Source organism: Macrotis lagotis, chromosome 5 (genome assembly GCF_037893015.1).
Source record: "Macrotis lagotis isolate mMagLag1 chromosome 5, bilby.v1.9.chrom.fasta, whole genome shotgun sequence".
NCBI lineage: Eukaryota > Metazoa > Chordata > Mammalia > Peramelemorphia > Peramelidae > Macrotis > Macrotis lagotis.
The window spans coordinates 228,736,742-228,879,991 of record NC_133662.1 but is presented as its reverse complement, the minus strand read 5'-3'; the positions used below and the strand labels follow the sequence as shown (position 1 = coordinate 228,879,991).

At 41.4% G+C, this 143,250-nt stretch overlaps 4 protein-coding genes across 12 annotated transcripts; 3 read left to right on the top strand and 1 right to left on the bottom strand.

Moving 5' to 3' along the window:
- Window positions 1-11: 11 nt before the first annotated feature.
- On the top strand, window positions 12-25,233 carry GOLPH3L (golgi phosphoprotein 3 like). Its single transcript, XM_074188740.1, has 5 exons — window positions 12-171; window positions 3,575-3,766; window positions 21,763-21,894; window positions 22,550-22,664; window positions 24,756-25,233. Exons 2-5 carry the CDS (start codon window positions 3,581-3,583, stop codon window positions 25,181-25,183), a joined length of 861 nt encoding a protein of 286 aa, XP_074044841.1. The 5' UTR covers window positions 12-171; window positions 3,575-3,580; the 3' UTR covers window positions 25,184-25,233.
- A 28,998-nt stretch (window positions 25,234-54,231) lies between these two features.
- ENSA (endosulfine alpha) lies at window positions 54,232-102,013 on the top strand. Of its 3 annotated transcripts, XR_012468729.1 has the most exons (5): window positions 54,232-54,425; window positions 57,098-57,223; window positions 58,494-58,660; window positions 66,673-66,878; window positions 66,979-102,013. XR_012468729.1 is itself a non-coding variant. In XM_074188739.1 (4 exons), the coding sequence occupies exons 1-4, from the start codon at window positions 54,369-54,371 to the stop codon at window positions 66,683-66,685; spliced, it is 363 nt and encodes a 120-aa protein (XP_074044840.1). In that variant the 5' UTR covers window positions 54,232-54,368; the 3' UTR covers window positions 66,686-102,013. The 3 variants fall into 3 exon arrangements, 2 of the variants coding, with proteins under 2 accessions (XP_074044840.1, XP_074044839.1); XM_074188739.1 differs by having other exon boundaries at window positions 66,673-102,013; XM_074188738.1 differs by lacking the exons at window positions 66,673-66,878; window positions 66,979-102,013 and adding an exon at window positions 61,372-61,643.
- A 334-nt stretch (window positions 102,014-102,347) lies between these two features.
- On the top strand, window positions 102,348-106,640 carry MCL1 (MCL1 apoptosis regulator, BCL2 family member). Of its 2 annotated transcripts, XM_074188735.1 has the most exons (3): window positions 102,364-103,046; window positions 103,163-103,410; window positions 103,525-106,640. In XM_074188735.1, the coding sequence occupies exons 1-3, from the start codon at window positions 102,440-102,442 to the stop codon at window positions 103,639-103,641; spliced, it is 972 nt and encodes a 323-aa protein (XP_074044836.1). In that variant the 5' UTR covers window positions 102,364-102,439; the 3' UTR covers window positions 103,642-106,640. The 2 variants fall into 2 exon arrangements, with proteins under 2 accessions (XP_074044838.1, XP_074044836.1); XM_074188737.1 differs by lacking the exon at window positions 103,163-103,410 and having other exon boundaries at window positions 102,348-103,046.
- An 18,333-nt stretch (window positions 106,641-124,973) lies between these two features.
- On the bottom strand, window positions 124,974-135,670 carry ADAMTSL4 (ADAMTS like 4). 6 transcript variants are annotated; one of them, XM_074188733.1, is made up of 17 exons: window positions 133,834-135,441; window positions 133,313-133,420; window positions 132,954-133,011; window positions 132,403-132,758; window positions 131,459-132,182; window positions 130,995-131,097; window positions 129,882-130,018; window positions 129,287-129,491; window positions 128,854-129,026; window positions 128,301-128,712; window positions 127,936-128,065; window positions 127,413-127,617; window positions 127,105-127,281; window positions 126,660-126,848; window positions 126,365-126,544; window positions 125,872-126,016; window positions 124,974-125,433 (listed from the first exon to the last, which is right to left on the bottom strand). In XM_074188733.1, the coding sequence occupies exons 2-17, from the start codon at window positions 133,330-133,332 to the stop codon at window positions 125,297-125,299; spliced, it is 3,351 nt and encodes a 1,116-aa protein (XP_074044834.1). In that variant the 5' UTR covers window positions 133,333-133,420; window positions 133,834-135,441; the 3' UTR covers window positions 124,974-125,296. The 6 variants fall into 6 exon arrangements, with proteins under 6 accessions (XP_074044834.1, XP_074044833.1, XP_074044831.1 ...); XM_074188730.1 differs by lacking the exon at window positions 124,974-125,433 and adding an exon at window positions 135,584-135,670 and having other exon boundaries at window positions 125,476-126,016; window positions 133,834-133,926; XM_074188731.1 differs by lacking the exon at window positions 124,974-125,433 and having other exon boundaries at window positions 125,476-126,016; window positions 133,834-133,926; window positions 134,760-135,442.
- Window positions 135,671-143,250: the final 7,580 nt, after the last annotated feature.

The window sequence follows — 143,250 nt, the reverse complement described above, 5'->3', positions numbered from 1 at the left end:
CGAGGAAGCCGCGGCGTTAGTCCTTGTTCGCGGCGGAGGACCAGGAAGTAAAGTTGCCGCTTGCTCGGCGCCGCACAAGTTTGTCGGCCGCAAGCGCCGGAGGCTGAACAGGTGTCCAGCGGCTGGGAGCCTGCGGCCGCCCGGGCCACGCCAGCGGCCGCCGCCACGCAGGTGAGTGCGCCGCGGCCGGCGCCCGCCCTCGAGCCGGCTCGCCAGCCTCCGTGGGGCACCATCGCGCGGGGCCTGAAGTTTCCCGGCCCTCTGCCAGGCAGGCCTGCCTCCGTCGGGGCCTACTCGGACCTGGCTTGCGGGACAAACGCGGCTTGCTGGTTCCGCCTCACGGCTTCTTGTTTTCCATTCTAAATGTTGATTTTAAATTTCCCGAGGAGGCAGCCCGCAGGCGGGAGCCGGCCTGGCGGTGTCCGTCCGCTGCCCTTTCCGGAAGGACAGGCCCGGGGTGGGGTGCTGGCCCTGGGGATGGGAGCCCGCGCCCCGCGACCTGCCCAGGCTGGCGGGGGGCCCCGAGAGAACCCGTGTGGAAGGCCGCACCTGCCCGCCCTAGTCGCCGGGACCGTGGCCGGCCACCCGACGTCCCCTGGAGTCTCCAGTTGCCCATCTGTGAAAGGGGGGCTAGTGAACCCTAGAAGCCTGAGCCCTGGCCCATTACCTAGTGAAGTTTTTGGCTTTGATTTCAAGAAATACTTCTCGTGCAGTGGTTCCCTACTTTTGGACGGGCTCCATCCTTTTGCCCTTTTCCTTAACACGTCTGCTTCTTTTCCTGATGTAGCCCGATGGTGCCCTTGTCCTTCACATTTGAAGGAAATGCCACCGATGAATCACCGGGAGATCATGTTCCATGAGATGTACAGTATCGGAAATGGATTTATAGTTATCAAACAACAAACATTAACCAAGATCCTGCTTCTTACATAAGCATTGGCAATACAGGACCAAAAAGGGAAGAAAGGACCAGTTCTGTCTTCAGATCCTTATATTTTTTTGGAGAGCTTTAGCATGTGCACAAATATAGTACAAAATGATTTGAGGCAGGAGTGAACTCTAGCAACTGGTGAAGTCAGAAAAAAGTCTGATGGAAGGAGGTGGCAAGAGAGTCAAACTTTGAAGGTGTCTGGGAGGAGAGGGCACAGTCTGGGCATGGACGATGACTTGGATGAATGATGAAATATAAGGGGAAACTACTAATGCAGTTTGAATTGAAAATGGAATATGTATTACCAGAACAGTTTGAAGTCCCAAGTCAGGTCAAGGTGGCTGTGCATAGTAGGGGATGTATATGGATATGTTAGATAGGGATTTAGAATCCAGTTGATTAAATATTAGCAGTGAATGAGAGGAAGGAGTTCAGAATGACTCTGGTGACTGATGATGGCGGTGCCCACAACAGATGCCAATCTGTCCATATTCCCATGCCACTTTCTCTTGTCAACAGTACCATGCATTTTGCCAAGGGGATAGCTGACTCAGGTTGGTTTAACCACACTACTCACCACAGTGCACAAGAACCTTGTTGCCCAACCAACATTTAGTCTTCTCTAGCCATGGAATAAAAGAATTGACTAGCCTCCAAGAAATGAGAACCTTGGCATCACCTCTTTAACTCTTTTCTCCTTTATCTTCCACTTTCTCCTTTTCTTCTCCTACTTGTGATTTCTTGAGGTTTATAGGCCTTGACTCATTCTGGCTCTGCTTGATTGACCAAAAATGAGTCTCAGGCTAAGCCCACATGGGCAGTGTTTGGGCCCTGATTGGTTTAGAGTAAATTCAAACAGCCATTGATTATATTTTTCCCCTTGGACTATGCAAAAAAGAAAATCCTAGTTCCTTTCTTTCTCACCTGTCTTAAATCATTGGAGTGCCCTGAGGATCTTACCCTCCCAACAATTTTTTTTTCCTTCTTTTTTTGAAGTCATTTTTGGCCTCATTCCTTACCTAACCTTAATGATTGAATGGGTACTATCTCAGTCAAACCGTGGCCTGGAAAACACCTGAGTTTAACAACCCAAAGTCTTCTATATCCTCAGTCATTCTGATTCTGTATCTGGCCACTGAACCCAGATGGATCAGGAGGAGAAAATGAAGCCAGTGGTTTAACACAGCTCTCCCTCACTTGAACCCAACTCACTTGCTTGGCATGGCATCACTTCCCTGATGTCATTGTCATCTTTGAGAATGAAGGACAAACATCATCAACCTTTATCTTCCATGTCTAATAAGATAGTTTGTACCATCACAAAAATTCTTAAATCTGCTGCCTCCTGACCATTCCCACTGTTGTCATCTTAGGCCAGACCTCCTCACCTCTATCCCAGACTGTTATAATAGCCTTTCTGTCTTCTGACAGGAAGAATAGAGACATCTATTCTTTCTTTTCCTTCTGCAGTTCATTTGCCAGATTAACTTTCCTAATTCACATCACCTGTCACTTAACTTCACACATCAGAAACCTTCAGTAGGTTCTAACTGTCTTGAAATGGAGTTCAAACCCTGTAGTCTGGTTTTCAAAGGAGGCTATTCCCAATCTAGTTCTAGTCTACCTTTTCAACTTTATCTCACACTACATCTCATCATGAATTCTAAATAGCCACCAAACTGCTACTTGCCCAGCTCTGGAATACATCTCATGCTGTTTTCCTTCTTAAATGACCATCTCTTCATCTCTGCCTGGTGAAATCCTATCCATCTTTTAAGACTCAATCACCTCCTTTGTAAAGCCTTTTCCATTATTCTAAAGTGGAGTTTTCCTCCAAATAAAGCTTATAGAATCCTTTTTATTACCTTTACATGTTTTTATTTGATGTTGTGGGTTATAGTTATTTGAGTCCATGTCTTATTCAGAGTGTCAGTTTCTTGAAGACAAGTGTTTCTTAATTTTTGATCTTTCTCAGGATCTAGCTGGCCTGTGGTCTTAAGAGATGTATATTAGATGAATAAAAGAACTATGTTAAAAAATCAAACTGCCTATCCTTTTTAATTCGTAAATGCAGCAGGGAGGATATTTTACATTAGGTCATGGAAAGTTCACTCTTGAGCAGTAGACAGGAAGGATGACATTTTAATCATAAGAATATTAGCTAGTTGAGCAACAGGTTTCATAGTTTGATCTAACTCGTTTTATGAAGAAACTGATTCATTGCACCTCCCCTTTCTTACAAGGGTATATTTATTTTGAATTAATTTTAATATTTTCCCCAGTTACATATAAAAACAGTTTTTGACCTTTGTTTTTCACAATTTTACTTTCCAAATATTCCCTTCCTCTCCTTCATCACTGAGAAGATAAACGATTGATAAAGTTTATACATGTGTAGTCAGGTAATTGCCCTTTTAAAAGCAAATAGGATTTTCCAATTCATTGTTATAAATTTCACTCTAATTATCAACTTAAATTTTTAAATATTTCTTGTTTTGAGCTATATTGAGAGAGACAATTGAGGGTGTATATATATATATATTTATATATATATATATATATATAAATAAAAATATACATTTTTGAGTGTAAATACACACCCACATATATGTATATGTTCTTATTCCACTTCCCCTGGAACAGGTGAGAATGTCATCTTTGACTCACCGAGGCCGGCGGCGAGCTGAGGTTGACAAGAATTCTGAAAAAAAATTGGAAGGTGAGGAAGACTCCAACCAAGAGAGAGGTCTGGATAATGATGATTCCGGGGACTCTAAGGATATTCGCCTCAACCTTATGGAAGAGGTGTTGCTCCTGGGCCTGAAAGATAAGGAGGTAATGGAATTCAGGTATCCATCTCCATGTGTATGATACATATTAGTCATATTTATATTGAGAAGTTTTAAGAGAAGTAAAACTCCTAGGGTTTTTTGGGGGGGCAGTTTGCAAAGAATGGCTTCTGTGCTCCACAATTTTAGGGCTCCAGTTGCCTCTGGGAATGATGGCTGAGGTGTATAACATGAAAACTATTGGTTTAACTGAGAAACTTCTTAGATTTTGTGGAAGAGGAAAGCTAAAATGTTTCCAAACTGATGAAACAACTACTAAAAAGTCAAAAGTAACTACCCAGGGGCAGCTAGATGGCACAGTGTATAGAGCACTGGCCTTGGAGTCAGGAGAGACCTGAGTTCAAATTTGACCTCAGACACTTAATAATTACCTAGCTGTGTGACCTTGGGCAAGTCACTTAACCCCATTTGCCTTATAAAAAAAACAAAACAAAAAAATTGGAAAAGCCCTTGTAATAATAATTACACTCTCTTTACTTCCCATTTCTTAGGTGAAGCTACAGGCCTCTTTACATAGAAAATTGTTATTACTAGTACATCATTGTCCTGTACGTGTGTAAAGGACATACATAAAAATACTTGTGGGGAATGCTATGCCCTGTGGGAATGTATAGTCTTTACCTTAGGTAGAATTATAGGTTTGTTAATTGCAATTCATCAAAGAGTTATTTATTAAAAGGTCCTGAGTACCTCTTCCTTTTCCCTCTTCATTCCAGTTAGCTAAGAAAGTTGAATTAGGGATCTGTACTACAAAAGTAATATTCAATACAAATTAATTGATGTTAATTGTCATCTCACCATTATGATCCTGTCTTCTGTCTACTCTGCACTGTAGCCTCTCCCTGTTTAATGATCATCTAATCTCTAACAAATTCTGCTGTTTACACAGGGCTCTGAACAGGGTGGGTGCTAGTTAAATGGCCATTGCCTTTTGAATTGTTCTGTTTGGCTTTCATAGGGAAGGCTTTTTTATTTAACTCGTGGCACAAGAAATAGGAGAAAAATTCATAGGCATTTTTGAATTAGAGCATTTGGGAAGAAGCATTCTAATATACCTAAACTTTAGCAATTTTGAACTGCCAGTTACTTTCCTTCCTAGGCTTTTGAATGTATAAGTTAGCATTTATAAGAATGTAGAAGTACATCTGTACTTTTTTCTACTGGTCTTCCAAATTACCAACTTAATGCAAATGTTAATGGTCCTAAGACAGCTATCTGTCTAGCTAGGTCTTTAAACTTTATCCTAAAAGTAAGGGGGGGTGGTAGAGAGCAGAGGAGGGACTGTTGAAGCTTTTTAAGCATGAGATCATTTTGATAAAATTGGAAAGAAGCTCATTTAAGGACTTTAGCCAAAACCAGCTGTTTGCTTTTGATAGGATTTGTTAGACATCATATTTGATCTCTGGTTGTTTGGTATCAATCATACAAAGATAAATGTTAGGCCCATGATTTTTTATATAAAAAATTTCCTCTAACAATTATAAATTGACATCTTGTCCTAATTTATAGTTAGAGAGTTTCCTGAAACATTGAAGGGTTAAGAGAGCTGTCTAGGGTTACACTCCCAATCAAGTGTCCAAAGCAGGCCTTGAATCCAAGCCATTCTGGGTCACTAAGCTGTTGTTTTCATCATGCTGCCTACCAGTCACATACCAGAATAAATATGAAACTGTTTCTTTCCATGAAAAACTTTGTATCTCAACAGACTTACCTTTGAGATAATGTTACTAATGATTTCCATATTTCTCTGGTCAGAACCTCTGCTTAGCAATATTATTTAGTCAGCAGAAATTAAATGGAGATGTATATTTTAAAAGTCTGGAAGACAATTTTTCCAGATAATTATTGACCTTAAGGAAGATCTCACTTCAAGAGGTTAATTCACTTAGCTGTCTCCCAGATGTATTATATTCCAGATGTCACAGAAAGATAGCCTATAGCTATCTTCCCTTTTCTTGGAAATCTGTAGTTTAGGAGATATGCCACAACTTTCCTTGAAAATATAAATTCCTAAAAAAAAAATATATATATATATATATACACACACACACACACACACATACATACACATACATACATATAAATTCCTTTATGATACATTGGGAAGTTCAAATATGGAAAAACACATTTGAAAAATTCAGTATTAACTCGGTCAAATATTAGTTGTCATAAAATGAGAATACTGAACCTAAGCATCAACTTGATCAAGGTAAAAATCGACCCATTTCCTGTTGAAAACAAGATTCAGGTAAATTGTCAATATTGCCTTTGTTAAGAATTCTCAATACTGATCTTTTATCAGATTACTGATATTTAGTCATGAGATTTTATTGCCGAAAATGAAATAATTAGAATTTATATTTTTTAGATATATAGTTACTTGGAATTATGTAAACTTTCTTGTAATGATTTGGGAGGAAACTTCTTTTAACCTCTTGCAATTAACAGTATCTGGATTTGTAATTTTTTTACTATAATGAGCACATACTATATTCAAGTCATTGTGTTTCATTTCTTTTTGTTCATTGGAAGTATCATATGTTAATATAACTCTTTAATCACTGAAATGTAATGGCCACAGGTTTTCAAAGATTTCTATGTTCTGGAAACAATAAGCATTTTTAGAAAAAATGTTAATTAAAATTTTTAAACCAAATTCCAATTAGGACTAGATAAGTATATTTTTTAAAAATTAATTTAATGCTTTATCATTTTGACTAGTTTTGCCCATAAAAAAAGATAAAGATAAAAGTTTTTGATGAGCTTAAGAACTATGAATACGGAATGTGATGCAAACTATTGGACATGGTCAGCCTGTCATTCTTATTGAACTGGTTTGGAGTTTGTTTGTTTTTAAAATTTTTAACCTTAGTGGGTTGGGGTGATGTATATTTAGAAATAAATGTGATATAAAAACAATAGACATCAATAAAATGTGTTTTAGAAGTGAAAAAATACACTTTTGAAAAATATAAAAAAGAAATCAGACAGGGTAAGTAAAAATTGTATTTAAAATTGTGTATATGGTTTCCCAACCTTGACATTATACTTGATCAAACTTTTCTTACCTCTTAGTAAGAGCATTATACCTTAAAAAGTCTGATTTCATTCTGAAGTTTAGAAAAATCTTTCAGGCAATCTTATTTCAATAATGTAAACAACTTGTTGGAAAAATGAATGAAAAATAACCTCTCTCCAAAGCTTAGGTTCTTTATTATATCTAAATTTACTAATATTTTAAAACAGTTGAACTTTGTTTTCTTTTGTTAATCCTTATATATTCAAGGACATTTTAGTATAATCGTAATAACTTCTTATGGAGATTAAAATGGCTATTACTATTATTATTTGTGACAAATGTATTTTAGGAGACTTGTTTGTCAAGTTGTTTAGCATGATCTGTGGAATTCTAAAAAGTGACATATAACAAAAGGAGTATTAGCCTGGTAGCTCAAAAGGCTAAAGTCTTATTTTATATGTAGAATAAATATAGTTCAAATAAACTTCTCTGTCCTTTCTTTAAAGGACCAAATCTCTTCTAGATCTAACTTTGACAGTGAGGGGAAAAGCTCATCCTCTTTATTTTTTCACTGGAATTGAGAGCATAGAACATTGGGTCTGGAATCAAGAAGACTTGAGTTCAAATCTAGCCCCAGACACTAACATTGTAACCCTGGGCAAGTCATTTCATATCTATTTGCCTCAGTTAACCTCCTCTGTAAAATGGAAAGAATAGCACCTGCCTCACAGTTTTTTATCTCATTTGCAAATAAGATAACATTTGTAAACCAATGCCTGGCATTGTGCCAGCAGGCCCTTAATAAATGCCAACATTGTGCCAGCAGACACTTAATAAATGCTTGTTTTTCCATCTTTTTCCCTAATGATGATGTGACCATAAAGTCAAGGAATTTGGTATAGGATCATTTTATTCTTGCCACCTTACTACTAAAGATGACATGCTTCTAAAGACATCATCTGTCACCTATCTTTGCCCTTCTTCTAAGCCAAGGGAGCTGTTCAGGCTTGTTAACTCTTTTGAGTAGAACTCCCAAGGATTCTGTGCCCTGAGGTAGCTTCATATGTAACCTAATAGTTTATCTTGTTTTACTAAGCAATAAGGATGCAAATCCTCCACAGTAACCTTCAACAGAGAGCTGCTTCATGAAGCATTTTTCCTAGGCTGTTTGCTGTGGCTCTAATTCCCAGCTTCCCAGCATTAAAAAAAAAATTTTTAGTGAAAGATTTTATTTATTTTGAATTTTATAATTTTCCCCTAATCTTGCTTCCTCCCCCCCACATACACCCCACAGAAGGCAGTCTGTTAGCCTTTACATTGTTTCTATGGTATACATTGATCTAAATTGAATGTGTTGAGAGAGAAATCATATCCTTAAGAAGAAGAAAAAAATAAAATAGAAGAGATGTCAAAATTACATAGTAAGCTAATTTTTTTTTCTTAAAGGTAACAGTCTTTTGGTCTTTGTTCAAACTGCACAATTCTTTCTCTGGATACAGATGGTATTCTCCATCACAGATACCCAAAATTGTGCCTAATTGTTGCACTGATGGAATGAGCAAGTCCATTAAGGTTGATCATCACCCCCATGTTGCTGTTAGGATGTGCAATGTTCTTCTGGTTCTGCTCATCTCGATCAGCATCAGTTCATGCAAATACTTCCAGGCTTCCCCGAATTCCCATCCCTCTTAGTTTCTAATAGAACAACAGTGTTCCATGACATACATATACCACAGCTTGTTGAGCCATTCCCCAATTGAAGGACATTCACTTAATTTCCAATTTTTTGCCACCACAAACAGGACTGCTATGAATATTTTCGTACAAGCGATGTTTTTACCTTTTTTTCATAATCTCTTCAGGGTATAGACCCAGTAGTGGTATTGCTGGATCAAAGGGTATGCACATTTTTTTGTCCTTTGGTCATAATTCCAAATTGCTCTCCAGAAAGGCTGGATGAGTTCACAGCTCTACCAACAATGTATTAGTGTCCCAGGTTTCCCACATCCCTTCCAACATTGACCATTGTCCTTTCAAGGAAAACAAATCTTCCTGTCTCCAAGGCAACACTCAGCTATATCACCAAATGCTAAATGTTTGTTGACTATCTGAAGGTAGCTCATTTGTCCCCCAAAAAAACTTCTCTTTTCTACACTAAATATTATTAGTTCTTACCATCTTGATCACCCTACTCTGCATGCCCTCAATACAAAGTTTCTCTTTTTTAAATATGGCAATTGAGGTGGTACCTCTGTTTTAATTTGCATTTCTCTAATAAGTAGTGATTTAGAGCAATTTTTCATATGACTATGGATTACTTCCCAGCATTTTTTTTAGGTTTGAGTTTTTTTTTGGCAAGGCAAATGGAGTTAATTGTTTGCCCAAGGTCATACATCTAGGTAATTATTAAGTGTCTGAGGTTAGATTTGAACTCAGGTACTCCTGACTCCAGGGCTGGTGCTCTGTCCACTGTGCCACCTAGCCACCCCCCTTTCCAGCATTTTTAAACATTATTTTGCTCCAACAAAATTGATACCATGGCTTAATATAGTAAGTAAGAAAACTGGCGACTGAATAAATAACATCAAATATGTTTTACTATTTTTCAGATCGAAAATCCCCCCCCTTTTTTTAAATTTTGATCTGGACCTCTGATTTCATTGACTTAAAGAATGTCTATGGGGAAACCCCCTCTGTAAAAGCAGCTCAATCACTACTCTGCAATTTCTAGTCTTAGAGAGGTACCAGGAGCATTGATTTTCTCAGACTTCCACACTTAGCACATCCCAGGAGGTATTGGGTCAGGTCTTCTATCCTTGCCAGGATCTGCTCGCTAATCCATTCCATGTACTTTGCTATTTTTCTTGGAATTGTGACTAGATTCATATTAAATTCTCATCACTTTCTATTTACTTAATCACTGGATATTCCTAGTTCAACTACTTTTGTGAGGGACTTTGAGAAATTGTTTGACATTAAAAAGACCCTTTTACTCAAAACAATTTGAATGGCTCCTTGCAGCATCAGATCTTAAGATGAAACTAAAGTCAAAATTTGGAAACTGATGAAGTTACTATCTAAAGTAATGTCTGAAGATAGTTCTACTATCGGGAGCAGAATCATGAGAATATTGCCTTTTGTTCTGAGTGCCACATTTTAAAAAAAGATGCTTTGTATTTTGAGGGCATGCAGAGTAGGGTGATCAAGATGGTAAGAACTAGTAATATTTAGTATAGAAAAGAGAAGTTTGGTGGGGGGACAAATGAGCTACCTTCAGGCAGTCAACAAACATTAACATTTGGTGATACAGTTGTAGAGTGCTGACTTGGAGACAGGAAGACTTGTTTTCCCTGAGTTCAGATTTGACCTCAGATACTTCTAGCTGTGTGACCCTGGGAAACTCACTTAAAACCCTTTAATCCTGTTTGCCTGAGTTTTCTCATCTGTGAAATAAGCTGGAGAAGGAAATGGCCAACCATACCAGTATTTCTAACAAGAAAGCTCTAAATGAGCTCATGAAGAGTTTGAAACAAATGAAGAAGACATTCCGCTAGGTCCTGGGAACTTAAAAACTAAAATGAAAAAATTTCTGTTCTCAGGGAACAGAAAAAAATTTTTTATCAGAAAAAATATCTAAGTTTATAAAAATAGATAACAAGGTATTTTGGGTGTGGGGGGATGCTGCTGGCACTTGACTTGAACTTTTTAGAAAGGCATCAGGGAGAGAAAGGGATTCATCTCATATCTGAGGATTAGCTTTTGCAGAGATGGGTGAAATGAGTTTGAGGAAGAGCAGTGGGTCATAGAGTTTGGGAAGAGATAATAATGCACAGTAAGCTGAGAAAGGTAACTTGGAGTCAAATTGGAAAGGGTTTTAAATGCCAAACAAAGAAGTCAGTGTTTGGTCCTAGACATAAGGAGCCAATGGAGTTTATTGAGAAGGGAATGACATGGTAAGAACTATGCATTCAAATGGATCACTATTTCCAAATGTTTGAACTTCTGTAATCTGAGGAAAGAATTGTCTTAATTTTCTGGATCCAGAAGACAGAACTGAGACCTCCTTAGAGGTTAGAAGCATTTTCCAAATTAAAAAAGAAAAAAAGGTCTACCAAGTAGAACTGTAAAAGATGAAAGGGAATGCCTTAGAATGAGGTTATGCTTTTCCTACTTCTGCCCCACCAATCACAAGAAATGTGAAAGTAGGGGAAGCTAGGTGGCGCAGTGGATAGAGCACTGTCCCTGGAGTCAGAAGTACATGAGTTCAAATCCGGCCTCAGACACTTAATAATTACCTAGCTGTGTGGCCTTGGGCAAGCCACTTAACCCCATTACCTTGCAAAAAAAAGAGAAATGTGAAAGTAGGGACTAGAAGTATTAGAGAGCATTTATGACACAGTTGACCCCCTAAAGCCTTGTAAGAGACCTAGATATTCTAGTCTTTTCAGACTGAAAAAGAAGAGGACGTGACCTAAGACAGAAAAGGAAAATGATAAATGCTGGAGGAGACATGAGGAAACTGGGACTCTAATATACTGTTGGTGGAGTTAATGAATGGAGCTAACCATTCTGGAGAGGAATTTGGAACTATATCCAGAGCGTTATAAAGCTGTGCATACCCTTTGATCCAGCAATACCATTTTTAGGTCTGTATCCCAGATACACAAAAAAGATCACACACAAAAAAAGAAAAGACCCTTATGTGCAAAAACATTTATAGCAGCTCTTTTTGTAGTGGCAATGAATTGGATACTTAGGAGATATCCATCATTTGGGGTGTGACTGAATAAGTTGTGGTATATTCATGAGATGGAATACCATGATTCTGTAAGAAATCATGATCATGGGATGGCTAGTGACACAATAGATAGAGCACCAGCCCTGGAGTCAGGAGGACCTCACTTAATAATTACCTAGCTGTGTGGCCTTGGGCAAGCCACTTAACCCCATTGCCTTGCAGAAACCTGAAAAAATCATTATCAGGCATATTTCGGAAAAACTGGAAAGACTTATATGAACTGATGACTGAATAAAGTGAGCAGAATCAGGAGAATATTGCACACAGCACCGGCAACATTGTGTGACAATCCACTATGATAGACTTAGCTCTTCTCAGTGATCAAAGACAATTCCAAAAGCCTTGTAATAGAAAATACCATCCATACCAGAGAAAGAATTGTAGGGTCTGAATGCAAACCAAAACATACTATTTGCACTTTTTAAAATTTGTTTTTTTTCTCTCATGTTTTTTTACCTTTTGTCCTTATTCTTTTTTTACAGCTTTGACTAATAGCTAAATATGTTCAACATCATTGTGCATGTATAACCTATATCTGATTACTTGTTGTCATAGGGAGAGAGGAAGAAAAATGTGGAACTCAAAATCTTATAAAAATGAATGTTGAAAACTAATGTAGGGGTGGCTAGGTGGCACAGTGAATAGAGCACCGGCCTTGGAGTCAGGAGTACCTGGGTTCAAATCTGACCTCAGACACTTAATAATTACCTAGTTGTGTGGCCTTGGGCAAGCCACTTAACCCCATTGCCTTGAAAAATCTAAAAAAAAAAACCTAATGTAATTGGAAAAATACCCAAAAAATCATTTTAGAAAGTTCAAAAAAAGAAAGAAAGAAAAGAAAAAATGCACTTCAGTTATCTTTCCTTCAGCCCATATTATTAGCAGAGCATAAAAGGGGAACAGAAGGAATCTCTGCAAATATGTTTTTCCTTTAATTAAATCAGATTTTAAAAATATTTTATTTGCAATTGCATGTAAAATAATTTTTAACATTCATTTTTTAAAATTTTCAGTTCCAAATTCTCCTTCCTCTTTTCCATTTCTTCTCCCCAAATTGGTGGGCAATTTAATATAGGTTATTGCATACACAGTAATGCAAAATATTGTTACGTCTCTCTTCTAAAAACTGTATTTTATTGGCAAACTAAGATATGGTGAATGTTGGGGTGGCTAGGTGGTGCAGTGGATAAAGCACCAGCCCTGGAGTCAGAAGTACCTGGGTTCAAATCTGGTCTCAGACACTTAATAATGACCTAGCTGTGTGGCCTTGGGCAAGCCACTTAACTCCATTTGCCTTGCAAAAAAAGCCTAATATATATGTGTATATGTATATATATATATATATATATATATATATATATATATATATATATATATATATAATATAAAGATATGGTGAATGTTAATAGATCATCCAAGGTATCATAACTTTTTAGTGACAAGAGAGAAAGTAGGTTATAGATTTTTTATAGAATTATACAAAATTATAGAATTTTCTCAAGGATAGGCATTTATGGTATAGTAAACAGAGAGCTCAGGACTCAAAAAGCCCTAGGTTTCCCATCCTATGTCTTACACCTGCTTACTTTGTGACCCCAGGCAAATCCCTTAACCTTTAGGGGATCTGGACAAAGTTACTCTAAGTTACTGTTAAATGGAATTTTCCTTTTCTGAGTGGCCCCTATAGTAATGAATTCTATCCCATGGGAAATGGAAAGATCTTAGAGTTTGTTGCTTATGCCTACACAGAATGCAGTTTTTAATCATTAAACTACTCTTTAAGGGAAGTGACTTCTTTCATCTTTGTACCCTTGCCATTTCTCATAGTGCTTTGCATATAGAGGCTATTGAGTTGGTGAATTGCATTGTCTAGAAAGGAAGACAAGTTAAAATGGTTATTATATTATTGGCTTCCTTGAAGGCTATTCCTTGTATCTACTCTTATCCAGCCTTGGTTACCTGTAAAGTAGGAAGGTGAACAAAATGAAGAGTCAACAAAAACTCAGTAGTTAGGAAGAACACTAAACTAAGATCTTAAGCTTTTTGTTTAGTTATCCCTAGATTGTTCCTTTCTCATTAGCAGTAGTCTAGTGTGGATCTTTCTCTTCCATATCTATTATCACTAATCATGTATAGTAGATGGAATGTTGGACTTGGAGACAAGAAGATCTGAGTTCAGATTCAGCTGTTGTGATCCTGGGCAAATCACTTAAAACCATCATCTGCCTCAGTTTCCTCAACTGTAAAATGAGGATAATAGTATTCCAAAGTGATTGTAAGGATCAAATAAGATATTTATGAAAAAACCATTCAAAGACTTCCATCAGGTGTCTTCCAGCTGTCTACTTTCATCTTACAGGACTATGTATGAACCTTTTAATTCAGTTTTATATTCACAGAAAACATGTTTAATTTGCAACTTTTTGTTCATGCTTCTTCTGCCCCTGCCTGGATTTCCTTTCTTCTTTTCTCCCTCAGAAAAATTCTACACTTCTTTTGAGGTCCAATTCAAGTTTCAGCACCTTCTTGAAACCTTCAGCTTCTTCAGTATATGTTGATTTTTCTATTCGCTAAATGTCCATGACTCAAGTCTGTAGCCACACAATTTTGAGCTTATTTAGATACTTATATTACTCTCTGAGGGCCAGTTGGGTGGTGCAATGAATTCAGGTGCAGAGGACCTGAATTCAAATCCAGGTTCAGATATTTACTAATTGTATGACCCTACTCAGGTCATTTCATCCAGTTTGCCTCTGTAAAATGAGCTAGAAAAGGAAATAGCTAACAACTTCAATGTCTCTGCCAAGAAAATGGAGATACAACCAAAATGACTCAACAGCAACAAAATTATTCTCTGGTTATGTCTTAATTGTTTAATTGTAAATTCCTTGAGGGAGAGTATCCTGATTCGTTTTATCATCCATGCTCTAGTGATGGCATGTGCTCATCACTTTTATTTAATGACACACAGGCTCAAAATTTCAAAAGCAGCAGCATCCTAGGCTCACTCCAGTTGAAAATAATCATATGGCTTACCTATTAAACAACTGATCAATAATGGAAGTCCTGTATATTTTGTTTACTAGAGAAGAATCTGACCTAAAGTGATTGTATTTCTATCTTCACACATGACTTCAAAATTTGAGCAGCCTCTACCATACAAAAGTATTAGGGGGCTATTGTGGGTATTTATACAGCAAAAAGAGACTGAGCCAGAGGAGTAAGACATATAGAAACGTGTCATCAAAATGAATCCTTGAATTAATGATTAAAGCATTTATAAAGTGCTTACTTTGTGTAAAGCATTGTCCTAAGCCCTAGGGAGACAAAGGCAAAACAGGCCTTGGTCTCAAGGTGCCTGCATTCTAATGGAGGAAGAAGACATTGGGGGAGTCCCAATAAAACAAAAAGTAATGCCTCTTACTTAGTGTTATTTCCACTAATAAAATTACTTTAATTTTCTGATATTGGTGTCCAGAACAGTGTTGATCTTCAGTAGTCGTGGCTGCAGGGGCAGTTTGCCAGGATAGTAGATAAGGGTACTAAGATGGAAGCAGTGCTGCTTCCATCTTTCTATCAGTGGCAGTTGGTTAGAAGTTATTGCTGGTGGTGATGAGGAAGCTGAGTCCCATCTTCACCGTGATTACTCCTCTCATTGATGAATTGGGGGTAGGAGAAGACTTAAGTACAAATTAGGTAAGATGGTTTGTGGAGTACTGCTATTACCATACTTCTTGGGCCCTCAACTATCTCCAATCAAAATCCTAAATGGATAAGATGGTGGTCAAGGTAGGGAAATTCAGAGAGGCAGACATAACCAGGAGGTGAGGGTGCCATAGAAGAGTCAAGAAGGACAACAGTTGAAAAGAGGCCATCAGATTTGACAATTAGATGATCAAAACTAGATTTACTAATAGAGAGTGTGACAGAAGGCAATGAGTCTAGATATGCTTTTTCAAGGAATTTAACTGGGAGAGGAAATAGTCTAAGTAGCTTGAGGAATGGTAAGATTGAGAGGTGTTTTTAGGATGGAGAAACTTGGGCAAGTTTCAGCAGTCAAAGTTGCTACAGTGCTTTAAAGACTGTCCCATGAGAAAGGATTGTTTTGTTTGTCCCTTAGAGGCCCAACTAGCAGAAATGAGTGGAAGTCAAGACTGGATTTCATGAAAAATGCCCTAAGGGAGATGAGAGAGCTTTGGACTCCAGGGTCAGTAGGACTGTGAATAGAATCCTGCCTCAGATGTTCCTTTTTATATGATCTCTCCTCCCAAGTCTCTTCACCTTTGGTTCAAGGACCCACATCCATGACAGAGAAATTCCCCTCCCCCTTTCCAGCTATACCTGTTCACCTACCTGATTTCCCACTGATGAATGTAACTTACTCCAGCTATCCTCCCCATCCCAGTGAATCTGAACTCTGAGCTGACATTGTTCAAACTGTTTTCCATCCGCTAATGACTACTCCATCCTTCCTATTCCCTCAACCCTTCTTTTTCCTCTCCTCCATGTCTCACTCTAAAGCTTCCCACCCCTTCTGCTGTGCTCTCTGGAATGCCTGCTCTGAAAATAACAAACTTGCTTTCTTAAACCTTTCTATTTCTCCTTTCCATTATCTTGTACTCAACAGGCTTTATCCACCTTGATGACTGCCTGTCTGTCCATACTTTCCAGCACTGATTGTACTTTCACTCACACATACATCCTCACCCCAGCCCCCAGGATTAGAATACTCTTCCGTTTAAGATTGCAGGTCTCCTTTTACCTGTAGAACAAGCCTAGGAAAGTTCTTCCTTTCCAAGCAGGCCCAGACAAGGCAATTCCTGGTTCATTAGTAGCTACCACATTTTCCATGACCTACTCCTCCATAAACTTTAGCAAAACACAGAGAAGATCATTGATCTTGTCATGACGCACAAATGTTGCCCTTCTATGTTGATGAACTATGAAATATTCTCATCTGATCACAATTGTTAATTCCACCTCTCCTTCAGCCTTACAATCTCTAATCAAGTTCTTTGCTTTCTCCTCCACTTCTCAGTTCTTTCCCAAGCTATAACTGCTCTCTTCCCTTCCCTATCTTGACAATTTTAAGTGTTTGTCTACTGGGTTGCCTGACATGCTTTTTATCCTTGTACCTCTTTACCTTGGTCTTTATGGACCATTTGTTGGCACTAACATTTCTTCAATTAATAAACACTGTTGTATTGGCTCTGAATCTGGATTTACAAACCACCAAATCCAATGGTATGATAGTGAACACAGTGAACACAAACAACTTCTAATATTAGTATTTTCTTAATTATCTCATCAAACCAACATTCTTTATCCTCAAGTATCAATGAAGTGTAGCCACTGGCTACTTGAGTTTGGTTCTACCTATGAGGAATTATTATTCAGACTCAGGAAAGCAAGGGTGGAAAAAAACAAAAATATTAAAAGAAGTTACAAACATATAGGAAGGGATATATATATACAGAGAGAGAGAGAGAGAGAGAGAGAGAGAGAACACGAACAGAACAGCCAATCAACAATGACTGGCCCAACAGGTCAGAGAAGATTGCAGCCCTGATCTGTCCAGCCCAGGTTTTTATGTCTTGCCTCTCATCCAGAGGACAAAAGGTGAACTCCCTTCCCCTGTACTGGACCCAGAATTAGGTAGAAGGTAAGATACAAATTTTATATTAAACAGTGAATCAATAGTAATGGGGATCTCCACCCAATTTGAGCAGATGACAAATTGAGTTTTGTTACATTCATAATTCTCTACTTCTGGTCAATTTAAATCTCAAGAGTAGGTGGTAGTCTATTTACATCTCCACCCAATTTCTACATTCACAATTCTCTTCATCTTTCCCCTGCTTCAGAAGGACTTTCTATGAGTTCTGACTTTACAGGTCTGGATAAGTTGGATAAGCATCAGATAGTAGACAAAAAGCTTTTATTTGTCAGCCTCTCAAATTGACCAAATTAAGGAAAAATACCGTAGTTTTAAAAGTGCTATTTGACATAATTTTATGAATTAAAATTAGTTACTTTAAAAAAATTATTGTAAATCTTGGGGGGGGGGGGGTTGATTCCTCCTTCTGTGGAAATTGAAGCAATTTTCAAAGTCAAAATTTTAGAAGATTATTTTTAGTTTGTGCTTTGAAGATTTTTTTTCAATCCTTAATTCTGTTTGTCCTGAACCAGGAAGCTTTTAAATCCTTGACCTTCAGGAATTATTTTAAGGTGTGTCTTCAAGGAAGTTTAGTTTAGGGAAGGGCACTAGCTATACATTGATGGGTGGAAATTCATGAGAAGAATATTCAGGTGAAGGGTAATTGAAACTTTCAGACCTCCCATATGGCCCTCTTCATATTTTTCATCTTGGTCACATTATACCCCAAAATATTCCTATTTAGGTTATTTGGTTTTACAGACAAGACAGTCCCTGAAATTTTTTTAAGCAGGTAAGTTTCAGATCAAAACACCATTTTAGACTAATATGCTTATCTTTGTAAGAGCAGAAGAATTTGCAAATAGGAGAGATTATAGTTTCTGGAGTCCTACCAACCAGAATCCTACCTTGAATCATACCCTCCAAAATCAGTGTGAGCCACAACTTCAGTTGCTTCCTGTGACAGTTATCCTGATCCATCTATTAGATATGCAGTTTTATAGGAAGTCTTAACTTTCCTTAAGCACCCTCCTCTCCTTTTTCTCCAAGCCTTCTGTCTCAGATGTTCTCTAACCCTTACTCCTCTGTTCAAGTTCCTCTCTTGTGCAGAGCCCCAGTTAACACTGACAAGTAAGCAGAAGCCTTTGCAAACTCCACCCCACCTTCCCCAGTTTTCTGAGGTCCAGTCAACTGACTATCGAATTCCTTCTTCTCTTGCTCCAAGTTTTACTCTTTTATGATCTGTTTTGCTGGCCCAGTCAATGAAGAAGAGTTTGCTTCTCTCATGCCAGATGGTACTGCTCAGACTTGGAAAGCAGGGGGCCTTTATCAAGAGGGTCTTTCTGACTGCTTTTGTGCATGGATTGTAGGGATGTAATAGACATTTAGAAGAGAATCCCAGGAAGAGTCCTTCAGAGATCCAGCCATTATGTCTCTTCCTTTACTTCTAGATATTGTTTATCCAAAATTCTGTATTCTCTTTTGTTCTGAGATATCACCAGAGAAGGCAGTAACTGTACCACAGCCTCAGTCCTACCTATTCCCCCCTTGCACCCCTCTCCTTATTTGTCATTTTTAGTCTCCACATGCTTCTGCACAATCCTAAGGGAAGGTATTTTTCTGAGGGTTTTATAGGTTTTGTGAGGCTGAAGTGGGAAAATACACTTTGAAGGAAGTTCAGTAATTACATCCTGGTTTCTGTTGCTCCTTTATTTACACTGTTGAAATCTTTGACCTCACCATAACTAAAACCAAAGCTGAGTAGTGAGTTGGAAGGAAGAAACCCCTGGAAGAATCTTTTCTAAATACTTACCTTGGATTTGAAGTATTTACATATCTAGTTGAAATGTTTGGGGCCACCTAGCCTTCTGATTATTGCCTCTTCAGGCTTTGTTGTTCTGGAATAAGTTATGCTTTAATCTGAACTGGCAGATAAAATGAATGAGTTTCATTGTTTATATAAAAGGACTGGATGTAGCTGTTGCCACCTACCCTGCTCAGCAGGTGAGGTACCATGGCAGATAAGTGAGTAAGTTAGACCTCAGGAAGCTGGGGGAGGTGAGGTGGAGTTTGTAAAGAAAGGCTCTGCTGACCTGTCATTGTTAACTGAGGCTCTGGGTGAGAGTGTTAGAAGCTTGGGTAGAAGAACTAGGGTTAGAAAAGATCTGAAATGGAGGGCTTGAAGGAAAAGGAAAGGTATTTATCCACCTCCTATAAGCCTATATATGTATATAATATACATATATATGTATATTATATACATATATATAATACATACATATAGATGGATCAGGATAACTAGTGTATACTGTCACAGAAAACAATTGAAGCTGTGGATCACACTGCTTTTGAAGGCTATGGTTCAAGGTTAGATTCTGGTTTGCAGACTCCAGAAGCTATAATCTCTTCTACTTCTAAATTCCTCTGCTCTTACAGAGATAGGCACATTAGTTTAAAATAGTATTTTGATCTTGAAATGCACCTGCTCAAAAAACTTCAGGGATTGTCTTATCTGTAAAATGAAAATCCCAGGGGAACAGTTAGGAGGTGAAGTGGATAGAGCACCAGTCCTGGAGTCAGGAGGACCTGAGTTCAAATCCAACCCTTAATAATTGCCTAGCTGTGTGACCTTGGGCAAGTCACTTTAACCCCATTGCCTTAAATAAATTTTAAAAAAGGGGGGGAAAAAACCCTTAAATCCTTCATCTGATATCCATGACCCCCTACAATCTGGTGTTGACCTGTGCACCACCTCTAATACTGTCATCCTAAAAACACCCCCTTCGAACATGCCTTGTTTTTTCCTGCCTTTCCCCTTTTGTTCACAGTGTCCCCTTAGCTTAGAATGCCCACCCTAACTTGCTCATTCCAACAGTGCAACATTCAGGTACAATTTTGGGGTATCTGCAATGGAGAATACCATCTGTATTCAGAGAAAGAATCGTAGAGTTTGAACAAAGACCAAAAACTATTTTAAAAAACCCAATATTAAATTCTTATGTAATTTTGCTCTCAAACTATATGTTTCTTCCATAAGGATATGATTCCTCTCTCATCACATTCAACTTAGATCAATGTATACCACAGAAACAAAGTGAACACTAACAGACTGCCTTCTGTGGGAGGTGGGGAGAGAGAAGCAAGATTAGGGGAAAAATCGTAAAATTCAAAATAAATAAAATGTTTCTTAAAAAAATGCCCACCCTAGTTTTTTTCTCCAAACCTAGATGTAGTTGTCTGAAACACTCCTCAGAAAAAGGGATCAGTGCCTTTGTACTTAAGGCATTATTGCTGATAACCATTTATATAGCAATCAGTCATATTGCCTTGTGATAGCTCTTTGTTTCTTCTCCTGTATAGCTTATCTCAATAGATTAAAAATTCCTTAAGCACAGAAGTAAATGCCTCTCTTACCCACATCACTCTAATACACCATAGGGTACTTAATGTTCATCAGTTGGACAGTCAGAGAACTCAGTAGTTTGTTGTTTGCTTTCCTAACTAAACTATATTCTCCTCTAAACTTTGGAATGCCACAGGAATAGTTTGTAGGGAGTTCAAAGGTCCTTTCTACAACTTTAACTTAAAATTTTAAATATAATTTAATAATATGTAATAAAATAATATAAAATAAATTTAACTTTACCTTAAATTTTTTAGGTAGTATTGAATCACAGACTTTGGAAAGTACTTAAGAAATGATCTGAATTCAATTTGGATCTATGTATACCATGGAAACAATGTAAAGACTGGGGGTGGCTAGGTGGCACAGTGGATAAAGTACCAGCCCCGGAGTCAGGAGTACCTGGGTTCAAATCCGGTCTCAGATACTTAATAATTACCTACCCATGGGGCCTTGGGCAAGCCACTTAACCCCATTTGCCTTGCAAAAAAAAAAAACCCAGAAACCCCCCCCCCCAACAATATAAAGACTGGCAAATTTGCCTTGTGGGGGGGTGAAAAGTAAGATTAAGGGGGAAAAATTGTAAAACTCAAAGTAAATAAAATCTTTAAGAAATCATCTGGTCTGGCTCACACTTGAATAAAAACCAGCATATACAAACACACCCATGCCCAACAAGTACTCATCTGGTTATCTAGACTTTGCTTGAAGACCTTGAGTGAAAGGAGACCCACCACCTCCCAAATTAGACCATTTTTTGTTGTTCAATCATTTTTCAGTTGGGCCTGACTCATCATGATCCTATGGTCCACGCTGTCTATGGGATTTTCTTGACCAAAGTATTGGAGTGGTTTGCCATTTTTTCCTGCAGTGAATTAAAGCAAATATGGGTGAATTGATTTGCCCCAGGGTCATACAGCTAGTAAAATGTTTGAGGACAGATTTGAACTCAGGTCTTCTTTTTCCAGGCCCAGTACTCTATCCACTGAGGCATCTAGATGGGTATTGGGATGTTCCACGAACGTGAAGCTGGAGAGATATCTGTGATGAGTCTGAGCCTCACATAATACTCTTTCCTCCCTGTCTTCTCTCTTCCTTTTCCCTAGGGTTATACGTCCTTCTGGAATGACTGCATTTCTTCTGGGCTTCGAGGAGGCATCCTGATAGAATTGGCCATGCGAGGTCGGATCCATCTGGAGCCCCCCACCATACGAAAGAAGAGACTCCTTGACAGAAAGGTAATGTGTAATGCCTTCCTCCCCACCCCCAACACAGCCTCTTTAGTAAAGGAAAATTGGGTGAAATAGGAGTGTGGTCTTGCCTCTCAGGAACCTTCCAAAGCCCCATTTCTCACCCCCATGCTGGGAATGAGGTCCTAGGGAGGGAGAGAAACGGCCAGGTGCTTGCTTGGCCTTGCTGCCTTCTCAGCTGCTGTCCAGTTTCTTTCCTTCCTCTCCACTGAACTGGACAAGAACTTGTCTCATTGGTCACTAAGGATTACCAAATCCAGGGACCTCTTCTTAGCTCTGAAGCCAAATTTCTCATCATCTCTCCCTTTTTGTTTCTGTGTATCCTCTCATTCACACAGTCTCAAAACCTTGGCCTTCTCTTTGAACCCACCCTCCCTCCTAGCCCCTGAATCCACCATTTTCCTTGAAAGCACTCTTCTTATAATGTCTGGTAATACGTCATATTTTAGTTTGACATTTTGTTTATCTAGGTCATTGATATGACCTTCAATCGTAAACTCCCAAGGACAGAGATGTATAAGATCTGTAATCTCCTATCCTAGCATTGACATAACATTATGAATAGTTTCTTAATAGCTATTTGTTGAATATTTTGAATGAATAAATACATGCTCTTTGTTCCTTTTCTCTTCTTCCCTAAAAGGTGTTGCTAAAGTCAGATAGTCCAACTGGTGATGTCTTACTGGATGAAACTCTCAAGCACATCAAGGCTACAGAACCGGCAGAAACGGTTCAGACATGGATCGAGCTGCTCACTGGTAAAAAAAAAAAAAAAAAAAAAAAAATTCAAACTGTCTCTCCTCTGTGCTCTGTTGTGTCCAAGATACAGTCCTGTCTCATTCCCAGGAAAAGAGAAGCAGAAATTCAGATTATTTATTTACTAAGAGAATAATAACTAGGTTTTGAATGCATAAACTTAATATTAAAATAATAATAGCTAACATTACATAGCACCTCCTATATGACAGAACGGTGCCAAGTGCTTTACAAATATTGTCTCTTGGCTCCTCACTCAAGATAAATGGCATTATTATTCTCGTTTTACAGATGAGGAAACAAGTAGAGCCAGAGGTTAAATGACTTCCCCAAGCAACCCTCTATCCACTGTGCCAACTAGCTGCCAATACTGGCCACCCAATTGTGGCTCTCTTGGTTTCCCCTTCTCTGCTTGTTTCTGGTGCTTTATTGAGGCCTTCTCAAGTCTTTAAGACAGTTTGGATAGCAGGGTGATGGTTGCAGGGGAGGTCATGACAGGGGTCACACCAGCCTTTTGGAGAATGATAAAACCCCAAATGTAAGAGTTTATCCTCAACTTCAGGAAGATATAGTGTGATGTGTTTAGTCTTGGGAGACACACTCCCTATTTCTCAGGCAGGGAGGATAGGAAAGTCAGTAAAGACTGAGAAACCTTGTTGGGAGAGGCAAGAAAGAACAATCTGATAGCTTCCCAAGGGGTCCTGGGTTGTCCACAAGATAGAACTGAAATGGAGATAAAAAGACAGATGATAGACTGTGGCCACCACCCAGGCACCTTAGGCAATCTGAATCTAAAATAATCAAAACACTTAGAGTAATTGATAGCAGCTAGAAGGCAGCCAAAGTTACCCCAGTCACCTTTATTGCTGTGTATGAGTAATGTTGCTGTTATTTTAAACTCAGAAGCCTAGGACAAGTATTTTCTTATTGTGGGAGTTTCCAGTCTAGAATAAGCATACTAAGCGATATAAGTTTGACCAGGAGGTTATGATAAATATTTGACAAATACCATATCATCCTATAGAAATTAATGTTTTATTTCCTTTGTGCTTATTCGTGGTAAATTGAAGAATTTATTTTTCTTCATGATGAATAGGGAGTTCATAAAGTCAATGAATACAGAACTTGAAAAAGGCTGGAAACCTCTAGCCGAGGTGCCCCAGACCAACAGGGCCACCTGCCTGGGGGCTGGTGCCACAGTCTTACATGTGTCTCTTTATCTTTCTCCCAATCCCCAGCAATAGCAGCCCAAGTAGCTTCGAGATTTTCCCTCCTCACCTCCTTCAGCAGTGTGCTTCAGTCCTTCTGCTTCTCTGACTTGGGCCATTAGCCATTTCATCTCTTCCCTGTCATTAAGGGAGGGATAGGGACAGACTCCTTCCTTTTCCTTAACCTGGATGTGATGACCACAAGTATTTCCAAATTAACATGTCTTAGTTTCACCTTATTGATCTTTTGACAGCTAAAAGCAGTTGTTGGTGATAAACATGAAACTTGACTGAATTTCAAATTTGCTTTTCTTGAGACAGAGGTCCCTCCTGGCCCAACTTGGCTATGAAGTGTGCTTTTCCATACTTCACATTGTCCTTACTGGAGATTAATGTGCACACCCCCTTTTTCTTCATTCTTCCAACTCCTGCCCATCACTCCACTCCTGCTCACTTGTTTTAAAGTTTGGAAAAGTCTTAAGAAAGTGAAAGAAACATGTACTGGGTAGGGGAGGGGTCTCATAGTTGAATTCTTTCTATCACTGAAAAGCTTTTGTTCTTAACACTTCTCTACTAGAATTTGTAGACTCTTATCTATCATCCAAGGTCAGAGGAAAAATCCAAAAGCTCCATCTTAGCCTCCTTCCCCCATCCTCACCAATACTTTCCTCTCCCTTTTCACAAGATTTTGTCATGCATGTTCAGGGTTGAACTATGGAAGAGTCATTCCCCGAATGTTTCGTGAAGCTGTGGACTAGAGGGTAGTGCTCCACAAAATTTGCCTGAAATGTACTAGATTTAATCTATGCTCCTGTAAATCAGAAAATTAATTTTTTTTGCTTTTTGTTTTTCTCGGTGTATTGTATCATTCATCTATCATCACAGGTGAAACATGGAATCCCTTTAAGCTTCAATACCAACTGAGGAATGTTCGAGAGCGGATTGCCAAAAATCTGGTGGAGAAGGGTATTCTGACCACTGAAAAACAAAACTTCCTGCTGTTTGACATGACTACCCACCCAGTGACCAACATAACCGAGAAACAGCGGCTAGTCCGAAAGCTTCAGGAGAGTGTTCTAGAGCGGTGGGTGAATGACCCCCAGCGCATGGACCGTAGAACCCTGGCACTCCTGGTGCTGGCTCATTCCTCAGACGTGCTAGAGAGTGTCTTCTCCACCCTGGCAGATGACAGATATGACATAGCCATGAATCGAGCTAAGGACCTGGTAGAGCTTGACCCAGAGGTAGAAGGAACAAAGCAAAGTGCCACGGAGATGATCTGGGCCGTGTTGGCAGCCTTCAATAAATCCTAAAGCCAGCAGGTGGGTTCCTCCTTTCCCTCTGCTGCTGCTGACCACCGGAAGCCACAACACTCCGTTCATGGGATGAGGTATTTGTTTGGGAGTTGGTTGATTTTCATCTATTTTTTCCTTCTCTTGGACCAAATTCTTGGTGAATAAGGGAGCAACCTCAGGGCATCGCCACAGGCCTTGAAATGATAAATGAAGACTTGCCACTTTCCCCAACACTTCTTCCCTCGTGGAGAACACAGGGCTCAGCACCCCAGTCTCTTTCTTTGGCTCGCCCCCATGGCTTGGGCAAAAATGACCAGTCAGGTGGGGGCCTGGATGTTTCAGCCACAGTGGGTCAGGCAGAAGTAGTAGAGCAAGCTCTTCATTTTTCTAAAAACATTGTCCCATTTTAAATATATAGCTCACTCAAGTCCTTTGTCTCTTGGACTCTCTCAGCGTACTGTAGTTTTCTTGAAGTAGCGTCCTCCTTGGGTGAAGGGCAAAATCAAGACCATTTCTGAAGCACTTGAGAATGTGGTATTTGTATATCCCTGTCATGCTGACATTTTCCCCCACCTTTCCATTTCCAGCTAAAAGCATGTCTAAAACCTGCCAGCCTGGTCATTAATATTTAGAAATGAGAGATAAATTTTCAGATCCCTGACCCCCTACTATTCCACTTTACTCTTTTTCCAGTTAGAAAACCAATTAAAAAAAAAAAAACTTGTCTCTCAACTACCTCCTCTAAGCCTTGCAGCATTGGAAGTTGTGTTAGGGAGGAAATGAAATTTCTTCCCCATACCACAAGATTATTCTGGTTTCCTCCTCCCTTTGTGCCCTCTAGTCTTTTTCATATATTTATTTTGCCTTTGGTCAATGAAGTTTAGAACTGAAATTGTTCTTGGAATACTGCCTCCTGAGTTCAGAGTGAGTATCTAAGCTCTAGGTCTTCGTTGATGCTGTCAGGCTCCCTGATCAGAGGTGTAGTGAGTCCCTAAATACAGATTATATAGGGTTATAGGGGCAGCCTTATGGCCACCCCTCCAGATCATTCATCTTTGAACTTCCTTCTCAACTTAATTTGTAACAGAAAGGTCTCCTTTCAGCTCTATAGAAGAGGGGAAACCTTTATTGAAGACTCCTCTTGGGGATTATGTATGTATCTTAAGGAAATTTGGAATTAGAACTGTAGGTCCCAGGATTGAGTTTAGCTAATATTAGAAATCTACCTGTCCCTACCCCACCAATAAGCACTGCATCTTGACTATGGCTAACACATTGTCAATGGCCAGGCCTCCTGGTAGTTCTGGGACAGACCTCTTCAAAAAGTTATCATGCATGCTCAAAAGTTACTGAATGTAGTGACATGATCTCCTTCCTTCTCCTTAACCTGGCCTCAGAGACCACAGATGTTACCAAATTAACATGTCTTAGTTTTCCCTTAATAATCTTTGATGGTTAAAAGCAAATTGTTAGGGCAGCTAGGTGGCGCAGTGGATAGAGCACCAGCCCTGGAGTCAGAAGTACCTGAGTTCAAATCCAGCCTCAGACATTTAATAATTACCTAGCTGTGTGGCCTTGGGCAAGCCACTTAACCCCATTTGCCTTGCAAAAACCTAAAAAAAAAACCCGCAAATTGTTGATGATGATTATGAAACTAGGCTGAATTCCAAATTTGCTTCCCTCATAGTCCAACTTGGCTATGCAATTTGAACAATTCATGTGTGTGAAATCCTGTCTTGTGGAAAGCATCAATTTAAATGGTACTAGAGGCCATGGTAAGTTTGGTTCTGTTCAGTCCTTGGTTGGTCATTTTGATACTTCTCCCTCAAAAAGAGAGGGAGAAGCCAAGTATAAATCTGCATTGTGTATACTGCCAATCACCTTCCCTTTACCTGCATATGGCCATCACCTTTGTTCAATAAAGTTTGTATTCTTGGCATTCTTGTCTCTGAGTTCTATTTTATAGTGTTTGGAGTTCTGACTGGGGGACCAAGGGTGAGGGGTCCTTTGTGAACAAGTCCAGAAATGATTGCCCTTCCTACTCACTCCAGATTATCAGTCTGTAAATACAGTTCAGCATTTTAGGGGTCCAGGATTCATTGGTGTGACTCCTCCCTTAACCAACCTTTCTGACACCTTAGTTACTGTTACTGTAACTGAAATCAATTCTAACAAACCTAGACTGGTTCTTGAAAGACCAGTATTCAAGACTTTTTTATTTTAGTGTCAATTAGAGTTATGTTCTCTAGACAAAACTTTCAAGACTTCCTAGGGTTACCACCTGGAAATGTTATTTCATTTTGTGAGGGAAATCTGAGGTACACAAAATTTTAGAATTGTAATTTGCTTAGCATTTACATATAGACATTTTTATGACTAAAATTGAATCAGCAGCCAGCATGGATCTTCACCAGAGGAATATCAGCATTTAACAACAACAACAAAAAAAAAAAAAAAAAACAAGAACACAGTAATAATAGTAATGTTATGGAAGCTAGGAGAATTGTTCTCATCTTACATATTATGTCTGCTGAAATTAACCTTAGGAATAATTTTATTTGCTAGGATGCTAAAATTTAAGACTTAAACACATTCTGACATTATTTGGAGAGCTATTATAATGATTATCCTTATGACTGGCTTATTCCCCCTCCTTGTTCCTGTAGCAGAAAATAACAATTAGAAATTTGGTTAATTAGGGTCCTGTTTATATATATGATCTGGTTATCTATCATTTAGTCATTTGTTTGAACAAAGCTCTTTTCTCTTGGGGTCATCTGTAACCATAAATGATAGGGTTTATATTTCATAGATATTTGAAATTTTGATATTTTAAATTCCTACAAAAGGATCTTGATGTTGTCATTAACAGTCTTGAACTAAAGAAATTAATTTTTTTATTGTTTTAATTTAAGGCAATGGGGTTAAGTGACTTGCCCAAGGTCACGCAGCTAAGCAATTAAGTATCAGTGGTTGGATTTGAACTCGGATCTTCCTGACTCTAGGGCCAGTATTGTATCCACTGTGCCACCTAGCTGCCCCAAGAAATTGTTTTTTAATGATGAAATTACATGTACATTTTTACTTAATGAAGGTACAATTTATTCTCCTCCTTTGTAAACATCATTTGTCATCCCTCCTCTCCCCCTTCTCCCTACTAGACATAACTTTTCAAAGTGAATATTTCATTTCCTAGAGGGGAAAAAAATCCACAGAAAGATACCTTTTAATGTCTATCCTAATTTATTCAACTTACTTTTGGTAGAATCCTTTTGTTTTATGTGCATCTGTATCCTTGTATAGGAACATGTCACACTTTTAGAATGATCAGAGTTTTGAATTGTGTTCCTCAAGGCTTTTTTTCCTATAGTGGGTGCCCAAGCAGTCTGGAAGGAGACAGAACTGGCTGTTGATTCTTGGTGACTGGTGACTGGGAGTGGAGGGAGAACCATCTTTTCCAGAAAGGGGCAAAGGTCTCAATAATATATATGTAGGACTCCAGGCTAGACAGAGATAGGTTCTCTCTTCCTTCCAGGAAGGAAACCACCTTATCATGGTCCAGTATACCATTAAGTTTTATTTTCTGCATCATATTACATTAATGGGAGGAAATTTCAATTTGAGTAAATCTTGTGTCTTGCAGAATTACATATTCTACATATAAACAATGAATCTTTTATTTGAACTAAAATGAATTGTTAACTATTTTCTGGCAGTATGCTCACTTTGGAGGGTTAACTGGAGGTTTAGAAGGCATCTGGAGGATTTTCTGACACCTAGTTAGAAGATAAAACACAGGTTGATTTCTCTTACACTCCACATTTCCATAGTTTGATTTGATTTTGTTTTCCCTCATATCTGAAAATAAACAATGACTTCAGAAGGGTCTTCTATGCTAGGTACTGGAAGTATAAAGAGGAAATCGATCTGGCTTTCAAGAAGCTTTTACTCTATTAGGATTATTGGCAGGGGGGAGTATACAGCAGGCGTCTACACAAATAAATAGAATGCAAGGAAAAATACGAATACTGACAAGGGATTAGGTAGCTTCATGGAAGAAGTCACACCTGAGCCTTGAAGGAAAACAAAGTTCCTGAGAGGCAGCTGGAAGGAGGCAGTACAGTTTAAAAATAGCCAGTAGTCCAATTTGACTAGAACATTGTGTTTGTACAGAAGAACAGAATGAAACAAAACTGGAAATGTAGGTGGGCGCCAGATTGTGGAAGGCCTTAAATGCCAGGCTAAGGAGTTTTAAAGCTGATGTGCCTCAGAATATTTTAGGGTTCCCTTACTACTCCTTACCCCCCACTTCTGGTTATGAAAACATCTCTAATCTGTCCCTGACTGTTTAGTCCTTTGCTTCAAACTCCCAGGTAGAGACCAGTCTTAGGACCCTTTTTCATAATGTAAAGTTAAACAGTATCTGTGTCCCCTCTAGGGCAGGATTGGAGAGCAAGGGAAAATGGGTTAAGGGGGAAGGGATAAAGAGCTTTCCTTCATATCTTTTTTTTTTGAAGGCAATGGGGTTAAGTGGCTTGCCCAAGGCCACATGGCTAGGTCATTATTAAGTGTCTGAGGTCGGATTTGAACCCAGGTACTCCTGACTCCAAGGCCAGTGCTCTATCTACTGTGCCACCTAGCCGCCCCCTTTCCTTCATATCTTAAACATTAGGATTCCCAGATTGGATATTAAGGTCCTGCTATCAACAAGGCATAATGTTGAATTATTGAGGATATAGGAACAAAGGAAATTTCTGATTGGATTCTTCATAAGCTCATGTGTATCTGAAAGACTGAGCATAAATGTCTTCTGTTGAAATGCTTTGGGATGTGTTTAGTGTGGGTACAGAAATCATTGTTGACTATTTTCAGAGTATTTTTTGCTCCCTTCCATTCCCATGTTTTCCATTTTTTTCCCCTCCCTGGCCCCCTTGTCACTGCATTATAGTTCTTCATAATCATTGGGTGTTTATGCATGTTTGTTCTAGGAACAGCTTAGATAAGTAGTTATCCCCTAATTCCTGTGATATTACTATGGTTTATTTAAGTAGACCTGCCTGGAATTTAAGCCTTTCCAACTAATTAAATTCAGATAATAGTTCATTTCAGCAGACACATTAACAGTCTGCTAATAATCCGATTAGTTTCAGTAATCTATTCTTAATGTATACTAGAAGTTAGTTTCTAAAATATAACCAGTGCCTTCCAGAGCAAAGTGTCTGAAACACTGACAATTTTTTTCTTTTTCTTCTTGCCTTTTTTAATTGTTAAATTTTGTTTTGTTACATCATGCAAAACTTCAAGGTACTGAAGTGAACATTTAGAACCATGATTATGATCTGTGTTAGGGATCTGATACTTGTTGACTTTTAAAAGTTGTCATCATACGGTCACCGTAATTGTGTATAGTTTTTTAAATCTGTTTTGTCCATTTCGCATCACTTCCTACAAGGAAGTTTGTTTCCTTGTGGTTTTCAGAAAAAAGAAATTGTGCATTAAGTGGCCTAATTTTCCCACATCAACATTTATCATTTTCCTTTGCTATCATATTAGCCAATCTGGTAGCTGTATCAGTTGTGTTAATTTGCATTTCTCTAATCAATAGTGATTTAGAGGGGCAGCTAGGTGGCACAGTGGATAGAGCACCAGCCCTGGAGGAGTACCTGAATTCAAATTCGGTTTTAGATAACTTAATAATTGCTTAGCTGTGTGACCTCGGGCAAGTCACTTAACCCCATTGCCTTGCAAAAAAAAAAACCATAAATAAAAACCTCTCCCCCAGCCTTTGATAATGTTTGAAATTTTATTGTTAAAGATATATTCCTTTATAGTCAGATTTACCAAACAGTTCTTTTAAATGTATTCTGAAGGACTCACAATATCTCTCATCTTCAGTTTTAACATAGGTTTTCTACTCTAAATAAATTGGTAGCAAGAATATTTGAGAGGAGAGAATAAAGAGAAAGGCTAAATAAAGGCCCCATCTAATATATGCTTTTGCTGAGCTAGTCACACATCCCCTTCTCTCAAATGACGGGATAACTAGTCTGATTAATGCAAGGTGAAGCTTCAGTGATTATGGTACTTCTCCCTAGATGACATATTTGAATTTTAATGCTTTAATCAAAAAGTTAAAGGAAGCAGGTTTGAAGTATCCTTCAAATCCCTTGGGCAAATTTAAGATAAATCATGACCCGAGTTTTAGTTCCTAGACATGGAAATGAGCCAATTAGCAGAACTGGGTTTGGCCTCTGTTAGGTATTCTCCACCTAACCATCAGAGGGCACTGGTGACTCTTGTGTTGGTATGGAGTGGCATCATCCCATCACTGAACTTTATATGCATAATCCATTCTAAAAAGGCGACTGGAAACTGGTGAACTTTTATATTACTGCCCGAGCTTGGGGCAGTAGTTAAATGATGTCAATGATGTTATCAGAGAGATTTACAATTGAAAAAATGAGGTGGACAAGTGATGCAATGAGAACTGACAACCTCTAGTTCATTGATACATAATGTCAAGAAAATTACGAAGTTCTCATAGGTAGTCATGATTAATTGGAGAACTTATGGGAGGGCAAAGGAAAAAGCAGCCCAGAATGAGAATGAATGAAATGAGTTGTAATCTGCAAAGTTCAACTTCCAACCCCAATTATTTTATGGATCCTTTAAAGTCTGGAAGCATTATCCCAGAGCCTGGGGATAGTACCCATTATAGGCTGGGCCTTTTTTACAGCAATTATCCCCATTTAACATTTAAACTAAAAGTTTACATTTTACTGTAAACTGTAGTTTAAACTGTGGTAGACAGGTTAAGTGACTTGCCCAGGGTCACACAGCCAGTAAGTATCTGAAGTCAGATTTGAACTCAGGTCTTCTGACTCCAGGCCTGTCTGACTCCAGGCCTGTCTCCAGTTCATGAGGCCACTAGTCATGTCATGAACCTTATCAGTGTCGGTGGTTTTGTTATCATTCCAGTGACCTGTATTTCTTGAGTAGGAATATACTCTTCCACGATCTTCTCTTGAAATCTGTGCCAGAGATTCCTCCTGTGTTTCTTCTCCTCAGATCACTTCTATGTTACACTACATGCCTTTAACCTAGCCTCTACAACATTACAGGGATGGTTTTATCTCAATCAGGAGCCTGATCCAGCCTTCTACAATCCCTCTCCACCCCCACCCCCAGCTTCTGAAGAGCCTCAGAGCCTTAATGGAATCCAGACTATAAGCATGGAAAAAGATTCAGAATAAACATATTTAAACTGAAGGCATTCCTAGACTTGAGAATTCTGATCATAGGATCACAGACTCAGAAATAGAAGGACAATATAAGTAATTGAAGCTTAAAGAGGACTTCCTAATCCAATCCAAAAAGAATCCCCACTATAACATACCCAACATGTATTCATTCAGCCAATTTGAAGACACTTGAAGGAGAGAGGTATCATCATCACCCCAGGAAGTCTGTAACGTTTTTGGATCACTGCTAATTGTAAGTTTTTCCTGATGTCAAATTGTCTCTTTGGAACTTATGCTCATTGCTATCAGTTCTACCTTCCGGGGTCAATCCCTTCTCTACTTGAAAGCCCTTGCAGATATTGGAACACGCTCAAGAAAGACACAGGGGCGGCTAGGTGGTGCAGTGGATAAAGCACCGGCCCTGGAGTCAGGAGTACCTAGGTTCAAATCCGGTCTCAGACATTTAATATATTATCACCTAGCTGTGTGGCCTTGGACAAGCCACTTACCCCCATTTGCTAGATGGCACAGTGGAAGGAGCACTGCCCTGGAGTCAGGAGTTCAAATCCGGCCTCAGACACTTAATATAATTACCTGTGTGGCCTTGGGCAAGCCACTTAACCCCATTGCCTTGCAAAAGAAAAAAGAAAAAAAGAAAGACACAAAGGGAAATAATTATGAGGAGGAAAAATGATTTGTCTGAAGAGAATAAAGAGAATGTACAATAGCTCAGTAATCAATTTAAGATTTTAAAAACAAATGTACAGAAGATGGAGATAAAGATAATGAAAGATAGATATAAGACCATGTCATGATCCTATGAAAGTCCTGTAGCAATGTTTAACCAGTTCTTTCAACTAAATCTCTCATGAAGTGGTCTCAGGACCCTAAACCATATAGGTTACCATGCTCTAGATACTTATCAGCTTATCAATGTCCTTTTTATACAGCAATACTTGGAAATGAACAATTCTTTAGATGAAGTCTGACCAGAAGAGAATATAATCAGATAATCATCATTCTGTTCCTGGAAACTATGCCTTTCTCAAATCAACCCAAGATCATATTATCATTTTTGACTGCCACCCATACTGCTGACTCAAATGGAGTTTTCAGGCTTCTAAAACCTTGTCTTTTTCAGAATCACTACTGGCTAAACATACCTTCCCCATCTTGTATTTAGGAGCTTGATTTTTTCCACAGGTCTTAAGATTCTCTCTACATGTGTCCATATAGAAATTCATAGTAATAGATTAAGACTAATCAATGTTGTAGCCTGTCTTCAGGATTTTTTTTTATCCTGATTCTAGCATCCATTATTTTAGCTATCTGTCCCAACTTTGTGTCATCTACCAATCTGATAAGCATACCATCGGGTCTTTATTCAAGTTGCAGAATCAAGCATTGGCCCCTGAGGTTCTCCAGATTTCGTGCTACCTTCACATTGAACCAGATACTTTTTGATCCTATTCGTCCAGCCATGCCTTGAATCCCACTTACTATATTTTCATCCACTCTCTATCTTACACTCTGCTAAAATCTAAGTATGAAAGCATATATACAATATTTACCTAGTCTACCAATTTAATACCTATCAAAACAATTCATGCTTGGCATGAATTGATGAAACTATGCTAACTTTTTATAATTATCATTTTTCTTTTTGCATGTCAATCTATATCCTTCCCTTGTCAACATATATTTAATGATCCATTCTAGAATTTTTCCCCAGAATTCAAGTAAAAATGATTGACCTATAATATACAAACTGTTCTCTTCCCATTTTTGGAAAACTGAGACATTTTCCCTTCTCCAGTCCTGTGTGTATCTGCTGTTTTCCATGAATATTCAAATGTAGTTGGTCAGAAGGGATTTGACTTCACAGAAGGAAATTTTATGCTCTTATACTATTCCCTTCCTAACTTGAGTTATCAACTCCTTGTAAGCCTTTTTTTTTTGTTCTTTCATTTCCAGGGCAAAAGTAATTCTCTTTGGCAAAGAAGACAAATAAGAAATAAGCAGCTATCTTGCCTCTGTTGCCTGTTTTCATCATCTTATCATCCCAAAGGTTCTTTTCCCTTTAATTTCTTCAATCAACTTCATTATCATTTCAGGATTTATGCAACACTTTAAAGCTTCTAAAGTGTTTTACAAATATTTTCTCCTCATAACAGCCCTGGAAGATGAGGAAACCGAGATCATCAGAGGTTATAAGTGACTTGTCCAGAGTTTGGATTTAAACTCGGATCTTCCTGATTACAAGCTCAGTGGTCTATCCATTGCACTACCTACCTCAGCTTTTTTTTAAATTAAAAAAAAATTAGTTTTTTTCTCAAGGCAATGGGGTTAAGTGGCTTGCCCAAGGCCACACAGCTAGGTCATTATTAAGTGTCTGATTTCGCATTTGAACCCAGGTACTCCTGACTCCAGGGCCGGTGCTCTATCCACTGCTCCACCTAGCTGCCCCCTACCTCAGCTTTAAATGCATTCTGAACTTATGCATTCTACCATTTTCATGGGATCATGCCTTATCCTCTATTACTTGTCTTTATCTTCATCTTCTGTACATTTGTTTTTAAAACCTGTTGATTACTGAGTTACTGAACGTTCACATTAATCTATTAAGTCAATTCTCCGTTTTTTTCTCATTATAATTGCTTCCCTTTGTATCTTCAGATTTTCATTCTTGAATAGCTGTCATTTATCTTGGGCTAATTTATCATGCATAATTTTAGTGCATAAGATTCTACATATTGTTCCTCTAAACCTTTTGAAATCAGCTTTCTCAAATTCTAGGATATAAGGGGCGGCTAGGTGGCGCAGTGGATAGAGCACCGGCCCTGGAGTCAGGAGTACCTGGGTTCAAATCCAGCCTCAGACACTTAATAATGACCTAGCTGTGTGGCCTTGGGCAAACCACTTAACCCCATTTGCCTTGCAAAAACCTAAAAAAAAAAATTCTAGGATATTATGTCAATCTACACAAGGATTTTCTCTCATCTATCACAAACCAACAGGGTGTTGTCACTATTTCCTAGGAGTCATATCATTTCTAACCCAGAAACTAGTTCATGAAAAATCAAATCCTGAATAAAATCTAACTTTGTTAGTTTCTCCATTTTTTAAGGATGAAATTATCATTAAGGCAAATCAAGAAATTATTGGCTGTCTGCTTTTACAAGGATAGTTCTGTTAGATATCTGGATAATTAATGTTCCTCATTACTAATAATATCCAGTCTCTCTGTTGGGCTTTTGATCTGTTTTCCAAGTGCCTTCTCTATTTCTTTCTGTCTAGGTAGTCTGTAATAGACTTCTATATCAAGGTCACTTCTTTTTCTTATATTGACTTTTACTCAAATACTTTAATTTTTTTTCCCCCTCTGCTTCAGTCACCTAATTTTACAGGTGATAAAACTGAGGCCCAGAGAGGTTGTGACTTGCAAAGGTCACAAATCTAATGGTAAAGTCAGTAATTGCACTCAACCCTGTCAAAATCCAGCAAGCTTTCCATTCCCTCTTTTATGGTCTCAGGAAATGGTTACTAGGGTAAAATACAAAATCCTATTCATTCCTCACTGTGGTTTCAACCTCACTTTCCTCCTCTAAAAAGTTGAGACTGTATCTTTCAATTTTAAATTGAACAAGCATTTTTTTAATGTCTTCTATATATAGAGCAGTGTGGTATGTGCTAGGGGAAATAGAAAATCTTGATTAAAACCACTCACTAAATTATAACACAAAATATTACCGATTATGTGCATAAGGAATATTTTGTGATCTATATTCCTTGCTTATAATTACTTTCCTCCCCTCATCCCCTATAGTCTGCAGATACATCACTCAACTGAAACTGCTCTAAGGTAACCAGTAATCTCTTAATTGCTAAATATAAGACCATTCCTCAGTCTTCATCCTTTTTCTCTATCAGATTGGATACTTAACCTTACTCTTTTCCTGGATACTCCTTCCTTCCTTAATCTTTTCATGTTTTTAAGAATGTTTTGTGGGTCTTTTTTTTAACATCACCTATAGTTATTTCCCAAATATTCTTCACCACTAACCCAGTCTTTCAAAGTCATCCTTCAAAACAGAGAGTAAGGGGAAAAAAACACAGTTCAACAGATTCAACAACAGAAAAATTTGCCATTATATACTTATTTCATGAGTTCCAAATGCATAGTCTGTATGCTTTATACACTTCTGTAAAAAAGAGGGGATTCATGTTCTCATACTTCTTTTTTGAGAAGCATTCAGTTTCCATTGTTTTGTGGTTCTTTCCATTTGCATTATATATGTACATATATATATGTATAAACACACACACAGGTTTCCTGGTTCTTCTATCTTTGCATTAATTCATTATAAGTATCTTCATGATTCTCTTTATCTTTTCTTACAGCACCAGCAATATTATATTATATTTATACCTAATGTTATAAAAATGCCACAATTTGCTTATTCATTCCCCAGTCTATGGACATCTACTTTGTTTCCAGGTCTTAGCTATTACAGAAAACACTACTAAAATATTTTCATGTCTGTCTTATTTTAATCATTGATGATCTTGGTAGATGACTGAGATTTCTCAGATCTAGACAGACTGTCTGAAATTCTAAGGTCTTAGACATTAGAGAGAAAGTGCAATGATGGTAAGAAAGAAGCTCAAGACAAAATCTAAAAGAAGAGAATGCTTCAAAAATGTCTCTAAGTAGAGCCTCAAAGAAAAATGCAGCTTTGAGCCCAAATCCACCAAAAATTACTAGAAAAGTTAAAGAATTTAGAAAAGATGAAATTATTTTAAATGCCAAATGAGAGCTATAAAAGAATGATATGAAAAGAGGATTAATATTTTGGAACAAGAAGTATAAAATTTTATACAAGAAAATAATTCCCTGAAAATTAGAATTAATCAAATGAGACATCAAAAAAATACTGAAACTAACTCAAAATACTAGGAAAATGAAAGAAAATAGGTAACTCAAAGCAAAACAACTAATCTGGAAAACAGATCATGGTCATTTAGGAATTACTGGACTACTTGAAAGCCATGATCAAACAGACATCATATTTTAACAACTCATAAAAAAAAACTGCTCAGATCTCTTAGCAGGGAGGGAAAGTGAAAATTGAAATAATTTACCACCTACCTCCTAAAAGAAACCCCCTAAGTGAATATTCAAATATTCAAAGCTTCCAAGTCAAAAAATACTGGAAGCAACTGGAAAGAAAGAATTCAATTATGGCAGACTCAGTTATGGTTACATATAATTTAGCCGCCAACAATATAAAAGAGCAGAGAACATGGAATACAATATTCCACAAGGCAAAAGATATAAGTTTCAACCAAGAATATCCACGAAAATCTAAGCATGGAAAAAATGGATGTTTAATGAAATAGAGGACTTTTAAGCATTCCTGTTGGAAAGACCAGGGCTAAGTAGAAAATTTGAAATACAAATACAGGAGTCAAGAGAATCCTAAAAAGATAAACATAAACATAATCATAAGGAACTAACAAGGTTGAACTACTTAAATTCCTACTGCAGAGATAATATATGTAACTCCTCAGAACTCTATCGGCATGAAGAGTCATAGAGGTAGTTTAATTTGATAGAGGACCTGGGAGTGATTCTCATGTTTTGATTACCTTTTTTAAAAAAAAACAAAAGCGAAAAAGATCAGGGAAGAGGGCAAATATAGTCCCCCACTAACAAAAATTATACAGTTGACTTAGTCACATTTGGGGAAGTTATAGGGGACAGCCCATCCTGAGTAGAATGGATAAATCTTACTCTAGGGAAACCACTTTCATGATCATAAAATGACCCCTAAAAGAAGAATAGCAAGAATAGTAAAATAAAACACCCTGAGTGAGGAAGAAAGCGGAAGAATGGGAAAAATTTTCCAACATAACTAAGATTACAAAAGTAAAAACTTATATAAGTAGGAGGGAGTCAAAGAAGTTGTCAAAAGAAGGAAGAATATACACAAATGCACACACACACACACACACACACACACACACACACACATACAAACACACAGACGATACAGAAATGTATTTCACTCAACTGGGAAACAAAGGAAAAGGTAGTAATGGGAAATGAAAAGGTTAAGGGGATAAGATTAAAGAAAGGGTTAATCAGAAGCAAACTCAAAGAGAAGGTAGAGGAAAAAGAAAATAAAAATCATAATCATAACACAAAATGAAAAATATGAACTCATTCACAAAACAGAAGGTAGCTCAGAATAGATTAGAGAAACCAGATACAAGTGTTTTTACACTTTATATAGAAAGATACATATACTTTTTATACTTGATACAGAAAGATGCAAAAAGTTAAAATATGAGGATAGATTAGAATCTATTTAATACTTGAGTTGCAATAAAAAAGGAAAGAGTATAAATTATAATCTCAGACAAAACAAAAGCAAAAATATGCCTAAAAATAAACAGGGAAACTACATTTTGTTAAAAGGGTACTCTAAATAACAAATTACTATAAATGCTAAACACATATGCACCAAATGGCAAAGTCTCTTAAGTTCTTTTACAAAGAGGTAAATGATAATTGTGAGGAAAAACAAAACTGTAACAGTAAAGGATCAGGTTTATTCCCTATTTATCAGTTGTGTGTGACATCTTTACAAAAATTGAATATGTGTTAGGGCATAAAAACCTCACAAATTAAGAAAAGCAGAAATATTAAATACATCTTTTACCAACCAGAAAGCAATAAAAATTACATTCAAGAGATCTTTTGAAGCAAAGATTAAACATTAATTGGAAACTAACTAACTTGATCTTGAATGAATGGGTAAAAGAACAAATCAAAGAAATATTAATTTCATTAAAGATAATAAAAAATGATAACATCAAAGTCTCTGGGACATAACCAAAGCAATACATGGAGAAATTTTTATAGCTATAAATGTTTCCATCAATAAAAGAGAAGAGCAGATCAGTGATTTGTTTATATAAATTTTTTAAAAATTAGAAAACAAATCAAAAATCCTAAATATAACAAAATACAACAAAATATATATACAACAATATACAAAAAATATAAATCCTGAAAAATCAAAGATTAACAAAATTGAAAGCAAAAGTCATAGAATTAATAAAAGTAGGAGCAACTTTTAAACAATAACATAGACAAGCCATTAAGAAGGAAGTGACTGGTATATAAAATTTTTTAAATGAAATCACAACCTTTGAAGAAATAACAAATTATTAGGAGCTATTTTGTTCAACTATATGCCATTAAAACTGATGATCTAAATGAAATAGCTAAATATTTGTAAAAATATAAATTTCCCACACAAACAGAATACTTTTTAAAAAACTATCTTAGATAAAGAAATTTCCCAAGAAAAAAATTCCCAAGACCAGTTGAATTTCCAATAAATTCTACTAAACACTTAAATAACAACATAAACTTTTTTTTTGTTTTGTTTTGTTTTTTAGGTTTTTGCAAGGCAAATGGGGTTAAGTGGCTTGCCCAAGGCCACATAGCTAGGTAATTATTAAGTGTCTGAGACACCCAGGTACTCCTGACTCCAGGGCCGGTGCTTTATCCACTACGCCACCTAGCCGCCCCAACATAAATATTTTTGGAGGGAAAGGAAGAATTCCTACCAAGTTTCTTATATGAAACAAATATGGTATTGGTACCTAAACCAAAGAAAGCCAAAATCAGAGAAAGAAAACTTATGGTCCAATATACCTAGTGCCAAAAATATACACTTAATGCCAAAAAATAAAATATTAGCATAGAGAATACAACAAATGATAAAGGTTATATATTATGATCAGTCTAGCTTTACATCAAGAAAACAACTAGTATAATATTAAGAAAATTCTAAACATAATTGCATCAATAACAAAAACAAAAATTATGATTTTAACAATAGATGCAGGAAAAGCTTTTGACAATTACTTTTATAAACAATAGTAGTTCTAGGAATAAGTAAAAATTTTCTTCAAATGATAAATAGTATTTATCTAAAACTAAAAATTAGTATTCATATAAACTAAAGGATTTTTTTTTTGGCAATGTGCCCAAGGTCACAGAGCTAAGTAATTTTTAAGTATCTGAGGTTGGAGTTGAACTCAGGTCTTCCTGACTCCAGGGCCAGGCTCTATCTAATGAACCACCAAGCTGCCCCTACTAAAGGATTTTCTTTTCTTTTTTTTTTAAAGTTATTTATTTATTTTGAATTTTACAATTGTTTCTCTAATCTTGCTTCCCTCCCCCAACCCCCACAGAAAGCAGTCTGTTAGTCTTTACATGTTTCCATGCTATGCATTGACCTAAGTTGAATGTGATGAGAGAGAAATCATATCCTTAAGGAAGAAAAATAAAGTATAAGAGATAGCAAAATTATATAATAAGGTACAGATTTTTTTTAAATTAAAGGTTATAGTCTTGGTCTTTGTTCAAACTCCCACAATTCTTTCTCTGAACATAGATGGAATTCTCCATTGCAGATACCCCAAAATTATCCCTGATTGTTGCACTGATGGAATGAACAAGTCCATTAAGGTTGACCACACCCCCATGTTTCTGCTAGGGTGTAAAATGTTCTTCTGGTTCTGCTCATCTCACTCAGCATCAGTTCATCAAAATCCTTCCAGACTTCCCTGAATTTCCATCCCTCCTGGTTTCTAATAAAACAATAGTGTTCCATCACACACATATACCAACAGTTTATTTAGCCATTCCCCAATTGATGGACATCCCCTTGATTTCCAATTCTTTGCCACCACAAACAGAGCTGCTATGAATATTTTTGTACAAGTGATACCCTTTTTCATGTTCTCTTCAGGGTATAGATCCAGTAGTGGTATAGCTGGATCAAAGGGTATGTACATTTTTTGCCAAAGGATTTTTTTTTTTAGTTTTTGCAAGGCAATGGGGTTAAGTGGCTTGCCCAAGGCCACACAGCTAGGTAATTATTAAGTGTCTGAGGTCGGATTTGAACTCAGGTACTCCTGACTCCAGGGCCATTGCACTGCGCCACCTAGCCACCCCCTCAAAGGATTTTCTAATAAAATCAGAAGTAAAGGCTATCAGATATTACCAGTACCATTCAAGGTAGTGCTAGCCATAGTAATAAGAAAAAAAGAAATTGAAGGACTAAGTATAGAAAAAGAGGAAACAAATTTTTCATTTTTTTTCTGCAGACAACATAATGGTTTCTTTAGCGAACCCTAGAAAGTCAACAAAAAAATGAACTAGAACAATGAATCGCCTCAGCAAAGTCTTGGGATATAAAATAAAACCACACAAATAATAAGCATTTTTGTATATTGCTAACAAAATCCAACAGGAAAAGAGAGAAAAATTCCATTTAAAATAATTAAAAGTAAGATAAAATGCTTAGTTCTTCTGTCAGGGGTAGCTAGGTGGCACAGTGGATAGAGCACCAACCCTGAAGTCAGGAGTACCTGAGTTCAAATCTGGTCTCAGACACTTAATAATTACCGAGCTGTATGGCCTTGGCCAAGCCACTTAACCCCATTTGCCTTGCAAAAAAAACCTATTTAAAAAAAAAGAGTTCTCCTGTCAAGTATTTGAAACAATGAATATAATTACAAAAGATTCTTTACATAAAAATATCCAAATAATTAGAAAAATATTAATTACTCATGGAAAGACTAAAACAACATAATAAAAATGGCAATATTACCTAAATTAATTCAGTTCTTCAGTTATTTTGTTCATCATTCCAGAAAAGGACCATGAAATTAGGAAAGTGATGTCATTATTTGCAAATAACTTAGATTTAATTGAGGGAGGACTATGCAAAGTCACCTGCCTCATTTTCTCTTTCAGAGCATCTGAGTCCAATGGTAACTTATTCTAAAGTGGACAGGGGGAAGAATCATTAAAATTACTAAAAAAGAATCATTTTGTCATAAAAGAGCCGTTGCCCAGATTCTTAGAACCAGAGGTGGCATAGTGGATAGAGTATTGGCTCTAAAGTCAAGAGGATGCTAGTTCAAATGTGATTTCATTCATTAGATGCTTACTAGCTGTGTGACCCCTGGGAAGTCACTTAACCTTGATTGCCTTGCCAAAAATAAATATATAACATTTTTTTTAAATCTCAAAATGAGGGTAGCTAGGTGGTGTAATGGATAGAGCACTAGCCCTGGAGTCAGGAGGACTTGAGTTCAAATCTAACCTCAGATACATAACAATTGCCTAGCTGTGTGACCTTGGGCAAATCACTTAACCCCTTTGCCTTAAATTAAAAAGAAATTATAAATCTCAAAATGAACACTCCCAAAAACATTATAGCTAAGATTCAGAGCTTCTAGGTCAAAATTACTGAAGCAGAAAGAAATAATTCAAGTATTAAGGAACCAGAGTAGGAATTATACAAGATTTAGCAATTGCCAATATTTAGAACTGAAGAACTTGCAATATGATATTCTAGAAGCCAAGAGATAAGTGACATGCAATCAAGAACAACTTACCTAGAAAAACCAAATATAGTCCTTCAGAGGGAAAAAATGAATCTTAAACAAAATAAAGGGGGTGGCTAGGTGGCCCAGTGGATTAAGCACCAGCCCTGGAGTCAGGAGTACTTGGGTTCAAATTACCTAGCTGTGTGGCCTTGGGCAAGCCACTCAACCCCTTTTGCCTTGCAAAAAAAAAACAAACCAAAAAAACCCCAAAATAAAGGATTTACAAACATTGTTGATGAAAAGATCAGAGCTGAATTGAAAATGTGAAATATAAACTCAGGAACTGACATAATCAGCCATAAGAAACTAAACAAGGATGAACTGTTTACAATCTAATATGGGGAAATGATACACATCTCAGAACTGTTTCCTCATCAAATATTACAGAATTATCTAATATGATATGGATTGAGAATGGCTTTTTAAAAATATCTTGATATTAAAACAAGGGAAAAATAATACACTAGAGAGAAATAAGAGGAAAGGTGGAAGAAATTATCTCACATAATTTGGCTGTATAAGTAGATTATAAAAATAAGGAGTGGCAGGAGTAGGCAACACTTGAACCTTATTTTCATATGAACTGGTCAAAGGGAAGAAAACAAAGACATCTGGGTATAAAAATACATCTCACTCAAAAGGGAAACATGAGGGAAAGGGGAGAAAGAGAGAGAGAGGGGTGGGGGTAGGGAGGATTAAGAAAAGGTTTGATCCAGAGCAAAATAAACTCTTAATTATGGAGAGTATAAAGTGATAAGGGTTTTGAAAAGAACAGAGAAATGAAAGAAAAAAGGGAAAGCTAAAAAAGTGTTAAGTTTTAGTCAAAGGAAAAAGAAGAAAAGCAGGGGAGCAGAAGCATATTGCTTCTAAACATACTGTGTGGGTGCTTGGCATACTCTTCTCTCAATATCTCTTTTTAAAGAGAGGGAGGGGAAAATTGTCAACACAATGACAAACCACTATCTTAGAGGACTCATGATGAGACATACTAATCACCTTCTGACAGAGATATAATGAATTCTAGGTATAATTTTTTTGGAAGCAGCCAATATGGGAATTTATTTTGCTTGACTATGCAGATTTGTTACAAAGGTTTTGTTTTTCTTTTAAAATGGGGGAAGAGACAGGGAAGCAAGGAGAGAAAAATGGATTTTTGTTCATTGAAAAAAATAAAACTAGGGGCAGCTAGGTGGCACAGTGGATAAAACACTGGCCCTGGAGTCAGGAGTACCTGGGTTCAAATCTGGTCTCACACACTTAATACACACTTAATAATTACCTAGCTGTGTGGCCTTGGGCAAGCCACTTAACCCCATTTGCCTTGCAAAAACCTAAATAAATAAATAAACAAATAAATAAATGAATGAATAAATAAATAAATCTAAGTTGTTAGTTTATTTTTTTTAAAGAGGTGTAGGTTGCAGCTTGAAGAGAAATAAATAACTGGGAAAAATCTTTGTAGCAAGCTTTTATAATAGAGTTCTCATTTCCAAGATATATATAAGGATCTATACTCAAATTTATAAAAATAAGATCCATTCTTCAAATTAGAATAGTCAAAGGATCTGAACAAATAATTTTCTAAAGGAAAAGTTCAAGCTAAAAATATACTTATAAAAAAATGTTCCAGATGTCTTATAATAAAAGAACTGCATATTAAAGCAACTCTGAGGTTCCACCTCACACTGACAAAAAAAATTACAATTTGGAGCGCTGCAAGAAAACAGGTACATTAATACACTGTGGATAGAACTGTGAAATGATTCAGCCGATCTAGAAAGCAATTTGGAATTATGCCCCCCAAATTAAATCCTTTCATACTATACCATTACTAGGCTTATACCCCAAAGAAATTTAAAAAAAAGAGGAAAAGGACTCAAATGTACAAAAATATTTATACTAGCACATTTTCGTAGGGCAAAAAAAAATGTAATCTAAGACAATGCCCATAATTTGGGAATGGCTTAACAAATTAAGTTATATGAATGTAATGAAATATCATTATGTCCTAAGAAAAGATGAAAGGGATATTTTCAGAGAATTCTGAGATTTTTATGAATTGATATAGAATGAAACAAGCAAGACGAAGAAAACAAAATATACAATTAACAGCATTGGAAAGAGAAACAACATTGAAAGACTTAGAAACTCTGATCAATGCAGTTTACAAAAAGGATTTCAGAAGACCAATGATGAAGAATAAAGACACAGGATAAAGATGCATTTTACAAGACCAATGTGGGAAGTGATTTTGTTTTACTATGCCTATTTCTTACAAGAACTTTGTTTTAATTATTTTACTTTTTCTTTAATCACAGGGCAAGAAGAGGGAGGAAAAAAACATTAGATTTGTTAAGAAATCATTGGAGGCTTCTGGGGAGTGGGGGGAGCTAAGATAGCAGAGTTAAAAAAAACTTTCAGCAGAGTTCTTCAAACATTTGCCTCTAAACATCTTTCAAATAATACCTCAAATAAAATTCTAGATAGCAGAACTAAGAAAAGGTCAGAGTGAGACATTCTTCAAGCTCAAAAAAGGAGATCAGAAATAGAGATCTGTGACATAGGGGAGGAGGTTGGCCTGGAGCCCACATGGATGAAACACCAATGATAAGGAGTAGATTGTGGTGACAGGAACAGCAGCTGCTTTGGGAATTCTCAAATGAGAGAAAATGAGAGGACCTGACACCTGGTCAGAAAAAGCTTACAGGGTGTCCCTATGTTAGCTCTGGATGAAGAGCCATATACATTTAACAACTTCACTGCCTATACCCACTTCTGGGTTATAGTTTAAGAACAGAGAGAGAAACAGTTTCCAGCCAAGAGGGAGTGAAGACCCTAAGGGGCAGTATCACTTCTGGCTCCAAGAGATCAGGGACCCTGAGGAACAATATCATTTCTGAGTCCAAGAACTTGACCATAAAAAAACTACTGTTGTGTTTGTTCTTATCCAAGAAGACCATGACATCAAGGAGGTGATATCATGACAAATTGGATTTGAGTGGGGGGGGAGGCTGTGCTAAGTCACCAGTCTTACTTTCTCCTTTGGAGTCATCTGGGTTCAGATATGGATCAGGATGACTGGAGATGACTCTGGATATGAGGAAATTGGGGTTAAATGACTTGTCTAAGGTCATACAGCTAGTAAGTAAATCTAAGGTGAGATTTGAATTCAAATCCTCCTGACTCCAGGATGTCTGCTCTATCATGCTCTACCTAGTTACTCATTATTATGGTTATGGGGAAGAACAAGACGCAAACTTAGAAGAAGACAAAGAAGTCAAAATAGCTACAAGAAAGCCTCAGAGAATAACTGTGAATTGGACTCAAGTCTAACAAGAATTCCTGGAAGAGTCAAAAAATATTCTCAAAACCAAATAAGACTGGTAAAGGAAAAATTAGGAAAAGCAAAGAAAATAAATTGTGAAAAGACAATTAACAGCAAAGTTAAAAAACACTACAAAACACAAGAATCAATAGAGCCTCTCAAAACAATATGCAATATATATCTATAGCCAAGACAAGCATTATCTATAAAGGTAATAAACCTGAAGCCTTCTCAGTAAGATCAGAAGTGAGGCCAGGATGTCCATTATCAACAGTATCATTTAACATTATAATAATAACAATAATATAATTATAATAGTATAACAATAGAAGAAAAATAAATTGAATGAGTAAAAATAGGTAATGAGGAACTATCACTCTTTGCAAATGATATGATAATATGCTTAGAGAACCCTAGATAATCAACTAAAAAACTTGATGAAACAATTAGCTATTTGCACCGCAAAGTTGCAAGATATAAAAATAAACCCACATAAATTATCAGTTTTTCTATATATTATCAATAAAACCCAGAAGGAAAAGAAAGAAAAAGATATTTCATTTAAAATAATTGCAGGCAATATATAACACTTGGGAGACTACCTAACAAGACAAGTCAAGGGAATATATGAACAAAGTTACAAAGCATTTTTCACACAAATAAAGACAGATCTAAAAAATTGGAGAAATACTAATTGCTCACAGGTAGACTAAATCAATATGATAATAATATTACCTAAATTAACTTACTTATTCAATACCATACCAAACTACCAAAGAATTATTTAATGGAGCTAGGAAAAAATACTTTCAAAATTCATCTGAGGAAAAAAGGTCAAGAAAATGAAGGGAATTGATGAAAAATAATATTAAGGAAGGTGGCCTAGTAGGCTCAAACTATATTACAAAGCAGTGATCATCAAAAAATCTGGTACTGACTAAGGAAAAAAAAATCAGTGGAATAAATTAGGTATACAATACACAATAGTAAGTGACCATAGTAATCTAGTGTTTGATAAACCCAATATTCCAAGTTTTTTGAGTAAGAAATCAACATTTGACAAAAATTGCTAGGAAAACTCGAAAGAAGTTTGATAGAAACTAGGTATGGACTAATATCTCACATCATATACCAAGATAAGATCAAATTGGATAAATCCACATTCCAAGATAGTTTGATAGAAACTAGGTATAGACCAATATGTCACATCATATACCAAGATAAGGTCAAAATAGAAAAACAACTTAGATTTAAAGGGTAATTTCATAAGTAAATTAGGGGAGCATGGGAAAATGTATCTGTAAGATCTATGGATAAGGGGAAAATTTATGACCAAACAAGAGATAGAGGGGATTATTAGAATAGATAATTCTATGAATAGTATATCGAATTTTAAAAGTTTTGTTACAAATAAAACTAACAGCCAAAATTAGAAGGAAAACAAGAAATGGGGAAAGAAAATTTTATTGCAAGTTTCTCTGATAAAGGCTTCATTTCTCAACTATAAAGGGAAGTGTGCCAAACTGATAAAACTAAAAGTCATTCCTCAGTTGATAAAAGGGTGAACAGGCAGTTTTCAAAAGAAGAAATTAAAGCTATCAACAGTCACATGAAAAAAAGTGCTCTAAATCACTAATGATTAGAGGTATACAAATTAAAAGAAGTTAATGATACCACCTCACAACTATCAGATTGGCTAACATGACAGACAAGGAAAATGATGAATGCTGGAGGAGAAATGAAAAATTGCAACACTAATGGACTGTTGGTGATGTTGTGAAGGGATCCAACCATTCTGAATAGAGTTTGGAACTATACCAAAAGGGCTTAACTGTGCATACTCTTTGATCTAGGATGACCACTACTAAATCTGTATACCAGATTTTTAAAAGGGGAGGTGGTGAGGAAGACCTAATTGCTCAAAAATATTTATAGCAACTCTTTTTGTGGTGGCAAAGAATTGGAAATCAAGGGGATACCCGACAATTGGGGAATGTCTGAACAAGTATATGATTGTGATGGAGCATTATTTTGGTATAAGAAATGAGCAAAATGGTTTCACAAAAACCTAGAAAGACATATGAATTGATGCAAAGTAAAGTAAGTAGAACTAGGAGAACACTATATACAATAAAATCAACATTATAAAAATGATCAACTGTGAAAGACTTTCGCTCTGACCATGAAACTGATTCAAGACATTTCCAAAGGATGCATGCTGAAAATGGCTATCCACCTCTAGAAAGATAACTACTGAACTCTGAATTCAACTTGAAGCAAATTTAAATTTTTTTTTATTTTTTGTTAGTATTTTCATTTACAAAAATGGCTAATATGTAAGTGTTTTGCATGATCTCACATGTATAATGTGAGAGAGAATTTGGAATTCAAAATTTTAAAAATTATTAATTTTTTATATGTACTTCAGAAATATTTAACAAAATAAATTTCTAAAATTACTTTTGAAGAGCTCATTCTTGGGTTTTCCTAGACCTAAGGGACTCCCTGAGAGCTCTTTTTCCTCAGGTAAACATTTGTTTTTCAAGATTGAAATTGCATCAGAAAAAACTACATAATTATCTACCACACCCAAGCCTATAAGACTGCTCCTTTGAATTCAGGGAAATAGGAACTACTCAAAGAAAAGATGAAATGGGGCAAGCAGATTCATGAGAAGAACTTTCTCAAAGATTGAATTAGCTAAATATATAGATCAAAGACCTCATCACAAGGGGCTGGCTAGGTGGCTCGGTGGATAGAGCACTGGCCCTGGGGTCAGGAGGACCTGAGTTCAAATCCAACCTCAGACACTTAATTACCTAGCTGTGTGGCCTTGGGCAAGCCACTCAATCCCATTGCCTACCAAAAAATAAAAAATAAAATTGCTACAGACCTCATCACTCATCACTGTGATGAATTCAGTACTTAATAGTTTAACTGACAGAAGAGAGACAGGAACACATAGACAGAGAGAAATCATAAAAATATAGAGACAAGGAGACTGCAAGACAGAAAAGTTAAATTGAGAGACAAGTTAGAGATCAGTTTCTATGGACCACGAAGTCACACATCAACTTATTATTCTTTAAAAGACTAATTAACTCTACATAAACTTTTTTCAAATTGAAAATAGTATTTCCTGGGTTTTTTTAGGTCTAAACTTCAAAATTTCTTTTAGCAAATATTCAGAAAGTTGAAAAAGAGATTAACACTCTAGAGAAAGTAGTTTTTGTTGAATGGTGAGGTAAGAAGTCAAGTTGGATAGGGTTTCCCAAAGACTGAGAAAAAAAGGACATTGAAGGACTTAGTTGGCTTTTTCAAGCAATCTACCCTCTCCTACTTGATTAATCCAGCTTTTCCCTGTTGCCTCCAAAATTATCTCCAAACCCCTATTTGACATTTAAAACCCTCCACAACCTAGTGCCAACCTGTCTTTGGAAGTTTACTCTACACTGGTGGTGTCACAGTCAAAAAGAAACAGATCCCAGTAGGTTGCAGACTGACTTAGAAAATCACAAATTAACATTATCTGTTAATTTTATTTTTATACTGTATTTTTGTAATTGTACATTTTTAAAATTTATTTTGGTAACCTTTTCCCCCATTACATTTTATTTTATTTTTTAGATTTTTCAAGGCAATGGGGTTAAGTGGCTTGCCCAAGGCCACTCAGCTAGGTAATTATTATGTGTCTGAGGCTGGATTTGAACTCAGGTACTCCTGACTCCAGGGCCGGTGCTCTATCTACTGCGCCACCTAGCCACCCCACCCCCACCCATTACATTTTAATTCAAACCTCACTCAGAAGTTTGGAGGGTCTCAAGTCTGACAACCTGCTCCATATAATTCTCTCTTAATGTTGGATCCTACAGTTTGGCCAAACTGGTTTTCTTGCTGGTCCTCAAACATCACGTTCCATCTTTCATCTTTACTCTGCCTTTACAGATTTCCCCCATCCTAGAAGGAGCTCTCTCCTCATCTCCACCTTTTATAATCCAGAGCATCCTTCAAAGCTCAACTCAAGCACCACAGCTTGATTTCCCCCCCCCCCCCCCGGTTGCTACTGCTCCCCCTCCCCAAATACTTTGTATTATTTTCTATATTTCTATATGGGTAGACATAATTCCCCTTGATGGAAGTTGTGAAAGCAGCATTTGCTTCGAGTTTTCTCTCTATATCTCCAATGCCTGGCATATAATAATCTTTGAATAAACATTTGGTGATTGATTCCTTATTTGTGGATGACTAAGAAAAGCATTAAATCCATTCACTTCTGCCTTTTCAATGAAAATGCAATTTTTATTACATAATAACATTTTGAATAGTATCTAATTTCTACTTACTAAAGTAAAATTCAATACAATGTCATTCACAATACAATGTCAGTTGTGGGGGGAGAAGGGAGGGAAGGAGATAAATGTCAAAACTCAAAACCTTGCAAAAAAGGATTGGTGAAAATTACCATTGTATGTAGTTGGAAAAACAAATAAATAAAACTATTAAATTAAAAAAAAACCCAAATAAATCCAAGACAGTGTCATACCCAGATATGAGTTATAGAAGAACTCTTGTCACTAGACTTCAGTTTTTACAGAGTTTAACAAAAAAATGAAAAGATCTGACAAATCCATACTTTCTGTCTTGGGCTCTAAGCATTCTTGTGTGACCATAGGTTCTAAAGTGGAGGCTCATCATGCTGGGATGATCTATGATTTTTCTCCACTCCTTGGCCAATCCTTTTCAGTTTCTTGCTACCAGAACTGTTTAAAGGTGCAAAACTTCTCTCACCCCCATCTTCTTACTACCAACAAAGCCAAAAGAAATTATTCAAAGAGAATTGCAAAGATTTTTTTTCTCTGGTGTGAATTCATTCATCTGGTTCTTTGTGGAAGCCAACTGACAGGACCACCCTTTCTACCACCTAAATCTCCTACAACCTAGATTTGTTGGGGTAAATATTGAAGTTAAAGTTTCATCTTGCAAGAATCCTAAGTTTAATTTTTGAGTTGGAAATCTTTTTTTTAAATTTATTTTTATTAAAGATATCATTTGAGTTTTACAATTTTCCCCCCAATCTTACTTCCCTCCCCCCACCATGGAAAGCAATCTGTCAGTCTTTACTTTGTTTCTATGTTGTACCTTGATCCAAATTGGGTGTGATGAGAGAGAAATCATATCCTTAAAGAAGAGAAGTCTAAGAGGTAACAAGATCAGACAATAAGATATCTGTTTTTTTCTAAATTAAGGGGAATAATCCTTGAACTTTGTTCAAACTCCACAGCTCCTTGTCTGGATACAGATGGCACTCTCCTCTGTAAACAGCCCAAAATTGTTCCCGATTGTTGCACTGATGAAATGGGTGAGTCCTTCAAGGTTGATCATCACCCCCATGTTGCTGTTAGGGTGTGCAGTGTTTTTCTGGTTCTGCTCATCTCACTCAGCATCAGTTCATGCAAATCCCTCCATGCTTCCCTGAAATCCCATCCCTCCTGGTTTCTAATAGAACAATAGTGTTCCATGACATACATATACCAGAGTTTGCTAAGCCATTCCCCAATTGAAGGACATTTACTTGATTTCCAATTCTTTGCCACCACAAATAAATATTTTTGTACAAGTGATGTTTTTACCCTTTTTCATCATCTCTTCAGGGTATAGACCCAGTAGTGGTATTACTGGGTCAAAGGGTATGCACATTTTTGTTGCCCTTTGGGCGTAGTTGAGTTGGAAATCTCTTGACCCTTCCCTCAACAAAATCCTTGTAACTCAGGCTTACTTCCTCTGTTGTCATTATCATCAACCTCATCAACTATTGCTTTTCTCCTGGATCTGTCAGTGTGGATAACTCCCAAGAAAAGGATTTTCCCATTCTCAATCAATTCAGACTAGCAACTCATGTGAAATTTGTTCACTTTAGTTTAATATGAATGGGAAAATAGAAAAGGGCCAGATTATAAAGAGCTTTATATGCCAGTTTATATTCAATGATGGTGTTAATAGGAAGTCACTGGAGCTCATTAAGCAGTCATGAGGTCAAACTAGTGATTTTAGAAAAATCACCTTGGCAGGTGGGATTGTGGATAGTGAGAGTGATTAACTGAGTATGGCAATAGATAAGGTACAACAGGAAATTGGGGGAGGGATTCAGGAGTAAAGACAGGGTAAGAGTTCAATTAGCTATCAGAGCAAAAGGTTGAAAATGAAGTCAGCAGGCCTAAGAAGGTTTGATAAGGAGAAAGAATAGGTTTAGAAGGGCAAGGCATAGAAAGGGGCAGTGGTTCTGTGAGTGGAGAACAGGGTATGACTTAGAATGGTGGAAGAATCAGGAAGCTATGAAAGTTATCATAGAGCATAAATTTAGAACTTGGATAGATGAAGAGATCATTTAGGGACAGCTAGGTGGCACCAAAAGTGCATGGAGTGCTGGGCCTAAAGTCAAGAAGACTCATCTTCCTAAAATTCAAATCTGGCCTCAGACACTCAATTGGCTTGGTGACCCTGGGCAGGTCACTTAAACTTCACACTGCCTCAGTTTACTAATCTGAAAAATGAGCTAGAGAAGAAAATGGCAAACCACTCCAGTATCTTTGCCAGGAAAATCTCAAATGGGATCACATAGAGTGGAATGCGACTGAATAATATGGATCATTTAGTCAACTCTCTCAATTTACAGATGAAGAAACTAAGACCCACAGAATTTAGATGATTTGCCTTATGGTCAAGCAGGGAAGCAAGTGACAGAGCTGAGACATGCACTCCAATTCTCTGGCTCCAAATTCAGCACATTTTCCATTACTCCATGATTGTAACTAGATGTTCTGGAAAATGATATAAAGGACCCAAAAAATATCAGTCGGGATGAGAGCAGTGGAAAAAAAAAAGTCCTTGTATTGATTGATCATTTTCTTCTTTAAAATGAACTCACTACTCCGTATTTCCTCTGGCTAAGTGTTGGTCTTCTTCAAGACTTTCCCACCCATCCTTCATGTGCATCCCCCCCTCCAGAGAGCCTTCCCGTGACCCCATGGAGGGCTGCAAGACGAAGTAGAAAGAATGGGTTTTGCTTGTGTCAAATGCCATTCACCAACTATGGGGCCTTTCAAACATTCCCATGGGGGGGGGGGGTAGCAGATAAAGGTAGACTCAAGTTGGACCTGCCTCAGACACTTGAGCTTTGGGGTTGGATTGTCTAAGAACTCTTCCCTCCTCAACATTCTCTGACATCACTCATCATCATCATCATCATCATCATCATCATCATCATCATCATCATCATCATCATCGGATGGCTTGGGCAAGTCATTTCCCTGCCGAACCTTTCTCCTCTGTAAAATGGTCACGGTCCTTGATGGAGTTGGGGGTTGGGGTCCCCTATCCGTGGCGCACCTCGTGGGCCTTCGGGGCGCCAATCACAACACTCCTGTGAGATGGCAAAGAAGGGGAGGCCTCCCCCAGGTTGTGGCGGGCGGCGCTGGCCGGAGTAGGCCCCATCCCCGGGTCTGCCGGGCCGCCCCGGGATTCGCGCGTTCCTTCCTTCGGCATAGCACGCCGATGCCAGGGAAGGCCGCGGGCCTGGCACTCGGGCGCCCCACGTGCCCCTCGGCGTCCTCGTCCTCCTCGCCACCACGTGCCGCAGTGTGCCCGCCCGGCCGGGCAGTCCGTCTGACGCCCCCGATGCTCCTCTGCCTTTCCCTGGCCACCTGGCAAGCAAAGCGCTCCTTAGGAGCCGCCGACGCTCTTCACGCTAGATACCGCCCAGAGGCGCGCTCCTGGCCTGCCCTCACTACCCAGCCGGCCAAAGGCACCGAGAGCCCAGCAACAGCAGCCCGCCTCCCACACCGCCTCCACGACCTTGCTATTGGCCACCGTCTCCAATTCTCTCTCTCCGTTGGCTTTCCGAACCACCCATCATCCGCGTAGAGCCCACCTTCGCCCAGTGGCTATTGGTGGGTCGTGACGTCATCTCCGAAGCCCGACCCTCATTGGCTCTTACGAGCAGAGGCCGTCAAACGTCACGGGAGCGGGTCGCCATTTTGACTGAGCTACCCCAGTGACAGGAGCCGGGCGGGCAGACGCAGCTTCTCCCCGCTTCCCCTCCCCCTTCCCTATTCCTTTCGCCGCCCCGCGCACCCCGTACTCCCGCCGCCCCGGCCCTGCCATGTCCCAGAAACAGGAGGCTGAAAACCCCTCGGAGGAGACCGGAGAGGAGAAGCAGGTGAAATGGAGGGGGGTGGGGGGCGAGACGGGGCGACCGTGGTGGGGAGGAAGACGGCCTTCCTCCGGCGTCTATTGGCGGGCACGGCCCCGAGCCCCGCTCGGGTTGGTCACTTCCCTCGTCGTGCGCGGTGAGCCCGGCCACCGCCGGGCCTTTGAGCTCGGGTTAGCCGGGCTCCTTGTCGGTCAGGCTCCCGCCGCGACCTGATTGGCCGGCCGAGGCGTCGCTCCTTCGGGACCATCCGCGCTGCGATTGGCCGGCCCCGGGCGCCGGGCGGGGGCAGGGAGAGGCAGAGTGACTGAAGCGCGCCGGAGCGCCCCGGGGGCGGCGCGGTGCGGGGTCTCGGCCGCCTCCGCCGCCCCCCGCGCGGCGCCCGCTCGGGAAACAGCCTGCGGGCCCTGGGGGCGGCCGTGCCCGGCACGTCTATTTAAGGCGGCGGCGGCGGGAGCGGACGCGCGAGCGTGGAGGAGCGCCACAATCTGTTCCCCGCCTCCGCCGGGACGCGCGGGGGCGCCGGGAACGGAAGGGCCCGTGGGGAGCCGGCGGGGCCTTGTGGGCAGGCCGGGCCGGCCCAGGCTCCCGGCACCAGGCTGGCCCCGCGGCCTCCGCCCCGTCCCCCGGCCGCCACGGTCCTCTGCGAGGCGCCGCCCCGACGGGGGCCCGGCCCCCACGGAGGACGGACAAAAGGCAGCTGGCGGGCGCCCCGCGGCCGGCCGGCCCCTTCGGCAGCCCCAGGTTGCCCCCGCACTCATTGCCGTGCACCCCAGCCCCTGCTGCGCCCGCGGCGCCACGGGAATGCTTCCCACAGCCTCCGCCCCCTTCTCCCCCCAGTAAAACGTAAACTCTTGGGGGCACGCGGCACCGGCCCTGGAGTCAAGGGGACCCGAGTTCAAATCCGGCCTCAGACACAACGATGACCTAGTTGTGTGGCCTTGGGCAAGCCACTCAACCCCATTGCCTTGCAAAAAACACTTTTTAAAAAACGTATGCTCTTTAAAATTAGGATAGTACTGATATTTATTCCGGAATCCCCAGCACCTGGCACAGTGGTTGTAGGACTTTTCATTGTATTTCACTGAATCATCATCCAGTTCAATTAGCATTAATTAACGACGGGGATACTATGCTCCCAAACACTGTGGGAGACCTTGGTGTATAAAGGAAAAAATTAAATAGATCTGCCCCAAGAAGTTCCCATTCTTATAGGGGGAACAAGGCGTACAAATACAAAGCATACACACCATAGAAACCGAGGCATTTCAGAACTCTCAGTCCTGGCCTTTTGTTTGGAGGGAGCCCCTAATGGAACTTTAAAGGAAGCTATGGGTGCTAAAGTGAGGAGAGATAAAGCAGCTGGGACAAGACAACAAGAGGAGGTCACGCTGGAGGCCTGGCAAATGGGTGGCCAATCTGGCCGAAAGACTTCCCTGGAGGGTCATGTGATTGGCCTGAAAAGACAAGTGAGCACCAGCCCGGCTCTCTCAGTGCCAGATGAGAGTTTGTATTTTATCCTCCAGACCTTAGGGAGCTACTCAGGCTTCAGGAGTGGGGAGTGACGTGGCCAGACCTGTGATGTGGAATATAGATTTGGCAGTTATGTTGAGGATTGATCCAAAATAGGAGAGAAACAGATACAGGGAGACCAGTTAGGATGCAGTGGCAATAGTGTGGGTGAGAAATGCTAAGGACACAAAGGGAGAGTGGTGTTGATGAATAGGTCCAGAGCAGGAGCTTGGGGGCATTCTCACTGGGTCTGGTCCAGAGGAATAGTGCCTTCAGCCCACTTCTCTGCAGGTCTGTGATGGTGGCTGTGAATAGAGGAGGGGGGCACAGATGCGAGAGATATTATGGAAATAAAAATGAATCAGCCTAACAAGATTCCACCTGGTTGACTGAAAGGATTCTAGTTTCAGAACTGTAAGAGACTTTAAAGGTCATATAACCCAACCCTTTCACCCAGAGGATGTAACTTGCTCTAGGTTACATGGGTATTAAGCTGCATTTCTTCTATGTTTATTGGGTTTCAGGCTTTTGCTGAAAGTTGTGCATACAAAGGAAGACAAAAAACAGCCCCTGCCCTTGAGGAGCTTCCATGTCAAATTGTAAACTAAAAGAACTAACTAAAGGAAATGAGTTCAGTTTTCCACATAGGTTAGTTAATGAGGAAGAAGGAAGACTAAGTGCCTTGGCCCTCCCTGGTCAAGAAGAGAATAGAAATGAATTTTGTGTTGAGACTTTTATTGTCAGGGTACTGTTAAAACCTCTGACATTTACTCAGTGTAGAATTTGCCATCCCACTTATCTTTCTTATCCCTTTTTTTACTTCCTCTTTCTTGGGCCACCTTGACTTTTAAGCTCCCATGCTGAGAATGAGTTATATGACCCCTTTTATTTTAGCATGAGGTTGCTCCATGGTTAAAAGTGCCATTTTGGGGTATTGACCCTTGCCCAAGCCTTGTAAACTGGTGGGGTCAATCAACTGGTATGGTGTGAAATACAGCTCTTCTTACCTTTGGTAGGGTGGGAATTGTCTTGGCCCTCATGGATGTGAGCAACCGTCTGAGAAGCTTGGTAGAACTCTTTAAACAGGGAGGAGGTGCTCAAGTTGGGCATTTACTGCAGCTGTTACAAGGTTGTTAGTTTGACAAAATGGTTGCTCTTTATTTCCCTAGGACACACAGGAGAAGGAGGGTATTCTACCTGAGAGAGCTGAGGAGGCAAAACTAAAGGCCAAATACCCAAGCCTGGGACAAAAGCCTGGGGGCTCCGACTTCCTCATGAAGAGACTCCAGAAAGGGGTATGAGGCACAGCCTACTCTTTATTTGTGTTCTGCGTTTGTCATCTGGGCACTACTAGTTGTGAGGGCAGATAAGGGGGAAGATGTCTTGATGTCTCTTCTCTGGAGCCAGCAGAGCCGTTGTTTGTGATATCTTCCACCTGGATTAATCAGAGTTGGCACCCCTAAGGTGTGTCAGAAGTTTAAAAAAAGCATGATGGAATATTGTTAACTTGGTTATAATAAGCAGTTCGTGGTGGGGGAGATAAAAAGGCATGGTCCAAGGAGGTTTCATTTGTGTGGGTGCAGGATGATGGGAGACAATAGGAGCATATGTCTTCCCTAAAAATGGCTTCTGTTTCCTTTGTGGTATTCTAAGTACTTGTCTACTTGATAGTTGAAAAATTATGACAGTGGCTATGATCTGTGTGTATAAGTGGTGTTTTATTAAATCTTGGGATGCTTCACTGAAGAAAAATTCAAATATTCCCTACCTTAGAAATTCCCCATTTTTCAAAGAATAATAAGACTCCTTTTACCCCTTTGCTATTACTACCTCCAAGGTCTCATTTAACATATCCAGAATGATTTCCCTCTAAGAAAGGAAAGGTTCTGTCTTTATAGCAACCTGTGTGGGATTCTTTGGCTCCCAAGGTATCTAAAAAGCTGGAAGATGCTTCTCTTCTGAGTTGAATGGGAAGCTTAGTTCATGATTATTAGTCACAGTTGGGATAGGAGGCTGACTTTTGACTCACATTGCTGAGTACATTGTCAGCAAGGCATTTTTCAGCAGTGGAAAAATATGGAGGAAAAAAAAACATCAGATTTTCCAAAGACTAGCTCATTTCTTGGTCTACAGAATTCATTTTAACTCTGAACTTGTTCTGCAAGCCCTGAGGAGACTACCAAAGACTGACCAGTAGACAGTTCAATCAAGCTCCTCCCCTCCTTCATTCATTCATCACTATTTGTTTTCACTCTCTTGAGTGCTATATGGTATACAGTGAAGAGAAAGAAGGAAGTTTGTCCTGACCCTTAGGAATTCAGACTATAAAATGGAGAAATGAATGTGATTACAGTAAAAAGATTTAGATAAAGAATAAGCAACATGAACAAAAAATATAAGGAAGGGGTGAGAGGATGCAAGGTGATCAGTGACGTGTTAATTTCTTGGTAAATGTGAGTTTTGAGCAGGGTTTAGAAGGAAGGTCAAAATGCCAGTTTGAATTTTGAGCTGGCACAAAAGTCCTAGACTCCACACTTGCCTAAATTTCCCTCTCTTGTCTTCTAGCAAAAGTACTTTGACTCAGGAGACTACAACATGGCCAAAGCCAAGATGAAGAACAAACAGCTGCCAAGTGCAGGACCAGATAAGAACTTGGTGACAGGCGACCACATCCCTACACCACAGGACCTGCCCCAGAGAAAGTCCTCCCTCGTCACCAGCAAGCTTGCGGGGTAACCTGTGCCCCTCCCCTTCCCCTCCTCTACCATCGGACTTCTGTATTATAGGCTGGGCTGAGCAATTAGTCATTCAGATCTTCACAGTAATCTAAACAAAAGGGAGCAAGCAAACCATGAGATGACTTTGGACCTGGTGTTGGTAGCTGGAAGCTGCTGAGGGAAGGGGGCAGGTGGGTCGAAGAGAGAGAGGCTCTCATCTCAGTTCATGACCTTTTGTTAACAAGGAAGATTTTCAGGGTATCACTTACAGCCTTGGAAATCTTCCTTAGTAAGAGGTATTAGATGATGGTATAATTTATTATTGCTTATAAGTTGAGTGGGAAATGCAGTCGTGCCCCCCTTCCTTTGAGAAGAGGAGGTGGAAAGGAACCAGTCGGAGATCCTTTGTGAGAAGCATGAGTCCTTGGTGGAGGGGTCTCCAGTGGAGGAGTAGAGGCCTGGATGGAATGCACCCTTTGGGCAGTTAGAGGATCTTCGAGAGAGGGAGGAAACTCATTTACCTGTGCAAAATTTTAAAAGCCTGCCTATCCATCCTCCTTCAGATATCCTCTCTTGGGGTTGGCTTGGCTCTTTTTTCATGAAGCAGTGGGCTGGTGTCGTTTGGAGGGATCCCTTGCTTGAGTTCCTTTACCGGTTTGGTCACAATTAGCAGTGTGACCTTGAACAGGTTTATTTAACCTCTTTCAATTCCTTCATTTCTTTTTCCTTTTCACTCCAGGAGTTGGACTAGCCAGTTGCTTCTAGCTCTGAGTTTCTGCTTGAAAAGCTTTTTGCTGTTAATCATGTGACTTGAAGTGATAGACTCTGCAGTTCAGCAGCTACTGATGCTTTTCAGCCAGGGCAGAGCCACAGGTTGATTCCATTAAGGCTTCTATGTGGAGATTAGAAAGGGAAGTTTGGGGGTGGTGTTCTATGGGGATGAGGCCCTCAAATGTTAGGACCAGGGAAAATGATTGAGAAGCCAATTATGGAGGTTTGTCTCTGACTCATCCTCTTTCCTCACCTTCATTAGCTCCAGGCCTAAAAAGTAGCTGAGGGTATGGTCCTTGGGCAAGTGGGAGCCTGCTCATCATAAATATGTGATGTCCCAAGTTTTGCATGTATTGTTAGGGAGTTGTAAAAGGAATGGAATTAAAGGACCCACTCTTCAAAGGGCAAGGAGTGGCGGCAGGATCGAAGATGTGGAGCAGCCAGTCTTACCTTAGGGGAGGCCAGGGGAAAGTGGGCAGTTTAAGGAAGTGCTAGCATACTGTTTCCTTAGGAGTTAGGACACCTAGCTACTATAAAGCAAAGAGGGCTGTCATATCTTGGAGCACATTTATAAACAAGTCAAGGGAAGGAGTTCCCAGTGGTCAAGGAGGAACAAAACAGGCCTTGACCTGAATAGAATTGTCTGAGCAGGTTAGGCCTCATTGCTGTTACTTATTGGAGAGGGTCAAGGTGAATGTTGTTCCCTACTTGCCTTTTTATTATATAAATCCTGATACTCAGTTCACTCAATGAATGACTAACTGATCAACTTTATAATGTGTGTGTATATAGATACTATGTGTATATATACTTCCCTCCTGCTTAGTCAAGTCAGGTTTCTTGCCACTTGTGTAGATAGGTGTGGGAGGGTCAGGGCCACAGTCTTCCTGACCCACAATTTCACTGGCTCTCACTTGTAAATGTATATAATTATTTTTGTGTTTCTTGCTCCATTTCCTCATGCTCTCTTCCTAGGTCTAAAGCCCCATGTGGAAGGGGAGAATTGCTGAGCACCCTGTATAGTTGCCTCACCTGTCCCAATCACTTTGTACATAAATATGTCGCATATATTATTATATATATAAATATATATATAATTTTTGTACGTCCTTTTCATCTCCAATCTTCTTGAGTTCTCTGTTCATTTCTTTCCGTTCCAAGTTACTCTTTCCATTGCCCAGTGTGAGGCTTCAGGACTGATGATCATAATGAAGTTTGGCTTTTAGGGAATACATAGAAAAGACAGAACAATTAGACCTTCGTTGCCTTCCTCCATGTCTGTTTCCCAGAACTATGAAAACAGGGAACCAAATAATTTTTCTGAGCTGCCTACTTTTTCACAATAGGGAGTTCTATAACTTTGTTAATAAGGAAAAGGTGGTTTGTTTGTTTTTTTGAACATAAGTTCAAATATTCTTGATCAAAAGTTGGATTTTGGTTGTGTTCTCTCCAAAAGACATTTTTGTGTAAGATCTAAACAGAGGAGCTGTCAACTTCATTATCTACTCAGGTGTCCCCACTTTTATCAGTCCTGCTTCCTCAATCAGCTTGACCATTTTGAATGGTTTCAGTCCTACCTCTGAAATAGAGCCTTCTCTGAACCACAACACTACCTCTCAGATTTGAAGCCCCAGATAATTTTTTGTTCTTTGTCTAAAGAATGATTTTTGTTTCTTTGTTTTGAGTATCCCCAGGTACCACAGAGAGGCAAGGAGAATGCTACTGTGGGAGAAATAACATTAAGAATTTCTCTCCTCTCCACTTCTTTTCCCTTTGCTGCTCTGGGAAAAATAAAAGAATTTCCCTATATGAATGGGAATGGGGAGAAAACCAAGTGGCTTAACAGTTGTTGAGCATGGAGCAGAACCCATAGGGTGGGGAGAGGTATGGGGCTGGATACTTTTTCCCCTGTTACTTGACAGTGTTTTTATTTTTTCTTCTGTGTTCGTCCGCAGTGGCCAAGTTGAATGATGCTTCCCGGGGCTCCCGACAGATCCTGAGACGCTGCCCCCCTGGGTCCTGTGCTGGCTCCTGCCCCTCCTTGCCTTAGTGGCTAGGGGGTCAGGAGGTGGCCTGGGTGCGGGCCGGAGAGGCAGAAGCCCCTGCCCGACGGTGTCCCAGCGCATGGAGCCCCTCGGGTTGAGCACCAAGACCTTGAATCTTTTTTTGTGTTTTATTTTTCCAAACATCTGCTGGGAAAAATCTCTATGAAATCCTGGTGTGGGGTTGAGAGGGTGGGTTGGGTGGGGGGGAAATGGGGTAATATGAATTGGGGCTTGGAGCAAAAAAATTTGCTGACTCCCCTCTTTCTGTAGCCCTTGGTTGGTGAAGGCTTGGGTGTGGGGTTGCTATAGGGAAAAGGGACTGAAGGTGGAAGGATCGGTCCAATTCCACAGAAAAATACCTTATGGGCTGGGATTGGTGCTGGGTGATTTAGTGCCAGGTAAAGGGGACTGTCCATACAGACCAAATGCTGCAAAGGCAGCTCCCTTGCCTCTATAAAACAGGCTGGGAAACTTAATTCTAATTATACCTAACTGTTTTTTGAGGATTGCTAGCCCTTTAAAGTAGAGCTTCTGTGGGAAATGGGGCTGTGAGTTTGGGGAGGCATCAATGTGTGGGAGCCCCAAAGAGCCTAGGGAATTTTTTCAGTATTTGAAATAAAAAAAAAAACACCCACAAAAAAACCCCAGAAGTCCTCTGAAGCTGCTGGTGTGTTTCATTGAGGGGGGAGAAAGTAAGTCTACTTCCATCAAAGGGAAAGCTGGTCCAGAATGTTGGTGGGGAATGGAACAGGGAGACCTACGTAAGGTCTGGGTGGTTTCCTAGCTTCTGTGAGGGGTGGGGTAGGGAATAGAATAGGGACATAGCTGGATAGTCTAAGGCCCTTCCTAGCCTGTTGGTGGTTCTCTCTTTGATTTCTATGGTAGATATGGGAAGGCCAAATCAAGCAAAGTTGGCCATAATGGGTAGTGGCTTACACAATCATGAATTCAAGGTTCTAAGTATTTTCGTGAACCCATTTCAAAGTTCTAATAGGCCAAACATAGAGGAAAAGGAAATCACATTTCCTTTCCCTTTGAGTTTTTCCAGTTCCTACTTCAGCTTTCATTGTTAGAGCTGAAGCCTTTCTGCCTGTGACCCTCAAGGAACTAAAAAGTATTCTCCCCAAGCTGTCCCAAGCCCAACCTGGCAAGCTGCCATTTGAGAGTCCAGAAGCTATCTCATGTTTTCAGTTAAACTCTTCAAGGTACATACCCCACCCCCGATTTAACTGGACCTAGCATGTTTAGCTGTTGTTTGGTAGGGGTAGTGATAGTCCTTTGTTTTCTTAAAGTATGAATAAAGCACTTAGGAAGAGTATGTTTGAAAGTGAAGCAAGGATTCAAAGAACAAATGTATTCCTGTAAAATAATGGCTCTTCTGAATGGAAGAACATAAACTGCTAGGGAGAAAGAAAGTTGTTCTTTGGAGTCATTCAGGTCTTCATCCAGCCCCAAAGGGTTTCCAGACAAATAAATTCTAATCCAGGTACCTAAACTTTGCATCTGGTTTGATTCAGTTAATACCAACTGGATAACTAGTATGTGCTGTGGACTGTTGGTATTACCAAGATGAGTAATTCATGTTCTCTGCCTTTAGGTAGTTGTGGCATTGGGGTGGGGAGTAAGGGAGAAGAAATAAAAGTCAGCCATATTACAAGGCAGAATGTGTTTAAATAAGATAGAATCTAAATGCCACAAAATACTTTAGGCTTTAGGAGGGAGTAAATTTTGTTGTTGTGAATAAAGGGAAATTTTCATAAAGTGGCCTCTGAAAGACCTTCAAAAACTAGTGTTTCTGCCTTCAGGGAGTTTCAGATCTAGTCAGGGTTGTGAAGTGCAAGTTAATGATGTTGCAAGTTAAATACATTGAAGAAGTCTGAAAACATGAGGCAGAGGGGAAGATTAGGCACTAAGGGAGATGGTAGTGATGGAGAAGCTAAAGCAGCCTAGAAACAAAGTGCAGAACATACTTAACATCAAAGAAGCCTGGTTTAGAGTGGGTAGTGGGGATTGTTAGCCACAACTGAAAAGGTGAACTTGTAGGTAGTGAAGAGCCACTAAAGATATTTTGAATATCTGCTAAGTAGATTTAGGCCTAAAAAAATGAGCTTTTCAGTGGTGTAAAGGATGAATTGGAGGGGATAGATAGGAAGATTTTAGGTGGCTAGGACATTGGTCAGATAGGTAATAATGGGGTCCTGTTAATTGGGGTCGAAGTGGGAATAAAGGAGGTGAATGAGGAAGAGGTAAATCTTTAGTACCTGATTATGGATTAGACAAGGAAGAAGTAAAGATATGAGTTTGGAACAAGAAATACTGTTAACTCAAAACTAAATGTCAGGAGGAACAGGTTTTAAGGAAAAGATTGGTTTATACATGTTGAGTTATAGATATTTGTGAAACACTTAAGAGATTGTAGCTAGCATATGTAATATTTTAAGATTTTAAGAAGTGGGATTTTGTTGTGGCCGAGTTCATCTACAAGGTGTGTGCAAAGGATTGTTGTACCATGGTCAGACCATGATTTGTTTGCTGGACCTTAGTTCTGAAAATTGGGGTGTCTCATAGTAAAAGTGGTCTAGGCACAAGTATCCTAATATTTTTTCCCTTTTTGGCCAAAGGTTGGTGTTTAAGAGAATCTCTCTCTCTCTCTCTCTCTCTCTCTCTCTCTCTCTCTCTCTCTCTCTCTCTCTCACCAGTAAAGGAGAGGCAAGTATCAACTCCCAAAATATCACAAGAGACCAATTGACAATAAATGAGAAAGCAAACAGGTTAAGTGACATGTCTAGGACCACACCACTATGATCTGAGGCCAGGTTTGAATTCAAATCTTATTTCAGATAATACTTTTCACTATCCAGGTGCATGTGGGCAGATAGAGGTACAGCTCTGGAGTTTAGGAAAGAAGGGTTGGAGATTTAAATTTGTCGTTTATGTGGAGATGATAAATTACAGGAGAAAATGAGATTGTCAAAGAAAAAAATGGCAACGACTAAGTGCAGAAACTTGGGGAGCTCTTACATTAAAGAGTTTTTAGAGTTGGAAGAACCAAGAAAACATGTCTAAAAGTCAAGGAATGGTATAGTATAGGAAAGAGATGAAGTGATTGAAGATAAGGACTGAAAGAGGCAATTAGATTTGGCAGTTAAGTTATTGGTAACTTTTCAAAGAAGGAATTGTAGACCTGTGGGGTTTGAAAGCCAGAAATTAGGGAGTTGAGTGTATTGTAAAAGACCTGTAAGTTTTGAAGCATGTAGTGTTTGGAACCAAGGTTAGAGAAGGAAGACGACTCCCTAAAAGTCAAGTGAGGTGGTAGAATGGAGAGTGCTGGAGTCAAGAAAACCTGAGTTCAAATGTAGTCTTGGAACTCTAGCTGTATGACCCTGGGCAAGTCATTTGACCTCTGCCTTAGTTTCTTCACCTGTAGATGGGTGTGATGTTAACACCTACCTCCAAGAGGGGCTGTAAAACTCAAGTGTTAAAACATTTTGAAAGTGCTCTAGGGATGTTCACTCTTATTCTCAAAACAATCCCATAATATTGTGAGCTTGATCTCTAATCTGCCACAAACTTGATCAGCAAATGTGTCGAACTGAGAAATGGCAAGGTGTGTTCAAAAAAATGGAGTAGTTGTAGCAGCTAGGTGGTGCAGTGGATAGAGGAGTCAGGAGGACCTGAGTTCAAATGTGGCCTCAGATACTTAATAATTGCCTAGCTGTGTGACCTTGGGCAAGTCACTTAACCCCATTGCCTAAAAATAATTTTTTAAAAAATGGAGCAGTCAGATTGTCTCCAGTCTAGATGCAAAACCTTAGGACTGAAAATAACTTACAGTATAAAGGGGAGTCAAGAGAGTCACGTTTATTTCATTATCCTATTTCAGTCTGAACTAGTTCTATAACTACTTTTTAGTCTTGTATGCAACTTGTAGTGGCACATTTCAAACTGTTTTGAGGGATATCAGCAAAAGTGAAGGCAGGTGTTGGGGGAAACTCCTTCCAAACTTCTGTACTTAATTCATTTAGGAAATCCTAAGCATAATGTACAAACATTGAAGAAGCAATAAAAACTAAATTGTTAGGCTCTCTGATCCCAAGAAGCTTATACACTAGTAAAAAGCCTACACCACTAATGACTATAGTAAATGCAAAGGAGGGGTGCAAATTGTTAGCTGCAAAGAAGGAAATTTCCAGCTGGGGTGAAATAGGGAAGACCACTTATAAGGGTAGCATTTGAGTAAGTGAGGCAGGTAGAGATACAATTGCCCAGTGACTGAACAGATAGGGAAATCACAAGCATGTTTATGAAACCATACAAAGCCCACTTGGAGATAAACTATGGAAGACTTGAATGATTTGATATGTGGACACACACACACACACATTTGGGAGTATAGGGGAAAGAAAACTAGGGAAGTTGATTTGAATGACCTCATTCTCCATTAAGTAGTCAATAATATTGGGGGGGAAGGTAGTTGGGGCTTCCAGAGACAAGGGAAAAGGACAGGACTGGGAGTCAGATTAAAGGAATTGGGGAAAGATATGACACAGGGTGAGGTACCTGTGATTTTAGTAGTCTAGGGACTTCTTAGCATGGAAGCTTTCTTCAATAATGCAGTTGGCAGCTCCTCGGTAAATCTGGAGCTGTTGAGAGATTTAAGTGATTTTCTTGTGGTCACACAAGCTGAGTAACAGTAAGAAGCAAGACTCAAACCCAGGTCTTCCCTTAATCCATTACACTAGCACCCTGTTTCTACTCTGTGAATGTTTAATAGATGAAATGTATTTAATTTTGACTCCTAGCAACAATTGACTTGAAACCTGGACAAAAAAAACTGGGGGGGGGGGGTGGAGATACACAGGCTAATTCTGGATTAACAGTAAAGGGAACAAGGAATTCTTTATCCTAGGTCAAATAAAATCAACTGGGTAGGGAAACAGCCTCGGAAAAAGGCAGAGTGGATCTGTTTTTAAATTATCAAGCAACTGTTTTGTTAGAAAGGCCCAAGTGTACAGAGAAACATGCTCTATCCTCAAGGAGCATAACATCCTCCTGGAGACCAAAATTATGGTGAAAACAGAGTTAATTCAGTAAAACTAAAGGAATGGGAAAGTTCTCTGGAGATTAATAGATGAAAAGACATTATTTAAATTTTTATTGCTATCTTTTTGTTACATCACTATAATTTCTCCCAATATCCTTCCTTCTCAGCTATCACATATAAAAGAGTATAAAATAAAGAAGTGGAGAGAAAATCAGCATAACAACCATATATTGAAAGTGTGAAAATAATGTGCAATAAGCAATACTTGTGGACTACCTCACTACTGCAGAAGGATGGGTTGAATGACATTAAGAGGGTCATGGTGTTCTTGGGAGAGCCTCATAGAGTGAAGATAAAGAGCATGGGATAAGTGGTAAGAGTGCTAGAGATATAGACGAGGTCTAGATTCAAATGCCAACTTAAATCAGTTGTGTGATCTTGAGTAAGTCCCTTTAAACCTTTCTTACCTTCAGGTGCATCATCTGTAAACATAAGATCTGTGACTTCTGAGGAACTGCTGATATGGGGGGAATCCCTCCACCATGAGAGGTATCAAGCCTATTCAGTAGATAAATCCTAAAGATTTGGCATTAGTTATAAAGAGGTTTTGACTTCCCTTGGATCATATAGGAAGTATTGAAACTATTTCCAGTTTCAGGGTTCTTACCACTACTGCTACCTTTCTTCATTTGTAAAGTGGAGAAAAAACCTGTAGTACTTACCTCACAGGGTTGTTGGGATTATCCAGTGAGATAATTTGTAAATCTTAGAAGTTGAACATTAAAAAATTTTCCTGATTAAAGACCTGCCCTTGGAGTCAAGATCTGAGTTCAATCTCTCCTTCAGGCACATATATAACTGGGCAAGTCACTTAACCACTTGTGGCCCCAGGTAATTTTTCTAAGACAAATTACCAGTGAATAGCTGGTTTGCTTGTACAGTGAAACTACACGCTGGAAGTTACCAAAAAAAAAAAAGATAAAATATTATATTACAGAAAAAATAAGTTTAAGGTAGGATAATTTTGTTGAAGGAAGAGTCAAGTAATTATGAAACTCAAAAGTTGAAATTAGAATTCTTGAAAGATGGAACTTTGACTTCACTATTTACCCCCCACAACTCTAGGTCCTAGGTGATTTAGGTATTTGAAAGAGTCTTCTTGTCAGTTGGCTTACACAAAGAACCAGATGAATGAACTCACATCAAACTGTTCTGACCTCTTTCTTGGGGAAAAAAAAAAACTAATCCCAGATTAATAGATTCTTTTGGCTTTGTTGGTTTTAAGATGGTGGGAGTGAGGGAAGAAGTTTTGCCTCTTTAGACAGTTTTAGTAGCAAAAAGCTGAAGCGTATTGGTCAAGGACTGGAGAAAAGACCATCCTAGGATGATGAGACTCCACTTTGGAGTCTGTTGATCACATGAGCACTTAAGAGCTCAAAACAAAGTGTGGTAGAAAGAAATCTGAATTAGTCTTCCTCTGAAGGTCATATGTAGAGTTAAAAGGATTGTTAGGTAAATTATCAACACCGTTTTTTTTTTAAGTTAACCTCTGTATAAACAAGTTTGGTGACAAGAGTCCGTCCAAAACTCCTATCAGGATATGACACTATTGAATTTTGCTCTCATTTGTATACCATAATATAAGTAGAAATTAGATACTACTCAAAATGTTATGTAATAAAAATTATATTTTTTTATAGAAAAGGCAGAAATGAGTGGATTGTATGCTTTTCTCAGTCATCCACAAGTAAGGAATCAATCAAGTATTTATTCAAAGCTTATTATATGTCAGGCATCTGTGGATATAGAAACAAAACATGAAATAGTTGCTGCTGCTATTAGAAGCTTCCATTATATCAAGGGAAGTGATGTCCCTAGAGTCAAGAGTACCTGTGTTCAAATCCGACCTCAGACACTTAATAATTACCTGTGTGTGTGGCCTTGGGCAAGCCACTTAACCCCATTGCCTTGCAAAAAAACCTAAAAAAAAAAAAGATGTAAGGGGGAAGAGGTTAACTAAATAAAAATACAATATACAATTTTGAAAATACAGTATATAAAATACAATTAACAGAATATTAATTTGTGATTTTCTAAGTATGCAACCTTCTGGGATCTGTTCCTTTTTGACTGTGACACCACCAGTGTAGAGTAAACTTGCGAAGATAGGTTGGAGCTAGGTTGTGGAGGGCTTTAAATGTCAAATAGGAATTTGGAGTTGATCTTAAAGGCAATGGGAAAACTGGATTAATTGGGCAGGAAAGGGACAGCTAGGAAAAGGGTAGATTGGAGAGGGTAAAAACCAGTGAGAAAGCTATTAGGATAGTTCAGGTGAGAGTTGATGAGGCCCAAGTTAGGATGGTGACTGAGTGGAAGGAAAGAAGCAAGTGTATGAGGTGTAGAAGCAGAATCAACTAGCAACTGAATGGAAATATGAGTCAGGAATAATATCAAAATTACAAAACTCTGACTGGAAAGATGGTGGTACCCTCAAGAGGAATGGGGAAACGAAGAAAGGAGGAGTGGAGTTTAGGGAAGTGCCAGATCTAATGCCCTCTTTTTAAATTCTTTCTCCTTAAACTTTGTGGATTTGTCACTTAACAGTGTTGATCACCTTCTCTGGAATACTCTCTTCTCTGGGTTTTTGTGACTATTCTCTCCTAGTTCTCCTACCTGCCTAACCATTCCTTCTCAGTCTTTTTTTCTGGACCTTCATTCATGCTATGCCAACTATCCCCATGAATATCTCCCAAGACTGTCCTTGACTTTCTTTTTTCTTCCTGCGTTCTCTCCGTCCGTAATCTCATCAATTCTATTGGTTAAGTTATCACAATCCAAGGGTAGTTTCTTTCTTGAATCACTAACTGCCTATTGGACATTTCAAACTGGATGTCTAGTAGACATATCACAATTAACAAACCCCAAATAGAATTCATTATCTTTCCCTCCAAACCTTCCCCTCTTAGCCAATCAGTTGCTAAATCTTTTCATTTCTTCCTCTCATCTAGAATATCTCTTGCATGTAGCCTCCTCTTCCCAACTCATACAGCCATCAGCCTATTCAAACACTTCACCTACCTATTGCCTAGACTCTTTCAGTAGTTTTCTATTTGGTCTGTGTGTCGTCTGTCTCCACAAATAATCCCATCCTCCACTTAGCTGCCAGTGATTTTTCCAAATCATAGGTAAAAGCATGTCACTCCTTTCCTCTAAGCAATAAACTCCAGAGGCTCCTTATTTCCTAACTTCCTTTATTTCATATTCAAAGCAACATTTATTTTAATCTCATAAACTATTCCAACTACAATGGAGCCACACTGACCAACTTGCTTTTCCTCACAAACAACACTGCCAGCTCCCTCCCCTGCCTTTGCACTAGCTATTCCCCTTTCCTGGAATGGTTGGCTTCCTAACCTCTGACTATTAGATTCCCTGGCTTCCTTTAAGACAGCTCAAGTGCTGCCTACCCCATGATGCCATTCTTGGTCCCCCTAGCTCTAGTGCTATCCCTTCTGGTGACTTTCTGCCAACTCTATTTCATCTTGTACATCCTGGTTTGTATATGTGGTCTCACCCATTGTTCCCATAGCACAATAAGTTCTTGATGAATGTATGATTGATATTTTGTTTTTGTAAGGTAATGGGGTTAAGGGACTTGCCCAAGGTCACACAGCTAAGTAAGTATTAAGTATTTGAGGTTGGATATGAACTCTGGTCCTCCTGACTCCAGGGCCAGTGCTCTATTCTTTGCTACCTAGCTGCCCCTAAAATGTATGATTGATTAAACACATAGGAACTGATGAAGTCCCCAACAGAAAGAAGAGGGTTTAGGATAGACTCTGGGGGCAAGCTTACTGTTACAAGGCAGGATGTGTAAAACAATCCAGCAAAGGAGACTGAGGAAAATCAAGACAGAAAGAACTGAAGAATCAAGAATAGTATCAACCCTTTGGAAAAGAGAAATTATTGAGGAAGGAAGATTAGTTGTCAGTGAGATCAAGAATGAGAACTGTGTTGGGGCAGTTAGGTGGCATAGTGGATAAAGCACAGGCCCTGGAGTCAGGAGTACCTGGGTTCAAATCTGGTCTCAGACACTTAATAATTACCTAGCTGTGTGGCCTTGGGCAAGCCACTTAACCCTGTTTGCCTTGCAAAAAAAAAAAAAAGAATGAGAACTGTGAAAAGGGCACTGGAACTCCAAAAATAATATCCTAAAGGTCATTTATTTTGGATGGAGAAAGCCAGTTCAGTTGAGTGATCAGTTCAGAAGCCAAATTACAAGAGATTCAGAGCCCCCGAGTATGATCCCAACTTCTGGTTTCCTTTATAGGCCCTGCCCCACTTAGTAGCCCTAGATAAGATCCTGCCTCCCAACTTCATGGCCTACATGGCTTACTTACTCCAGTGCTAGACCTGGACAAAGTTACTTGGCCTTAGTGGCCTCTAGGACCTGCCCAAAAGCACAAGATCTTCATCCTTTGGCTTCCTCCAGCATAGGCCTAGCCCACCATCTCCTAGTTCCTCTACCTCTTCCTACTCTGGTCTACTATGGAGTACTTCAATCTCACCTTGTTTCAAATGGTGGCACTTTGAAGTAAAGGCCTTGGAAACTATAATCATGTCCTACTGTCAGTGGCCTCTCCAACCATTCATATTCTTCTGAACTCCTCAATGTTTGGCATACTCTCAGCTTCTTTCCCCTTAACAATGTGTTCTGACCACTGGTATCCAAACCCCAACTATCCCTAACTACCTAATCCCCTACTCCCATCCTCTTCATTCCAAACCCTCCAAGGTCCCATTCCAGGTTTATCTGGCACTTCCATTGTGTGCTCTGGGATGCCTCCATAGATGACAAACCTTTTTCAACACATCCTCTTCTCTTCCCATTCCTTACATTTTCTGGCACTCACTGAGCCCTGCTCACCTCCTTATAAATCTGTTTCCCTCACCACACTTTCCAGTACAGGTTACACTTTCACTCAAAGTCTGATTCATTGGTCAGGTGGGGATCAGAATACTCTTTGTTCCTGATTGCTCCATCCACACTCTACCACCATCACCCAGCAATTCTTGTTCCTTTAAGGAAGTGAGAAGTGAGTTTAATACCTGTCTTTCTCTCCATCCCAGTATCAACCCTGATAGACATTAATAACTTCCAGCTACCCTAACTTCCCATTTTCTTAATCTATTCAGTTTATACAACCTGCTCCTCCACTCCTCCTAAGCTAATCACAGAGACATTTAATTTCATTTCATTGATTTTGTCCTTACCCATAAGTATACCATGTTCATGAACTTTAAAATTAATTTATCTGATTATAGTCCTGTTTCATTCTACTTTTCCCTATGGTTCTCTGTTTTTACCATGACCTCCCTCAATCCATTAGTAATTTCCTAAGCCATCATCCCTTTACCTGCTGTACTCTTTGTTCCTGATTGCTCCCACTGATATCTCCACTCTCTCTGATATCCTCAATCTAAATCAACTGACTCCTTCCTAACTACATTTCAACTCTTCACTTATCCTCTATTTTCAAATGTCTCCCTCACCCCCTATCCCCCCACACTTGTTCTATCACTGATCATACCTTGCCTAAACCCAGGTGGTTTCTCATCATCTGCTTCCTATTCCTGTGCCACTGGACAGAACTGGAAGAATCACAAAACCACAATGATTGGGCCTATTGCAAATTTATGTTATCTGCTCTCAACTGAGTTCTAACTTCAGCAAGACAATCATTCTATTCTCCTCTGATTAATTGGTTATTCTACTCTTCATAGCAGTTACTCTGAATTTCATCTCTTTGCAAGCCTCCCATGGCACCCCATACTTCTAAGGTCCATGCTCACACTTCACCAAAAACAAAACAATGGATACTAATCACCAAAATCTCCTCTCCTCTTTTTCTTACATCACTCAGACAATTTCCCACCAATTCTTTACTCTGCTTCAGTCTTGAATGAAGAAGTGGCTCTTTTCTCCTTTCCAAGGTCAATTTCTCTATATGAATCTGTGATCCCCATTCATCTTTTCCAGCGGATTGTTCTCACTATTATCTATACTCTCTCTAATTTATTATCAATATCTACTGGCTCCTTCCTTAGTACCTACAAACACTCCCATGTTTCCCTCATTCAAAAAAAAATACTCTCCCTTAATCCTACTGTAGTCCCTTGTTATTATTCTATATATCTTTCTCCTCAGCTAAATTACTTGAAAAAGCTATCTCTAGTAGGTACTTTCACTGCCGCCTCTTTCACTTTTTTTGTAGGATCCATTCTCATTCAACTGAAACATCTCTTCCAACATTACCAATGATCTCAATTGCCAAATCAGATGATTCTCAATTCACATCCATGACCTCTGTTGATTTGTCATTTGACACTTAAAATCATCCTCTCCTCCTGGATATTCTCCTCTTCAGGTTGTCCTCCTACTGACTTCTTAATCTTCCTATGATTTGATGCTGGGTCTTCTCTTTCCCTTCTTTACTATCTCACTTGATGTTCTAATCAGTACCCACTTTTATCATTTCTATGCATATGATTCCCAGATGGATATAACCAGTCCTTCCCTTATTCCTGAAGTCCAATTCCTCATCACCCACTGCCTTTTGGACAGTTCAGATTGGATGGCTCATGGACATCTCCGACTCAACAGGCTCAAAACAGTCATTATCCTTCCCCTCCCCCCAAAAAAAATGATTCCTTCTAAACTTCTCTTATTACTCCCAAGGGTAACAATACCTTGCAACCTTGGTGTCATCTTAAAGTCCTTTTTCATCTGTATATTCATTTTTTTTTAGGTTTTTGCAAGGCAAATGGGGTTAAGTGGCTTGCCCAAGGCCACACAGCTAGCTAATTAAGTGTCTGAGACCGGATTTGAACCCAGGTACTCCTGACTCCAGGGCCAGTGCTTTATCCACTGCGCCACCTAGCCGCCCCTCATCTGTATATTCAATAAATTTTGTCATGCCTAACTCCACTCACACAACCATCACCCTAGTTTGGAACTTCATCACCTTGTCCCCCAAAATATTGCAATAATTCATCTCACTGCCATTCTAGTACATCCCCCACTCAGCTGCCAAAATGATCTTAAAGTCTGAGTCTGGTCATGAGACACCCTCCCCACTTAGGAAAGTCCCATGGCTCCCTACTCAAGTTCTCTTTTGTCCCTTCCTGCCTTCCAGTCTTCTTAATCTTCACTCCTTTTGTCATACTAAGAGCCATTCTGGCCAAACATGTGCTCTATTTCCCAACTCTGCCTTTTCACTGGCTGCCCCTGGAATGTTCTTCCCCATCTTGGTTTCTTATCTTAGTCTATCCTGGTTTTCTTCACATCTAAGCTAAAATCCTTCCTGGACACAAGAAATGTAAACTCCTTTATGGGCAAGAATTGTTTTTAACTTTCTTTGTACCCCAAGATATACTTTGTATCTGGCACATAGTGCTCAGTAAATGCTTTTTTGATTGAAAAATGAGTGAAAAGAGTTGACTGGTATAAACATCTTTTTTCTAGGAGAAAGAGAGGCAAGATATTTTAACTCAAATGGTAGGGATATTTTATGAGAGAGACCTATCAACAAATCACTCATTCCTAAGCATCTGGGTAAAAGTCTTTCGATAGGGAGAGACTGAAAATTAGAAAGAAGATATAAATGGGATCAGAGGAACTTGTACAAGAAGGATGGTCATTTCTTCATCACGAGAATGCGATGTAGAGTAGAAGAGAAAGGGGAGCTTTAGACAAATGGTCTCGATTTTTTAAATAGACTGTAAGAATGATGGAACTGGGAGCAGCTAAGTGGCACAGTGGATAGAGGCTCTGGAGTCAGGAGGACCTGAATTCGAATGTAGCCTCAGACATTTAAATAATTACCCCCCAAAACAAAAAAAGAAGTCAAATTTAGTTTTGATAGGATAAATTTTTAGTGGCCTCAGTCTGAAGGGTTGCATGGAAATAGTGGAGAAGCTAGATGGTGGTGGTTTAGGGTTTGTCAAGGCATGATCAGTGATAGGATGAGGGAGGAGGTGATTCAATAAGAGGGGTAAGTCAAAGTTTGGAAAGGAAGAAGGTGAAGCCCGTGCAACAGCGATGGCCCAGAAGGGAACATGGTGAAGAGTGGAAGGACTATAGTCACTGTATACATTGAGATTCGGCTTGGGAGGAAGGAGTCAAAGTTTTCCCTAATGAGCACCATCTGGTGGCCACTCACCCAAAGTGCATCTTAGCATATGGGATGTTCAGGGAGGACCAGGACCTCTGGGGGGAGGGTGACTGCCCACACAGCTTTGGTGTCCACCTGTTATCCAACTGTCACCTGTCACTCCAAGTAGTTGTATAGCCTGTGCAGCAGCCACACCCTAATAAAACCATCTGGACTGAAAGGCTGAACCATTAAGAGCAGCTGATGGGCCTCAGACCAGTGGATGACTTAGGGGGATGGCTACCAAGCATATGAAAACTTTTTCCAGTGAAATGGGAGGATAGGAACAATTTTGTTGCAATATCCGTGAAGTCAGACATGAAAGCTACCAAGGTCATCCATTATATCCTGGACCATCACTAAATCATCTCAACTTCTGTCTTGCCATGAATACCAATGACTCTGGAAGAGTGAGGCAAAACCAGTCTGTACAACTTTGTCACTTAATTCAAATTCCTGCCAATATTATGATGTCATTGGTGACTGAAAGCAGTAATAAGTTTTCAAAGACTTAACCTTGAATTTCCAAATTGGAATAGGGGTACAAAACATCATACCCTGCCAAGAATATCTCTAGAGGCAATGTTTCTGTAACAAAGCATTAGTAGATAAATAAGAGAGATAGCTGAAGGCAGGAGAGTCATATCACCAACCACCCCAATCCTTCCCAAATAGTATAGATTAGTGATGCCAAACTCAAATAGAAAACAAAGACCCTGCATATTGACTACCTTTACATTTTAATACTACATTTTATTTTTATTTATTTTGTTGAACATTCCCCAATTACATTTTAATCTGGTTCAGTCTTCACCCTGGAAGGGTAGTTATGAAGACATCAAGGGAGGTGATGCCTTGATGAGCACATGACTTGGATTTGAATGAAGACACCAATTTCATTTTCTTCTCCAAGCCATCTGGGTCCAGTGACCAGATAGGAATCCTGACAACTGGAGATGGCTCTGGATGTGAGGCAATTAGAGTTAAGTGACTTGCCCAAGGTTACAGCTAGTGTCACATGTCTAAGGCTGGATTTGAACTCCAGTCTTCCTGACTCCTCTATTCATTTTGCCATCTAGCTGCCCTTCCCAGGAGTGTGGTGGGCCACAAGTGACCCCTCTGGCAGAGTGATTGACAGCTCCAATGCAAATCAGCAGTCTCTTTTGTCTATGTAGTCATTAAACCACAGGGATGTAGACTGTCCCTGCCCATGACTGACTGTGAGTCAGACTAAGTCACTTCCTTTTCCATTCACCCAGGTTCCTCCCAGGAAGTTCCTATCCCCTACTTCTCCCCACAAGAATCTAGTTTCATAGAAACCAGAGGCTTATTTGTTGTGAGGATCCCAAATAGGGTAGAAAGCTAAAAGTCTAAATGAAATCTTTAAAGAGATCTGAAGGAGAAAGATCCACTCTGACTTCCCTTTCTGGTCATTGGACCTAAGAGACTAAGCCACAGATATTGCCTTCCCCACTGATCCCCACAGGAAGCAGAAAAGGGGGATAACCACCTAGGATCAATTTCTGGTATCTTAAGGTGATTAGGACATCTTAGGCAGCTTGAGACCCAAACTATCTCTGTATCCATAAGTCTTTATATTTTTGCCGCCTGTTCAGCTGGAATCCATGCCTCTCCTACATTCTTCAACTCTTCCAGTCCCTGACTGTAGCAGCTAAGGCAAAAATTGGAAACTAAATCTTTAATCCCTCCCTTCTAGCCCCTAGAAACTCCCCCTCCTTTGGATGGAAATTTGCATAATTCAATTTTAAAATTGTTTCATGACCCAGCCCTCATTATGACCCCTCTGAAATAAGGAGGAAGAGAAAATTCGTTTCTAAAGTGAATGGTCAGTCTTTTTTACCCACTCCATGTTAAGACAGAGGCAAGAGAAGAAGATGGCATGTACCAGTGTCTGCTTCATCATCTGATAACCTCTTGACTTTCCCCACCCCCACAGTTGTCCTCAACTCATTTTCCATTGCCCACATGTAAGGCAGCTATCTCATCACAAACAGAAAACAGATGGTGGTTTTGGACATCTCTTCTTCTGTTTTTTTAACATGCCAAAATTAGCCTATTTTCAGGTTGGCCCAGGAGAATGAACCTGTAATCATTGCCAGAACCTATCTCTCTTCCTCTGGCAATGCTCTGACAGCATTAGTCATCTCTTTCCCCTACCTTCTTTTAGGCTTGTACCTGTACACCTGAGTCCTCTTGTGGCACTCCTTGCCTAGCTCTCAACCTGCCATCTAGGCCACTAGATCACATTCTACAGTTTTGGAGCCCCAAGGAGCCACATTCCAGGCTGAAGGCTTAAAAAACCTCAACTTCAGTTTCCTTCTGGGAAAGGCTATTTCTGTGGTGCCTTTGTCCCTAGAGAAAGTGGGAGGAGCAGAATAAGAAGGAGTTTGTTGTCCCTTCAGGGCTTTAGCCTCAAAGTTCAGTTGTTCTGGGTGAGAGGTCAGAATCAGAAACAAGGAAAGGGAGGGAGCTCCTCTATTCTAAAAGTAGAAAACAAAGTTCAGACTGACTACACTGGACACAGAACCACCACCTTGGACAAGAGGAGAAGATGAGGAAAGAAAGAGTCATACTGCTTTGAACCTTTGCTCTGGGGATTCAAATGTTCTCTGTGCTATCCCTGCCTTCTCCAAAATAGAAAATTGAAGTGAAAGTGGAAACAGGAATACTGGACTGGAATTCTGAGCAGAGAATCCTTAGTTTGACTTCCGAAGAGCTGTTTTGTTTTGTTTGTTTTTTGTAGAGCATGAATTTTCACTCCTTTTATTATTTTTTTCAAATTAAGCAAGCATTTCTTTTCCATTACTACTTATCCCTCCCTACAATCACAGAAGAAAAAGAAAACCTTCAATATGAATAGCTGAACAAAACAAATTCCTATATTGGCAATATCCCAAAAATGTATTCCTCATTCTGTGTTTAAAGTCTATCACCTCTCTGTTAGGAGATGGATAGTCGATAGTATGTTTTGTCTTTGATCCTCTAAAATCCAGGTTTGTCACTACCTGTTCTACCAAAATTTCATGTTGTCTTCTTATATCATTGCAACAGTTTTTCTTCTGGTTCTGCTCACTTTACACTATCAGTTCACAAGAGGTCTTTCCAGAGAAATTTCTAATTTCTCAATTTCATTATTTCTAATGGTGCAATAATGTTCCCTTACATTCATATGGCATAATTTTTTAAATAGATTTTTTTTTAGATTTTTCAAAGCAATGGGGTTAAGTGGCTTGTCCAAGGCCACACGGCTAGGCAATTATTAAGTGTCTGAAGTCAAATTTGAACCCAGGTACTCCTGACTCCAAGGCTGGTGCTCTATCCACTGCGCCACCTAGACACCCCCGATTTTATTTTTTCAAATAAAAGTTCATTTTCTCTCCCACCTACATCCCTGTGGGGGGGAAAAAAACAACTCTCATAACAAAAATATATACCATAATTTATTCAGTTATTACTCAATAAATGGGAATCTCTTTAATTTACAGTTCTTTGCTACTACAAGTGTACATTTAAGTTCATTTTCTCTTTTTTTTTATCACTTTGGGATATAGGCCTGCTAGTTGTATCAATAAGTCAAAGGGTACGCACAGTTCATTAACCTGTTGGCTATAGTTTCAAATTGCTTTCCAGAATGGCTGAACCAATACTCAGCTCTACCATCAGTGAATTAATGGTACCTCTTTTCCTGCAGTGTCTTCAATATTAATAACTTTCCTATTTTGTCATCTGACAATACGATGAATGTAAGGTAGCATTTCAGAGTTGCTTTAATTTGTATTTCTATAAGTATTGATTTGGAATATTTTAAAAATATGGCTAATAATAGATTCCTTTGAAAACTGTCTTTCTATAACCTTTGAACACTTATCAATTGGTGAATGATTCTTGAATTTTAATCAATTCCTTATATATCCTGAATATGAACTAATTATCAGGGAAACTTATTGTGAGGATTTTTTACTGGTTACTTGTTTCTCTTCTAATTTTATCTGCATTGGTTTTCTTTTTGCAAGGCAATGGGGTTAAGTAGCTTGCCTAAGGCCACACAGCTAGGTAATTATTAAGTATCTGAGGCCACATTTGAACTCAGGTACTCCTGACTCCAGGGCCGGTGCTCTATGCACTGCACTACATAGCTGCCCCAGCATTGGTTTCCTTGCTGCAAAAGCATCCTAATACAGAAATTGTTCATCTTCTTTGACTTTCTCTCTCCCTTGGACATGGTCATGAAACTCTTCTAATATCCACAGATTCGGAAGGTAATTTCTTCCTTGCTCTTCTAATTTGCTAATCATATAAACTTTCATGTCTCAATAATATATTCACAACTGGAGTTTATGTTGGTATACCGAAATATTGATATATAACTAATTTCTGGCAGACTCCTTTACAGTTTTCCTGGCAGGTTTTTTCAAATAAGTAAGGTCTTATCCCCAGTAGCTGGAATTGTTGGCTACATCAAATTCAACACTACTGGCATTCATTTGTTTCTATGTGTCATGTAACTAATGTCTCTCACTGATTGATTTTTTAACTAGTACCAAATAATTTTGATTACTGCTTTATAGTATACTTTGAGATCTGGTGCTGCTAGGTCCCCTTCTTTTCCACTTTTTCTTCATTTCTCAAGCTTCAGATGAATTTTATTACTTTTTCTAGGTGAGCTTTCACTCTTAAATCCAAGCAAGATCAAGATGGTCCCCAATCACCACTGTCTTCTTCTTTGGAAATGTGCTTGATTTCTTCATTTTGAGTCCTACCCTGGGTTGGACTGCTTGAGAAAAACAAATGTGTACACTTCTCCCATCTCTGTATTTCTTGCATTTGTAGCAGAGGAAAAACAGTTAAAGCATATTATCAAATAGACTGAGCCTAACCCCAGATGAAAGGCAAGATAAGGCTAAGACAGAAGTGAGGCATACTTAATTATACATCAGTTTAGTTTGGAGGTCTTCCCTCCAACAATGCAGATTACAACCTATCCTTACCTGAATAACCTATGTGATTCTTTTTCTTGAGTTTCCCAGTATGCTGATGGCCTTCCTTGTGTTATGGGTAAAATTAGGGGGTTTCTCCCCCACCCCTATAGGCTATGGCTAGGATATGCTACTTAGAACAACTCCAAGAGTTTAGAACTGGACCCTTCTGGTGATACATGTACAACCTGAGGTTTCTGATTCAATGTTACCTGTTGTTGTCCCCTACACCTTGGAGTGGGGATTTAGGGGTGTATCAGTGGGGGGACTGGTTATTGAGCCAAGAAGAACCATCTACTTAGTATACCTTAAAAGGAATAACTGCCCTCTGGAATATCTCTTTCTCCAAATGTATGGCATATAACTCCTTTCTTTGGTATCGAATAGGGCAATATTTATCCCTTTCCCTGACAGAAATAGTAAGTGCTCCCCAGAAATCTATTGAAGGAGCTCACCCAAATAAGCTTTAATTGGAATATTAAGACCCTGGTTAGTCTTCAGCCCTTCTGTTTAGATCCAAATAGTGTACCTGAGAGATGGCAATTCATGGTCTTGAAAGCAACTTCATCAGAAAGAGGATGAGAACTCCTAAGTCTGTGCAAGCTGCACTATAGAACCTGCTCCCTAGAGCTACCACAGTGTTTTCTTGAAGAAGTCTAAACACTGAAAAGAAGTATGAACAACTCCATGTCTTCTGGTAAACCAGGTCAGGGGTTATGTTTATCCTCCTGTCTAGGGAACAGCAACATGTGGAACAAAAGTAGATATCTCTGCTCGTGAATGCTGAATCATACTCTGTCTTGATATCACAAGTGTACAGGACACAGCATGTCCAGAGGCTTGACACCTGACCAACCCATTTTCTTTTTGAGTATCTTTTTTTTAAACATCTTTTACTTTGCTTCTCAGACATAATTCCCCATAATGTGTTGTAGCCTACCCAGTACCCATTATGTACCTTTTCATTGCCCAAGACACTTGATTTCAGCCAATTCTCTGGAGACTAGTACTCTATGTCTGAAAGCAATAAAATAATAATGAAATAAAATAATTATCTTTAAAAAGGACATTCACTCACCAATAGTTCTAGTTTAGTTAGTTTTAGTTCACCAGTAGTTTTAGTTGTCTTGGAAAAAAATAATCTATCCTAAAATGCTTTGCAAACTTTAAATCACTAGGTAAATATAAGTTATTATTTACAGAGGCTGTTTAAGAAAATATACTAGTGAATAAGCTCTCTTGGATGCCCATTCAGCTTTGTATCATTAATTGGATAAGAGGTATTCTCCACTCATGAAGTTTTTCCTGTCTTTTTCCAAGTCTTTTGAATGGTTATAGATGGTTATAGATACCATCATGGATGCTCTTTTGTTCTAAAGACTGGAACAAAAAATATAAATGTAAAATGTCATCCCCAAAAAGGAGAATCTGAAGTATTATCATCTCTAAGTTTACAAAGAACCTTTACTTAGACTATCTAATCTGATCACCACAAATAAACTTTCAAGGTAGATGCTATTATGATTCTCATTTTACAGTTGAGAAAACATTCTGAGAGTTTGAGGGTCATACAGAAAGCAAAATTCAAATCAGGTCATCCTGACTCTGGCTCCCTATCTACATCATATCAACCTCAAAAAACAATGAATTGGGCATTGGAGAAATAAAGCAGGTGAGCTATGAGCCATTGAACAACCAGAGGGTCACTGAACAAGGTTATCTCTGGCAGATATTTCTGGGAAATATCATATAATTTTAGCCTAATACAAGGAAATCATCTTGTTGGTAGAAAAGGTTCAAGGCCATGTTTTGTTCTAAAGAATCAGATTTTTTTTTCATTGTCAACAAACCAGTACAGTAGGATCTCATATTCTCTATCTCTTTCCGTCATTTTTGGAAGGCCATTTATGAAAGTCTTGTTTTTTTTTATGATTTGTCCTTGATTTGTGCATGAATTGGATGTAAGTGAGGCAGGGTTACACAAAGCTGTCAGCCTCACGTTCTTATCTAGATTATTTTAATAAAAGTTTCCTATAGATAAGGAAGTAGGCATGTGGGTCTATAGTTACTAATATTCTGGGTCTATTTTTGGTAGTAATGTCAAGTTTTTTTCCATGCCTTTGGAATATTTTTCTCCTTTAAATACCTTTAGAATTCTCTGTCTTCTCTAGAATTGATCTTTGAGGGCTCACACAATTTGTACACACCTGGTCTAATCTGACTGCTTTTTCCTATTTTTGTTTTTTCCATGTTATTTCCACTTCCTTCTCTTTATTCCCCTTCCACCTTCATTCTTAAATTGCTTTCAAGTTGGCTTTTGCTTAGTCAGAAATCTTCAAGCAGTCTTTACATTGGAATTATCCTCCACCAATTCCATTTTTGTAAGGCAATATTGCTCTAAATTTTCCACCACTCTTTTATATGAATTTATAAATTAATTTACTTTCAAAATCTGTGCTGTCTTTTGCTGCCATATCCTTTCACTTAACAAGTGAGTCAACTTTGTACTGACAGATGGATTTTAGCTTCATTTGGTCTTCCTGTGTTAGGTTAATTTATTTATATTGGTTAAATTATTTTAATGTGTGATGTCCTTTCAGAGCTCATTTTTTAAAATAGAAATTACTTGTTGAAATAGATCAGTTTAGAGTTATTTTCATTAAATATCACATCCTTTTCTCATTTTCATTCTTTTAGCTTTGCATTAATCTTGCTCCTTGCTCTAACAAGTTGGTGGTCTGACTAATTCAGCTGATTCATGATAAACTCACATCAATAACAAGTAATTTCTTTGTTAAAAATACAACCAATTTTTTGTTAGCTCTAACCAATGTTAGTTCCATTATTTTCCTGATCATTTTCTTTGAAGTATTCATTATATATATAGGTATGAAGCAATCTTTGGTCTGTCTCATTCCTTACTCCTCATCTATATTTTCTAACATTTTTTGCCATTTTTCACCTATTGCCTCTTTATATTAAAGTCCCTTACTATCAATGTATATGCTAGTTTCATTTGGAGGATTTTAGTGGTTCTTTAAAGAATCTCTCTACCTTTTCATCACAGGTGTTGGTACAAACATTGCAACAAAATGTAAGTTCCTTAAGGTCTTGGATTGTTTTTTTATCTTTGTATCACCTGCCTTGCACAATGCTGGCCCAGAACCTAAATGCCTGATGAATGACAGGTCACTCACTGGACCTGTGATTTCAGTGGTTTGGGGGATTCCTGAATGAAGATGTTCCCTCTATGGATGCATAGTCACTTCAGTGATTTCAGTCACAGTATGGCAGAGGTCAGGCATGAACTCAGCTCCCTGACTCTGAGGCCAACTCACTTCCTATAATAGGTTGCTTAAATGAATTCTTTTTCACAGTGATCTTTTTGCAGATACCATGAACACTGCAAACATGCAATGACAAAATGTTTCCTGTGGTTCCAGAATTCATGACAAAAACAATTCTCCAAACTCTTCCTCCCATTTAGCTGCAACTTCTTCCTGTCTTCTAGTTGCATTTATTGCAAGTATATCAAGACTGATACCATTCAGCTCCTCTAGTACTATGTCGGCTTCTTTATTGGTCAAGTTACATTTATATTATGGATACTTTTTATAAAAATCTGTAATCCCTGGTACCCACTGTCCTCGCTTCTACTACTCTGCCTCTTCCAGGGCATATGTTTTCCCATCTGTACAATAAGGGAAATAGACTAGATGACTCTAAGAATCTTCAATATTTTAAGTAAATGGGTACTACACAAGAACAAAGGCTGCTTTGTATTTCCTTTGTTTCATATATTGCCATGGTCAAATAATTTATCATCAAGTTGTTAGCTTCTTGCTAATGAGCTTCTCTATGATTAGCTAAGCTGGTCCTTGGGAAGAAAACACAATCTCTTGTCTAAACAAATTGCCAGTCTTTTTAGCATGGTAGAACCTTGTTATTATTGTTATTCAGTTGTTTCTATCATGTCCAACTATTTGTGACCTCATTTGGGATTTTCTTGGCAAAAGTACTAAAATGGTTTGCCATTTCCTACTCCGGTTCATTTTATAGATGAGGACACTTGAGAAAAGCAGGGTGAAGTGACTTGCCCAGAGTCACACAGATGGTAAATGTCTGAATTTAGATTTAAACTCAATCTTCTTGACTTCAGATCTGGTATTCTATCCACTGCATCACCTTCTGACATAGTCTGTAAGAACTCAGGATTACCTACATGTCAGAACCAGGCATCAGAGTACAACTATACAGGGTGAGTCTATGGATTCTTCATGAGGATTTCTATAGAACTTTATAATTTACAAAGTATTTTCCTATTGCTAATCTTATTGCTCCTCATTGTGTGAAGAATATTACCCCCATTTTACTAAAGAAAACCTAGGGCTCAAAGTAACTTCTTTGACAAAGATTATTATAGACAGGACATCTATATACAAAAAAAAAAAAAAGCATCCAACAGTCTCATATGACATTCTTGTAATTCTTGTAGACTAAATGAAAAAGTGGGGTATAAATGAAAGCTCTGTTGGATGAACTGAGAGTCTGTTGACTGGATCAAATATGTTTTGACTATTAAAGTTGTCATAAACTAGGAGGGAGTTCTCTCATTACAGGCATCACACACTGTGCCCTTGGCCCTGTTCTTTACAACATTTTTATTTTTGAAATGAAAAACATGGATAGCTTGCTTATCATATTGGTAGATGTCAGAAAACTAACATAATAACTAATGAATTAACCTAGCATTCAAGGCTCTAGCCTTTTAAGTATTTCCTTTTCCTGTAAACTATACTGTCCTGTCAGACCAGACTATTCTTTGTTTTCAGAACATGTCCCAATCTTTTTTCTCAATATATTTTCTCACTACACTCCCACGCTGGTAATGCATTCCTTCAGAAGATTAAAAAAAAACACCACAGAACTTAGAACTGGGAAGGGCCTTAAAGATTGAACCCTAAATTGAACCATTTCAGTTCTAAAATGAGGAAACTGAGGTCCAAAGTGTTTATTTTATTTTATCTCATTATTATTATTATTATTAGGTTTTTGCAAGGCAAATAGGGTTAAGTGGCTTGCCCAAGGCCACACAGCTAGGTAATTATTAAGTGTCTGAGGCTGGATTTGAACTCAGGTAATCCTGACTCCAGGGCCGGTGCTCTAACCATTATGTCACCTAGCCACCCCCCAAAGTGTTTAAATGTCCTATCACACAACTAATAAATAACAGGACTAGAAAAAAGTTTTCCCCATTGTCCTGGAAAATATTTATTGCAAAGTTTAGTTTACTCTCCAAATTTACAAAAGGAACTTTATAACCCTCACAGGGGTTATGTCTAATCTGGCTGCTCAAGTATAATTGAGTTCTAGATGTGTTAATTATCTATTACAAGAATGCTCAAGCTAACATTTGATATGACTGACACTTACACTGTAATTTAATTAATATGTTGGAAAGTTGCAAGTAATGGAAAGAACATTGGAGTCTTACCTCTGTCATTTAATTCTTATGTGACCTTATGACTTTTTCTTCAACTATAAAACTGATACTTTAATTTATGTGGCTTTTAGAATTAAATGAGATAATGTATATGTAATAGAGATTCACATTTCCATATGCAGCCCTATTTTATTATATATAATAAAGTACTTATTTTATTTATATTATGTTAAGCTCAGAATTTTTTGTTTTGTTTTTGCAAGGCAATGGAGTTAAGTGACTTTCCCAAGGTCAGCCAGCTATGTAATAATTAAGTATCTGAGGTCACACCTGAACTCTGGTCCTCCTGACGCCAGGACCGATGCTCTATTCATTGCACCACCCAGCTGTCCGAGATCAGAATTTTTTAAAAATGTTTTTAAAGAAGATGTGTGTAGAGCACTTTGTAACTGTAAAACACAGTAGGTAAAAGTAAATTACTGGTGCTGGATGGAAAAAGTCACAGAAACGAACACCACGCATTTCCAGCTTGAACACATTTGCTTCGGTTGAAAATGAAAATTGCCTGCTTTATGCAGGAAGCTGCTGAGTTGGGAAGGGAAGACAGCTTCCCAGGGGACAGGAAATAGAATATATTAGGAATAGAGTCTATAAAGAAGAGGGGCAAGAACTTTCCCCATTTCAGTGCATCTCTCTTTATTGCCCATTTCCCCAACGATTCCTACTTCTGTTTCTTCCAAATTTTTATTCATTCTACAAAATTTACTGAATACCTACTATATGTGAGGGAGGCATTGGCTCTGTACAATAAGGACAAAAAATGAAACTATGTTTATTGGCATTATTTATCTTGAAAAGTTTTACAAAACTGCCTCCCCCGAGTTTTACCAGCTCTTTCACTGGTACAGAGGACATTAACATTTTCTGGTTCTCATCCTTCCTGGCTAAACATGTATATACCCACAAGGCAATTACATCTAATTCCCCTTGCCTCCGACTAAGTAGAATGTTGCCAATTCCTGGCCCTGGAAACTATGAATTAGTCATTAAGCAGCATCAACAGGCCTGTTCTGAAAGGTTTATAGCCTCTGCTTTGTTATAATTTCTAAACAGAAAATGGAAAGCTGACTCCGTAATATGGAGGGGTAGGTGTTAAGGAGTGTAAAATGTAGTCGTTCTAAATAGGTTGGAAACAGGTCAAATTTGTTACTGTCTTGTTAAATTTAATATGTACATTTTTAAAAATCCATGTATTATAAATATATTGAGTTCTTTCAGTATTGGGTTGTTTTTCTTGTTCCAGTCATGATTTTATTTGGTTTTGGTTTTGGTTTTTTTTGCAAGGCAAATGGGTTTAAGTGACTTGCCCAAGGCCACACAGCTAGGTAATTATTAAGTGTCTGAGGTCAAATTTGAACTGGTACTCCTGACTCCAGGGCTGGTGCTTTATCCTCTGTGCCACCTAGCCAGCCCTACAGTCATGATTTTAAAAAGAAAGAAATGGGAGATTTGGAACCTTAGGTGATAACGTTTGCTAGAAGAATTGTGAGAAGATTTTATGGGTAAGACTAGTGAATTCAGTTCATAAGAGGAGAAAGAAAGGGCTAGTTTGATTAAGTTTAGAGTACATTGTTGGGGAAATTTCTGAGAGTAGAGTCCAAAAGATTCAGGAAGTTAAAAGCCTGGACAGAATTGAACATGGCTTCAACTCAGGTTAACTATTTTTTTTTTCAGCTCCTTTGGTCTAAGTCTGCATGGGAAAAGTAGGATAAATAGTGGTCACTAACCTCTAGTAACTCAGTCACTAGGTTGGGAACTAGGGGAACAGCCAAATACCTGGAAAAGAAAATGGTTAGTGCTAATTAAGTAACTTGAAATTTAACTATCTGTAATATATCTAATATACCTTTTGCTATAAAAAAAAGTTGGTGTATTTGTGTTGACTGTGGATAACTATACAGTGAATGGGTGGAGAGAAAGTTCTTTAGTAAAGATGATTCCCTTCCAGACTTCTTCCCAGGGGAGGTAGGAACAAAAGGTCATCATTAACAACTAAAGCAAATTCAGCCTTTCCTTCCTGCAAGGATGTTTTCTGACAAATCCAAATTTGCCTTAGTACCTTTGAGAAGTAAGTATAATTGTAGTGTCTAAGTTGGAAGGAATCTCAGGGACCATCCAGGCCAAATGACTCACAAGCCCTGCCCCTGCTCCCCTTCAGTACCTTCAAGGAGTAATCATATGACCTTTATGGGAAGCCTTTTAGTGAGGGGAAACCCACCAACTCCCCAGGGAGGTTGGTCCTCTTTGCGGAAGCTCGCCTTGTCTTTTCAGTGCCACTCCCACTCATTGGTACTAGTTAGGTCCCCCAGGGGCCTAGCAGAACAAGGCTAATCATCTTTCTTCAGCAGTCTGGTGGAAAAAAATACATACACTAAAGACAATTCCAATGGCATTTGATATTCTATCTTGCCAAGTTGACCCTGAATTCCCTTAAGAGCTATGTCAGTGGAACTCAATCTCTAGCAGATTCAACCTGGCAAGTTTTCACATATGAACCTGGTGATAAACTGTAACTTTTCCAAGGACTAGAGCCTCATCCTTACATCCTAGCCACTAGGGGATGAATTTCTTCTGCCAAAGCAACTCTTTGAATTTTGTCTAGCAAAGATACTTGAGGGACTGTGATTTCCAAGATCAATTACAAATTCTTGAAATATTTATGTATTTGTTATATGCCTCTATTAGGTTTTGCATTGAATCCTTAACAGCAGTCATGATTCTACATACAGTAGTTATTAATGTTGAGTCATTTCAGTCCAGTCAGATTCTTTGTGACTCCATTTGGGGTTTTTTTGGCAAAGATATTGGAATGCTTTGCCATTACCTTCTCCAGTTCATTTTACAGAGGAGGAAACTGAGGCAAACAGGGACTTGTCCAGGGTCACACAGCTAGTAAATGTCTGAAGCTGAATTTGAACTCAGCAGATGGGTCTTCCTGATTCCAGACCCATCACTCTATCTACTGTGCTACCTACCTCAATACTCAGATGTTTTACTATATAATTATAAAATTGAGTTTTTTGAATTAATGATACAAGACAGCATATACCAAATGCTGAAAGATTTCATAGAGGAAGTGAGACTAAAACCAGGCTTTTGAAGGAAGAGCATGACTTAGGAGCAACAAATTCTAGGCAGAATGATCTTAAAAGCTAAGGGGAGTGGGAATGGGTCCCAGTGCGTAGCACAAGGATTTATTGCTCAAACAATTCGTGGAGGAGAGCCCAGTGGAGTCTCATGAGGATGCTGGGAGGGGAGGTACACTACCCTGAGCATGTGGTTATCCTGGGTGCTTTCCTTTACTGGGCTTTCTAAATATTTTTAGCATCAAAACTCTTTAGCGGAGTAAGTCTAAGGAACAGGCAAAAAAAAAAATGTGAAGATAAACTCAGGATCTCACAGAATATATGGGTGAAAAGACCAAAATCGATTCCAGCCTTCTTTGCCCTGTGCTTAGGAGTAGGGGACCTAAGAATGCTCAGTCAGCAAGCCTGAAGAGGAAGTCTCAGATGGGCCTGAAGTTTTTCCTCATTTCCGATTCTGTAGTGTATGAAGTAAGTTCTCAGAAAGAATATTATTTCAAAATTGATATGTCATCAGAAGCTTTGGAGTTAAAGCACGTCTAAGGGGTTTTCTCTTGCAGCTTAGGCTTTTGTCAGCTTCATTTACTTTTTTAAAATGTATATTTTTAAGAATTTTATTTGTTCAAGGCAATAAGGTTAAGTGACTTGCTTAAGGTCACACAGCTAGGCAATTATTAAGTGTCTCAGATCACATTTGAACTCGGGTCCTCCTGACTTTAGGGCCGGTGCTCTATCCACTGTGCCACCTAGCTGCTCCCAACTTCATTTACTTTTAACTGGAACTGCAGGGATGGTGGATAAAGGCCTTATGATGCACCAGAAACTCATTTATGACCTTCAAGGCTAGATCTCAATAAATTTTATAATCAAAAACTGCAATTATGATAGTTGACATGCTGTAGTCTTTTAAGGTCTACATTTAGCAATATCTCATTGGATCCTTATAAAAGTCCTATGAGGAAAGTATTATAGGTCTTATTATCTTCCTTTTACAACTGAGAAAAATGAGAATTAGGGAGGCCCAAAGATTTGTCCACATTTATCCAACTAGTCTTGTGAGCAAGATTTAAATCCCAAACTCTGCTTAATACCAAATTCCTTTGTAAAGCTTTCCCTGAGTTCCTTTTTCCCCCTCTCCAGAAATGTGTTCAACCTCATGATGGTTCAATGAGATCCTTGCCAGCGAGGCCTTTGTTGGCTACAGAGCAAACTGGGCAGTATCAGCTTTCTGTTGCTCTTCCCTTCATTCTATTTCATTAATGATTCATATCAAAAGCTGTGCTTTTCTTTCCATTAATCTTTGTTAACTTTTTTCTTTGTGGTGGATAATAAAGATACAGTAAGTATCCTGAAGGATTTTTATACTGCTGAAATGTGCTTTGCCCCAAGGATAGTGCAGAAGCTCTAGAAGTAGAAAGATGGGTCCTTAAAGGCCAAGTGTTCCTTTGGACTCCAGCCCCCCCACCCAACAGGCTTTTCTGCTCCATTCTATTCTTACCCATCACATTGCAAACCAGTTCTTTCCTAGTTCTAATTAGTCTGCTGCTCTGGATTCTTTCTGGTCTTATCCATGTTACCTTGATGACATTTTTACTTTTATTCCTTTGCAAGTCTTAGATGTTTTTCATCTGCACATCCATTTCCATTATTATATAGAGATCTGCAAGATCAAAGATGCTGTTTCCTCTTTTCCTACTTCCCTCCTCTCACCTCAACACATCCTACAGAGCTGTGTCCACAGACAGGTTGCTTAATTAACATGTAAGATGAATGCACATCCTGATTAGTAAGAAAAATAAGACCATAACCATACTGGGTCAAACTAATGGGGATCCAGTCCAGTAGTCTGCCTCTGATCAATTCAATTAGACATTTTCTTAGGAGCTAGTATATGGAAGGCACTTGGAGATGCAAAGATGAACAATACAGTACCTTGCCTTCTAAAATATAATCTAAGGGCAGAAATCACAAAGAGAGGCACCATGGCATTGCAGTTGGAAAGAACAGCTTTGGGTTCAGCCCTGCCTCTGACACATCTTGACCTTGGCAAGTCTCTTAACTTCCTAACCTCCCACCCCCACCCCCATCCCCACCCTAGGCAACTTTCAAAGACTATAAGCAAGGTTGAAATTCCCTTGTGCCAATGAAAGAAACAAAAATAAAAATCACACACCTGAATAAAATACCAATTAGCATGTGATAAGTGCTGTGAGAGAGATACAAAGGACTGTGGCAGAGAAAAGATCATTTGCCACTCGGGGGGGAGAGAAAGTCTCCCCACAGTAAGAGAAAGTGGCATTCAGGCTGGACCTCAGATAAACAGGGTTTTGACAAACAGGCAGAAATTGACAGTAGCAATGGAAGGGGTCCCCGAAATCATGTGGTTCAGCTTGCACCTGCAAGTCCCCTTTCCAGCATGCCCAGAAAATGATTTTCTAGAAACTGCCAAATCCTTTGTATAAAGCTATGTTTAAAACATGACTCTGACAAAGAGTTAGTCTCTGTCATGGTCCATTCTAGAAGAAGCTTGTCTGGGCTGGTTTCTGGGGAGCCACCATTTCCTTTTCTAAATATGATTTATATGGGTCAGCCAAAGAACCTATATACCTTAAATGTTCTGGGACACTTCCAACTTCAAAAAAATGTGATTTTTTTTCTTAAAGGCTTGCCCAAGGTCACACAGGCAATCATAATCTGAAGTCAAATTTGAACTCAGGTCCTTCTGACTCCAGGGCCGGTGCTCTATCTACAGCACCACCTAGCTGTCCCAAGAAAATGTGATTTTAATGAAACTGGAAAATCAATTTCCTTTGTCAGTCCATGCACACATTACAATATGCAGCTCATAACAGATGACCATCATAATTATATTGTCTCACTGCTAAAACATTACAGTATAGATACTGGAATAATTTTTCTTATGCATAGGATCATGAAATTTAAAATTAAAGAATCCATATAAGATAGTTAATTCAACCTGGTGTTTACCTTTAGATGGAGAAGTTAGATGGAGAAGACCTGAATATGAAATAACTACCTCATAGGAAATTTAAGTCACAATCTGAACCCAGGTCCTCTGATTCCAAATCCAGGAGTTCTTTCATGCCACTCCTCTGACCTTTGAGAACCTCTAAATCTAGTTCCTATCTTTTTGGTCATCTTTTATTATTCTCCATGTTATACTCACACTTTTCTAGTTTCTGCTTTCTGAGTTATATTTTGAGATCTCCTGGCCTGGACTTTAACGGCCTCTCTCCTTCAATGAATTTTTAATCCATCCTTTAAAGGTGGAGAACAGGCACTTAAACCGTATTAAAATATAATTGGGAAATTTTTGATAAAATACAATAAAATATGGACAAAATGTGATCATTTTAAAACTGTTATATGTTCCATAGGTATTCTTATATACAAATCAGTATTTGGGTTTCACTAATTTAAATCTTAATACGTGTCTTCCATGAAGCCTTCTCTGATGCTTTGTATTTGGTAAAATTTCCAGTCTACTATGTTTCTCTCTCATACATGTACAATATACGTAATACATATATATATATATATACACACATACACACACATATATATGGATATGTATATATGTATTATACATACACACACATGTATTTATCTGAAAGAGGAAACAGCATACATAGTACATTGGGAGCTGGTCTTGGAATTAGGAAGATGTAGGTTTGAGTCTTCTGTATTATTGTGAGACCCTTGGATGAGCTCCCTAATCTTACAGTGCCTAAAATAATGTTCTAAGACCTCAAACTGCAGAACAGTTGTTGATCTGCATTAAAAGGAGATTCTTATAATTAAATCACATACCCTCCCCCTGATTCTTTTTCATGCAAGTCAATATGAGTTATCCTTTATATATTAAATGATACTATAAATGTTTGTCTTACCTATGATGCTATATGAATCTTATACAAATTATCTCCTATCATGCTTATTAAACCTTTGTAGAAAAGGTAGGGGAAAGAGGAGAGGGGACAGAATGGAAAGGAAAGGGAAAGAAGGTAAGGTTTTTTCTTATCTTTATCTTGCTAGTCTTTGATTGAGTTTAGTGCTGGTTTCCGACCTTTGCTCTAATGAGATGATAGTCTGACTCAATAAAACCAGCTAATTCCAAAATGATTCCCACGTGTTTAACCAGTTATTTCCTGTCTGTTAAGCAACTGTCAGTTGTTTAGTACTCATCACATCTAGCACGTTCAAGTTCCTTCCTAAAAAAATGATTAACACTAGGTAGAAAACTTACAAATAGTTAGAAGGCCTTTATATTCTTGTTACTTAATCCTAAACAGTATTTTAGAACATCTTTTTTTACTTTCCTTTCCCTATGCTTACCTTCACATTGAAATCACCAGGTATGAAGGTATAGGGTGATTTGCAGGATCTTAAGTTCTTCAGTACTTTGTATACTTTCTCATTTCAACATCAGCTGTTGCTATAACAACTAGTTATCTTCATGGTAGTCTTTTTTTTTTTTTATTTTTTTTTAGGTTTTTGCAAGGCAAATGGGCTTTAGTGGCTTGCCCAAGGCCACACAGCTAGATAATTACTAAGTGTCTGAGACTGGATTTGAACCCAGGTACTCCTGACTCCAAGGCCGGTGCTTTATCCACTATGCCACCTAGCCGTGCTCCATGGTATTCTTAGTACTTAGATCTATCATGAAGAGTGCAAGGTGAAATGACCAAATATTCCATTATGCTGCTGGGACCTCTGGACATAATCAAATCAACTATACCATCACCTCTAGTGATCTCCTCCAAGGGCCATCCTTCATTTAGCTGCGACTTCTTTTATTTATTTATTTGTTTGTTTGTTTGTTTATGCTTCATTTATAATTAGAATATACATAGGGTAATAATTATTTTTCTTCAATATTGTATTAATCACTGGAAAAGAATTTCAGTATCAGCAGTAAAATTAATAGATTGTCTAAAATCTATGTTGATTTTAAGTACACTCTATCTCCTCTTTCATGACTCTGACCATTGTTACTAAAGAAGTAGTAAGGGAAAACATAAAATTAAGGATAATTTTGCATTAATTTTTTTATTAATGAGATGTAAAGACTAAAAAATATTATTGACTACTGACCAATCTCATGACTGGTGAGATTCTCCATATCCATGTGGTCTTTTTTGGCTCAACACTGCCTTCCTTAAGCATACATAGAAACAGCATGTCACTATATTCATTAACCAGCAAGGGGTTTTAATTAGCCAAGTGCTATATTAGAAAATGCCAGTACACATCAGTCCAGGTGTTTTCAAACACTCTGGCATATTCCTGCTGGCCAACACAGAGTGCTCAATGGTACAAATGGCTGTGCCTCTCCCTTAACCCTTATGACTTACTTTTCTTCAGCATTTGTTTCTCAACATCAGAATTCATTTTAAACTCTCCACTTTAGGAAAGAAAATGAGATATTGCTCAAATATTAAAATACAAAATCTACTATTTCAGAGTTGCTCCCCTGTGAATCCTCTAACCCCTCAGGTTATATACATCCTATGTTGTACAGAGATTTAAACCCTTATGTTGTGATCACACAGTATATTGTACATAAAGTGAAAAGAAAACTAGACCAAACACTATCATGGGGAAAGATGTTGCTACAAACCAACTCCCCTTATTACTAGTGGAAATGCTCAACATTTCTGTTCCCTGTCTTCTGTGAATTATCTGTTGAACACTCAGGCTCTCCACAAAGACAAAAAGATAATCAGAGGCACTGGACTACTTTCAAGCTGATAGTGGATGCAATCTATTCTTGGAATCACCCAATTATTAACGTAGTTAATAATTTTCTATAAAAGCGTAGCCATTGTAATATGATTATCACCATAAGGTTGGCAAAAAAAAGTCCAGAAATCACATCAGCTAGCAAATACTTGATCACCTTGTTATTCAGTCATTGAGGCATATCAGTTTGTAACGTAAGTAATCTGTAGACCCTATGGAGAATGGTGATATGAAAGATTATGAACAGTTAATATCTCATAATATATCAAGGTGTGGTTTGGTGTAACATGAATCCTGACAACATTTAGAGATGAAATCAGGATAACAATAGGTGAAAATAGAACGAACCAGCCAACATTTCTAGAATTTTCGTTTTCATAATTTAGAACAATGAAATCATCAGGTCTAGACTCTTAAGAAAAAAAGCCAGGATGGGCAACAAGACAGGACCAATTGCTTACTCCAATATAACTGATCATAAATCTATTCAGTCCTTCTCATCTTGTAAGTCTTCTCTAGGTCTGCTTACAAATCTTCCAGAGATATCCATAAAAGTTTGAAGATTTAGGGGCAGCTAGGTGGCTTAGTGGATAGAACACTGGCCCTGGAGTCAGAAGTACCTGAGTTCAAATCCAGCCTCATACATTTAATAATTACCTAGTTGTGTGGCCTTGGGCAAGACACTTAACCCCACTGCCTTGCAAAAAAACCTAAAAAAAAAAAAAGTTTGAGGATTTGGATGTTATCCAGGGGATATTTTGTGAGAGAACATGATCCAGATTATTTTTATATATCGTGAACATTAAAAGAACACAGACTATAATATAAAGAATATTTTGCTATTGCCATGTAACCAATCTATTTTTCCAATCATACATTTTTGTGATATCATCCTTTGCTTCTACATAATTTATGTTAATATATAACAACTTATTCCACCCATCTCATATACCTCTTCTTTAACCTTGCAGTGACTCAAATGGATTATCTGACCTCTAACATTTCTTCTGAGACTCCTGTTATGCCATGAATCACCACCATACAATATTAAGATATGAAGGGGTCAATTGTCAAGTTATCTAAGTGATAATTCAAACAATTGGAGAAAATCACAAACAGTAATTGTATCAAGAAAATGTGATCGTATCTTTAAAATTTATGAGAATAGTTTGAGGGCATGTTTAATGAAAATTATAAGGAGACAAGTTTTTTAAAAGAATTTTCTAAAACATACCACATTTCTCCAGTAATTTGACTGATTTAAAGGTACAGACAAAATAAGATCCAATTATGTTTACTGGTTATTGATTGCCAAAAAAACAACTCAGTAAAAACAAAATGACACTTTATAGACATTCTTTCAACCAGATTTCTTATGTTTATAAGATTACTAAAGATTCCTAGAAGGGGTGGCTGGGTGGCGCAGTAGATAAAGCACCGGCCCTGGAGTACCTGGGTTCAAATCTGGTCTCAGACACTTAATAATTGCCTAGCTGTGTGGCCTTGGGCAAGCCACTTAACCCCGTTTGCCTTGCAAAAACCTAAAAAAAAAAGATTCCTAGAAAGATGCACCACAAAGATAACTCTATTCAATAATCTTCCAATGATCAATGTCAAATAAATATAGAATGGGGGAAGGTGTATACTTGCTAGCAATGTCATGGAGACTGGCCAGTGCAGGAAACAAATAACTATATTGAGGCTGAGGTTCACCAGATGCTCCTGTTTATAAATTATATTATGCAGACTGCATAAAGCCCAAAAGCACAAAATAGTCTCCAACTCTCCCCTTTACCCCTCTGAAAGGCAGAACAACACAGAAGGGGGAAAAAATGGTTTTGGAGTCAAAGGATCTGGGTTCAAATCTAGGCTCTTCCACTAGTAATAATAGTGCTAATGTATGAGAAGAGATTATAGTTTATAGATACTATAAGCTATAATCTCTTATCATACATATATACACACACATGTGTGCATGCGTGTGTGTGTCTCCCTTTATGTATACTACTTATATTTGTAATCTTGGCCAACTCACTTCATTTCTCTGGGTCTTAGTTTCCTCATCTGTAAAATGAATGATGAGACCCAGATGACCTCAAAGGCCTTTTCTAGCTCTAAATCTATGATCCTAAATTCAAGACAATGATGAGATAAATCTAATAGTTTATTAGAACATGTATCTTGGACAGGAACTGAAAAGAAGGACAGAGACTTCAATAACTGAAATGAACTCAGGAAATTCCACAGTGCTTTCAGTTATCCCCATTTGCTCTCTAATATACAAATCCATCTTTCCAGTACATATTCTTCTGATAATACTGTATAGCTAAGAAACATGGAATCCCAAAATCTTTTAAATATCAAAATTTCATTGACCCAAAGGACAATGAAGAGGTCCAAGGAGGGCATATAATCAATCTTTAGTATATCACGAAGAGACTTGCATGTATAAGAGGTCTAGGAAGACATCTGGCTGGTTATTTATTGAGGGAGAGAGATAAGAAGTTGATGACCAAAGTGCTTCATTGGTTTCTACAGAGAAAACCTTCCAACTTGGTGAACAGACCTTAGCTTCTCCCATAAGAGGACACAGACAGAAGAATCTCAAAGGATACCAAAGTATAGATAAGATACAGCTTGTATACCTGGAGAAGCAGAATTGCATTCATAAAATCAGTCTAAAGTGCTGAAACACAGAGCAATGATAAATGCCTTTTTGTGAAGGCTTAAAATTTTCATCTGTTTTCCAGATCCTTAGACATTGAGAGGTAATGTGTCAGATAGGAGTCAAACAGTCATGAAACAATATCTAAAAGGAAGTTCCTTTGCCCCAACACAGCAAGGATATCAGCTCTTGGCCCAAGTTACAGGGGCAGATGTAGTCAGAAGCTCTGAATAGGCTTCTGTGGAAATGGAAGAGTTTTTTGGCTCTGAGATCAAACATGAAGCCTTTTTAATTTTTGCTTTTATGTTGTGTTAGCAGGAATGCTTGGAGGAAATCTAAGAGCCTTCCTGGAAAGTAAAAGGAGCAGTTTCCAGGTTCTCCCCAGATCAGAGCAAAAGTTGGGGAGATCTTCAAAGTTAGTCACAAACTGAAGCTTCTAGGATTCCCTGGATGGGTGGATGGGAGTCCAAATTCCATTTCAATGGAAAAGGACCCTGGCAGTTTGCAGTCCTGGAGGTTGCCCAGGGTATTGAAAGGTTAGGTGACTCCCAGAGTCAAACAGCCAGGACCAGTCAGTGGAAAAAGCTGACGACCCCAGGCTGCCTACCTGATGCTGGTTAGCTTTCTATGGTCATCTGTCTCTTCTGGAATATTAAGAAAACCATCCAGAAGAATTGAAAGGAGAGGGTAAAGTACAGATTCGGAGATTAAACAGTACATGGTAGATAACAACTCAAACTTAATGAAGAATGAAAGTAATGAAACTTCAAAAATGTAAAAAAAAATATTTTAGGCAGGAGAAGGGTCCTTTAGAAAATCATGTCATATCACTCACAGTAACTTCTTATTTATGAAAAATAATTGGAATATTACTTTCAAAAGAATTAAACAGATCAAATTTTCAACCCAAAATAACATGTCCTACAAAGCTAAGTCTAATCAGTCCTTTAAAAAATGGACTTTTATCAAAAGGGTGGAATTTGAGTTATTTCTTCAAAAGAAACCAGGGATGAACAGGGTATTTGACATGCAAACATATCAAACAGAAGAAACAGAAAAAAAAGTTAAATAAGAGCAGTTAACAAAAAAAGCCCGAGCAGTCAATACATTTGTGCTTTTCATGCTAGACATGCCCACCTTTAAACTTAATTACTCTTCCACAGATTTGGGGCTGGAGATCCATGTGTGTGTCTGTGTGAGTGAGACAGAGCACATGAAAAAGTGTCTCAGATCCTTTACAACTGGTTTCACTGGGAAAGAATGGGTGCTTCAGGTCACCTTCTCTGAGGTGAAGTCTTCTTTTGGGGAACACCTCTCACTACAGGGGAAGATACTTCCTAAGAAGAAGTCAAGTGGGCCAAAGGACGTGGTCTGAAGTAGAAAGATGTAGGTGGTTGGCTTGGGCAGGTGGTGAACAAAAGGGCATAGAATAGAAAAAGATACAGCATCTTCTACCAGGCCTCAGTGAATGATTATATCTGGTGTTGAAAACCCTCAGAAGACCCTTAAAGAGAGAAATGAGGAAATATGGGGGTGATATCCAAAATTGCATTAATAGTTTTTGAGGACAAAGAACAAGGCTTTCATCCATCCTGCAGAAGCCCTATCTCATATGAAGACAAAGAATCTGTAGGAATAAAGTTCTTGGATAAGAAATTATATTCCTAGGTAGTAAAGGGGATGAATTAATACTTCTGAGAAAAGGAAGCCATAATTGAATATTCCTAAAAACTGAAAGAGTAGGAATACTTGGAGCAGGGAACACTGTTTTGTTTGTTTTTAAATCTTATCTGGATAGGGGAGGAGACAGGTAAAAAAGAAACCAACTAAAACTAAACTCAAGGACTTTGGGCCAGGTCGAGTTAATATGGTCATGGGAAGGAAGAACAAAGAAACACTGTGGCAAATTAATAAAAGCAAAGTCAGAGCAACTTCACTGTGATTTAAGGGGAGGGGGGGGGCTGGATATAAAAGAATGAAGACAGAAAACAAATTTAAAAGCTATTACCAACCCTATCTATGAATGCACTAAATTCCCCACTAAGAAGCAAGGGTGTGGCAGGATGAATAAGAAAACAAAGTCCAACTATTTATTGTATCAAAAACACATCTAAAGCAAAAGTTACAAAGAAATTAAAAATGAGAAGCTAGAATAAAAGTTATTATGTTTAGGGCAATTCCCATAAGCAATCAAGATTTTAGAAAGGGAAACAATAAAATCTACAAAGTGAAGAGAGACAAATTAGGAAACTTCATTATCTTTAAAGGCATTAGAGTCAATGAAACAATAGCATTCTCAAAAATGAATGAAATGATATAAACCTAAGATAATAAAAAAACTTATGAAACTACAATATTAATAGCAACATGATAATTATTGGAAACTTTAATAGTCCTCTTTCCCAAACAAATACATTTAACTGAAAGAATAAAAAGGAAAACAGTTAAACTGAATGTTGTTAAAATTATATGAATGAAATTATATTTCTATGGCAAATTCTGTCAGAATATTAGAGACTTTTAACTGTGAATATACTGTAAGTATAATCTCAACAGGATACAGTACCTTTAAGAATTCATCATGTTCAGGGGCAGCTAGGTGGTGTAGTGGATAAAGCACTGGCCTTGGAGTCAGGAATACCTGGGTTCAAATCCGGTCTCAGACACTTAATAATTACCTAGCTGTGTGGCCTTGGACAAGCCACTTAACCCCATTTGCCTTGCAAAAAAAAAAAAAACAATTCATCATGTTCTAGGGCAGAAAGAAAGAAATTTAAAAAGACAAATGTTCCTTACAAATCTCAAAGCAATAAGAAACAATTGGTAATTAAAATACAGATTTATAAGGAAACTATGTAATGACATCCAGAATAATAAATTCCAAAGGGCAAATCAAAGAAATAATAACTATATTTTTAAAAATGAGTCAACTTATCAAGACTGATAGGATGCAGCTAAACCAGTTCTCAGGGGAAAAATTCTATCTTTAAAAACATAATTGGGGGTGGCTAGGTGGGGCAGTGGATAGACCACCGGCCTTGGAGTCAGGAGTACCTGAGTTCAAATCCCACCTCAGATACTTGATAATTACTTAGCTGTGTGACCTTGGGCAAGCCATTTAACCCCATTGCCTTGCAAAAACAAAAACAAAAAAAATAATTGAAAACAAACTAGAAAAAGTAGAACTTAGCAATTTTAAAAAACATAAAATCCAACAATCCTAAAACACTCAAAAAATAAACAATTCAATTATAGGATAAACTGATTAACTAATGGGCAAAACAAAGGAGTTTTTTAAAATAGAATAATAAAATCAACAAACCACTAGCTGATTTAATTTTTTTAAAAGGAGAAAGGGAAATCAGATTATGAAGATCAAAAAGTCACAATAGAGAAAATGATGAGAATTATCAAGATTGCTATACAAAATGTTAGCAAAAATAAATATTTAAAGGAAATAGATAACTATGAATAACACAATTTGACAAAATAATAAACAGCAATGATGGCTAACTTTATTCAAAAAGCACAAATCAAATAAACTATAAACCAAATCAAAGAAAATAATCTTGATCCCTATGTATTAAGAAGTAGATTCTATCAAATATTTAAAGAGTAACTAATAATTATGATATAAAGGAAGGCTCTCCACAGATCCTGATTTAGTGTTCAATTGCATCTAAATCTTCCAGACATATTTTGAATTTTTTGACAAAGATACTGGAGTAGCTATTTTGAAGATGAGGAAACTGATACAAACAGGGTTATGTGACTTAACCAGGATCACACAGCTGGTAAGCTGCATTTGAACATGGGTTTTACTGATTCCAGACCCCACTTCTATCCTTTGAGCTACCTAGCTATCTCCATACAATACCAGACAATATACAAACAGGCACAGATTTTTATGGGAAGAGATAAAGAAAAAAAAATAAATTTTGGACTAATAATGAGAAATTGGGATTTACTGGAAAAGACCCTGATATTGGAAAAGACTAAAGGCAAGAGAATGCAATAGATGCATACAGTATCATGGAAACCACAATCATGAATTTGGGCAGACTCTAGTGGAGAACAGAAGAGTCTGGTGTGTTAACACTATTTGGGGTCCCCAAGATTTGAACCATAGGTTTGGGATTTTTTTTTTATGTTGTCTCTCTCACTGGACTGTGAGCCCACTTCTGAGCAAAAACTGTCTTTTACCTTCTTTTGTATTATCACCAAAGTCCTGCACACAGGAGGTCTTCAATAAGCCTTTATGGACTGACTTACTTTCTCTTCTTTTGAAAAAACAAACAAACAAGGGTCTATGGATAAAGTATCCTGCATATAACTGTCCAATTTATGTTAATTGATTTTCCTGAACTTTTTTCTCTTCTGACTTTTTTAAAAATTCTTTTTCATAAGGGATACTTCCTAAAGTGGAGAGAGGAGAGGAAGGGATATAGGGGAGATGCAAGAAAAGATATCAATAAATATATTTTGGAAAGAAAACACCAGAGAATCAGCAACTAATCAAGATGATTAATAATTACAATAAAACAGCAAAAGACAAGATAAATCCTCAAAATTATTAGCTTTTTAACATATCTATCTATCTATAAATAACTATAAAATGCAAGAATTAACCTACAAACATAAACTAACACATTCATGGCTTATATAAATACAACCACAGAACAGTTAAATGGAAAAATTCAACAATGATTGGCCCGTGCCAATATAAAAATGAGGATGATGCCTAAATTAATTGTTACTTACCAAACTATTCATAAGTTGCTTTAAAGACCCTAAACAGAATTTATTTAGAAAAATGAAAGGATTTAAAAGATATAATGGAGGAAAAAATAGGAATGAAGGAAGGCTAGCTAGCATTACCGGATCCCAGACCATATTATTTAAAGAGATGGCTAATTAAAATAATTTGGTATTATGTATCATATTATTATTAATATATCTATATTTTTTAGTTTTTGCCCAAGGCCACACAGCTAGGTCATTATCATGTATTATTTTTAAAAATTGATGCGGGGATCATAGAGGTAGAAGGCACATTAGCGACCCTTTAGCCCAAGTTCTTCATTTGGGGTAAAGGCAGATTAAGCGAGTCCATCAAGGTCAGCGCAGTAGTAGGCATCAGAGGTAGCATTGGAACCCAGCTCCCGGACTGGATGTCTACGGATCCTTAAAGCTCCCATGTGGTGTCCGGCCTTTGCCCAGGCTTTCGGAGGCCGTCCGGGCCCAGCTAAGCCGGGCAAGCTCTCGCTTCTGGCCTGCTCGCATCCCGGGCTTAGGGCCGCCTGGGCGGTGGGAACGGCCGGGGCCCGGGGGGGGGGGGGGGCAGGTCACGTGGGGGCGAGGGCCGGGGCTCGCGGCCGTCGGAGAACCCCGACGCAGGGGGGGACTTCCCTCGGCCCCGGCCCCTAGCGCGGCCCCGGGGAGGGGGCGGGGGCGGGGGAGGCCTCGAGGCCCGGCCGCCGCCGTGGCTCTGCGCCTGCGCGGGCCGCCTGCCCTGCGCGGGCGCGTGCCCCGCGCGCCCGGCCCGCCCCGGCGCCGCCCCTTCCTTCCGCTCGCCCCCGCCGCGCCGACGCACTCCTGACGCTCCGGATATAACCGCGGCCCGCGCCGCCGCCGCCACTCCTCACTTCCGCTTCCTCCGATCGCGGAGCTCCGGCCTCTGGGGCTTCCCGAGCGCGGCGCGGCGGCGAAGATGTTGGGCCCGTTCAAGAAGAACGCCGTCATCGGCCTCAACCTCTACTGCGGGGGCGCCGGGGCTCCCCCGAGCGGCGGCCGCCCGCTGCCTTCCGGCAAGGGGACGCCGGGGGAGAGCTCGCCGCCGCGGCGGGACGCGGGGGCAGCGGACGCGGCGGCCGCCCGGCCCGCGCCCATCGGCGCCGAGGCCCCCGCCGGCAGCGCCACCCCGCCGAGGCCGGTCTTGTTCGCGCCGGGCCGCCGCTGCCCCTCGGCCGCCGAGGCGGCGGACCCCGCGCCGTCCCCCGAGGACGAGCTGGACGGCTACGAGCCCGAGCCCCCCGGCAAGCGGCCGGCGCGCCTGTCGGTGCTGGCGCTGGCCAGAGAGGGCGCGGACAGCGCGGGCGGCGGCGCCCACGGCTCGCTGCCCTCCACGCCGCCCCCCGCCGAGGAGGAGGAGGAGGAGGACGAGCTGTACGGGCAGTCGCTGGAGCTGATCACCCGCTACCTGCGCGAGCAGGCCGGGGGCGCCAAGGACGCGAGGCCGCTGCGCAGCGGCAAGGCCCTGGAGACGCTGCGGCGCGTGGGGGACAGCGTCCAGCGCAACCACGAGACGGCCTTCCAAGGTGGGGGCCGGGCCGGGCCGGGGCCGGGGGGCGTGGGGCGGGCCGGGCCGGGGCGGCGGGCTGGGGGCCGGGGGCCGGCACACAAAGGGCCCCTGACCCTCCCCGTGTTCCCGCAGGTATGCTTCGGAAGCTGGACCTCAAGAACGAGGAGGACTTCAAAGCGCTCTCGCGAGTGGCCAATCACGTGTTCAGCGACGGGGTGACCAACTGGGGCCGGATTGTGACTCTCATTTCTTTCGGGGCCTTTGTGGCCAAGCACTTGAAGAACATAAACCAGGAGAGCTGCATAGACCCTCTGGCGGAGAGCATAACCGAGGCCCTGGTCAAGACGAAGCGGGACTGGCTGGTGAAGCAGAGAGGCTGGGTAAGTGGAGCCAGGGGCATCGGGTAGGGGGGCCCTCGCGTCGCCCCGGCCCATCCGTGCCCCGAGCCGGGCCGCTTCAGATTTGGTCTTTTATTCTCCCTTTTTCTTTTCTAGGAGGGGTTTGTGGAATTCTTTCATGTACAGGACCTAGAAGGTGGCATCAGAAATGTGCTGCTCGCCTTTGCCGGTGTTGCTGGAGTAGGAGCTGGTTTGGCATATTTAATAAGATAGCCTTGAAGTGCAATAAATGACTCGTAACCCACTCCAGGCACCAAAACTGCACACTTCTGCTGTGAAATTAAAAGTATTTATGAAGCCGGACATCAAGCTACCCAGGCCAGAACATCCAAGAATCCTAGAGCCCTGAGTACTAAGGAAAAGGAAGTGATCTACTCCCTTGGGAGAAGCAAAAGGGACTTGGATAAGAATAAATACTAGTGGAAAATGTGCCCCGCTTCCAGAAGACAGCTTCTTGCACGAAGCAAAACTGGGCTGTCCAAGCCACAGACGGACAGGTTGGGGGGGGGGCCAGGGAGAGAGCTAGTGAGAGATAGGGTCGAGAGAACTCTTCCTTCGTAGATCCAGTGATTCATAGGCTTCCTAGTCAAAGAACTGTCTTGGAAATCTCCCTTGAATGACATAGTTTTACTGGTTTTAGAAAAGCACTAACTGCCATGGGCTGAAGTTCTACCTTCTTTAGCTGGGATCCTCTTTAAAGTATCACAGTGAAAGTGATGTGGCTCAAGGTGTGTGAGGCAAATTCCAAGTGTATCCAGGTATACCTGCTCTTTTTTTTTTCTTTTTCTTTTATTGGCATGGTTTGAGTGATTTTTCAGTTGTTTATCCTGGTGATACTGAATGGATGTTTGAGTTACAGTACAAGTAATTAGCAGTTGTACCCACAAAAATTTTTTAAAGCTTCCCCTTCCCCCAAAAAAGAACAAAAAAAACCTTGTAAATGTGTTTATATCTGTAAAAAGATGTATATATATATTTTTACAGAAATTTATTTCTTTGAAATGTTATAAGAAGAGATTGTGCTTAGTGTTTTTTCCATACCTTCTAAAATTTGTAATTTGTTTGACCAGTGACTTAGAACCCTTATCTTCTATGTAACATTTCTGATCTTAACTAGTCGAATATTTTTGGTATTCAAAACCAACTTGTGATGTTTTCCAAGGCCACGGAGTTATGAATCAATTTTTAAAACTACCTTTGTGTTTATTTTCCTTGTGGATAGGGCTTATTCTTTGAAGGGACCTGGGATGGGGGGAGAAAAAGCAAAACACATGAAAAGATTGATTCGGGCAGCTTCTTAATAATTGAGCCAAAGTAATTTTTAGAACTTTTTTCTTTTTTAAAAGAGAAATGAAATAATGGCTTTTGTGAAATTGCCATTGTGCACATATATTCAATTTGAGTTCTTTATTTTCGAGTCATTTACATCTGACTCCTCATGTTACTGATACAGTTTAGTTTATGGGCTTCGTTTTCATTTTCCAGAACTTTCTCACAATTTTCACCTTTTCTAAAATTCTGTAGCCAAAATTGTATAGGAAGTCAAACTTGACCTTGAGGCAAACAGATATTTGCCTAAATAAACTGCAAGTAAAATGTAAAGAAAGATGAATCTAACCATGGTGCTATTATCAGGCTTGCTTGTCAAATACAAGCCTAGACTGTCAATAAAAGAAACCTTTATATATTGTTCAAAACTTACTATTGCAATGATTACCAAACCAGCTTTAGCATCTATTGCAGACTTGCTTTTCCAATTTCCTACCGAATTACTCTTTCTTTTCAAACATTTGCTTCCTCTTGTTTCAGCCCTTCTCTAAATAACTACAGGACCAATCCCTGTAACTCTTCCTGCTCCTTTCAGAATGTGGACTTGAATGACACCTCAGATGGTTCCCTGCAGCCCCATCTGGAGTAGTGAATCTTCTTGTCTCCCAGTATTCAATTGAGTAGAGGCAGTGGACTTGGTGCCTAAGCCCAAAGGGATGGTAAAGTCTTGAGCTGGTTCCCTTCTGATTAGCTTTGCTAAATCTGTCTTTTGATTCAAAAAAATTTTTTCTCTCAAAGTTCCCTTGCTGATTGGACTTTGTAAAGAAAGATAAGATGGTTTTGTTGTGGTTTCTTCCACAAATAACCTTTTTGTTTTGGGGGGGAAGGAAGGGTCTCCAAAGTCCTTTGGAAGGAGAATGGCTGAATCACTTTTGTCACCTCTGGATTGTTTTCCATTGGGGGACTTTAACCTTTCAAAGTGGTGAGTTGAATTTGTATAGAGGTGTTAAAATCTCTAAGAGCTACTTAACTGTTACTGGCTGACTGAAAATAACTCTTTGTGGTGGTTGGAGCTGACTTCATCTGAAAACTGCAGCATTGTTGCTATTTAACTAGACCTTTAGTCTGGACTTTGTTATAGATAAAATGAGCATAAATCAAGTGTGACTAAGAATGTAATAGGGAAGAATGACCTTGCCTGCTCATCTTCTAAGCCATAATGCTGGAGCTATTTCTCATCTAGTTGTGTTTCTCATTCTTAATCATAATCCCACTTATTTATATTATGCATAGCGGAGGAACTAAAAGCACTTTATATAGTTTTTATAGCTTCAAAAATCTGTAAAAAAGGGGCAGGAGAAATCCTACTTCCCCATTTTACAGCTGGGGAAATTAAGGCACAAAAAGGGTGACTCGCCCAGTAAACTAGTGGTAGAGCTCATCATAAAAATCTTGGCTCCCAGATCATCATAAAAGGATTCTGATGGAAGTGTAAAATCTTAGATGAAAAAATTGTTTGGTGTAGTGTCAGATGGGTAGAGTTAGGGTTTAGAAGGGAAAGGGGGATGAGCTCCTGAGGAAGTATAGGGAGAAGTAAAGAACCTCAATGCATTGAAGGACTGACCACTATTACATAGTTGAGGCCAGTCCTGAGACAAGGAAAGGGGCTGTTGTGCAAAGATGCTTGGGGGAACCCCTCTGCATCGTTTTCTTCTGCTTCTCTCAGGGAAAACTGTTAATCCCTGGTCTAGGATTCCCTCTAAATCCTGTATCTGGGGAGTGTAACACCCTGCCTTTGGTTAAGGCATCATGCTCCCCTTGAAGAGGTGAGCCAGGGAGAGTTAGGACCAACTACAGAATACATGGGTTGTAAAATCTAGTTTGTTTTCTTAACTTCCTGTTTTTTCTGAGAAGAGAATAATAAATCTTTTATTTAAATTCAAGGTGTGTGGGTCATCTCTAAGGTTTCATTTTGTACCCCTGCCCCCTTTGGCTTCCTTCCCTTTCTACCTGGAGAGATCAGACAGCTGGGCAAATGAAAAGGCCATAAATCTTGTTCCCTACCACACATACACTTGCACACAACACACATACCTACCTGCTGGGTATTTTTGCTCTTAATTACATTGTTAACCCAAGCCCTTCTACTGGTTGGAGTCTTTTGGGATACTTTTAACATTGGGGAAAAAAAGCCATTTGTTTCAGTGCTGCTGGGTTTGGAAAAGGGCCCTGATTTCAGAGTTGCTTACAACCTGTGTGACCTTGGGCAAAGTCCTTGGGCCTCAGTTTCATCACCTGTAAAATGAGAGCTCTGGTTCCTTCCTGCTCTTGTCTCAATGACTTGGGGTATAAACTACAAGAATATCTATCTCTGATATGCAAGGTTGCAGTACTCCATTGGTAGTGCTGAGGAAGACTTAACAATACCTGAAGCAGGGATTTCAGGGCCCTTCTCGAACTACCTAGCTGTCCTTGGAAGAGAATATTTCTCGCCCTTTTCCAGTTGTTGTATATAGCATCTGAGGTCAAGGTGGAAGTAGACTTGTTAACTGAGGTTCTAACCAGTGGCCAGTTTATGATGAGATTGTAATGTTTTCCCCTTCATTCTGTGAGGGTAGAGTAAATGTATCTGAGGTCCCTAATACTTTTTTTAATTTTCTGCTACCTCAGTGCAATGGCTGAATCACCATGGAAATGTGCAAATGTGGGTTTTGCATATGGGTTTTAAGCCTTGGGCATCAAGAAGTAATCATGCAAAAAAGGCTAGTCCAATTTCCCCCACCCATGCAATTTTGTGTCAGAGGAGAAATCAGATGAATATTTTCCCCTCTGAAGCCCCTTCATTTTTCAAATTCCTGGCAGACAACCTCAAAATTTTTACTGTTTTCTCCTTGTAAAGAGAGCTGTTTTTGTAAAGCTCCAAAGGAAGGAAGGGGTGGAGGTGGAGAAGACAACACCTATGCTTTGGTCTAATTTGGGACCTGAACAACAGGTCTTAACAGTCACAGAATTGAGCAAAGCTCTAATAAAACCCAGTTATCCAAACCCTAGGAGCTTCTGTGGAGGCAGATTCCAATGACTACTATTCAAAAGGCCAGGATTACCTCCCCTTGGAGTTCCTTATAGCATTTCCCTTTTTAATAATTCAAACATCAGGTAGCTAGCTTCCCCACCCCCTACTTCCTTCATCAACTTTATTTGGAATGTGATCTATGGGGATTACAAGAATAAAAATTTTTTTAAACTTTGTTATAAACAATGACTCTGGGAGAGCCAAAATGAGTGGCAAGGGTTCAGGGGGAAATTTAGAAAAGATAAATACAAAGAGAAAAAATATTCAAATTTACTTGTAAGTTGCCAGAGCCATATGTTATATGTATGTCAATCTGTGTATGGATATACATAAATTTTCCTCTGAATCCCTTCCTCTTTTCCTTCCCAGTGAGCCATTGTTTATTACAAGGGTTTTTTTTTAAAACATTTAAATTTTTTTACTTTTGTAATCTCTCTCTCTCTCTCTCTCTCTCTCTCTCTCTCTCTCTCTCTCTCTCTCTCTCCCCCTCTTCTCCCTCTCCCTCTCCCCCCCCCCCAGCAGAATGTCCAGACTGGGATTTTTTATCTGCTTTCTGGACATGACCTAGAAATCCCACTAGACTATCAAACATCCTAAAATTATTATCTTTTCCCCCAAATGTACTCTCAAAGACTGACATTCTCATCCTTTAAAAGGAGAGGAAGAAGGGGCTAAGATATTTCACGTAAGAGTCAAAAAGCTTTTTCAATGGAATGTAACAGGGAAAGGTGAGGGGGAATAAGTCAACCTTCACTCTCATCAGAAATGGCTCAGAAAGGAAATAACATATACTTAATAGGGTATAAAAATCTATTTTGCCTTAGAAAAAAATGAGAGGAAAGAGAAGGGGGGGAATTGGTGGGGGAGAGAAAGTGGGAGTAGGTGATGGAAGAGAGGGAAGGTTATGGATGAGGGTAGTCGGACCCAACACACTTCTGAACAGGGACAGGATGAATGGAGAGAAAGAATAGAATAAATGAGAGTGGGGAGGAATCTAGTGGAGGGGAATACGGCTGGTGATAGCAAAGATACTGAAGCAGCTTCTCTGGTGGCTGTGATGGGGAAGGCAACTCATCCCTGAGACAGCTGTGGGAATCTGAACACAGACCGAATTCTTCAGTACACTTTTTTTCCCCCTCTCACTATTCTTGAGGTTTCTCAGCTTTTTTGGGGGGGGCAGAGTTTATGATTACTCTCACAAGATTACTGTAATAATATAAAATAAAAAATGTACATAAAAAAACCCAGCTGGAGCTTAAAACCTCTAATGGAAATCTCTGCTGCTTCCCCACCACCATCCTGGCCCTTCTAAGGGCAGACTTGGTCTTTGTCAGCAGCTCCACACATGCTAGATGTTGGATTGTGTCAGTTGTCTTGGATCTCTCCCTTCCTGGAGCCTGATTGTAGTCTCCGTGCTTATCTAGATTGGGTTTGGGGTTTGTGTGTTGGTTTTGGTTTTCAGTTTTTTTTTCCTGTATTGCTCAGTGGTTATAGCTTTGAGGATATACTCAGGACTTGGTCCTCGGACTACATAAGCCTCAGTTGCTTTGTTTGAAAAACCTCCAGCTTCAGCTTTCCTTAGCAACTCAATATTGTTACAGTAGTATTTCAGATGGGTCAGGATGTGGAGAATGGGGGTTGGGAGTCGCAGATGAAGGCAGCGCTTCACCACTTAGGTTCCCTAACTACGGCCCCAGAAAAAAAGTTGTATTGACGCATTTTGTGATCACCAGTGGGTGGGCGGAGCTGCCATGGAGAAGTCTCCAGGCAGAAACTTCTAGTGTTTGAACTCTTAATTCAGCTTAGCAACAAAACAACAACAGTAGCCAGAGCTTGGAAGAGAGCTGGGGTCCAAAAGAACAGAAGAGAGGTCCCACCTCTTCCCTCTAATCAGATTGGGAAAGTCAAGCCCCAAAACTCTGGAAAAGTAGAAAGCTGAGTGTGGATGTTTGGAACTGAAATCAACTGAGTCAAAAGAGAGATTATTTGGGATTTAAAATAGATCCTGAAACAGAAGCTGCTGCCCAAAAAAGGGCAACAAAATGTTCCAAATGAAGAAAACGAGGTGAAAACTCACATCTGAAGACAGAACAGGGGTCCAAAAGCATGATTTTTACATTCTTACCAACCCCCATGACCATAGAGAGGAATGAGCAAAAAGCTTTCTTTTCCCCCTGCTTTCTGGATGCTAACTGACCTTAGACCTTCTTGGAGGGTGTGGTTAAAAAAGGTTTCACTCCCCGGGGCATGTGTCAGCATTCTCTGACCTTTTCCTTGAGGCAGGTAGACCAGAAGCAGCTAACCTGTCTGTGGGGAAGGCCTAGCTAGTGCTTCCCAGCAGACTGCACTTTACCCCCGAAGCTTTGGTCTTTCTCTTCCCAAGCATTGCTGCCAACAGCCTTTGGATCTCTCCTCCTTTCCCTGTCTCCCCCACCCCACCCCCAGACATTGGTGAGGCCGAACCCTACTGCTCAAGAATGGCCTGTTGTGGGGGACCGGAGGGGGAGCAGGTCTCAGACTTAAACTGAGGAACTGTGGATTCTCTCTTCTCTTTGTATCCCAAGGATGGAGGGGGGGGGGGTAGATTGTATTCTATAGAGGAAAAAAAATCTAGCCCTTTTAATTCACCTAAGGACATCTGGAAACTCCAGATGTCCAATCTTAGGGGATTGGAAAGAAAGAATTGTCTATTTAGAGGCAGGAAATGATAGCCCTAGTCAGCAGAGGCCTGAATTCAAATCTCTTCACTCTGGTCTCTGCAAGTTGAGTAAGATATGAGTAAATAAGATATGAATAAACCATTAAATCTCAGAAGGGAAGGATAGGAGGGAATGAGTATTTATACACCACCGACTCTGTCCCTGGCTGGCTTTTTATCCATTTTGATCTGACTGAAACAACCCTCTGGGCTCCAGGTGCCTCATCTGGAAAATGAAAGTAATACTGAAGCTTTGAACTGCTCATGCATTGAATATAAAAAGGCCCAGAGAAAGACTCCCAACTCACTGGGTGGATCTTCTATGACAGATTTTTGGGAGAACTGGACAAAATAGCCCAGGATGAGAAAGTGCCTATGCCACTGATGGCTACACCTTGGAGGAAATACATAGGGACAGGATTCTAAGAATCTTGAAGTGGTAAATAATACCTGTGGTAGCCACCTCTCAGGGTTGTTGTGAGAATAAAATATGATAATATATTTAGAGGACTTTGTAAACCTTAGAGAAATAGGCTCTCTATGCCACCCATAGCTAGGTGGGCAGCTAGGCAGTACCTGGACATGGTACTTCATTGATTGGGGTGCTTTTGTATACATATCATTCTCCTGATAGAAGTTCTGAAAGGGAAGAAAATAATTTTTGTCTTTGTTACCCCAGAACTGGGCAGCAAGGTGGCACTGTGGATAGAGCCCTGGACCTGGAGTCAGGAAGACCTGAGTTCAAATCTAGCCTCAGATTTACTAGCCATGTAACCCTGAGCAAGTCACTTAGCTCTGTTTACCTCAATTTCCTCAACAGTCAAATGAACCGAAAAAGGAAAAATAAAACAAAGAACTTCGGAAAACCCCAGGTAAGGTCACAAAGAGTTGTACTAAACAAAAACATCAGCTATTATTATTATTCCCCCCATATTCCTTTATCCTCTTAAATAAATCAGTGGAAGGAGTTTCCCACAGGTCAGAGAACTAGGCAGATGGGCTCATTAATTTTTACCTTCATTGAAAACTAGAACTAATTGGAGTAGTTGGTTACCTACATGAGGGTATTTTAGGTGCCCTAGGCTCTTCTGCCCTCTAAAATGACCTCCCTTGCTTACTAAAGGGGGTGGTGAGTGCTTTCCTTTCCCCTCCCCCATTATATTTTATGTTTACTTAATTGTATAAATTTTGTATCCCAATCACAATCTGAAGGTAAACTGGAGGGCTTGGCTTCTTTTTCTTGTTTTTGTCTTTAGATCCCTGCTGCTTACATAGTAACCTAGTATAAGTATAGGTATTTAAAAAATGTTTGTTGAATGATATCTGAAATCCTTTTCCATGAATACTCTCTCTTCCTTCCTTGCCCCCTGTGTCATTGCACTCTGGGTCAGCCTCCTCTTTTGTTTCCTTTATTGAGTCATCATCCTGTACCTGCCCACTAAGAGGGGACATGCCCTAAAGTCCAACTGGAGCACTTTCTCCACAGTCTCTGTGATCTCATCAACTCCTTTGGGGATCAATTCTTATTAGGCAGATAACTCCAAAATCTAAATATGTCACATTAATTTTTATCCTAACACTGGTCCTTCATTAACAACTGCACATCCATCACCTCAACCTGGATGAGCCATAAGCTTTTCAAACTCAAATTTCCCCCAAATCCAGGTTTTTACTTTTATTTTGTAATTTCTGTCCAGGGAACTGCCATTCTTCCAATTTCTGTAACTTCAAGAGTCATCCTTTACACTTACCCCTCTCTTACTCCTATATACAATCAAGTCATTTTTATTTTCTTCCACATCTCAAATCTGTCTCTCTAGTCACACAGGGAGTTGGCCGTAGTTCAAACCCTTATCACCTCATTTGGCATATCTCAGTAACCCCCTCCTGGTGTCCCCATTTTCAGTCTCTCCCCTCTCAAATCTCAAATCCAATTTTTAAAATATAGATCTGATAATATCACCCCTTCCTTATAAAAAAAACTCCCAGTTGCTTCTAAGATAACATAATATCCTCAAGCTGGCATTTAAAGCCCACCACAATCTGGCCCCTGAAAACCTTTTCCAAACTTAATCATAGGGCTTATTCTCCTTATTACACACTGTTCCTATCAAACTAATCTAATGGCCATTCCCTGTCCATAATATTTTGTCTTCTTCTGCCTCTAATCCTCACCTCTCAATCCCTAGATTCCTTCAGAGTCCAGCTTAAATATACCCACCTGCAATACCTGTCCTGATTCCACCAATTAGTATTATTTCCTCTTTAATTTACTTTACACTTACTGTTTTTGGAGTATGGACTGAAAGTGGGGAGAGACTAGAGTCAAGGAGACAAGTTAGGAATAACCTCTGTTGACAGGTAGAGGACTTGGTTAGATGCAGGAGATGTAAAGGTTGAAATGGTAGGATTAGCAATTGATTGGCCATGTAAAGTGAGGGTGAGTGAAGAATCAGGGTTAATGCCGAGGTTCTAAACCTGAGAGAGAGGCTGGAAGAATGGCAGTACCCTTTCAGAAATAAGAAAGTTAGGAAGAGAATGGATTTGGAGAGAAAAGATAAATTCTTTTTCAGATATGTTGAGTTCAAGGTGTCTCTGGGATGGCCAGTCAGCTCAAGGGAGAGACTTGATATATAGAAATGTGAGTCAACTGCCTTTCAGATATCTCACCTGAATATAATATATATCCAAAACTGAACTCATTATGTCCACCTATCCCCAAACCCTCTCTTTCTCCAAACTTGCCCGTTGCTGTTGAGGGTACCACCATCCTCCTAAGTCACCCAGTTCTACAAACTATGTGTTTTTCTTGATTTCTACCTCCCACCTTTTATATCCAGTTTGTTGCCAAGTCCTACAGTCTACCTTTATGATATCTCTTGTATATGCCCCCTTCCATCTTTGATGCTGCCACCACCCTAGTAAAAGCCTTTACCATGTCACACCTAGGCTTTTGGTGTTCCTGCCTCAGTCTTTTCCTATTCCTGTCCATCATCCAACTCAGTTATCAAAGTGTTTTTCTTAAAGCTCAGGTCTAACCACGTCACCCCTAATTCAATAAACTCTCTTGGGTCCCCATTACCTCTAGGATCAAATGCAGAATCTTCCGCTGGGTTTGTAATGCCCTTTATATCCAGGTCCCTATGCTTCCCTCCTCTTCATGCTGGCATACTGACTGTCCTTTTTACACTGGACCCTCTCCCTCTTCACCTTTGCCTCCTGACTTTTCTGGCTCCTTTCAAGTTCCAACTAAAATCTAGTCCTCTCCAAAGGGTCTTTCCTAGGGTCTTCCCTTTGACCCAGCCTCCCATTTACAGGGCCTATATTTTGTCTGTACTTAGTTGTTTGTATAGACTGTAAGCTCCCTGAGGGCAGGAACTGTTTTTGCCTGTCTTCAGCTCTTGTGTCCTAGTGTCTGGCCTAGAATAGATGCTCCAGAAATGCTTGTGGACTCAGCTCTAGGGGCATTTCCACAATATCCAAGTAAATAAAAGGTGGGGAGTAAAGAGAATAAAATTTCTAAATCTCTTGTAATATCTGAAAAGAGAATGAAAACAACAGCTGTATCATTCCCAAATCATCCCTACTCTAGCCTAGGTTCTTCAAGTGTGTGCGGTGCCATGAAAAGGTCTAAAAAAACAGTCATTTTTTTAAATTATTATTTTTAAGATGCTATCTCTTTGGCCTGGCAGATTTTAAGGCTGAATTGAGCAGAGTTAGCACAAGAGTGTAAGTGGGAGTATGGAATCTTATTGAACCGGCAGATCTGATTGTCAGGAAGTAGCTGCTCAGCAGCCCACATCTACCTCTCCCCAGCCATCTTTCCTTTTCTGAGGCCTTCCTCTCACCCACCATCCCCACAAAGAAAAACAAATGTAATGTCAAGCTATGCTTTTGACTGGAGCTTGTGTGGTTCACTCCCTGTGTTCAGGGTTAAGTTCTCCCGGGAAGAACAATCTCTCAGTGTTATCCCAAAGCTCTTTCGAGTGGCTGCAGGCTTGTTCTTTCCCTTCTAAGTTTCTGTGGGAGATTCAACTCCTGCTGTTCCCATCCTGGATCAAAAACCAGTTTGCTCTGGCTGCCCAGACCTCCCCACTGGCTGCATTCTTGCCCATGAGCTCATTGTTTTGGCTTCTGTGTTTGCTCCTATCCACAGCAGTGGCAAAGGGCCCAGCCAGGGCCCCCAACTAGCTGGGGCTGCATTCCTTTCAGGATTCCCCGCCCCCCCAACATCCTTCCTACCCACCCGCCCCATCACGTGGTCCTATGTGTTATGTATGTGTGTTTGTCAAAGCTTGCCTGGGACAAGGTGTACAGGGAAAGAGGAGCCAAGAGCCCAGACAAGGAAAAGAATGTTGAGTTTTATCTAGGTCCTGACTCCTGAGTGGTTCCTATTTTTTGTTGTTTTTGGTGGTTGTTGTTGTTCTGAAATAATCATCTTCCATCTGTCTTCTACTCCTACCCTTACTTCACTTCTGCTCTGTTGTATAACTCGGTCCTCTCATAGCAGGAACAAAGTCTTCCTCTTCTTCAACCTACACAACAGAGTCAGATTTACCCAGCCTCCAGTTTCTTTTTCTTTCTTGGTCTGCGGGGGAAAGAAACTTTCTCAGAATTTATTTGGTTTCTCTTCTAGAGGTGAGGTAGATCTCTTTTGGGCTTGGGAAGGGACAGGAAGAGTGTGAGTCTCAATGAACACTATTTTTTTTTTTTTGGTATTTTCATGGCAATGGGGTCTTAAGTGGCTTGCCCAAGGCCACACGCTAGGTAATCATTAAGTGTCTGAGGTCAGATTAAACTCAGGTCCTCCTGACTCCAAGGGCTGGTGCTCTAGCCACTGATGAATACTACTTTAAAAATCACTCATGCCCTCATTCTGTTGTGGCCATCTGGGCCATACAGTATAACCATGCAGCGCTGCAGAGGGGCTCTAGGTTCCTTATCTACAAACTGAGAGGGGTGGGACCTCAACCCTAGCTAGGGTGGCTCCCAGCTCTGAAGCTCTCATCCTTGACCTCTCCCTCCACCCACCCCTCCCTGGTGGAGAGTAAAGAAACAGCTGGGCAGCTGGGAAGGAACAGCTGTTAGGTTCCAGGCTTTGTGACTCCAGAGCATTGTTTGTTGACTTCCGTTCAGTCTCAAGGCTCAGGTGGGGAGCGAGCAGCTGATGAAGGGTGCTGGCCAGGAGAGAGCCCTCCCTCTGATTGGTGAGGGTTTGGATGCTTGCCTTGCCTGCTCTCAGGCAGCAAAGAGACTCAACCTCATGAGGTGGGCTGGGGCTGTGGGAGGTGACGTTTCATCTTTTCTCAGAAATCCCTGATGAGATGGAGACTAAGAAATACCACAGAGGAAGAAGGGAAATAGTGTTGAAATGACTTGTCTGAAATGAGCTTTTAGTTTTGCAAAGAGTTGCCTTCCTGGGGAAAGCGACTGAGAGGAAGAGTAGAAAACAAACTGTCAGTTCTTTTCCACAAAAGAAGAGCTTCCTCTCTCCCCTACCCACTCCCAAAGGCTCTCAGAGATCAGTGGATTTTTAGTTTGGAAGGAGGATAAAGGCTTTGGTGCTCTCTTTGGACCATCAAGGGGACATCAATGTTGTTTGCTGTCTCAGGAAGGGGCCGTTAGAGGTGGCTAGCTAAACTGCACTATGGATTGAACATTGGGCCTGGAGTCAGGAAAACCCAATTTCAAATTTGACCTCAGATACTAGCTGGGCCACTCTGGGCAAGTCACTTGAAAGCTCTCTCAGTCTCAAATTTCCTCCTCTGTACAGTAGAGATTAAATAATAGCCCCTACCTCCCAGGGTTATGAAGATAAAATTAAAATAATACTTGTTAAAAAAGCTTTGCAAGTCTTAAAAGGGCTCTGTAAATGCTAGCCATTAGTACTACAATAAAGAACCAATAATAATCACTTTAAAAAGTATTTCCTCTACAACAATCTGATGAGGTAAAATGTTCAGTTGTGTCCAAGTCTTCATGACCCCATTTGGCATTTTCTTGGCAAAAGAGACTGAAATAATTTGCCATTTTCTTCTCTAGCTCATTTTTACAGTTGACGAAAATAGGTTTAAATGACTTGCCCAGGGTCACACAGCTAAGAAGTATCTGAGGCTGGATTTGAACTCAAGCCTTTCTGACTCCAGACCCAGTGACCTATCCACTAGGCCACCTAGCTGCTCCATGAGATAGGTGGTCCAGATAGTTTTATCCTCATTTTTCAAATGAGGAAATTGAGGCTCAGAAAGATTGTGAGTTCCCTAGGACAGTACATGGAAGAGCAGAGATCCTGCAACAGGTCTTGTAACTCCCACATCAAGGTCTTCCTTGATTTCCTCATCTGTCAATAAATATAATAATGGATGTTTCCTACCCCAGAGGGTAGTTGGGAAGATCAAATGAAACAGCTGACTTAAAAGCACTATAGGAATAAAGCATTGTGAAGGGTCGTCCTTGGCCATTACTTTCCTACGCATAAATCATACAGAGAGAGCCTAACAGGAAGTATAGGAAGCTTATAAACCAGCTGAAGGACAATCAATAAGTCAGTCAATAAGACTGACTCTCTGATAGTCTGTAAGAGGACTCCACTTCCTTTTCTCTCACTCTCTTCTTAACCCTCTCTGAGCCAGCTTCTTCTTTTGTTTTTATTTTATTTAAGGCAATGGGTTTAAGTGGCTTGCCCAAGGTCACACAGCCAGGCAATTATTAAGTGTCTAAGGTTGGATTTGAACTCAGGTCTTCCTGACTTCAGGGCTGTTGGTCTATCTGATCCAGCTTCTAACCTTATTATTCTACTGAAACTGTTCTTTCCAAAGTTATTGATTTTCTAAAATTAATGTCAATCCAGGTCCTCACCATTTCATGCTTATACTAGTAGGTTACTAGTGGGTCTGCCTACTTCAAGTGTCTCCCCAATCTAACTGTTATCCCTCTTCTCAATGGGTGGCTTCCCATTGCCTCCCAGGATCAAATACCAATCCCCTCCTGCCTTTCCAGTCTTCTTACATCTTACTCCTTGATCTTGGGACACTGGTCTCCTGGCTGTTCTAGAAACAGGCCACTGCCATCTTTTAGCTTGGGGCAATCTTTCTGGCTTGGCCCCCATGCTTGGCATGCTTCCTCCCCACATTTCAACCCACTGGCTTCCTTTAAGTCACAACTACAAATCCTATCGTCTACAAGAAGTCTTTCCCAACTCCTCTAAATTCTAGTGCCTTGCCAGTGGTGATGTTGTTTTGGTCTTCCATAATGAAGGAAAAGAATCAACCAACCAACCCACCAACTAGTGACTCCCCTTTGTATATTATTTCCTATATCCTGTGGGTAGCTTGTTTGTTCATTTGGTTTGCTTGTCTCCCCATTAGAAGGGAAACTCCTTGAGGGCAGGGACTGTCTTTTTCCTCTTTATGCATCTCCAGCACTTACCCAGTAACTGTTACATAATAGGTTCTCAGGAAATGTTTATTGATTAATTCCTGACCTCTCTGTTGCCTTTGACTATGTTGATCACCCTCTTTGATTCTCTCCTCTCTAGATTTTTGGCACACCACTCTCTCCTAGTTCTCCTTCTGCCTATCAGGCTACTCCTCATTCTACTTACCTGGATATTCACACAAGTCCAGTCTCCTAACTTTGAGGTTTCCACAGACTTCTGTCCTGGACCCTCTCCTCTTCTCCCTCTAGAATGCTTCACTGGATCTTATCAGCTCTCTTGGGTTGAATCACCATCTCTGTACTAACGATTCTCCAATCCTGCCCTAACATTTCTTCTGGCCTACAGTCATATATCTCCAATTGCCTTGCAGACATCTTGAACTGGACATCTGCTGGATGTCTTAAACTTAACATATCCATCAGTGAATTCACTATCTTACCCTGAAACCCTCCCCCTTCTATATTACTTTGGAGGGTATTACCATACTCCTAGTCCTCCAGACTCCAAGGGTCATTCTTGATTGCTCCCTGTCTCTAGCTACCTTCCCCCTCCTTCCCATGTCCAATCTGTCACCAATCTGTGGATTTCATCTTTGCAGCATCTCTGGAATACACCCCTTCTTTCCTTTGATACAGTCACCCCTCTGAACTATTGCTAGAGCCTCTTGGTGGCTCTACTTCCTCTAGGTCCTTCCCCATTCCAGTTCATCTGCCATTCAGCTTCTTTAGTTTTTTTAAAACAGAAGTCTGACCACTTATCATCCCCTCGACCCCTAACTCAAGAAGCACCAGAGGCTCTTTCTCACCTCCAGTATCAACTACAAAATCCTCCCTTTGGTATTCATAACCTACCCAGCCCCATCCTTTCCAGTTTTTTTGCATCTGACTCCCCGAACACTGGCCTCCATGTTGTTCCTCCCATGAGACTTGACTCAGTCATTTTCTCTGGTGGTCTTCCATGCATGGAATGCTCTCCCTTCTCATCTTTGCTTCCTGGCTTCCCTCACTTCCTTCAGATCCCAACTAAAATCCCACTTTCTTTATGAAGCCTTTCTTAACCCCTCTTAATTTTAGGGTTTTTCCTGTCTTATTTCCTATTTATTCTACATATATATGTATATACATATACATATATATATATATATATATATATGTATATATATAATTTATGCATAGGTTGTTTTTTTGTCCCTACCCTCCTTAGATTGGGAGCTCCCTGTGGGCCCTGACTTGCTTTTGCCTTTTTTGTATACCCAGCCCTTGACATAGTACAGGTTTGCTTAGAACTTAATACTTATTTACTGATTGACCTTGTCTTCTGTCCTCATCCTCCTTGATCTCTCTGCAGCATTTGATAATGACATTACTTCGACTCTACACCCTTGGTTTCTCTCACACTGTACTTGCATCTATTAATATAATTATGGCATATTGGATGTTTTTGTTTTTAAGTGTGATTCTGTTAATAATTTCCTGTTGTTGTACCATTCTTGTCTCCCTGGCATAAATCTAGCTTGATCACAGTGAATAATTTTTGGGATAATTGCTAGGGCTTTTTTTTGGGGGGGGGGGTAGCAGCTAAATGGCTCAGTGGATAGAATGCTAGTCCTGGAGTAAGGAAGTCCTGAGTTCAAATTCAATCTCAAGTATTTACTAACTATGTGACCCTGGACAAGTCAATCTTTCTCTGCCTTAATATACTTTTTTTTTAGGTTTTTGCAAGGCAAATGGGGTTAAGTGGCTTGCCCAAGGCCACACAGCTAGGTAATTATTAAGTGTCTGAGACCCAATTTGAACCCAGGTACTCCTGACTCCAAGGCCGGTGCTTTATCCACTATGCCACCTACAAATCATTCCAGAATCTTCGCCAAGAAAAACTCCATGGATAGTATTTCTGTGTTATGGTCTATCAGTCATAAAGAGTAGGACATGCTGAACAAGAACAAGATCTTTTTTTTTTGGCCAAGATTTAGACAATTTTTGAATAGATACTAATAATATTGGGTTTTAGTTCTTTCCTTTCCTTTCCTTTCCTGGTTTAGGCATCAGGAGTATATTTGTCTCCTAGGAGAAATCACAGGTTCTGCTATCTGACCTTCTTTGGCTCTTTATCCTCTTCTTTCTTTTTAAAATGGGTATTCCCCAAAGATCTGTTATTGGTCTTCTTTTCTCTCAACACTTTCCTTTGGCCCATATACCCATTCTAATGGATTCAGTATTCTGTCTGGAGAGATGACTACCATTTTCAACTTCCCCAGAGCTTCATATAGTTCTTTTCAGGTCTCTGCTAGATAGATTCAACACTCTAGAACTAAATTTATATTACCTATAAAAATTGTCCCTTACTCCCAAATACTTTATACTTCCTTTTTTCTTATCTCCTTCCCTAAAGGTACTAAGTCCAACTATTTAAGTTTTTATTCGTACAATTCTTCTCACATCTATCTCTCTTGCCACTTCCAAAATCACTTCAATGCAGGCCCTTCTCTTTTCTCCTGTAGACTACTCACTGGTAGCAGCCTCCTCCCTGGTCTGGCCTCTGGTATGATCCACATCTAGTCTGAAGGTGTGGTCCAGTGGAAGGTTCACTGAATCTGGAGATCTGGGTTCAAATTCCAGCTTTGTTACTACCTGGGTGGCATTGGACAAGTGATAACTTCTTTGGGTTTAATTTCCTCATTGGTGTGATTCACTCTTCACACTGTTGCTCCAAGTAATCTTTTAATGCCATCATATTCTATATAACACTTCTTCATGAAAAAATCCTCAGTGGTTCCCTGCTATCAGTTAACTAAATAATAAACTCTTGATTTTATTATTTGAGACTCTCCTTACACTAGTCCATTTGCCTTTCGAGCCTTATACCACTCTTTAGTCAAATTGGACCAGTCATACTACCCTTTCAATTCTCCGTACCTTTGGCTAACACTACCTGTATCCACAGGCAATGGATAGAGAACTAGCCTTAGAGTCAGGAGGACTCAGACACTTGATTCTTACTAGCTGTGTGACCTTGGGCAAGTAATTTAATCCTGAATGCCTTGCATCTAGGGCCATCTCTAGTCGTCCTGTTTCATATCTGGACCCTGGACCCAGATGGCTCTGGAGGAGAAAAGTGAGACAGGTGACTTAGTACAGCATCCCCCTCACTTAAATCCAATTCATGTTACTTGTTATGGCATCACCTCCCTGATGTGATGATGGTCTTCAAAAATGAAGGACAGGACAGCTAGGTGGTGCAGTGGATAGAGCACCATCAGTGGAGTCAGGAGGATCTGAATTCAAATTTGACTTCAGACACTTAAAAATTACTTAGTGGTGTGACTTTGGTCACGCCCCATTTAACCCCATGGTCTTGCAAAAACCAAACAAAAAAAAAAGACAAAAATTCATCGAAGCCCTTTCTTCAAAGTGCAACCTGGGTTGCTTTTTCATCTACTTGGTAAAACCTTTACCCCCTTCTCCCATTTACCCATGAAAATGATCTTTCCTTCCTCAGATTTCTCATAGCCCTTTGCCTCACTTCTCCTTTGCACTTATTCCAAAACTTCATTAGCTATTTATGTATATGTCCTTCTCTCTACCTACTTTGTAAATTCCTCAATACCGAAGTATATGTTCTTTCTCTGTACTCTTAAAATTTTGCCCGAAGTGCCTCCTGTGTAGTAGGTGCTTAATTAATATTAACATTTGAATTGAATGGCAGTCATTTCTGTAACTAGAGTGGGGACAAATGAGACTTTCATAGCCAGGTAGATCAGAAGTTCAGCCAGATGGAAAAACATCTTGACCAAAGAAGGCTCTGTGTTGTTGCTATAGATTCTTTGCCATCTGGAGCCCCTTTGTAGAATGAGTGGAGTCCTAGAGGCAGAGCTGGGTCTGGCAAGGGGCTGGGGTTCCTGGCTCAATGCCCTTGTCTACCTCCAGAGTGAAAAAGGGAGTTCATTATGTGATAAAAGTGGCAGGCAATGAGTAGGCTACAAACCAGAGATGAAAAGAGGGAAGAAGGATGGCTAGGCCTGGGGCAGATTATCCCTGAAACCTTCCTGTCTGCCCAGAAAGTCTGGGAATAACATCTTCTTTGAAAAGACAAGTGATATGCCTGGGAACATTCCCTCCTCACCCAACCAGCTGAGACTGGAAACAGGCCCTCAGAGACCTAGTTTGTCCCTAGACTCTGTGTTTGAAACTGAGCCTCAACCCAAGGAAACAAAGAGCGCCATCTCTCAGACCATGGGTTGGTATGGGGCCTTGGCGGGTACAGACTGTGGGCTTTGTTAGAGGCTTCCCTTTGGGTAGACCCCCCAGAAGTCATCCCAGCATTCCTCAAACTTCTGAGGCTTCTTCTCCAGGCCAGTTTCTCTAGTCCAGGCAGACTGCCAGCCTGCCTTCAGCCCCTTCCCCCTGCTGGGGCTCTGGCTGGAGTGCTGGTTCATCCTTTCTGTTAGCAGCTGCCGTCAGGTCTCACTGTGACTTCATTGGAAATTCTTGCCCTCCCTTCCCTCTTTTGTGGTCTTCTCACTCCTCCAAGGCTAAAGAGGCTTGGGACTTGGAAGCAGGCTGCTTGCTCATCCTAAATATATAGTTTTTGAATTTAACCTCAGCTCTTTCTCGTACTGACACTCAGATTCAGGTGCTTGACCAAATCTCTCCGGTTCCTGGAAGTGATCTCTCTGGAAAGGGTGCTTTATTTAAAAGAAAAAACAAACAAAAAACACTTCTCACCACCTGCCAAGGACAGATTACCTCCCCTCCCCCCCTACTCCTTCACTTCACTCTTTGACCTCCTCCTCCCCACTTTCAAAGGGAGCAGCACCCGGGGGGAGCAGCAGTAGAGCTCCTCTCCAAACCCCTTTCAATCTGGGGAACTTCTCCTGGATGGGCCGAGAGGGAGGGTCCCCAGCATATTTGCCCCGTCTTAGTTTGCCCTTTCCAGTGCTGCTAAATGGAGAAGTATCAGTGACTAGTAAAACTAGTTGGGGGAGGAAAGAGAAGTGAAAGCTGATCTGGGGAGGGGAGGGGGGAAACGGAGCTTCCACTTACAGCTTGGGTTCAGATTCTGCCCTTTATTCTCCCACCCACGTTGATCTCGCTCTTTCTTCTGATTCAGGTAGACCCAGACCCCCCAGCCCTGGATATTTTGTGTGTAAACAAACCCCTTCTGGCCGGGCTGGCTGAAACTGAGGGAGCTGGAGCAGCCCCTGGAAGGTGCTTTTTGTTGTAGTTTTGTTTCTGGTGATTGGGGAAGAGATCAGATGTGAGTAAGGTTATGGGTAGGCCTTGAGTAGCTCCCCTCCCCCCTCCAGCTGTGGCCACCTGCTCTCCTGGGGTGCCCAGGGGCTGGGGGGTTCCCCCGGAAGCTAAGTTTAGCCCCAAGGCCCCTGCCCAGCTGGGTGTTTACCCTGTGGGGGGCGGGGAACGGGAATCCTTGCCCAGTTGGGCTCCTCCAGCCTCACCCCGACACCCCTCCTCCCCGGGGGACACAGCGGAAGTGCTCCTGGCCAGCTGGGGAGTGAACACCCAGCCCCAGGGCTGGGCTCGGCCTGGCCCATCAGGCGGCCCCCAGGGCAGCTTCCAAGGCAGCCCCCCAGCTCCCTGGGGTGACGTCTGGGCCCGGGCTCTCCTCCCCTCCCCTCCCCCAAGTCCAAAGGAAGTGAGGATGGCCTTCAGGTGGTCTGAGAGTTCCGAGGGCGCTGCCGCACCCTTGACCCTTGACCCTCCGTGACCAGAGGCCCCATAGGCATCCTAGCTCACAAAGTGACGTGTGCGTGCATGGGCGTGCGTGTGTGCGTGTGCCTGTGTGTGTGTGCGTGTGGCTGTGTGTGCGTGCGGGCATGTGGCTGTGTATGCGTGTGGCTGTGTGTGCGGGCATGTGTGTGCGTGTGCTTGTGTGTGTGTGGGCATGTGTGTGCGTGCCTGTGTGTGCGTGTGTGTGGGGGGGCATGTGTGTGCGTGCCTGTGTGTGCGTGTGCCTGTGTGTGCGTGCGCGCCTGGCCCAGCCCTTCCCCTCGCGGAGTCCAGTGGGGCGGGCGAACCGGGGCGGGGCCCTGGGCGGGGCTGCGGCGCTTCTCCCCGCTCGGGATTGGCTCCCCGGAGCGAGGCCGGGCCAAGCCTGCCCAGCAACAGCCTCAGAAGGCGCGGCGCGGGCGCCCCGCCCCGCTCTTCCAGGAATCGGCCGGGAGGGGCCCGCAGCCCGGCCCCGCCTCCCGCCCCCCCCCGCAGCCCGGCCCCCGCCCCCCCCCCCCCCCCGCAGCCCGGCCCCGCCCCCCCGCAGCCCGGCCCCGCCTCCCGCCCCCCCCCCGCAGCCCGGCCCCCCCCCCCGCCCCCCCCGCAGCCCGGCCCCGCCCCCCCCCGCAGCCCGGCCCCGCAGCCCGGCCCCCGCAGCCCGGCCCCCGCAGCCCGGCCCCGCCCCCCGGCCTCGCCCCGCCTCCGGGAATTGCTCCTGTGCCTGCGGGGGCCCTTCAGCCCCGGCCCGTCCTCGGCCCTCCCTTAGTTCCTCCCCTCCTCCTAGCCGGGGCCTGGGGGGCAGGTGGAGGCCGCTCCGAGCCCGGCCCAGGCTCCCCCGGCGCCCCTCGGACGCAGGCGGGGGCGGCTCCCCCTGGGCTCGGCAGGGCCGGGGTCCCAGGGCCGGGGCCTCAGGCTTCTCCCCATCCCCCCAACTGTACCTTGCGAGAGGAAGGGGCGGGGCGGGGCGGGGCCGGCCGAGGAATGCGCCTTTGGCAGGACACCGCGTCCCCGGCCCGGCCCGGCCGCCCCCGCGCCCAGGTCCCGCTCCGGCCCGCGCGGGCTCCCCGCTGGGCCGGGCCGGGCCGCCGGCGCCTCGCGCGTTTCAGCCCCGCCACGGGCCCGGGCAGCGCGGACTTGGGCTCTAATGGCCGGGAGCCCGGGCGGCCCCGGGCCCGGGGGGGAGGGCGCGGCGCCCCCTGGTGGCGGGCGGCGGCCCCGGGCCCGGCCGGTGTCTGCGCGCCAGGTGGGCGCCCCGCCCGCAGCCCCCCGCAGCCCCCCGCGGCGCCCCACGACGGCCCCGCCAGGACACGAGGCGCCTGCTCCGAGTCTCACAGTCGTCTTTAATAAGAAATAAATTAGTCCTGGGGCCGGAGCCCCCGGGGCCCGCGGCTCCCGCGTGTCTCCGCCAGCCCGGCCCCCCGCTCCCTCCTCGGAGCGGCCGCGCCAGGCCCGGCGTCCCGGGCAGTCGGGGCACAGGGCAGCGGCGCGGCCAGCGCGGGCCGGGTCAGCCTAGGGGCCCGGGCCGGGGGGAGGCCGGGCCCCCACGCGGCCGCCCGCACGGGGCTGGCGTCCCTGAGCGTCCCACGAGGCGGGGCGGCGGGCACGGAGGGGAGGGCGTCCGCGGGGCGGCGGGCAGTGACTGGAAGGGCCACTTGGGGCTCCTCTCAAGCGGGCTCCGGGGGTGCCCTGTCCTGGATGTGGGCACAGGAGCGGCAGCAGGTGGCTGTGTAGTAGGGGTAGACGCAGAGGCGAGCCTGGACCACCAGGGGGCAGTGCGGGGAGTTGTCCTGGCAGTGGTCATCTAGGGAACAGGGACGGGCGGGTCAGGGGAGGCTCCTGGGATGCCGCCCTCCGGAGATGCGCTGCCCTGCCCTCTCCTGCGCCTGCTCCCTTCCTCCCCTCGCCCCCCCCAGGTAAGTGGGGCAGCTCAGTGGTGCGTGGATAGAGCCCTGGCCTTGGATTCAGGAGGACGGGGTTCAAATCGGACCTCAGACACTTGACTGACTAGCTCTGTGACCTTGGGCAAGTCACTTAACCCCATGGCCTCCCTTCCGGGACCATCTCCTGATTCCTCTCTGACCACTGGACTCAGATGGCTCTGGAGGAGAAAGTGAGACTGGTGACCTGGCACGGCCCCCCTCACTCAAATGCAATTCATGGACTTGTCGTGGCATCGCCTCCCCGATGTCCTGGTCTTGGAAAATAAAGGACAAACACCCCCCCGCCCATTCTGGCTTACCTGGGTGCTGAGTACAGGGTTGATTGTTACATGGTCTTTTCCTGGAAGGCCGAAGGTTAAGGGGGCATCGAGTGCTAAGAGTCTGGTTGGCACTCAGACACTGGACCTCCCTCATTTGGACGCCCCCCAGACATGTCCTTGAGCACTGGAGCAAGGGGGTTGGTAGAGAGAATGAAGAATTGAGGCCTCTCCTCCTACATTTCCTCCCATCACTCCACAGCTGCCCACCCATCTTTCTAAGGAAGAGAGACAGAACCCTGGGACATTAGGAAGGGAGAGTCTGGAGGAGGGGGCCTTGCCCTTTCCCTACTTGAAGAGGAAAGAGGGAAAAGACAGAAGCTGAAGGAGTAAAGATCTTGGGGGGGCAGGGTTCTAGGGCCTGGGGATTCCCAGAGAACCAAGGAGACTGCAAGAGTGGAAATCGGGTTTATTGCTTCTTCATAAGAAAATAAGGGCCAGTAACGGGGGTGGGGGAGGAGGTAGGGTCACTCACAGTACTCCAGGGGGTGGAGAACCATCGGTCTTGGCAGCCATCCCCCTTGCAAGGTTGCAGGGTAGGGGGTCTAGGCAGATGGGTGCAGTTACCAGGAGAAGTCACATTGAATTCAGTTCCCAGTTTGGTCACACAGATGACATCTCTCCGCTGTGTCCCGGAGCCACACTCTGCAGAACACTGAGACCCCCAGAAGATGAGAGCCTGCCTTTATTTCAACCCCAGGATCACCACCGGTGAGCTTTTGGTCACCACTCCCATCGTGCCACCCCATTTCCCCCGCTGCCCTCCTCACCTCACCCCAGGGCCCCATGTACCACTGCCAGCTTGGCTCACAGGGCCCCAAACTGCAGGCCCGCATATCAGGGGGGCGGCTCCCTGTGGGGCAGCTTCTTCCTTTGCCCCCCAGCCCTTCCTCTTCTTCGCCACTCCCCAAGCAGATGACAGACCGCCTCTGAATTCCTGTCCCACATTCAGCTGAGCACTGTTGGGAAGTAAGGCAAGGCTGGGTGAAAAGGACCTGGATGGCAGACTACTAGAGAAGAAGGAAGAGTCTGGTTTTTGGACAGATTAAGGCCATCTGTTGACCTTAATCTGATTTAAATGTGCCAAATTGCAAAAACTGCCAAGGAATCTTGGAGTCAGGGTTCTGAATTTGGAGAGATTTTTAAAAAGTCTGAAAAACTGAATTTAGAGATTTTAGAGCCATTTGGGCCATCCTGGATTTGCATTTACTCTACCTTGGAGCTCCAGTCACTGTGGAACCAGGCCATGGTACAGGGCCCCATGTTGCAAGCCTCTCTGCTGGGGGGCCGTGGAGGCCCCGAAGTGCATTCCCGCTCACTTACTTCGTCACCATGGTTCCCCACACATCTCACTTGCCGGCTCCGCTGGCCTCGACCACACCGAACGGAGCACTAGCAAACACAGGGAAGCTCATCAATGAAGAGATCCAGGATTCTCCAGATGAGATGACCCCTCAGGCCTCCAATCCATCGGGCTCCCCCACTACAGGCTGTCTGCTCCCCTTCACTCATCCCTGGCTCACCTGGCTCCAGGCAGAACGCACTTCCCAGTGGCCACAGAGCCTCAGCTGGCAAGTCTGGGTGACGTTGGGCCGTGGGAGATGACTGCAGCGCTCCAGGGGCACTGAAGAGCCACCCCCACCAAACTCTTGGCGACATCGCAGCTGGCGGTGTTGGGTGCCTGAGCCACAGGAGCGGCTACAAGAGGTCCATTCACCTGCCTCCCAGCTATGGAGGTTGACATGGGAGGACACAGGTAGAAGAGGAATGGCAAAGACATGGAAGACAAGGGGAGGGCAGAGTCAGACACAGTGGAGCAGGAGACCTGGGGGACGAGGGAGACTGAGACTCTCCAGGAGTTTGGAGTCTTGGTATCATTTTGCTTTTTTGTGGAAGTGAAGAAAGAGGACTCAGCTCATGTTTCCTCTTCCCCCTTTATGTAGCCCCAAGAGTCCTGATCTCTTCCTGCCTCGGGGACCCCTGATCCATGAAGAGTCCAGGTGAGATTAGGAGCTTGTGTCTGTCGTTAGTGCCCTGGATACTCACTAAGGAGGACACGGAGGGCCGTGACATGGCTCTGGTGGGGTGGGTGGTCGGGCACCTAGGACACAGCTTTCTTCATCCAGTTCCTCTCCAGAATCACGGGACACACAGTGGAAAACTGGGCGCCAGACACCTGGACAAGGAACAAGGGAAGGGGATGATTAGATAACCTTCAAACTTTACACACGGAGGCAAGAATGGTTTCACTAGGATCCCATGGATTGGGTTTCAGGGATGTATCGGGGCTTGGCTCAGTGAGTTTAAGAAAGCATGTCAGAGGGAGCTGGGAGCATGTTTCAGAGTTGGAAAAGCCAAGGATGGGGGTGGTGTGGGGTTTGGGGCTGAGGATTGTGGGATGGAGATCTCACCTTTTCCACAGGATGCTGAGCACTCTGAATATCCTGTTCGTTTCCAGTATCCCGCTGAGGATGCCAGGGGAGGTCTGGGGTGGGGTGGGGCGGGCAGAGGGGGAATCCGGATCTGACGCTGAAGAGTTCCTGGGGTCCGAGCTAATCGGGGAGGTGCCGGAGGTTCCAGTTTTAGACCCTCTGGGGGAAACTGAGTCGGCATGTGATGATCTGGTCGTTCTATTGGCTGCCCTGAAATCTCTCCTCTCTGCCTCCTCCCCCATCTATTTTTTTCTTCTCCCCAGGGCTTCACGCCCTCACCAGACTGGTGTTGGGGAATAGGAGGGTCTAGGGTGGGGTCTCCAAGATTTGGAGAAGGTAAAGAGATGAGGTATTGGTAGGAGACACCAGGGTTTTCCTCTTGAAAAATCATCTGGGGGTTGTAAAAGAGAGAGTAACTGTTAAGAGTGATTCTGTTTCACTTCCTCCCCATGCACAAAAAGACCCTTTTCTGCAGGCCCTAAACTCCTTGCTTCTTCCTTGCGATCGTCAGCCCCCTTTAGTGCCTACTTACATAGACATCCACGGGCTGTGTCGTGGGGCCTTCAGCTGTCAGACTCTCTCCCCTCCCTTCCTCCCTGGGGGGCCGATTATACTGGAAGATAGTGCCCCCAGCAGTATAGGTTCCAGGGGGGTCAACCGCCCAGTTTCCATTAATGATGGACTTGCCCCCAGGACCACGAAGTGCTGTTGGAGGAGTAAAAAGAAGGGAGGTCATTTTATTCTTCCTATATTTCACTTCCCTACTCATATAAAGGTTAATTTCCCCAAAATTATTTCCATTCTGACTTTTTGAGGTCAGACCATGCTTCTCACTTCACCCTCCCACCCCACCCAACCTCCACTGCTTCTTCAGTCATGTAGAAATGGATGTGTAGGGAGGAACAATGCAAAAATTTAGAGAAGTATGGACAATGAAGACGAGGGGGTGGGCGAAGAATTCTCACCAAGGTAGTTGGAGCTGGGTCGAAGCTGAGCAATTTGTAACTGAGAGGCCCCAGCTGGTATTAGCAGGATCTTATGATAGCCCAGAAGACCCCCTCGGTCTGTGAAGTTCCCCGAAACAAAATGGCAAGTGGAGTTATCTCCCCCACAGACACCACAACCATCTGGGCGTCTGCCAGAGCCAAGAATGCCATCACAGCCAGGGCTCTGAGAAGGGAAGGAGATACATAAGTGAGTCATGAGGGCTATGCCCACCCCCACTCTCTATCTCTCTGTCTCTTTCTGTCTGTCTGTCTGTCTCTCTCTCTCTCTCCTCAGTCTGCATCCATGAGAACCCAGTAGCTCTCTGCATTCCAATCTTCTCCGGAGTAGATAGGGGAACCTTCACTTTTGTAGCTCCTTTGGTCTCCCGTGAAAATGACACCCTTCTCTTGGGGATCCTCATCTCTCCAGTTCTACCTACAGCCTTCCTCTCTGCAATCTCAGACCTGGCTGCCTCAGTGTATGAATATGTATGGTGTTAGGACCTTGGGATGTCCTTAGACCCTGCTTCTTCTCCCCTCACTCCACCCTAGACCTGGGCTAAGAATTCCTTACCAGACACCGTCCAGCCACACAGATGTCTGGGGCTCCAGGTTGGCATGGCGTGCCATCTTGGACTTTCTCTGTGTGACGGACATAAAATCGGAAGCCACGAGGTCGGCAGTTCAGCTCGCAGCGTTGGGAACTCTGGACTGGGATAGGATGAGGGGAAACATCGTTGAGAGATAGATAGACTCATCATGGGGTCAACAAGGGTTTGCCTAAGTTAGCAGAGAATCTATGAAGGTATACCTACATCATTATGGATCAGAGAAACTAGCTAAAAAGAAAAGAAAGTGATTCTGAATTTGGGAGAATCATTTAAAGTTTGTCAAAGAATTAGGTCAGAGGGACCAATAAAGGAGCTTTGAAAAGGGGTGGTCACCTGAGATTAATCACGGTCATTTGAGGTCATATCTGGAGCACTTGGCTTTACTTATGGTCAAATAAGCCTAGAAATGAATTTGGACTCTTTAGAAACACTCAAACGAAATGCTGAGAGCCGCTGAGGTTACCTGAGGACATTTGGGGTCTACAAAGCAAGCCCTGAACTGAGATTCCCCTTGCCATGCCTATTTTCTCAGGTTACATTTATTCCACGTCTGGACACAGCTGATCTAGCCAGAGGGGACAACAAAACTGCTCAGTTGTGGGGGGCTGTTTTCCTTCAGCATGGTTCCATTACTTTCTGGTTGCTTTGGCTTTTTTGAGAAAATTCGGCATCACAGAAACCCAGCCTCCACCCCCCCCCCCCCACATACACACATGCCTGCCTTCTTTCCCTCCTAGATCCTGGCAGGAACCTCTGAAGCACAAAGAGCCATCTATATATACCCTACCTCCCCTCCTGCCCCCAGCCACTCAGCCTATGTAAACAGCCCAGTCTGCCTGTTGGGGAGGGAAAGGCGGAAATGGAGGAATTCAGGGAAAGGGGATCCCCTTTGCCTGTCCTTTAGGGAAGAGGACTATCTCATATGGGTTTATAATCCCTCAAAGCAGAAACTAAAGAAGGAAAACTGAGACAGGAGAGAGATCAGGGGAATTCATAGACCAGAGATATTCAGGGGTAGAAGAAAGCTGTCAATGTGCAGCCTCCTCGGCCTCGGGGTCCTGGGTTTCAGTGCTCACCCTCGGTGAAGGGCTCCCACTGGTAGAGTCGGCCCATAAATTCCTGAGGATCAAAGGCGGCACACTGCAGGGCCCGTGGATCCGGCTGTTCAGGGGGACATGGCTGAGGGTGGGGGAAACACAGGATCGTTAGGGCTAAGAAAAAACAATAGGAGGGTAGCAGCCGAGGCTTGGGATGGAGGAGGGAAGAAGGAATCAGAAACCAAGCGAGCATGCCCTTCGGCCTCCTGACAAAGATCCAGGGAGGAGGCTGAGAAAGCAGAGGGGTACAAAGGATGGAGACACTAGGGTTTTCCAGCCTCAGTACTCGAGTAGATAAATTGGGACCTCAGATACCAGTCACGCCCCTCACCCGTTGCCAGGACAATTTTCCCCAAATTATTGGAGCACAGCTTGGGTTTCTATGCAAACAAGCTAGGAAGGCGTCTGGAGGCCTCGGGCCTGGGGTTCGAGGCAAAGCTCACCTTCTGGATGCAGGCTCTCAGTTGCTCATTCTCTCCGGGACAGTCCAGGGCAGAAGCACTGGGGGCAAATATGCTCCAGAGGGGACCCGAATTGGGGCCAGAGCTAAGTAAGGGCAGCCAGCTCTCTGAACGCTGAGGGGGGGTTTCGACAACCTGTCGATGTGCATTTCTGGGAGCCCACTGCTCTCTCCTTCTCTGATGACCTTGGCTTTGGCCCTGGCCCCGGGAGGTGGAGGAGAAGGGAGGGGGGGATCTTTTCCATTCCAGACCCACTTGTGGGAAATGATGTGGTCTCTGTGGGTGGACCTGATTAAAGGAACTGCCTGTTCTGGGGGATGGGGTGGGGGTGGACTTTGCTTTGGAGCTGGTTGTCTTTGGGGGTGTCTGTGCCCCCAGAGACTTAGTAGCAGAGGGCACTTCTGTCCCAGGACTTTGGGGACTGTAAAGTTCTTCCAGAGGGGGCAGTTCTGTAGAAGAGATCTGGATTTGGGGGAGCTGAGTGTTAGCAGGTTGTTCTGTCTTGACATTGAATGCATGGAAATCCTCTGTTTTGGAGTCTTGGAGGGGCTCACCCTCTGAAAATAGAGTCTGAGAAGCCTCATCACTGAGGAATTCCTTTTGGGGCAGTCTGTGTGGGTGCCTCCGGTTCCGATGTAGGGGCAGAGCGAAGGGAACTCTCCCATAGCCAAACATTCCTGGTTTGATGGGATCTCGAACCCGAGACCTAGGAAATTGGTATAGTTACAGGGTTGTGGTTCTGCTACTTCTGCCATATAGCTAAAATCCTGAATTGCCCTCCTCCACGGCCTACTCTTGTAATCAGCCTCATTTCCTGATCCTGTCTCCTAGTCTCCATTGCTCCAAGGCTGGCCTATTGAGCTCCAAATCTTATCTCTCTGCTGAGGTATATATATCCCATCTGATTCCAACCTCATTTCCCTTACCTCCTTGAAGCTGAAGTCTCTCGAGCCTCTTCTTGTCCTCCTTGGGATTGGGGGCCTCCTCGAGGTCCGCTCCTCCCCCTTGGCTCTGGCTTGTAAAGGGGAAGGGTCTCCCTGGGGGGTTGGGGTCTGACATTCCGGGATCGAGCAGGCAAGGGCTCTGGATGTCGAGGTGGTCTGGGTGGTAGAGGCAACCCAGTTTGGAGTAAAGAGGTGGATGACTGGCAGACTCGGCTCCGGCGTTGGATCCCAAGCCCACAGGGTTGAGAACAAAGGGCCCATGGACCCCAGGAACCCCAGACACCCTCAGAGCTTTTACTTTCCTCGGGAGGTGCTTGCCGTGACTGGCGAGGGGACACCTATTTGGGAAAAAAAAGAGACAGATCGAGGAGGACTGGACTAACAAACATGGGAAGGGGGAGAAAGGGAAGGGTTTGGGGGGTTAGATGAGGAAGGAAAGAGTAATCTGGGGCAAAGGCTCTAGGAAATGATTTGGGAGAGAAGGTTCTAGAAAGACGGGAGAGGAAGCAAAACCTTGCAACCCCTTCACTGACCTTCTGGTCTAGGCTGAGTTGAGGAAGGAGCAGGAACAGCATGAGAGGCAGTCTTAGTCTGAGGAGCCAGAGGCAGAGTAGGGGAGTAAAGTCAGTAGTTAGAATTGAGGTCACAATCTTTCTCATCCAGGCCATCTCAGATATCTCAGTGAAGTTTTAAGCTTTAATAACTATCAAACTTAAACTTTATGAAAGCTTAAGACTGTGCTAAGACTTATGGGACAGCTCATACAAAGCCTGGCCCACTACATCTGGTCTTGGGGCTTCCCAAAACAGAAGGGGTTCTTAACCCATTCTTCTGCCCTTTCCATTGTCTTGTTTTCTCCTCCTGTACTTCCCTTCCCATTTTCACCTCTTACCTGCTTGCCCATTTCTCCATTGTTCTCCTTAATCTCCCCAGCCTCAAGAATCTGGAGATAACACACCACTCAGAAATCTGGAGGGTTTAGTAGGTTTTGAAGAAAGACCTGAAAGGAAGGTGGTTATAAATAAAGATTACCCCCGCCTTTTCCCTGGACAAGAGGTTATGTCCTTCGATAAAAGTGTTCAAGGTGGAGGGCAGAAGTTAGGACATAACCCTAGTGCTAAAACATGCTGGCTTGTTGGCAAAAAAACAGGACCTAATATCCTCTCCTCTTCTCTGGTCCCTTGAGATCAGGACAGTCTTCTCTTTTCCCCTCCGTGTAGCTGAAGGTTAGAGGACTTTACCCCCATTATCCTGGCTTTCCCAGGCATCTCTTTTTCCTTCCCCCCCCCCCCCCACCAAATCCCTCACTACTCTGATTAATCTCCCTTTCCTAATCCCTGGTTTCTGGTATTTCTCTCCAAGTTCTGACCATGAGGATTCTTCTTGCTTCCTGGCCACATTCTACATACCCACCTCAGTGGGTGCCAGGAGAGGGTATTCATCTTCTCCGTTGATCTCCCACTTTCATAGCCTTTGGTTTGCTTTTTTCTCTTTGGCCTACAGGTTCTAAGAGAGGAGAGCCCGTGTCTTTTTTCTTTCCTCCAGTTCCAACTGTAAATCAACTAAAGGTTTAAAAAGCAGCAGCAGATTTCTCTAGCTGGATGGGAATGGCCAGTCGAGGCAATCCAGGAGGAGCACTTGTCTAGGCTCAGTCTCTCATCAATTTGTCCAGCTGTGAGAACAGGCTAGGTGCTGCCATGAGAAATCCTGAGGGCCAAAGTGCCTTTGGCTCCCCCTTTTTTTTGGAAAGTAAGGAAATCTAGTCCTGATCCTGTTTGGACCAACATGAGTTCTGGTGAAGTCTAAGATCTATTACTTCTTTTTCTTGCTCCCTACCTTCTTCCTTTGCCTAGGCTCTGAGCCCTGGGCCCCCACCCCTGTTCCCAGTTCTGCTTTCCAGGAAAAAAAAAGTTGTTTCTGTTGGAGCTAAGAAGCACCCGGGAGAGGAGTCCAAGGGACCAAAACAGAGATGGGCCAACCATGGGGTTAGAGAAAGAATGAAAGAGATTTTGGATGGAGGTGCAAAAAAAGGGTCTGTGCTCAGCTTCACTGTCCCTCCCTGAAATTACCCATTGACTTGAAAATGTGAGGGAGGGAAATGACTGGTCAGACCAGAACTGGCTGGGGTCATCTCTGCCTGGGGCCTGGCAGCCCCTTCCCCCTTTCCCCAGGGGTTGGGCTGGCCCTGCTGAGGTCAGCAACAACGCCTATGGGGCAGGGGGCCATGCTGGGGTTCCAAGGAGGGTGGATGAGAGAGGGTTGCATACTTTCACAATAAATTGCCATTTCTCTGCTTCTAGCCCTTTCCTCCCTTAGGGGAAGAGATAAAGAGCCCTTACCTGAGGAGGAGAAATTACCATCTGCTTCCGATTTCTCTATCTGTCCCCCAGACCTCTTTGTGGCTGTTTCCCTGCCACCCCAGGTCTACCCAGATGACTCCCCAGGTCTCTGCTCAGTACACATAATCCCATTCCTAGCTCCTTTTGGCTCTGGCTGTTCCCAAGAGAAGTGGGGGCCAGGGGGTGGGGGTGACGTGAGCTCCTGGGGCTTGGGCCAGGCCCTGGCTCCCTCTCTGGAAAAGTCCCCGGCCCCACCCTCCCCAACACAGCTGGGCAGGGGGCCGACCCCCCCCCACTGGCTGGAAGGGACCGAGACAGATATAGAGGCAGCCTGTAGTCCTGTCAAACCCTCTTTATTCCCCTCAGGCCCGGCCCGGCCAGGCACCGGGCACCTCTCTGCCCAACCTGGGGTCAGCGGAGGTCAGCAGAGGTTCCCGGGCTCCAGCAGCTGGTGACCACCCCAACGGGCCTGAGCTGGCCACACCCCCTCCCCTGCCCAGGCTGCTGGAGATGAAGGAGCAAACCAGAACCTGGGAGCGGGGTCACCTCCCCGCTGGACGTCCTCCCGGGCTTTGGGGAGAGCTGGGGACGGGGAAACGTGTTGGGGGGGGCGTTTTCATGTCCGCTTTTCTTGACCCCCCTTTGCTCCCTCTCCCCTCCAACCGCAGCCTGGGCAGGGATGCCGCCCGCGGCGCCCACCCTCGGGGGTCTGAGCCCCCGCCCGGGTCGCAGCCACCTGCCCCCCGCCCCGAGCCAGAGCTCCGCGCGGGGCCGGCCGGGGCGCGGGCGGGGGGCGCGGGCCGGGGCGCGGGCGGGGGTCGTACCTGCGCGGCTCCGCGGCCCCTCGGCGCTCCGGCCCCCGCGCGGCTCCTCTGCGGCCGCTCCGGCGCGGCCCCCGAGCCCGGCTCCGGCCGCTGCGCCCCCGCCCCGGCCCGCCCCCGGCCCGCCCCCCGCCGGCCCGCCCCCCGGCCCGCGCCCTCGGACGGCCCCCCGCGCTTCCTCTCCACGGATGGACGGGACGGGGCCCCCGGGGCGCCGCGGCCCCCCGCTCCCCGCAGCCGCCGGGGCTGGCCCGGCCGAGACCCCCGAGGGCAGCCCAGCCGGGGGGCGCGGGGGGACTGGGGCCCGGGTGCGCCGAGCCCGTGGGGGAGCGTGGGGAGACGGGGGAGCCCCGGGGGGAGCCCGGGAGCCTGCGGAGGGGCCGCTCGCGGCTCTGGCCCCTCCTCCTCCTCCCCTACTTTGTGTCTCCCCTCTCCCCCCGGAGAGGCCCGGGACCCTCTCCTCTTTTGTCTCCTCCTCCTCTTCCTCCTCACTCACCCCCTGCTCTCCACAGCTCACTCTCCCCTCCCCTCCCCTCCCGTTCCCCCCGGGACAGGTCCTGTCCTCCCCTCCCGTCCCCTTCCTCCCCCATCTTCCTCCTGGCTACTTTGTATCTCTCCACTCTCCCTTCCCTTCCCCTCTCCCTCCTAGCCCTCTCCTCTCCCCTCACTTCCTCTGCCCTCGTGGGGCGGGCCCGTTCCTTTCTCTCGCCTCCTCCCTCCTCTGCCGTCCCCTTACCTCCCTCCTCACTCAGCTCCTTCCTCTCCACTTTGCGTCTCTCCTCTCTCCCTTTCCCTTTCCCCTCTCCCTTCCATGCCTCTCCTTTCCCCGCCTGTCCTTTTTCCTCTTTCAGGGACCCTCTTCTCTTATTCTCTTCTCTCCCCCTCCTCCCTCCTCCTCCTCCCCCCTCATTTCCATCCTCTCTACCCTGTCTCTTCCCTCTCCCCTTCCCTTCCCCTCCCCCTTCTATTCCTCTCCTCTCCCCTCCCCTCCTTTTTCCTCTTCTCCCCCCTTTTCCTCCCCTTTCCCCATTCTGCCCCATTCCTCTCTGACGCCCCCTCTGTACTTTGCATCTCCCCAATCCCACCACGGCCCAACAGCTCTCAGCAATTTTTTCCTATAAAATGAAAGGGTTGGATTCCCTTTCCTTACAGGACTGTTCCACTTCTAAATCAGGGATTCCACAATTCTTAATTCCCAACACCTTTATTAAGATGCCACAACACATTAAGAATGGCTTTAAACCCCCATAAAGCCATAGCAGAATATATTAATTATTGAATTTCACTGTTTCACTGAGTGCATATTTTGTATCCATAGCGGGAGGTTTCGGTGCCAGCATTTGTTTTATGTTTCGGTTCTACCAAACTGAACTACTTTTTTTTTTTTTACCATCTCCGTGAATGTCATTCATTCTTTTTCCACTAATTTCTATTCAAATTTTACCTAATTTTTTGGTGTGGAAGGGAGGCCAGGTCTCATCCGGGACTGAAGGTGCACCAGTCACTCATTGCTCCTATTTATTTAATTGCTGCTGAGTGTGGAAGATTTGACCTGCTCTGTTTTTAGCCTGGATTGCTTCACCCTTCTTTGGCAGTGTGGATAGCACCCCTCAACCGGGGGCCCACCCATAGTGCAGACACCCCATTAGCTTGAGCCCTTTTACATGTTGGAACTCCAGAGCTCAAGCAATCTCCCAACGGAAGCCTCCTCAGTAGAGAACTAGGTGGTTCAGTTCACGCTAGGCCTAGAGTCGGGAAGACTGGAGTTTTTTGAACTCAGATACCAGCTGTGTGACCCTAGACAAGTCACTTCATCTTTGCCTCAGTTTCCTCAATTGTAAAATGAAAACAGTAATAGCACCTATCTCCCAGGGTTGTTGTGAAGATTCAGATACTAATGTAAAATGTTTAACTAGCTCCTAGGTGCTTCTGTTCCTAACAAGCACAGAACTCATCACCTGGACATACAACTGATACAGAAAAATAATGTTCATGTTGAGCCTTTGTAAGTGTTGAATTTTATTATCTTTCCAGTAAGAGGGTAAACTCTTCAATGGCAGGAACAATGTCATTTACTTTAAAAAAGATGTCTATTGGGACATCCAGGTAGCATAGTGGAATAGAGCACTAGCCCTGGAGTCAGGAGGACCTGAGTTCAAATCCAGCCTCAGGCACTTAATAATTACCTAGCTGTGTGGGCTTAACCCCATTGCCTTGCAAAAACTTAAAAAAAAGACTAAGAATATTACTATTTTAACAGGGAATACCAGTCTTTTCCCAAAGAATTATTTAAAAATTATAACATTTTAGAGCTAGAAGGGATCTTAGAGCTAAGCTAATTCAGTTTTAATAGTGAAATGTCAATCGTCTTTGTGGCCAATGAGGAGATCTCTATGGCCAGGGAAACTTTCAAAGGCTCCTCATGTTAAATCACATAGGGACCAATGGGTAAAAATGGAAATTTGGAAGAAGAAAATGTTTGACAAAATTATTTTAAATTGTCTTGATTTAAGAAGCAATCAGGGTTAAGTGACTTGCACAGGGTCACACACATATATATAATATATTTAAATATTTAAAATAATATTTTAAACTTTAGAATGTTCAAATATTAAGGGACATGTACAGTTCATTGTATTGACAAGGAAAGGACTGAATGGTAACAACCTTCAGAATGCTACTCAGCACTGACTTTGGATTTGTGAATCTTATTTCAGGAGAAATAAACCTAAGAAACAATGGATTAAGTATTTCTTCATCTGATTCTTGTCCTCTTTTGTGTCATGAATCCCTTTAACATTCTGACGAAGTCCAAGGATTTCAGGATCATACTTTTAAATACATAAAATAAAATACATAGAATTACAAAAGAAAATAGCATTACAGAAAGCCTGTAAGAACTGCTAATCTGGACCGTCTTCCTTCCAAGTGTAGCTGAGGGAGAAAAGACACTGGGTCTGTATTAAGTTGACTTTATTTTACTCCAAATAAATGGTAAAAGAACAATTTAACATGCGTGTGTGCAAATGGGACTTCTGATGATCAGAAAGTTCTGTCTGGAAGAAGAAGATCCTCAAGTTTTCTGTGTGAAACAGAAACTGTTGCCTTTTACTTTCACTCAGCCAATCAGAACCCACAGAATAACCAAGCAGGGCTTGACCTGGGATCTATCATTGGCCAATCATAGACAGCCTGAGAATTCTAGGGTGGTAAACCCCAAGATATCAGGTTTCAGCCATCAAAGTTTACATTCCTTTGGGCTAAGCACCCGCAACTAAGGATGGAAAGGAAGAAAAAAAAAAGGAAGGAAGGAAGGAAGAAAAGAGAAAGTTCAATTTATTAATCAAAAAGCATTTAAGTAATTACTGTGTCCTAGACTCTGGGGATGGTTGTGTTCAGTTGTGTCTGACTTTTCTTGACCCCTTTGGGGTTTTCCTGGCAAAGAAATGAAGTGGTTTGACATTTCCTTTTCTGACTCATTTTATAAATAAGGAACTGAAGCAATCAGGGTTAAGTGACTTGCGCAGGGTGACACAGCTAGTCCGGGCACATAGTTGAACTCTTCCTAACTCCAAAGGTCAGTGCTTTGCCTACTGCGCCACCTAGCTGCCCAGTTCTGAGGGTACAAAGACAGAAATTCATTCCTGCCCTTACAGAACTCGCCTTCCATCAGGGGAATGAATATGTGTACAACACTCACACTCATACAATCACAATCAGTAAAGTATCTACTGTGTTCCACGTATTGGAGATATATAAAAAGAGGCAAAAGACATCTCTCGCCCTCCAGAAGCTTAGGAGGTGACACTAGTTAAAACGGCTTCTTTTTCTGTCCTCTATGGTAAAACAGAATAAATTGAGTTCTTCCAGGGGGCCCCTAGGTGGCACAGTAGCTAGAACTCCAGATCTAGGGTCAGAAGGCTCTGAGTTCAAATCCTACCTTGATGACTATATAACCCTGGGCCAGTCACTTAACTCTGATCACCTCCTTCCCCCCATACAAACTCACAGTCTAGTTCCTCTTTCATTCACATGTTTGAAAATAACCAGCATAATTGCTCCCTCTTCCCTCTTGTGACCAGTCTTCTTTTCTCCATTCTAAACCTTGCTGGGTTTGTCATGCAGTCTGCAGTCGGCCCTCTACCATTTTGACTACCTTTTTTCTGGATGCCCTCCAATTTGTCACTGTCTTCCTGGTTTACAATGGGCTAAAACTGAGCACAATTCTTCAGATGATGTCTGAAGAAGCCACAATATAGTAGTAGAATATCAACTCCCTATTCCTGGAATATTTCTTAATAAATATATCTCTTAATATGTCCCAAGATCACTGCCATCCAATATTAAACTAGATATTTTTCAGAACTGCTTGCCCATCCATTCCTTTGCCAACTTATATTGGTAAAAGTTATTTTTGTATATAATCTTATAAAGCTCACTATTGAATTTCACCTTATCAGATTCAATCCAATTCACTTTTGGATCCCAACTGTCTCCTTAGGTGTTAGGTATTCTCAGCTTGTATCATTAGCAAATTTAATGAGCATGTCATATATCCCTTTACCCAAGTCATTGATAAAAATACTAGAGTATAGGATTCTCCACTGGAAAATTCCTATATTGATACTGAACCATTAACAATGACTCTTTGAGTCCACTCATCTAACTAGCCCTGGATTATCTGATTCTATTATTGCTAGTCGAGTCTTTCTTGATCACAAAAACTGCACTGCTATTGTTACTGACATCATTATGCCTTTTGAGAACAGATACTTGATTTTTCAGTCAGCCAGAGATGGCAGATTTGAAAAACTCCTAACAATGTGCCAGCATCTGGCTCAATATTTGTTTTTTTCAGTCATGTCCCACTCTTTCTGACCCATTTGGCATTTTCTTGGCAAAGATACTGGAGTGCTTTTGCCATCTCCTTCTCCAGTTCATTTTGACAGATGAGGAAACTGAGGCAAACAGGATTAAGTGACTTGCCCAAGGTTACACAGCTACTAAGTGTCTGAGGCTAGATTTGAACTGAGGGAGATGAGTTGGTCTCCAGTCTCAGCACTCTATTAACTATGGCACCCCCAGCCAACCATAGAGGGCGAGAGATTATAGAATATATAATAATACGTTGGTAGTGGGAGCTGTAGATTTGGATCTGGCCATTGACTCTGGATTATTGAAACTGAAAATCAGTCAGATATATGCAGATCTTATGAGGAAATTAATAGTGCAGGACTTGATCAAATGGAGTAGAGATCTATACATCAGACATTATTGTGACAAGAAAGTATACACAATAAATATGAATTAAAGATAATGAGAATCTTATTTTTTGTTGTTCAGTCAGTTTTTAGTCATCTCCAATTCTTTATGGAGCCATTTGACTTGGTAAAGACACAGGAGTGTTTTGTCATTTTCTTCTCCAGCTCATTTTATGGATGGGGAAACTGAGACAAATAGAGTTAAGTGACTTGGCCAGGGTCCCTTAGCTAGTATGTATCTGAGGTCACATTTGAACTCAGGGAGATGAGTTGTCCTGACTCCAGGCCCAGCCCTCTCTACGCAATAGCACCACCTAGCTGCTCATTTCTTAAAGTTATTTTATTTTTAGCATAGCATAAATATTTTTTTTCTCTTTAAATTGAGAAGTGAACAATAGATTTCCTCATATAGGGTCACATATAAACTCTCTTGTTTGTCTAGGTTATATTTATTTTTCAGTCTTCTCTAGAATAGTATAAATTTTGCTAAAATCTAGATAAATTCCAGCTTCATCCACTAATCATGTCAAAAAAGAGATGAACTTAGTCTGGCATGACATTGATATCTCTTGTCAGTTACTGTTTCCCTTTCTAGATGTTTGCCAGCCATCCCTTTAATGGTTTGCTCTGCAATTTTCTCTGGAAATAAAGTCAAGGTCTCTAGTTTATAGTTTGCATTCTTTCTTCTCTTTCCTTTTTTTTTTGAAAATCGACACAAAATGTGCCTTTCTTCAACTTTGTGGCACTTCTCCTGTTTTCCGTGATCTTTATTACTTACTCTGACTCAGCAGCTCCATCTGCCAATCCTTTCAGAATGCAGTACATCTGGACCAGGCCATTTGAATTCATAGAGGGAAGTTAGGCTCTCTCTTGCAATCAATCTCCCTACTTATTTTGGATAGCAACAACCTATTAGCCAGTTTTTTTTTTTTCAGTTTAAAGGTCAAACTCCTTTATAGAGAAAGAAAAAATTAAACAACTTTTCTTCTTTCTTTCTGTGGTCAGTTATCATTGTCTCATCCTTCCCAAGCAATGGTCCTGTCCCTTCTTTGATCTTTATTTTTCTTCACCAAAAAAAGCTTTAAAAATTTGTTTGCTGGCCTTATTCTTCCTTGACAACTTGACTTCATTCAGAGTTTTAACATTCCTGATAATAAGCTTTTTTTGGAGGGGATGGAGACAATCAGAGTTAAGTGACTTAGCCAGGGTCACACACCTAGCAAGTATCTAAAGTCACATTTGAACTCAGGTCCTCCTGATTCCAGGGTCCCTGTCCTATCCACTGTGCCTCCTGTCGCTATTTTACAGGAACATGGCATCCTCTCACATTCATCTTCTGTTAGGTGCTTTGCTTCTGTCTTCTTCAATATGGTTCTTTCATTTTTTTTTTTGGCAAGGCAATGGTCAAGTGACTTGCCCAAGGTCACACAGTTAGGTAATTATTAAGGGTCTGAGGCTAGATTTGAACTCAGGTCCTAGCTACCTAGCTGCCCAAGTACATTTCTTTTTTTAAATCTAAATTGGGTGGTGGGTTCCTTTTGCATTGATATTATTCTTTCAGACAAATTCCATTTTTCTTCTTCATTGGAATTGGTTCTTTTTGTGTCGTCAAAATATAATTCTTGAGCATTTCCTATCTCTCCTGGATTGACCTTTCCTTGTTTCCATTTTTTCATTTTTTTCCTTTAAAAATTTTTTTATTGAGATTTTATTTTTCCAATTATAGTTTATGAAAGTTTTTCAACATTCATCCACTTGCACATTTATTAGCTATTCATTTTTCTATCATCCTCCCTTCCCAACACACCCCTCCCCTCAATGGTGAACAGTCTGGTAAAAGTTGTACGTGTACATTTGTGTTTAAAATATTTACATATTAGTCATTTTGTATATGAGGAATTAGGACTAAGAGAAAAGAAAGAAAACCATGGTACAGGAAAGAAAGACATAAGAGAAAAATTTTAAAAGTTGAGCATAGTTGGACTGGCCTTTTCTGAAGCATTTTAGTAAAATTATAATAATAGAATAGAAATTCTAATTTTCCTCTGAATTCTTTGAAAAACCAGCTTTCCCCAAACTTTGGGTGCATCTAAGACTATGTCCAGATTTCCTTTTCACTTCCATGAATACCTAGCATGGTATGGTCATTACCCTTCAAGGTTCCCATCATTTCAGATCTAGGAGTCATCTGCATCAAGATGATAATTGAACCCATGGAATAATTGAACTCATTAATTACTAAGACATATATTTCTGGCATTAACCGAGGGAAGTTGGTTATTATTTTTGTCAATAGGTAAAAACAATTTTAACCAATAATTCGTATGTTAGATGTTGAATGTCAGTGCTTCTGATCATACACCTATAGGAGCAGGTGTGGCTCTAGAAACAAATGTGCTGCTATTTCAG

What these genes read in the sequence shown, in the direction of transcription:
- ADAMTSL4 (XM_074188729.1), bottom strand. Translation starts at nt 133,088, where the DNA reads ATGGCCTGGATGAGAAAGATTGTGACCTCAATTCTAACTACTGACTTT. An exon ending in GTGGGAGCCCTTCACCGAGG is followed by an intron (nt 130,019 to 130,994) that starts GTGAGCACTGAA and finishes ATCCTATCCCAG; the next exon opens with TCCAGAGTTCCCAACGCTGC. An exon ending in CACAGCCCGTGGATGTCTAT is followed by an intron (nt 128,713 to 128,853) that starts GTAAGTAGGCAC and finishes TACAACCCCCAG; the next exon opens with ATGATTTTTCAAGAGGAAAA.
- ENSA (XM_074188738.1), top strand. Translation starts at nt 54,369, where the DNA reads ATGTCCCAGAAACAGGAGGCTGAAAACCCCTCGGAGGAGACCGGAGAG. An exon ending in AGACCGGAGAGGAGAAGCAG is followed by an intron (nt 54,426 to 57,097) that starts GTGAAATGGAGG and finishes TTATTTCCCTAG; the next exon opens with GACACACAGGAGAAGGAGGG. An exon ending in TGAAGAGACTCCAGAAAGGG is followed by an intron (nt 57,224 to 58,493) that starts GTATGAGGCACA and finishes CTTGTCTTCTAG; the next exon opens with CAAAAGTACTTTGACTCAGG.
- MCL1 (XM_074188735.1), top strand. Translation starts at nt 102,440, where the DNA reads ATGTTGGGCCCGTTCAAGAAGAACGCCGTCATCGGCCTCAACCTCTAC. An exon ending in CCACGAGACGGCCTTCCAAG is followed by an intron (nt 103,047 to 103,162) that starts GTGGGGGCCGGG and finishes GTGTTCCCGCAG; the next exon opens with GTATGCTTCGGAAGCTGGAC. An exon ending in TGGTGAAGCAGAGAGGCTGG is followed by an intron (nt 103,411 to 103,524) that starts GTAAGTGGAGCC and finishes TTTCTTTTCTAG; the next exon opens with GAGGGGTTTGTGGAATTCTT.
- GOLPH3L (XM_074188740.1), top strand. Translation starts at nt 3,581, where the DNA reads ATGTCATCTTTGACTCACCGAGGCCGGCGGCGAGCTGAGGTTGACAAG. An exon ending in TGGGCCTGAAAGATAAGGAG is followed by an intron (nt 3,767 to 21,762) that starts GTAATGGAATTC and finishes CCTTTTCCCTAG; the next exon opens with GGTTATACGTCCTTCTGGAA. An exon ending in ATGGATCGAGCTGCTCACTG is followed by an intron (nt 22,665 to 24,755) that starts GTAAAAAAAAAA and finishes CTATCATCACAG; the next exon opens with GTGAAACATGGAATCCCTTT.